General features: G+C 35.1%; 10 protein-coding genes across 21 annotated transcripts; 5 read left to right on the top strand and 5 right to left on the bottom strand.

The window, feature by feature from the left end:
- Positions 1-11,084: 11,084 nt before the first annotated feature.
- On the bottom strand, positions 11,085-14,265 carry LOC122293749 (protein FAR1-RELATED SEQUENCE 5-like). Its single transcript, XM_043102235.1, has 4 exons — positions 14,254-14,265; positions 12,391-13,503; positions 11,418-12,032; positions 11,085-11,105 (listed from the first exon to the last, which is right to left on the bottom strand). Exons 1-4 carry the CDS (start codon positions 14,263-14,265, stop codon positions 11,085-11,087), a joined length of 1,761 nt encoding a protein of 586 aa, XP_042958169.1.
- A 1,861-nt stretch (positions 14,266-16,126) lies between these two features.
- Positions 16,127-32,577, top strand: LOC122294761 (vacuolar protein sorting-associated protein 41 homolog). Of its 6 annotated transcripts, XM_043103694.1 has the most exons (20): positions 16,127-16,495; positions 17,110-17,379; positions 17,471-17,650; positions 17,854-18,114; positions 19,409-19,541; positions 19,632-19,722; positions 26,730-26,832; positions 27,783-27,886; positions 27,960-28,053; positions 28,147-28,302; positions 28,409-28,471; positions 28,662-28,727; positions 28,898-29,098; positions 30,600-30,677; positions 30,743-30,862; positions 30,955-31,035; positions 31,147-31,232; positions 31,613-31,694; positions 31,780-31,914; positions 32,070-32,208. In XM_043103694.1, exons 1-20 carry the CDS (start codon positions 16,217-16,219, stop codon positions 32,073-32,075), a joined length of 2,589 nt encoding a protein of 862 aa, XP_042959628.1. In that variant the 5' UTR covers positions 16,127-16,216; the 3' UTR covers positions 32,076-32,208. The 6 variants fall into 6 exon arrangements, with proteins under 6 accessions (XP_042959628.1, XP_042959626.1, XP_042959627.1 ...); XM_043103692.1 differs by having other exon boundaries at positions 31,780-32,577; XM_043103693.1 differs by having other exon boundaries at positions 17,974-18,114; positions 31,780-32,577.
- An 18,199-nt stretch (positions 32,578-50,776) lies between these two features.
- LOC122293976 (serine carboxypeptidase-like 51) lies at positions 50,777-54,476 on the bottom strand. 2 transcript variants are annotated; one of them, XM_043102445.1, is made up of 13 exons: positions 54,303-54,476; positions 54,099-54,199; positions 53,871-53,978; positions 53,552-53,792; positions 53,333-53,376; positions 53,170-53,237; positions 52,982-53,087; positions 52,693-52,886; positions 52,516-52,585; positions 52,261-52,311; positions 52,021-52,073; positions 51,708-51,840; positions 50,777-51,080 (listed from the first exon to the last, which is right to left on the bottom strand). In XM_043102445.1, exons 1-13 carry the CDS (start codon positions 54,427-54,429, stop codon positions 51,006-51,008), a joined length of 1,371 nt encoding a protein of 456 aa, XP_042958379.1. In that variant the 5' UTR covers positions 54,430-54,476; the 3' UTR covers positions 50,777-51,005. The 2 variants fall into 2 exon arrangements, with proteins under 2 accessions (XP_042958379.1, XP_042958380.1); XM_043102446.1 differs by having other exon boundaries at positions 54,293-54,434.
- An 8,781-nt stretch (positions 54,477-63,257) lies between these two features.
- On the top strand, positions 63,258-65,215 carry LOC122294990 (protein RGF1 INDUCIBLE TRANSCRIPTION FACTOR 1-like). 2 transcript variants are annotated; one of them, XM_043103991.1, is made up of 4 exons: positions 63,258-63,398; positions 63,486-63,696; positions 63,793-64,029; positions 64,682-65,215. In XM_043103991.1, the coding sequence occupies exons 2-4, from the start codon at positions 63,511-63,513 to the stop codon at positions 64,940-64,942; spliced, it is 684 nt and encodes a 227-aa protein (XP_042959925.1). In that variant the 5' UTR covers positions 63,258-63,398; positions 63,486-63,510; the 3' UTR covers positions 64,943-65,215. The 2 variants fall into 2 exon arrangements, with proteins under 2 accessions (XP_042959925.1, XP_042959926.1); XM_043103992.1 differs by having other exon boundaries at positions 63,557-63,696.
- A 19,214-nt stretch (positions 65,216-84,429) lies between these two features.
- LOC122293991 lies at positions 84,430-85,839 on the top strand. 2 transcript variants are annotated; one of them, XR_006237430.1, is made up of 2 exons: positions 84,430-85,032; positions 85,614-85,839. XR_006237430.1 is itself a non-coding variant. In XM_043102461.1 (2 exons), exons 1-2 carry the CDS (start codon positions 84,694-84,696, stop codon positions 85,799-85,801), a joined length of 543 nt encoding a protein of 180 aa, XP_042958395.1. In that variant the 5' UTR covers positions 84,445-84,693; the 3' UTR covers positions 85,802-85,839. The 2 variants fall into 2 exon arrangements, 1 of the variants encoding a protein (XP_042958395.1); XM_043102461.1 differs by having other exon boundaries at positions 84,445-85,032; positions 85,598-85,839.
- A 20,084-nt stretch (positions 85,840-105,923) lies between these two features.
- Positions 105,924-106,796, top strand: LOC122293750. The gene is made up of 3 exons (XM_043102236.1): positions 105,924-106,094; positions 106,201-106,407; positions 106,737-106,796. Exons 1-3 carry the CDS (start codon positions 105,924-105,926, stop codon positions 106,794-106,796), a joined length of 438 nt encoding a protein of 145 aa, XP_042958170.1.
- Positions 106,797-107,389: 593 nt separating this feature from the next.
- LOC122294159 lies at positions 107,390-109,838 on the bottom strand. The gene is made up of 5 exons (XM_043102658.1): positions 108,566-109,838; positions 108,350-108,439; positions 108,157-108,234; positions 107,975-108,050; positions 107,390-107,836 (listed from the first exon to the last, which is right to left on the bottom strand). Exons 1-4 carry the CDS (start codon positions 109,031-109,033, stop codon positions 107,988-107,990), a joined length of 699 nt encoding a protein of 232 aa, XP_042958592.1. The 5' UTR covers positions 109,034-109,838; the 3' UTR covers positions 107,390-107,836; positions 107,975-107,987.
- LOC122293751 (protein FAR1-RELATED SEQUENCE 5-like) lies at positions 109,836-112,785 on the bottom strand. Its single transcript, XM_043102237.1, has 5 exons — positions 112,675-112,785; positions 112,419-112,542; positions 111,180-111,254; positions 110,933-111,061; positions 109,836-110,855 (listed from the first exon to the last, which is right to left on the bottom strand). The coding sequence occupies exons 3-5, from the start codon at positions 111,252-111,254 to the stop codon at positions 109,836-109,838; spliced, it is 1,224 nt and encodes a 407-aa protein (XP_042958171.1). The 5' UTR covers positions 112,419-112,542; positions 112,675-112,785.
- Positions 112,786-125,914: 13,129 nt separating this feature from the next.
- LOC122294160 (RING-H2 finger protein ATL57-like) lies at positions 125,915-127,028 on the top strand. Its single transcript, XM_043102659.1, has one exon. It carries the CDS (start codon positions 126,239-126,241, stop codon positions 126,977-126,979), a length of 741 nt encoding a protein of 246 aa, XP_042958593.1. The 5' UTR covers positions 125,915-126,238; the 3' UTR covers positions 126,980-127,028.
- A 3,208-nt stretch (positions 127,029-130,236) lies between these two features.
- On the bottom strand, positions 130,237-139,642 carry LOC122294162. Of its 4 annotated transcripts, none has more exons than XM_043102662.1 (9): positions 139,494-139,642; positions 138,822-138,940; positions 137,756-138,714; positions 136,536-136,654; positions 132,726-133,580; positions 132,334-132,640; positions 131,831-131,996; positions 130,838-130,943; positions 130,237-130,709 (listed from the first exon to the last, which is right to left on the bottom strand). In XM_043102662.1, the coding sequence occupies exons 3-9, from the start codon at positions 138,575-138,577 to the stop codon at positions 130,592-130,594; spliced, it is 2,493 nt and encodes an 830-aa protein (XP_042958596.1). In that variant the 5' UTR covers positions 138,578-138,714; positions 138,822-138,940; positions 139,494-139,642; the 3' UTR covers positions 130,237-130,591. The 4 variants fall into 4 exon arrangements, with proteins under 4 accessions (XP_042958596.1, XP_042958594.1, XP_042958597.1 ...); XM_043102660.1 differs by having other exon boundaries at positions 138,822-139,343; XM_043102663.1 differs by lacking the exon at positions 138,822-138,940 and having other exon boundaries at positions 137,756-138,592.
- Positions 139,643-144,179: the final 4,537 nt, after the last annotated feature.

Raw genomic sequence — 144,179 nt, forward strand, 5'->3', positions numbered from 1 at the left:
AAGATCGGGCGTTCTGATTGTTAAGTGAGTAAGCTTGTGAACTTTCTCTAACTAGGAGCTAGTTTACACTTTTCTGCACTTATTGTTGCTATTTTCTACACTAAGACACGAAGCGAGAACCCAGAACACAAACACAAATCAATCCTTGAGCTTCCACCATCATTGCTACAATAGGAGACCCGATGAATTTGGATTCCCTCATTTCCCAAACTGCTGCTCTGTCATGGCACGAGCTCAACCCGCATCCAATACCAGAATCAGCTCAAAGCATTTCAATTAAAATTATGATTGACAGGTTAGTAGCAGATAAGCCTCTAAACAAGTTTGCAATACAGTCATGCATCAAAAGCATTAAGGAACTTCATTCAAAACTTCCTTATTAAATACATGGAAACAAATAATTTCATTTTCACTTTTAGAACTACCCAAGACAAATTTAGAGTCCTCAATCAGTCCCCATGGAATTTCAAAGGGCAACTTCTAGTCCTAAAACCGTGGCTGACTGGGCCACCCTTCAAGAAATCAACTTAAATCATGCTTCATTCCATGTGCAAATCCATGGCTTGCCTTTAGACTATGTTACTCTAGAAAATGCCATTGAAATAGGGAGTGCACTTGGAAATTTGATCAAGGTGGAAGAAGACCCTCTCTATGGGTTAGCCTTTAGAAAATTTATCAGAATTAAAGTTGAAATAGATGTCATTAAGCCACTACAGCAAGGTTTTCTGATGCCAAGGTTAGATAACCCCGAAATCTGGATAGCCCTCAAATATGAAAAATTATCAAACCTCTGTTATGCCTGTGGAAGACTCGGCCACTTTCAAGTGTTACGTGGTTTTCTAAGCTCATCAACGACAAGACTAATTTATGGCCCCTGGATCAAAGCCGAGTATAATAGCAACTAAAGCACATCTCAAGCATTTCAGCAAACAGGTCAAGGGCAACAAGCAGAAACCGAAAGAATGGAAAAAAACATCAGAAAAACAAATCTCTATGGCAATCCAAACAAAGAGAAACAAACAAATTTTGCAAACTGACAACAGGATTTGAAGTTGTTTTACATGAGAGGCCAACAAGATCTTACCGGAGGACCACCCGAGATGGCGAAGAATAATAAACCGGATTTGATACACCTTACCCCTTCATCATCGGGCACCAAAAACTCATCCGGAAATTTATGTGCATGTCCCCAGCAAGCTCTCAAACACTGTTATGCTACAGTGAACAAAGCTCATTACTTCCCCACCAAGAAGAATAAATATCTCCACTGTAGAACTACCAACCAAATCCCAAAACCTCACCTCACTCTGCAGCAAAATATCTCTTTTGACTTCAAATCCGGTTTTAGACCAGCAGGTAACGGAAGGAACATCATCAATTATATAGACAAACGCCATGGAACACTCAATGGCATCAAATATATTCGACTTTCAAAGGATATAAGACACAATAGACTAGTCACAAGCTTGGACCTCCAGAAGCCCATCAAACTGAGCCCAACTTTAATCATTCTAAACCCATTGAGACAAGGCCCCTCTTCATGAGTCCACAAGACCTATATGCAAATCGGCACAACCCATCTCAATACAAGAAGGAAATTGACCCAGAAGTCATAAAAAATACACATCAATTCAACGTGGGCCAAGCCATCTTATTTTCTACAACTGAGTCCAGCCCCACAAATGTTCAAATAGCTCCTCCAGAGCCGCGCAGTTCCAGGGTAATACTTGCTCCAACTCCACAAAAAATTGCAGCGCAACATCAATCCCAGCTTACAATTCAATTGATTGAAGATTCAAACCCCATGCATGTTAATCAATCGGCTGCACCACTGGAAATACCAAGAGAAACATAATGCAAAAATGGAAAAACAGAAGCTACTAAAGCACATCATTTTCTTGAGAAATATCCTAACCGAATGCACTATCAGATCCATGCTCTTCTCCCATCCAAAAGGCAATAGGATATAGAGCTTCTTGAAGAACTACAAAGAAAATCTCAATGTCTTTTCAAAATAGAGAAAACAGAGCCAGTAGATGAAACAGTCAATATGCTCCACTCAGAGGAATCTACAACAACTCTCACCCTTTTGGAAATGGAATCAGCCATAAAGGGCAAGGAAAAAAAGGCAAAAGAAAAGGCAAGATTGAACCCATATAGTAAGCCAATTCCACACTTTCAAATCCAAATCAGCTAGCGAGGCAAGCTTCAAAATGCCTCCACAAGCCAAATGAGAACACTGGCCTGGAATTGCAGGGGACTAACCTGACCCAATGCAATCAGAAACTTAAGGGCTAATATTAGGAAATGTAGTTTTTTTGTCGGAAACCTTGGTGATGGATAATCTCATCATATCTATTATAAATAGTATAGGTTTCCATTATTTTGTAAGCTTCCAGCAGTATGTAAAAAAGTTGGCCTACTACTTATGTGGAGATTGGGAATGAAGATTGAACCGGTCAATATGAATATGAATGCTATTTCTGTTTTGATGTATTCAGATCCATCTCATCATCCCTGGTTAATTACTTATGTATATGCCCTTGCACAACAGAATCAAAAAGCAAACTTTTGGAGTCACCTGGACTCAATACACCAAGCTTTTCAAGGCCCTTAGTTATGTATAGGAGATTTCAAGGATGTGATCAATCAAAAAGAAAAGCATTGGGTACGACCATTTCTAAATAACAATAACGACTCAAAGCTATAATGGATAGACACGACCTTATAGACATTGGCTATTTGGGCCTTCAATACACTTGGTCAAATAACATAAACAGAATGACACTCATCAGAGAAAGATTAGATAGAGCAATAGCAAATCAAGAATGAAGATTACTTTTTCCTGATGCATCACTACAACACTCTGCGTCATCAGCTTCAGATCATTATCCGTTATTGCTACACACAACCAACAACCAGAAACTTGCCTCTTCTTTCAAATTTGGAGAATTCTGGATTCATGAACCGCTCAGTCAGAATATTATCAAAGAAGCATGGAACAAATCTTTTAAGGGCAATATGGCTTATATACTTTGTCAGAAAATCAAATCTACAAAAGAAACCCTCAAACTTTGGAACAGGAATCATTTTGGGCGCATCCAATATAAAATTCAAAATTTGGAATAGAGCTAATTGACATACAAAGCAAACCGATTGGCGAATATAACCAGAAAAAAGATAAAGACCTCCAATACAACCTTCAAAAACAAAGAGAACATGAGGAAATTTGTGACGTCAAAAGTCAAGGATATCATGGCTCACTTCAACTGATCTCAATATCAAATTCTACCATTTATCAACAATGATCAGAAGAAGGAGAAATTCAATCAACACTATCAAACTGGGCCCATGTAATTGGTCTATGGATCATACTCTTATTGAAAATACATTCATTAGTCATTTTCGATCCATTTATACCTCTTCAAACCCAACCTTCCCGGAAAGTTTAGAAAATCTATTTGAGAAGCAAATTACAGACCAAGACAATGTGAATCTTCTAGTAGTACCAAACGAAGCAAAAATATTTGGGGCCTAAAACAAATCCCGAACCATAATACACCAGGTCCAGACGGTATGACAACATTGTTTTACAAGCATTATTGGAGTATCATTAAAAAGGAGGTGATGGAAGCAGTGCATAATTTCTTTAGAAATAAACTGCCGAAACAAATCAATCGTACCAACATAGCTCTCATTTCCAAAATTCCAAACCCAAACAACCCGAGCCATTATCGCCAATCAGTCTCACAAATGTCATATATAAAATCATAACCAAAATAATGACCAATCACTTCAAAGTAGCATTAGATGCCATTATATCCCTTCTGCAAATAGCTTTTGTCTCAGGTTGCAATATAAAGGAAAATATTATTATTGCACATGAACTGTTTCACCTTCTCAAAAGGAAAAAGGGAAACAAAGGATTGATGGCCCTAAAACTAGATATGGAAAAAGCTTTCGACCTGGTAGAATGGGATTTCTTATTTCAAGTTATGACATTAGTAGGCTATAGCCCAAGCTAGATCAACCTGATTAAAGAATGCATAACCATAGCTACATTTTCTATTCTTATAAATGGCTCGCCTCGGGGTTTTTTCAATTCTCATATGGGATTAAGACAAGGAGATCCAATCTCTAATTTTCTCTTTATTCTAGTGACAGGAGTGCTATCAAGGATTTTATTAAAGGAAGAAGCAGGACGAAAGTTGGAAGGAATAAAATTAAGCAGACAAAACCCACCAGTCTCACATCTATTGTTTGCAGATGACACAATCATTTTTGCAAAGGCAACCACAGACAATGCCAAAGTTACCTCTGTAAACTTATCAAAATTTCAACAATGGTCAGGGCAAAAGATTAACGTGCAAAAATCCACCATCTTTATTACAAGAAATGTCAACTTTGTAGTAAAGTCAGCAATTCAAAATTGGCTTCCATACAAAGTCTCATTAGAAAAAATGAAGTATTTGGGTCTCACAACTACTTTTGGCAGAAACAATAAAGAAAACTCCAAAGAACTTCTAAGTGGAGTGGAGAAAAAATTAGAAGGATGAAAAATGAAATTATTATCTCAGGCAGGCCGAACAATGCTAATCATATTTGTAGCCAGTTCTATTCCAATATACATGATACAGCATGTCAACCTTTCAGCTTCCCAAAACAGTGTGTAAGATCTTAGATATGAGTTTCAAAAACTTTTGGTGGGGATTCCCAAAAGATAAGACCCACAATCTAACCCTTAAATCGTGGAAATCCATTTGTCAACCAAAAATCTTAGGTGGTCTTGGATTAAGACAAATGACAAACATGAATCAAGTACTTCTAGCAAAAACATGAATCAAGCACTTCTAGCAAAAAGGGGATGGGAAAGGTGCGAAAGTCAGAATGGACTATGGCATGAAATTTTAAGAGCAAAATACCTTAGAATCTCGGATTTTTGGCAAGTACAACAATGATAATCGGACTCTTACTTTTGGAAAGGAATTCTACAAACAACAGATATAATTAGAAAATGAATATGTGTTCAGATAAATAATGGTTTCATAACCAACACATAGGAAGCACCATGGATACCCACTATGGAGAACTTCAAACCGAGTCCACTGTAGGAAATGGATCAAGCCCACCCAGAACTAAAGGTCTTAGATCTCATCATAGGCAATCCAAGATATTAGGATACAAGGAAAATGCAAGACTTATTTGAATAGGAGAGCACCAACGAAAATTTGAAAATCTCTCTACCGATCTTCTCACACAACCAAGACAGAACAGTTTGGGTCTCATCTCAGAATGGAAAATTGTCAGTAAAATCATCATACCAAGTGATAATCAATAGGTAAGAAACTTCTCACCAAAATGCATCCCAAAATTTATTCAAGTCAATATAGAAGCTGAAAATTCATGAAAGGCACAAACTGTTGTTATGGAATATTCTTCCAACCAAAGCAAGAGTGAATGAAGTCATCTCAAACTCAGTTTTAGAAGAATGTCCGATGTGTAATCAAGCTGAAGAAACTACGTTCCATCTTTTTATCAAATGCCCAATAGTGAGAATACTCTAGAGTCAAAGCTCTTGGCCTTTAAATCTAGAAAATCTCTCAATCTACTCAATTTCAGACTGGATCAAAATGATTATTTCCCCAAAGGAAGAATTAGGCCTTCATGAAGCAGAAATTCACTCTTTTCAACTCTTTGTAGTTATAACTTTAAACTTCATCTAGAAACAAAGAAATGACATAGTGCACAATCAATTCCATTTCACCTTTGAAGAAGCAATAGTCCAACTGAATCGCATCTATCTCAACTACCAAGAAGCTTGGAAAACAAAGCAAAAGGACAAGATAGAAATATGCCAACCTCCACCACCATCTTTCCTGAGCTACTCATTTGATGCTGCAGTCAGGGATAATTTCTCTACTATTTCAGTCATCTGCAGAGACCACACAAGTAATATTCAGAAAATTCAAACTAAAAAAATCTAATCCTAGAATCCTCTAATGGCAGAAGCAATGACAACTCTCCTAGTCACTAAAATGGCGGCATCTTCACAGCACACTCGAGTTTAGTTTGAAGGAGACTCTCAAATGGTTCTCTCAATAACATCAAAACAATCCTCAGCACCAGACTGGATTATTTTCCCTATCATCAATGATATTCAACATCTGTATGCAAGTCATAGGCTTTGGAAATTTGTCAAAATTTATTGATCTGCAAATCGATGCGCGCACTCTATAGTATAATAGGCGGCTACCAATCTAGTTTTTGGAAGCATACCCCTTGATAGTTCTTTCAATTTCTTTCTTTTTAATCCACCTTGAACTAGTTCTGAGTGTATTTGTACTTTGTAGTTTCATTTTATATATATATATATATATAACATGCTTGATTAGAAAAAAAAAAGAGTAAGCTTGTGAAATAAGCCCCAAGACCAATGAGTAAGACCAAACCTAGTTATAAACACCCCTCAAACCTTGTATAAAAGAGTAATTCTACAGATCAACCATAAACAGCCCACACCCCACACTTCGTATAAAATAAGAATAATGCTACATATAGTCGTGAAGTGTGCAAACGCCGCGCAATCTCTTTGAAAAAGAGTGGGGTCCATGATTAAAAAGTTAGTTTTTTTTTTTTTCATGTAGGTTCCGTATTAATTCACTTTTTTCAAAGAGACTGTGCGGCGTTTGCATAACCACAACTGCAAATATCATTTCTTATAAAACAATCCATCATTTCACTTTTTCTCCTTAACTCTCTTCAATCTCATTAGACCCACTCTCTTATTAAACTCTCTTTCCTCACCTCAAACCGTCCTCTCTCATCAAGCCCTCTCTCCTCAAACTCTCTTTCAACTCATCAGACCCTCTCTCTCTTCAAATTCTTTTTAATTTCTTCTTTTTCTTATCCGATCCCCTCTCTCTCATCATTTCACTCTCTCTCCTCAACTCTCTTCAATCTCATCAAGCGCTCTCTATCTCTGTCTCCTCACTTCAATCTCATTGGACCATCCTCTCTCTCTCTCTCTCTCTCTCTCTCTCTCTCTCTCTCTCTCTCTCTCTTTCCCCTCAAACTCTTTCTCATCTCATTGGACCCCATTTTTCTCTCTTCAAATTCTTTCTAATTTTTTATTTTCTCCTTGTACAACCCCTCCCCCCCCCCCCCTCTCTCTCTCTCTCTCTCTCTCTCTCTCTCTCTCTCTCTCTCTCTCTCTCTCTCTCTCAATCTTCGGTCTCTGATATGGCCACTGTATACGGCTTCGATGGATTGTGGGGCTTGAGTTTCAGGGGGAAGGGGGGATAGAACTTAACTGAGAGAGGGAGGGAGGGGGGTTGTAAGGCAGGAACTGGTTCAAAACTTAAAAAAAAAAAAAAAAGAGAAAAGAAAAAGAAAAAAGAAAAATTACTTTTCACATAAGGTGTGCAATAGATGATGCAAAACAGTGGCTGATGAGAAAGTTTTTTTTTTTTTTTTTTGTATAAAATTCATACATGTATACCCTTTATCACCCTCACTCTCTCTATAAAAAATCTAGGGTTCATGCAGCAAGCCTAAGGCCCCCCCATGCCCTTCAAGTCCGTAACAAACCTCTCTCCTCCTCTGGTGTTCTCAGACTCATGGCCCTCTCTCTCTTCTATTGGATTTGTTGTTGCCAATGAAGATCAAGGACAACCCCATTCATGCACAAGCATTCGTGGGTGGGCAATCACCCCAAACAGCCTAATGGACGAGCCACTGCAACGAGTTGTTGCACCACTATGGGCTATCCCCATTGCGACGCTCATTGGAGGTTTGATTTCATCCCCTTCCCAAACTGAAGGCCAACCACCATCGGCCACAAATGCACCATGCCCCCCATGAAAGAATCTCTCACAATTAAACTATCATGACATCAAATACCAAGAAACCACCCCTTAAAGCAACACTCACAACCCCTGTTTCTCCACCTAAAAATAGAGCAAACAACTTATCATCCTTAATCGTGAACCGTCCTGAACCACCTAGATCCGTTGCTGCTCCCCTCTCAGTTGTTTCTGTTTCTATCCCAACATTATCACGAGTGTAAAACTGTGGCTTCTGTTATTATGTTGGTATTAACATATTTGTTTCTAATTCACCCACTTTGGAGACAAATTAATTTTTTGCATGATTTTTCTTGTATACCGACTTGGCATGCCAAGTTTAAAAGGTGAGATTTCATATTTTATTTTTGTTTGGTTGTCTGTCGGGGTTTGCACAACCTTATCATAAGGGTTAAATATGATATTTATTTTGTTATGATGATGTTCAGTGATGTTTATGCCAAAAGACTTTTGTATATTGTATTATGAGAAATCCTTAGGACCGGTCGGGCTGTTTATACTCAAATAACAGCCCGCCAATTAGTTGATGCCACGTAGGACTTCCACCGAGTAACTCGTGGACCAGCATCTGATGGAAGCCCCCTGCCCTCATTTGTAACTGAGGCCTAACTCCTCGTTCAGCCTGAAGCCCTTCTCCCGAACGTGGAAGTCCCCTCCCCTCGTTCACGTTGAAGCCCTCTGCCCTTCCTCAGCCCTCCCTCACGTTGAAGCCCTAAGCTTCTCCTGAATGTGGTTGAGTCCCCTGCCCTCCCTCACGTTGAAGCCCTAACCTAACGCGATTCCCGAACGTGGTTGAGTCCCCTGCCCTCACTGCCCTAACGCTATCTCAGCCTGTGATTTCTCCAATATTCATCTCCGATCTCAGCCTGTGAAACCACGAAGCGATCCCTCACGTTGGCACGACCGGACCGATTAACAGCCTGCTGTCGCTTGCCATTTCAGATCGATTTCTCAGCCCTCGCGATTCGGAAGATTTTCGGTGATGTTATTTACTTAAATGATTTTAACTTCATATTCATAGCAATGATTTTCTATTCTTTTGGTTTCAAACAAAATACATACTGAAAATATTGGATTTGTTTGATGGTATTCATGGCAATGAAATATATCTCGCCCAAGTTTGAGTGGATTTGTTTGATGGTATTGGTAGGAAATCTACATTCTACATTCTACATTCTGAATAACTGGATTTGTTTGTTGTAATTAAGGGTAAAAGTAACTAGTAAATTAAATCGGTTTTGTTTGATGTCCACTTACTTGCCAATTGTTTGTGTATATGACTAAAAGAGGTTGGATTTGTCCACGTTCAGTTACAAATAAAAATGCTAGCAGATACATAATCTGTGACCCTAAAAATGCAATCCTTTAGTTGAGCAGATTCTGTTTGAGGACTTGATGTGCATGTTTTTCCAGATAGGATTGTTCACTGGAGTTTTCTTGTCTGCAATTCTTGGTGTATCTTTTGGTTCTTTGGCCACCTTGTTCACCAAGGATCCTGAAGTCTTAGGAATTGTTAAAACTGGGATATTGGTACGTAACCACACTTATGTTTTAAAATTTGTTCAAAATACTTTTTTAGCTTTGAAAGTTGATGTAACTACCAGTGCCCTTTTGATATTTCTAATGATTTTATCTAAAACTTGTCACAGTTTGTCAGTGCTAGTCAACCTTTGAGAAATCACTTGCTTGCCCGACAACTTAGAAGGCCTCCCTAAACCCCATAAACCCCTAAACCCCATAAACCCCATTCTAGTTCTAAACCCCATAAACCCCATAAAACCCTAAACCCCATAAACCCCATTCTAGTTCTAAACCCCATAAACCCCTAAACCCCATAAACCCTAAAACCCTAAACCCTAAACCCTAAACCCTAAACCCATAAACCCCTAAACCCTAAACCCTAAACCCTAAACCCATAAACCCTAAACCCTTAAACCCTAAACCCTAAACCCTAAACCCAAACCCCTAAACCCTAAACCCTAAACCCTAAACCCTAAAACCCTAAAACCCTAAACCCTAAACCCATAAACCCCTAAACCCTAAACCCTAAACCCTAAACCCATGTGATTCTTTTAGTTCTTTTATTTCTTTTAGTTCTTTTGACTAAATTTAGTTCATGTAGTTCTTTTAGTTCTTTTTACTAACTTAGAATTCCTCTTAATTGTTGTCTAATATATGCTGATCTGATTATGTCCTTTTTAGCAAATGAGTTCTGCTTCTCATTCTTGCATAAGTTTGGAGAGACCACTTTGCTATTGTGGCTGCCAAGCGAAGCTACGGATTTCTGGAAAAGCAAATACTTTTGGTAGAAGATTTTTCAATTGTCCAAACTATAAGATGAATAAGCAATGTGGTTTTTTTGAGTGGATTGATCTTCAAAGTCAGCAAAACAATTGCTGTAAGATGACATTGGAGTTAGCTGAACGGAGGCACGAGAGGGTACTTCATGAGCGTCTACGCATCGAAGAATCCAAATTTAAAGCATTGGAGAAGAAATACATGAGAGTGTTACGACTATTAATCTTGACATGGTTTTTTTTAATAATAGCTTGTAGTGTACTTTTTATGAATCCAATAAATTATAGTGTATCTCGGCCACTGCTACGACTCATGTAAGCCGTTGTAGTAAATGTACTAAATGTCTCTTATGTAACGAGAACATCCTATGAATTGAATGCTTTTGAAATTTCCGGACCTTATTCTGAGATCAATTGTAGAATGAATTGATAATGTATTTCGACTTTGGTATAGTTTTTTTGCTTTTTTCGTTGTCCAAAACATGCTATAAAGGGCTATCATTTGGAAGGCATAATTGAATAAATTATGAAAAAAGGTAAAATCCACTTTTCACCATTAAAGTATACAAAGTAGGGCAAAATTATAATTTGACTAGATAAAGTGCCACATTGGTACAAAAACCTTCTATCAAAATCCCATTACAATAATTTCAAACAAAAATCCGAAAACCAATAAAGTGCCACAAAAGTTAAACACCATTACAAAAGTGTCATGTATCTACATTCTATTACAAAAAATGCCACTTCTGAAGAAAGGACCATGTAAATCAAGCAAATCGGCTACATTCCCTGTCACACGCAAAATAATGATGGATTATTTTAACCGATAAAATAAGTAAGACATTTATTCACTTACAAGTGAGTTCTAAATCACTTACCAAGTCACATGGGAAGCCATCATTATTGTAAATGTATCGATGTGTTGTCAGTTGCTTGCCCCAAATCCCTACATAAACAACAACAAAACATAAACAAAACTAATTTCATATCATGATAATAAATTGATAAAATACAACTAAACAGGAATATACCTCACTGAAGGACAATTGTTTTTAACATGTCCCTCATTCTTGCAAATGCTACAACGTCTTTTCTTTGTTGTCTGTGTTTCTTTTGGATTTTTCGATCTTAACGATTTTGGCCGTCCTTTTGTTGGCACCCGTGGAGGATCCTGGACCGTTTGTGAAAAATTCGATACAACTTGACTTCTTTCGTTTTGGATAATATTGGTTGACTCCCCTCTTTGTGAACATGCTACATGATCTTCCATTGCAAGTAACTCTTTATGAACCTTCTCCAATGCAAGACATAGATGATTGTGTTTTTTAGCTGACTGTGAGCCAAGTTCAACAATGTCATAAAGTTGAATCATCAACTTGCTTTTTCTCATCATAGGATCATCTTGTCCTACCTGAACTTGCCCTTCCATTAATGGTATGTCAGGAATGGGTCGAGCCTTAGCATTAATAGTCCATCTTTCTTTTACCCAATGCTGTGGCAATTTATCTAACATCGATTTCTTGCCAAAAACACACAAGATATGCCGACAAAGAAGCCCCATAAACTCCCACATATGGCATGTACATGTTGTCTGTTCTTCACCATTCTCCAATGTCACATGATAAAGTGGTTTCTCTTTACCACTTATTACCACTCCATATGTCTTTCTTTCACCCTCTTTAGATAATTTTGTAGCTTTGTACCGTAAACTATTGAACAGTTCATCTTGGAAGATCATGAAAGACTTTCTTGTATAAACCATTGCCGCCTCCTCTTCAATTTTAAGAGGTGTCTTCAATATAGCCCGCGTAGATCTTGTCCGCACATCCTTCTCTTTTTCTTTAAAGTAACGTGCATCTATTGCCTTTTCATACTGATACACAAAGTCACTTACCATAGTGCTTGAACGAACGTAATCTTTGAAAAATTTGTTCATGCTTTCGCTCATTTGAGTTGTTGACATGCCAGCACAAAATGTCGAACGCAAGTAAGCGAACCCATTTATCCCGTCGGCTATAAAGATTCTGCAACCAATTATTTTCTTCTAGTTCATACTTCTCTAATATACAGCCCCATTCTTGCTCGAACTCATCAGTTGTAATTGTCTCATGGATGCAATGACGGAAATCTTTGCCAAAGTCCGGGAATTTGTTATAAACATGGGCCAAGTGTTCAGGAAACTTTTGTAAAATATGTTATAAACATAACCTATGAGTTGTATTCGGGAGTACCTCTGCAATTGCCTTTGCCATTGCCTTGTCATCATCGGTAATAATAGTTGCAGGAGCTTTACCAAGCATTGCCTCTTGCCATGTCCTCAATAACCATGTATATGATTCAGCTGTTTCATTAACCAATAACGCACAACCAAACATTATGGTCTGATGATGATGGTTAACTCCAGAAAATGGCACAAATGGCATCTTATACACATTGGTCAGGTATGTGGCATCAAAGGTAACAACATCTCCAAAATACTGATATGCAGCTCTTGATCGCGCATCAGCCCAAAAACAACTTCCCATACACCCATCCTTATCAACTTGCATGGAGTACACAAACCCAGGTTCTGTGAGTTGTCGCTCAAGAAAGTAAGAATATAACCTTTGTGCATCCCCCTCTTCAAATACTTTTCTCCTCTTGTTTCCCAAGTAGTTTTCAACATCCTTACCAATACAGCCAACATTGAAGTCACCACCTGATTCTTTACTCAACACTGACATAATCTTTCTTGTCGGTACACCGGACTCATTCAAAGTTATGATAAGTTTTTTTTGGACTTTAGTAACCTTTCTATTTCCTCGGAGCAAACTAGCACTCCTTGGTGTAAGTAGAATGTGGTTATGTCCAACCACAAACTTGTTCACCATCCACTTTTCACCATCTTTTTTTACTCTCATAATTGCTTTACATCCAATCTTGGTATCAGCAATCTCAGGAACTGTTCTTTCTTTTTCTTTTCGACTTACCCGCCGAAATCCTTCCCTTGTGCAAACATAGTCTATTGCACAAAGTTTTTTCTCATCTTTCGACAATCGAGTATGATTTGTCCGAATTGCAAAACCTTTCCGTCTTGCATAAGCTTTGTAAAATGATTGGGCGTCTTCGACATCGTCAAATATCATACCAATAAATGGCTCCAAAGCCCCACTACTCGAATCTTCCACATTCACTTGTTCTTGAAGATTGACTCCTTCTTCAACATTCAACCCATCTTCGACATTCACACAATCTTCAAGAGTCACATTACGCTCATCATCCACCCCATCTTCAGCATTGACATCAAATTGTGCATCTACACTATCATCATCGACTTCATCACTATCAACCCAATAACTTTGTTCCTTTCATAAAAAAAAAAAACCACATCATAAATTCAATAGTTATTAAAAAACAACCAAATTATAAATCTATCTAACATGGTTTAACACCACCATGTTTGAGAAAAAAATTAAAATCCTCAAAAAGAGTGGAATGTAATATATGATCTAATAACTAACAAAAAGTTGAATAAATTTTTCTGATAAATAATTATGAAGATATATGCAAATGATTGTTGCTTATATAGCATGTGGCTTTAGAATTGATATTCCCTAGTGGTTTTCCAGCTACTTATCACAACGTCCTTAATTTGTTGGTATTATAAATAGGAACCCGCAATAGATATATGGGCAAAATATATGGGATAAGATTAATCAGACTCCACCAATCAAAGTCGAAGCTATCACTGCATGGCTAACATTAGTATGCTTTAGTTTTTTTTTTTTATCTAACATTACAGACAGGATGCCTGTTTTTTTGGGTGATAAGGGATCAATCAATACATGGCTAAATTGTTCTTCATCTTCCAAGTTTGATGATGTGCTTAAGCCATGCGAAGATCCAGATTTAGTTCATAGCTTTATACCCCTAAGAAATAACAAGATTTCTTATATTAATATTCGTCACTTTTTACGTATCTATGAAAATTCATATTTCAAATGTTTATTCTTTTCTGCCTATCTCAAATATTTCAAATGTTTAGCCAAAAATCCAACTGGAATATGTGAATATAACATAACAGAGCCCTTTGTGACATTTAATCAAACACATACCGTGTCAGCCATGATAACTCCTTCTGGGCAACCGGTTGTGTCGGCCAATAATATCCTAAGCTGCGTCGGCGTTGGATTGATATACAGGCGGTGCGAACAACGGTAGCTGAGCTGGTTTCGGACTGAGAAGGGCAGTATGATTCGGAAGGGTGAATGGTTTCAGACTCAAATGGTCTCGTCCCCGATTTACTTCGGCGTCAGTTTCGGACTGCGATGATTGAGTCGGCGTCGGGCTGAGATAATTTCGTCGACGACGGGCTGCGATTTTGGCTGTCCGTCGGCGTCGGGCTGAGGCAAATGGCAGAAGGGAGAAAACCCGTGGCTCGCGATCGTGGGAAGGGCAGACGAAAAACTCAAGCTGAAGCCTTCTGATTCCCTGCTTCACGGTCTACGGGCTGTTTACAGCTTTCTCCTACGTGGCATCAGCTGATTGGCGGGCTGTTATTTGAGTATAAACAGCCCGACCGGTCTGAAGCGTTTCTGTTGTATTATTATAAATAATTGTTTCTAAAATATCACTTTGTTATTTTTTAGATTTAGTTTTGTTCTGCATTCTATAACTAGCTAATATTTAAATGCCAGTATAAGTTCACTGCATCTTGCTAATTAGCAAACTTGTCTATTATCTCTACCTATTATTTTACAGACGACTTGAGAATTGTTGATGATACGTGATGGGAACATAAGATAAATGCTAGGTGGCATGAATGGATTTATGAGATTTTGAAAAATATGTAGTAGTGTTGAGTTTACTTCCTTTAAATATATTTTTGAGGTATTTAATTTTGGAAGATTATTATATCTAAATTTTATATTTTGTGGACTTGAAGTTAGAAAAATTCATCCTTGAATGGGGTGTGACATTCATGGTGGTGGTGTGATTGGAATGCACATTCATGATTTTCTTAATGATAAATGACTAGAAATAAATAAGACAATGATTTACGTAGTCTGGTAGTAAATATTTTAAATTCAAATGCAATATTGTTTTTTCAAATAATATATTGTCTATATTATTTCAATAATATATTGTCTATATTTTTTTACATACTTGCATGACTTATTGAACTTTTACAAGTCCATATTTTAACTCGCAAATTTAAAACATTGCATTTACATTTTTTGTAGTAATATTTTATACAGTCATTTTTATATATTTTTAATACATTTCACTGATATGATTGGCTGTATTAATTTTTTTAATACACATTCAATTACATAAAAAAATATATAAAAGTAATTGCACATAAAATTTTTACATTTTTTATTAAGACCAAAACGTCCATATTATGCCATGTCATTTATTTCCATACATCTTAGCTATTAGAGTTGGAAAAAAAAAATACATATTATAAGTTTTTCTATAATAAGTCCCACAACGTGTTAAATCCAAATAAAAAATTTCTAAAACATTTTCTCAATTTAAGCACATTTTTAATATATTTAACATTTTTTAATACATTTAGAGAGGAGGTTTCGAATCCAAAACTTTTATTTTTGATCTCTATTTTTAAAAGTTTAAGAATTATACCAATCAGACCACGTGTCTTTCAACGATAGATTTAATCATTTTTAGCATATGGATATATGAACCTATTAAATTTATTTTTTGTTAAAATTATTAAAAAACATTTAAGACAAATATTTATCAGATAAGTACACTAATGACAACGGCAATTGCACCGGCCATATTAAACAAAATACAGTGACAAAGATATTAAGGTGCAACGGGGCAAACTATAAGGATGATAACGTAACGACGCGGGTCCCCAACTAAAAGGAAACAGTACAGGTGGCAGCCCACGATGGCGTCGTTTAGTCGGCACTCTCTCCCCCTTTGTCGTCTTGTAAATAAATAAACTGGAGACTTACCAACTTTAAGAGGAAGGAAGCCACCCCAACTGATTTTAATGAGAAAAACCAATCCCAACCCCATCTGTGTCTCTCCGTTATTCTCTCGAAGATGAGGCCGCTAAGCGCAGCTTTGCAAATGGCTCCGATACCCTCGGAGAATGGCGTCATCGGAGACGATGAGAGAGAAGAAGAAGACGAAGAAGAAGGAGGCGACGACGTCGAAGAAGAAGTAGAAGAAGAGCCGAGGCTCAAGTACCAGAGAATGGGGGGCAGCATACCGGTCCTGCTGATGAACGATGCGGCGTCGTGTATCGCAGTCGCGGAGCGCATGATCGCACTCGGGACCCATGGTGGCACCGTTCACATCCTTGATTTTCTTGGGAACCAGGTCAGTCATGAGATTTTACATCGTGTTTGCTTTTCGCTGAGTTTGTAGTTTCTTTTCGTCGTTAAAAACTGATATTAGCTCAAGTTTTTGAATTTTGGGAAGTTTCGAATCTTTCGTGGATTAAATTTGGAGCTCGTTAGATCTCGAGTTCTGTTCTCCTCCTGGATAACTGGTCATTGAGTCATTCCTCACCGTGTAGACCTAGTTAAATGCTAATGGCTTTTTATGAGAACTACGGTACTTATTCTGCGGGAGTTTCTTATTACCGTCTAACGAGACTTCCACATGGCCTTCGCTAGAAAGTTTCTTAAAGCGGAAATGGAACTGCCATTTCTTTTAGGCATATACTGAGGAGAGGTGGAATATTTTATAATGGAATATTTTCCCGTAAACTCCAAAGAATATGACATTTTCCTTAGTATTATCATCTCAGATATTTTCTACCAGCTAATCATATGGAGGGTCTCCAAGACTATCATCATAGATTTGAGGCCAGTGGGTTGGATGAACCACACTTGTTATTCTGGCTGCAGCTGATAGATGATTGCAATAGGTTACTTCAATTCAAAATCACATGCTTTAGGTTTGAAATATGCAGCTGTTCTTCTTTTCAGATTAAGGAATTCCATGTTCATACTGCTGCTGTCAATGACCTTAGCTTTGACATAGAAGGTGAATATGTAGGAAGCTGTTCTGATGATGGGTCTGTCGTAATAAACAGCCTTTTCACCGATGAGAAAATGAAGTTTGAGTATCATCGCCCAATGAAGGCTATTGCTCTGGACCCAGATTATGTGAGAAAAACGTCAAGAAGATTTGTGGCTGGTGGGTTAGCAGGTCATTTATATTATAATACCAAGAAATGGTTTGGCTATCGTGACCAGGTTTGTACTAGTCTATTGGCTAATGGAAAGTGCAAAATGAATTTTACATTTTGGTTTCTTGAAATTAAAAAAAAAAAAAATTGTTTTCCAGGTCTTGCATTCTGGTGAAGGTCCAATTCATGCTGTGAAGTGGAGAACAAGTCTCATTGCTTGGGCTAATGATGCGGGAGTGAAAGTTTATGACACTGCAGATGATCAGCGTATAACATTTATTGAAAGACCAAGAGGAAGCCCACATCCTGAGCTTTTGGTTCCTCACTTGGTTTGGCAGGTTAGTCAAAGATTAGGTGGCCTCTGTACTGGGATATGCTTAATGCAAGTCAGTGCAGTTGTTACTGGCTTGCAGTAATTGTCTAAGCAGCTACAACAATACATACTTACACGAATAAGTGGGAATTTATATGTCTGCAAAATACACACACGTGTATATTTTTTTCTATCATAAAATTTGTATTTTTTCAATGACAAGTTCAGGACGACACTCTCTTGGTCATTGGCTGGGGATCATCTGTTAAAATTGCATCAATAAGAACAAATCAGCATAGAGCAACGGATGGGGCGTATAAACATGTTCCGATGTCATACTTGAACCAGGTGGATATTGTGGCATCTTTCCAAACCAGCCATTTCATCTCAGGAGTAGCTCCTTTTGGTGACTCTTTGGTTGTTCTAGCATATATTCCTGGGGAAGAAAAGGGGGAGAAGGAATTTACTAGCACCATTCCATCACGGCAGGTACATTTTCCCTTGCCTTCTTTTGAAAAACATCAATGTCCCCTATTTGACATTTCAGCTCGAGACTTGAAATTCACGCCCAAATCTTTTATTTATATGGCATCAAGTTAACAGAAGAAAGCTTATGCTGAATCTAGGCCACTGTGATGTTGTTTTTTTTATAACTTCTGCTGTTTTCTTTACTAATTTAGTAATCTTAAATTCTCATTTTTACAGTAACAGTATATGATGTATTTTCTTTACTGGAATTGTTTAAATTACCTGTTCTTTGTTTGACATTTTGAGTTGTAATCTTTAGGCACATGTTTGTACCGCTTTTGTCATATTGTCTCCATGGGATAGAAGCTTTACTTTCTCATCTATTTGTTTGCTCTTCCTAATATAATGGTAATAAGAGCATAGTTTTGAATTCCGTTTCGTTCAAGCCATTCTAGCCGGAGTTTTCCATTCCGGTGTAGTACTTGGTACCCTATACCACCCCATTCCATTTCACTCCAAATTTCGGTTTGTTCTGGCCTATTCTAGTCATTTTGGTCAATTTCGGCTAATTTTGGTCAGAATTTGCATTCTGGACTACATTCCGTTTTGGACTGTTTTAATGAAAATTTTGTAATTTTCTTGAGTTTGGATGACATTTTTGTAAAATTTAAATACAGGTGACATTTATGTGATTTTAAAATCTAAGAGGCTTTTATATAAATTAAATTTTTTGGAACTTTATGTATGAACCCTCCTCATTCTTTCTTTTTCTAAATCTCATTTTTTTATAATAATTTCTTGGCTCTTTTATTTTGTTTCTTTGTTTATTTTGTGCGTCTCAACTCAAATTTGTGATTTTTTAATGTTATTTTTAACACCAATAGTCCTACCCTTTTTTTTTAAAAATTTTTCCAATGTATATTCATTTTATAAATCATTAATTCTTCCACACACACACACCCGATACACACTTACATATACATGTATTTATTCTATTAATTATCAGTTTATACATATACATATATAGCTAATCCCAAAATTGTAAACTGGAACATACCAATACCGAAATATTTTGTTCCAATGCTTAAATTAGAATGTTCACCAGAACAGAATTTAAAACAACGAGTAAGAGTAGATCCAATTTTATGTTATAAGTTGCCTTCGCTCAAAGATATGCATATTTTAAATACTATTTTTGCTATTATCTGAACTTTCTTCTTTATTTACCCTGATTTTGTGCTATCTATCCTGATTGTTTCCACCATGGAAAACTTACAAAAAAGTTTCTGACCCGGGGAACTATAATTACAAGCAGGGAAATGCACAAAGACCTGAAGTGCGTATAGTAACATGGAGTAATGATGAGATTTCTACAGATGCCCTACCTATACATGGCTTTGAGCATTACAAGGCAAAGGATTATTTGCTAGCCCATGCACCTTTCTCAGGTTAATGTCTTTGTTAGTGAAGTTCTTGTTTATTCAGATCAGGTCATGAATATTTAAGCTGGAGTTAATACTTTTTTTCTGTCGATGTAGGTAGCAGCTATGCTGGTGGTCACTGGACTGCAGGTGATGAACCACTGTACTATGTTGTATCCCCAAAGGATGTAGTTATTGCAAAACCGAGGTTAGTATGGTTGTTTCTTATTTCGTAATTTATTGCAACAGTATGAATTAGGCGTGATGTTAGTATTGATTTGGCGATCATTATAAAGTCATGAAAAAAGTTAATTGATAATTAGATTGATTATTATGTAATTTTTTTACACTTCTACATGCATTATCTTTGTTCATACTGGTATACAACACAATCTTGAATCACAACAAAAGCACATTGAAATTATTTATAAAGTTAATTGCAGTGTTTTAAATACCGTACAGTACCTGCTGATATATTCCATACCGGCCACGGGTCTGCTACAGGTATTACATATGTTTCGTACCGTCCCAAATACTGGCTGTACCGGCTGATATTTCGGCCTGTGCCGGCCGGTATTTTGGCCTATTTTTTTTTAAAAAAAATTGCAAGCTCATTTTTTGACCCCTAATTTATACCAGGCTATTTATAATTTATATATATGTATTTATATATAATTTATTCATATATCGACTATTCCGAAACGTTAAATGAAATGGTACCGGTACTGAAATATTTCGTTATTGTGCCTTGACCAGTACGGCCTTTGGTACGGTATTTAAAACTTTGGTTAATTGTCCAATCAATGTCATAGAATTCACAATTTAGGGGTATGATATTAATTAGTGAAAAATAATTATTTTGGTAAACTTTTTATGGGATTTGACGGGTTTTGCTAAATTTTAATGAAGCCAAAGTTATTGTTTAGACTTAGTTATCTAAGGATTTTTGGTCATGTTGATTAAAAAGTTTTTTTCCTTGGTGTATTTTATGTTTTGTATGTTAATTTTTTGGACTAAGCCCCTAGGGGTTGGCTCGATAAGTAATAAGCGCCTTAGGCCTTGTTTTGTTACACAAGTGAGATGAGATAAAAGTTGAAAGTTAAATAAAATATGGTTAGAATATAATTTTTATTGTAAGATTTGAAAAAATTGAATTGTTTATTATATCTTGTGTGAGAATTTGGGAAATGTGTAATGATTATATGAGATTATTAATAATCTCATCTCATCTACCAAACCAAACCAGGCCTTAGTCTTGGGGTATGCTCTAGGCCTGTTCATCCGGGTTCCGATCCGGAAATCCGGGTAGACCCAAACTGGAACCCGGACCGGATTAGCCCGGGTCATAAACGGGCCGAAACCCGGATGAATCCGGGTTTTTCAAAACCCGGATGAATCCGGGTTTTTCAAAACCCGGATTCTGGGTTCCGGATTGAACCCGGTTTTTTTTTTTTAAACCCATATAAAAGCCTAAATGTATATACAATATTTTCACATGTAGCTCTGATTTTTTTATAAAAATAAAAAAAATAAATTTGATTGTGCACTTTAGAGGTTGAAAAACAAAAGAATAAACATGTAGCTATGCATGTTTCATTTGTTTGATGCAAAACATAGTCGAAGATGACCAAATACACACAGAAAAAAACATACTCATAAAAACATAGTCAAAGCATAATATTTGTGTTCTAAAAATACTAGATGCATCTGAAAAAAAATAAAAAAATCCAACATTCATCTATGCATGCATCATAATGCAATCCACTACATATTCCATTATTTGCTATATATACATTACAAAATACAAAATTACAATATATAAATTACAAAATTACAATATATAAATTACAAAATTACAATATATAAATTACAAAATCAGATGCATTTCCATCAATTATTTAATCTCCACACCAAATAGCAACTTCAAGTGATTGGACCGAAAGAGATCATGCAAAAAACAAAAACTTGAGTAAATCCATGGGTAGACTAAGATTAGGGCTGAGCACCGACACAACCGGAGTCGGTATCTGGGTCGTCCGACTCCGGCTCCGAAGGGTATATGCTCCGCTCCGGCTCCGGCTCCGGCTCCGACTTGTCGGAGCGGAGTCGGGACGGAGTCGGTGAGAAATCCTCAAAAAACAAACCCAAACGACGGATTCGGCGCAGGGGGAGGGGAGGGAATCAAAACCAAAAAACGAAAAAACAAATCAAAACCAAAACCAAATCCATAACAGAAAAGAGAAATCAAAGAGTGAGAGAGAGTGATTCGGCCGGGGGGGGGGGGAAGGGGGGGCGCCGGGAAACCTAATAATAAGGTTTTGAGATGAGAGGTGAGAGAGATCGGGATGAGAGGTGAGAGGTGAGAGAGGCAGAGAATCGGGGAGGGGAGGGAATCGGGGGGGAGAGAGAATCTGAGATGAGAGGTGAGAGAGGCAGAGAGGGATTCGCATTCGGCGCAGGGGGACTTGAAGCCTTCGGGAGGGAATCGGGGGGGAAGAAGAGAAAAGGGGTGGGGGGGAAGACCTAATAGCAAACACTGAAACGGCGCCGTTTCAGTGACAGAAATTTGAAAAAGATAAAGGGTTGCGTGAAATGGCGCCGTTTCACGCAACCCAGTTTCCAATAACGGCGCCGTTTAAGACTTTCTACTTCTAAACAATAAAAATAAATTAATAAATAATAAGTGAGTAAAAATATATTTTAAGTTAGTAAAAATAAAATTAACAATTTAATGTGTATTATTTAATTAACTCACTAAAAAAATCACTAGTTAATTATTACTTTATTAATTATTACTAACTTAGAGAGTTATATATTAGAAATTTGATAAATTTTTTTTATTGTTGTTATATCCAAGGGAATATATTTAATAATTATGTAATTATATTGTGATATTAATTTAATATATATTAACTAATAGTATACTATTATATATTATATAAGTATAGTTAATTAGTAAGTTAATATATAACTATATATATTATAGTATATAAGTATAACTATATATATTATATAAGTATAGTTAATTAGTAAGTTAATATATAACTATATATATTATAGTATATAAGTATAACTATATATATTATATAAATATAGTTAATTAGTAAGTTAATATATAACTATATATATTATCTTATATAAGTACTCCTCCAATATATTATATAAGTATAGTTAATTAGTAAGTTAATATATAACTATATATATTATAGTATATAAGTATAACTATATATATTATATAAATATAGTTAATTAGTAAGTTAATATATAACTATATATATTATATTATATAAGTACTCCTCCAATATATTATATAAATATAGTTAATTAGTAAGTTAACTATATTTAACTATATATTATATAAGTATAGTTAAGGTATAGTAACTTATATAGTAACTTATAGTAAATTAGTAATGTAAATTAACTATATAAGGTATGGTAACTTATATAATAACTATATTAATTTATAGTAACTTATAGTAAATTAGATATAGTTAGTAACTTATAGTGTAACTAATAACTATATTAACTTATAGTAAATTAGTAATGTAAATTAACTTATAGTAACTATATTAACTTATATTATTCATTATAATGTTTATAGATTATTATTTATTAGATGTTAATATATTGATAACAAATATTTTTATAAAATATGCACAATATCGGAGTCGGAGTCGGAGTCGGATTGGAAGTCGGAGTCGGAGTCGGATTGTAAGTCGGAGTCGGAGTCGGTGTGTCGGAGTCGGGACACCTCTACCTCCGACTCCGACTTCCAGGGGGAAAAAAACTCCGACTCCGACTTGTCGGAGTCGGAGCGGAGTCGGAGAGGAGCCGGAGCGGAGTCGGAGTCGGATTTTCGGATTTCTGCTCAGCCCTAACTAAGATATAGTTGGCTGAATATGGTCCAAAGAATTATATTTAACATAACATTTGAATCAAGTTTCATAATTGCTGAAGAATTATCAAGCCAGTCATAGCCGAAAAAATATATATCCACACTTTTCAAGCCAAGAAAAACAACCTATTTTTTATGCTGTTTATTGATCCATTATGCTTTCTATCTTATAATATTCATCCATTGTATTTTCTCATTATAAAAACACCTGTTGTATTTTTCATTTGGCCATATAAATTCTGTGCAGATTACATCAAAGCATATCTATTATTCTCCTCATTACATCCTAGGGTATAAGCACATGAACATGTATAAAAGATCCAATCTCCTAATAGAGAAAATTTAAATGGATTTAAATTCATCACTGTAATCAACATCAAGGACTCTGGATTTTTCTTCACGTTTCCTAAGATCTATCAAACTCATGACAGCATATACTTTATACCACCAAACATATAACAGCATCACGTTGCCTCACTTCAACAATCAAGCTTGGTGATCACATTACCAAGATTATATTCTTAATTTCTCCTCCACTTGTTTAAACAGTAACAAACGTCCCAAAAAAGCTTGTTCGAGAAACACATCAGCTTATGATTAAAAAAATGCATGATCATGGGGTTTGCTAAAGCAAGTTAATATACAATCAGAATCACTACCTTTTTCCTTTGCTTGACATTATTAGAATAATCAATGTAAATATTTAAAGGATAGGAATGGTTTGACAATATATTTTAACAACCAATTACTCTTTTTGGGTGGGTAAAGAGTCACTAATCCTACCTCCTCGATCTCTATGCATATGGCCTCTAGCTCTTGATCACCTCTATGTTAGATTAGGTTTGGTAACCCTACCAAGTTTTAGGTATTTATTTCTCCTTTAAATCCCAGCTGTGACAAAGACAAGTACCCTATGCCATGGTCTGTGGCCATGAACCTGCATGAAGTAGCTTGCTGCTGATCATAAATCACCCTAAAATACTTCTAAAAGTTTTCCTCCTCTCTTAATAAGGATGTTAACTACAAGGTTTAAAGAGTGGGGGAATTAAGTTTAAGAAAAGCAGCTTAATTTTTGAGATTTGAAGTTCTGGACCATCTCTGCAATATGTACTTCAAAGTTATTAACTACTACTACTCAATTGCTTAATTCAATTGATTGGGGGATGAAGTATTGGGATGGGAAAGACATGCAGTCAAGTTTGGATCTATTCCCTTGAAAAAGTCAGTTTTAGATTTTTTTTTATTTTTTATATATATATTAAAAAAACAATATAATGACTGTTGATCAGTTGTTGAACACAACCTCCTAGATGGACAAAAATGGGTATGAGCAGAAAGGATAAGTCACTCGAGAGGAGAGAATCTTTATGGATGAAATAATTGGTCCCCATGTATAATAATGTGCGTGATGATAATGTGACAAATAAACAAAGATGACCATAAAAAACCCATAAAAAAAAGGGATACATTCAGATCTGAATTTGAACAGATAAACAAAAACAGATCTAAACTTGAACAGAAACAAAAAAGTATTTCTTTCCCCTGTTTTCCTAGCAACCAAACAGATAAATAAACACAGATCTGAACTTGAACAGAGATGCTAGCACATACTTGACCATAAAAAACCCATTAAAAAAAAAAAGATACATTCAGATCTAACGTAAATTGCAGATCTAAAAAACTTGAAAAAAAAGATACATTCAGATCTAACAAAAAATAGTAGATGTACATTCTTTGTCAGAGAGAGAGAGAGAGAGATGATAATCACAATTTTTTTTTTTTTTTATATATATAAACCGGGTACCGGGTGTAATACCCATAATCAGCCCGGATTGGGCCGGTTTTAATAATGCGGGTTTCGGCCCAGTTCAAATCCGGGCCGAAACCCATAACCGGACACCAGGTTATCCGGGTTCCGGGTTGGGCTGGATTTTATCCGGCCCGTATGAACAGTCCTAGGATGCTCCACATAGGTCTAATGTTTGAAACTTGGGTTCAATCAATCAATTTAGGGTCCATCAGTGAAGCTGCCTACGCCCCGCGGGGGGGCCGGGGGGGGGGTGCTCCAACGAAGTGGGGGGTATGGTGTGGGTTTATGGAAGTTTATAAGGAGGGGGTGGTCATGCTTTAAAAAACGGATTCACTTTGTAGCTGGAGAGGGCAATTGAATCAGTTTTTGGCGGGACGTGTGGTGTGGAGATCACGCATTGGAAAGGGCTTTTCGTAGTATAGCTAATAGGGAGGCTTTAGTGGCGGATATGCGGCTATTTTCACATGGTTCTTATTAGTCGAATATTCTCTTTAATAGGGATTTTCACGATTGAGAATTATCTATTGTATCAGATTTTCTTAGCCTAAATACTCCCTGGGGACTCCTATGGCACAGCGTGAGAGATTGAAGTGGAGGTCTAATAATCACAAGAAATGTACAGTTAAGGTGTACTATAGATTTTGTCAACAAGATCATACTCCGTTCCCTTGGAAGAATATTTGAAGGCCTCGTGTGCCTTCTAAAGTGGCTTTCTTTTGAATGGAATGCCGCTCTTGGGAAGATCTTGACCATGGACAATCTGAGGAAGAAGGGATGTGTAGTGATGGATTGGTGTTATATGTGTAAAAAGAATGGAGAATCTGTGGATTACCTCTTACTGCATTGTGAGGTAACAAGGGTGTTGTGGGATGAGATCTTGCAAAGGGTTGATGTTGCTTGGGTTATGCCTTTGAGGGTGGTGGGTTTGTTGGGTTGTTGGAGGAAGATGCAAGGCTGCCATCAAGTGGCAGCGGTGTGGAAGATGATCCCGTTGTGTATCATGTGGTGTATTTGGTCGAAAAGGAATGTGCGTTGCTTTGAAGATAAGGAACGCACAATGGCGGAGCTGAAGAATTTTTCTCTTCACACTTTACTGCTTTGGTTTTCCGCTATTGTACTAAATGGGGATAATGTTCATAATTTCTTGTCTTTAATTTATCGCTCTTAGAATGTATTTAGGTGTTCTTCTATATACTTCATGTGTACACGGGCTATGTCTATTTCATTCATATCAATAATATTTATCTCTTACTTATAAAAAAAAAAAAAAAGGGACCATCGGTGAAGAGTTGATGATTTACCTGATTCTTGTGATGTAGAGTTTTAACATGGGTGGACATCTTGCGTTTGCGTTGTTGCCAGATTTCCTTGTCATAATCCCCTTAGGTCCCATCATCCGATACAACAATGTATTTCCTTGTCATAAAATAAATTTTTTTTGGGACTAGCAGTCTGTATTAAGTGTTCCAATTATATATATTGAAAACTTTAATGCATTTATTATGGTTAGGGATGCCGAAGATCATATTGCATGGCTTCTTCAACATGGGTGGCATGAAAAAGCTTTGGCAGCTGTTGAAGCTGGTCAGGGACGGAGTGAACTTCTTGATGAAGTATTTTCAATTTGTTCTGGTTCTAATTTTATTCAGTTTCATATCATTTACATGAAACATGCATGACTTTGCGGATGTAGTATTTGTTTTTGTTGTACTTGTTCAATACTGGGGATGATAGTGAAGATTGTATTTTTTATTTTTTTATTTGTCTTTTAATCTGGGGTGTGTGTAGACAGCACCTACAAGTTTTTACTTTGTAAATACATAGCATGATACACCACATTCGATACTATTTTCCTTACTTTTCCTCACTGAATTAAGATTGTTGGATTACACCCATATTGAATCATAGGGTACTATCTTTTTTTTTTTTTGTAAGTAATCATAGGATGCTACTTTTGGTTAAAACGTATATGTCACAAATTACATTCATTCTAGTTTATCAATGCTGCAATTTACGATCCATTTGGATTCTTAAAATATTTGTGAATAGTAGTAAAATGATTTGAGTTAAAGATGTTTTATTGGATTTTGCAAAATGAGAGAGAAAAAGTTGAGTAAAAATATTATAAAGTTAAAAAATTGTTTGAATATAATTTTTTGATATTATTTTTGTTTTAAAATTTGAAAGACTTGTATTGTTGTTTGTGTTTTGTTTGGGAATTTGGAAAAGTTGTAATGAGTTGTAATGATTAGGTAAGATTAAATTAAAAAGTTGAATATTTGAAATTGAAAATGTTTTGTGTTTGAGTGATATTTGGAAAGTAAATATATGAGAATACTTGTGTATCCAAACGGGGCCTTAATTATCAGAGATAAATTTACATTAGGAAAGCACCTTGGAAAATGGAAATACAGTGATATGCTATGCTCACATGTGACTGGTTTACTTATTTTTTTTAGCATAATGATATAGTAGCAATTTTTTAGTTGATTACCTTACTGCGTTTTGCTTTTCATATATCCTCCATGGCATAGTTTGATCACTGTTGGCACTATATGTGCAGGTCGGATCAAGATACCTTGATCATTTGATTGTGGAAAGGAAGTATGCTGAAGCTGCATCTTTGTGTCCCAAATTGTTGCAAGGATCTGCTTCAGCATGGGAAAGGTACTGTCTGCCTTATAATTATTGCTCCTTGTCCTAATTCTTCTAAATAACTGGCAGTGGCTGCTTTCCACAGATGGGTTTTCCACTTTGCTCATCTCCGTCAGCTTCCTGTGTTGGTTCCATATATACCAACAGAAAACCCAAAACTGCGTGATACTGCTTATGAGGTTTGTTAGGAAAAAATATTGTGCCTAAATATCTTAAAATATCTTTTGTTCCAACTTGGGATTCAAGGCCTCTTGTTGCTTTTCGTGCTACAGGTTGCTCTTGTGGCTTTGGCTACAAATTCTTCTTTCCATGAGGGTCTTTTGTCAACTGTCAAATCTTGGCCACATGTGATTTATTCAGCATTGCCTGTTATTGCTGCCATAGAAACTCAGCTTACTACTTCATCCATGACTGATGCACTCAAAGAGGTATGTCAGCACATACATACATTCTCGCTTGTTAAAATTTAGTGGTGCCGTATGCATATTTTTTTTTATCTCACCATATTATTTATGCTTTCCTTTTCTCTGGCAGGCACTAGCACAATTGTATGTAATAGATGGGCAATACGAGAAAGCTCTTTTAATCTATGCTGATGTAAGTGTTACTGCTGCACACGGAAGATTAATGCAAATACACAGAACACCAAAGTTTAGCATTAAGATGGAAGTTTTATGTTAAATGCTTTGGAAAATCATGGTGTCCCATCTCTGTTTGCGTTTTAACAAATTTGTCCACGTTGTTCTATTTATTGATTTATTCTTTCTATTTTGGGTGTAATTTTCAGCGTATGAAGCCAGAAGTGTTTGACTACATCGAAAAATACAACTTGCATCACTCAATTCGTGAAAAGGTATGCCACTGTTGAACTCAACCAAGCCTTGTACATGATTTCTGGTGTTGGCAAAATATATTCTGCAAAATCTTCCCTTTTTCCTATTTGTCACACTTGTTTCTGTTCCATTCTCATACTCGCATCATTGTAAGATTTCTGACTACCTTTATTTACATATGCCAATGTAGGTCTTGCAACTTATGATGATAGATTGCAAGCATGGAGTTCTGTTATTGATCCAAAATAAGGACTTGATTACTCCATCTGATGTTGTTTCTCAACTTCTGAATGCCAGCAATAAGTGTGATCCCAGATATTTCCTGCACCTGTATCTCCATTCTTTATTTGAAGTAAATCCAAATGCTGGAAAGGATTTTCATGATATGCAGGTATTGAGAAATGCCGAAACATCTTTCGCATTGATCTGTGTTTCCCACTGAAGATACTAATATTTTAAATTAGTAATAGATAATGCTTTCATGTTTATATACAAGTGCATTCTTACTGATAAAAAAAAAAATATGTGACTGCATTCTTATCAAGTAGGTTAATAGCTTTAATTTAGTTACAGATACGATGTGTTCATGTTTGAATGTAACTTTTTTTTTTTTTTTAAGTAAAATAAACATTTATCAAATCAAGTAAGCATAGTCCAAGTGCATAAGAAGTATACAACTGAGAACACCTAGTCAGTAGTTAGGAGCAGAGATGGATACAAGAAAATCATGAAAATGAGCCCTTTAAAAACAATAGCAGAGGCTCAAAGGAAAAGTGTGGAAAAGAAACATTGAAGTTTTTCCAAAGAGCGTTCCCAGTAACTCTAGCCATTCCTTTCAAGCCAAATGTACCACACGGGACATAGAGGAATCATTTTCTAGACGGCAGCGATTGGGGGCTGCCCTGCAGACCACTTCAACAAGTAAGAAGACACACCACCCTCCTAGGCATCATCCATGCAATTCCAATCTTGTTAAAAATCTCACCCCATAAAGCCCATGCCACCCCAATGAAATAATAAATGACCCATAGATTCACCACATTTTTTTTTTATACATTAGCATCCCATAATAATGAGCCTGTGTGTAACATCCCCTTCCCATAGGTTAGGAGTGTTACGTACTTTCATAACTGTGCTCGGTAAAGAGACCGAACATAATAAAAATACTTTATTGAAAATAAATTCCCAGAAAAATACAAAAATGTAGTCTCATTGCAAGAAAATTTAAAACTGATATTTGGTCTCAGCTTCGATGATTTCCTTGTAACAGTTTCTAGTTCTTAAATTGGTGTATTCACATGTATACTTCCGATGTACCTGGGTTATGGCTATCTTTATATCAATAAAATTTCTTCTTATAAAAAAATAAATAAATTAAAACTGATATTTTAATGAAAAAAGACACTCATTAACTGTCTTAAAATCCCTTGACACGTGATCAATGCCTGGCTGTCAGCTCGTCAGCATCTTCTTTGCCTGGACATTTGAAAAACATAGAAACAAACAAACAAAATGAGTGAAATACTCAATACTTATACTAACATAAACATGTAACATGATCTATGCATAACTCATTAAACTTCTCTTTCCTTTTCTTTAATGGCCAGCACACTTTAACCCATGTGTGCAGGGTTGTGCACTGGTTCCATTGCTTGTGGCCATAAGGGGAACCACTTATCATAACATTCCATGGTGGACCATGTTTAGGTCTGTGGCTTGCACATCCACCCATAATTGCATTAGTACCATGCATCTCTTATGGCCATTCTTAAAGCTTCTTTCATAACTTAACTTTTATCTTTCTTACCATGTTGCATGGTTGTTGCACCATTTTATGCCATTAAACACTTGGGTTGTCTGAAGATTTCGTCCTATATATTTTACTGTGATAGGTGGAGCTCTATGCAGACTTTGATCCAAAGATGCTACTTCCTTTTCTTCGTAGTAGTCAACATTATACACTTGAAAAGGTATGAAGATGGTCAGTTTGAAATCTTATGTATATAGTTAATAAACTCTTAAATTCAAATTTCAGGCATATGAAATTTGCATCGGAAGAGATCTTCTAAGGGAGCAGGTCTTCATCCTTGGAAGAATGGGAAATTCTAAACAAGCCCTTGCTGTCATTATAAATAACTTAGGGGATATAGAGGAGGTACTTTTCATATTGTATGGCATTGTTATTTGCATTTTGGTTGATTCTGAATTTTGGTGGTGTGAGGAGACAAGCATTATCATTGTGCACAGGCTGTAGAGTTTGTGACTATGCAGAATGATGATGACCTTTGGGAAGAATTAATAAAGCAATGTCTTCACAAACCTGAAATGGTATGTATCGAACATATTCATGTGGCTTAAAAGTAGTTACGGACATTTACTTGAATATTTCTTTGTTTGTGTCTTGGAAGTTCTTCTAAAATTGCTCTTGCTTATCACCAGGTGGGTATGTTGTTGGAGCATACAGTTGGAAGTCTTGATCCTCTCTATATTGTAAATATGGTTCCCAATGGCTTGGAGATACCTCGGTTAGTGTGATTAGAATGATGCTGAATTTCTTCCTGTAGTTCTTCCTATCTCAAAAGAAATCTTGCTCTTGCATAATAATTATTGGAACTTTAGTTTTTCTTGGCAAACTGAATGATAAGTATATATCTTGGTGGTAGTAGAAGCTCAATATTTTGAAGATGCCATCAGTGATGTTAGTATAACCTTTCTTCACTTGTTCTTCTTGATGGTGAAGAAGGTTAAGTAAGGTGTACCCTTTATATAGACCCAAATAGACTGGAATTTGATGTTTTGCATCCTGTAACTTTTGGTGAACATTAGTGAGACAGATGTTCTGCAGCATTAAGTCCTTAATCAAGGGATCTGTATGTGATTTCTCTCATTTTCTTGCTTCATTCAGGCTTAGGGATCGGCTGGTCAAGATCATTACTGATTATAGGACTGAAACATCTCTTAGACATGGTTGCAATGATATCCTCAAGGTACTCCTGTGCTTCACATACCACTATTGCATTTTATTTTAGAAGGACAACATAAGCCCGGCATTTTACTGTGGTTGTGAAACAGGCTGATAGTGTCAACCTTTTGGTTAAGTATTACAAAGAGGCAATACATGGGATTTACTTGAGCAGTGAAGAAGATGAAGCACGGGCAAAGAGGAACGACAGTATGGCTTCTCAGGCATATGTGAGATCATCAAATGTGAGAACCTTGGAGGTTAAGTCTAAGACTAAGGGTGGTGCAAGGTGTTGCATGTGTTTTGATCCCTTCTCTATACAAAATGTGTCAGTCATCGTTTTCTTTTGCTGTCATGCTTATCACATGACTTGTCTTATGGATTCTTCCTACAATGTTAGTGGTAGGAAAGGGTCCGGAGCCACCTACCCAGAGCCTGTTGTAGAATATGAATATGAAACTGGTGATGTGGATGATGGTGACGATGATGATGGTTCCCAGTCAGATGCACATCGTATGCGTTGTATCTTATGTACTACAGCTGCTGGTTGAGTTTATTGGGGCATTTATGAGCTTGCTTATGTAGGTCGTCTGGATGTCTGTAATATTTCAAGTAATTTTGTGTGCATATATGTGTTCTGTCGGTTTATCCTCACGTTAATCATTTGTTGATTCTTGTATCATAGTCATATATTCATAAGGGAAAGGGTACATTTTTTACAGAGTTGTCTTAATATATGCAATGGCTTGCATTAGTAGAACTACAGAAGGCGTTGGTTGCTGAGAGATTTGGAACTACTGGGTTGTTTGGTGAGTTTGAGAATTTTTAGAATTATGGAACAAAAAACTTGATGTATTTTTTTGTTGTGTTTTGTGAAACTTAGTAGGAAAAATGAGCTAGTTTTGAAACTTGATGTATTTTTTCTACTTGATCATCTGAAAATATCTACGCTCTGAGCACAAGTTGTATGAAGCTGAATAGTTTATAGTACTTAAAGATGGGTGATTTGTTGCACAATGAGATTGGGCAAAGATTTTGGATGGCAAGGTGTCTGAAGACACAATTACAAACGTGTGTGTGCATTCCATCTTTTTTGAAATGCTTGAGGCTTTAGCTTTCAGCCATACTGCAAGAGAGTTTTTGGTGTTTTGTCTGTACAAATCAATGCTCTATTTTTTAGTGTATTAGGGAACTTAAGGTTGTCCAATCTTTAGCATGCTGTCATTGGAATAGACAAGTATATCGAGAGGACAATTGTGCATGAAGTGACAGAATGCAAGACATAGGGTACATTTGGTAATATAAATATTTTCATATATTTTTCTCTAAAAAATAACTTAAAACAGAAAATATTTTTCAATTTCAAATCTTAATTTTTTTATCTAATCATTATTTAATCATTATAACTTTTTTAAATTTTCAAACAAAACATAAAAAATATTACAATTTTCTTAAGTTTTAAAATAAAAATAATATTAATTTTTTTTTAATTTTATAGTATTTATATTTAATTTTTTCATTCTCATTTTTTAAAATTCAATAAAATATCTTAATTTAAAGTATTTCACTATTATTTACAAATATATTAAAATATTCTAAGTATTCAAACGGTGGTTACTCTTCCTCACTACAATAGATAAGGTTATTGCAGCGGAATTAGTCATTGGAGAAGGCTACTTTCCCATTGATAAACAAGATTTGCAACGGCTTTCCTTCTTGATTTTTTGTGAAAAAAGTCACGTGGCCAAAATTTTCTACTAAAAACATTTGTTGTTACGAGCCCAATTGATTAGAGCTTAGAATGTAATAGTTGACGAACGATTTGTAAATTGATAAAGGAACAATCTGATTTTTTGAAGAAACCAGCACCTCCAATTCGGCAAAACGCCTTAATTCATTTCCGATGCCTGCTTCCCACGCAGCACTCACATTATAACAGAAAGCAAAACAAGAAACTAAAGAAATTGACTATTCTGCCCTAGACCTCTGATTACATGGGCTTAATGGAAGACAATAAAAGAACTACATATTACTAATTCAAGACCCAACCAATATTATTAACCTGAGGCCCATGACCTAGCCCATTAAATCAACATCTTCATTCCAGCTCATCCTCTTCTCTTCTCTTCAATCTGACGCCACAACTGCATCTTCAAACCGAGCCTCAACAACTACTCCCCTCCTCAAAAGACCTTGTCCACAAGGTCAGGGAGCTGGCGGCGCAACTCTTCAACGGGAACCCAAGAGGAGTCTTCTTAGGGGGCGTTGCTCCATTTGACCAGAAGCTCAATGAAGGGGCGGTTCTGCCGTTTGGTCATGTGTCGATCCAGCACCTTCTCGGGTTCTATGCGCAAAGCCCCATGCGGATCTAGAGGTGGCAGCTCCAATGTGGGGTGTGTATCAGCTCCGATGTGCTTCTTGAGGAGGGAGACATGAAAAACCGGATGAACCAACGAGCCCATGGGTAAATCGAGCTTATAGGCGACTTCTCCGATTCGCTGCAGAACTCGAAAGGGACCGAAATATCTAGTACAAAGTTTCAAACTTTGCCTTCTAGCAACGTTGTGCTGGCGGTGCTTTTGGAGTTTGAGGTATACGAGATCGCCGATTTGAAACTCTCTCTTAATATGGTGCTTGTTGTACTGTTTTTTCATGCTTTCTTGGGCTGCTTGTAAATTTTTCTTCAATACCTCTAGTATTTGCTCCCTGGTTTTGAGTTGAGAGTCAACTTCCCAATTCTTTGTGGTGCCTGAGACATACTGTAAAAGAGGAGGAGGTGGCACCCCGTATAAAACCTCAAAGGGGGTGACTTTGGTGGAGGAATGGAGGTTAGTGTTGTACCACCATTCTCCCTAAGGTAGCTAGGTAGACCATTCCTTCGGCCTATGATGCACAAAGCATCTGAGGTACTGCTGGATGCAACGGTTTACCACCTATGTCTGGCCATCTGATTGGAGGTGGTAAGCCGAGCTGTAGGCTAGTTTAGTTCCCTGCAACTTAAAACATTTCCTTCCAGAAAGCACTAGTAAAAATGACATCACGATCAGAAACAATGGTAGAGGGCATACCATGTAATTTAAAAATCTGAGAGAAGAACTGTGATGCCCCCAAATTCCGTTTGGGATCGGACAGACATTTGAAGCGTCGAGACATGCAACACAAGGTTACCTGCCCCCGTTCATGACATATAAGATGCAATGTTCCTAACATGCATATAACATTATGTAATATTTACAGCGGATAATTTTTTTCTTTAGCAATACTATGCACTAAATTGAAAATATCTCAAATGCTTAAAACATACTTCATACATAAAGACCCATTGAATAACTAAGATTACAACACTAGTCCAAAATGGTTATGATCCAAAAAGTACTAGAGCTGCAACTTCATCGTACAAATAGTAATTTACGTTAACTACTATATTAACATTGATGTCGCACCGTCGCTTAGTCAACTGTGTCTAGTTGATCAGCTCCTGATTCTCCTTCAGGTCCTGTAACAAGATCTACCATTCGGGGAAAATGGTAGTTGGGACTACCAAAATGAGATTTGATTACAAATCTCAATAAGTTAACAAAAAACTTCCACACAAGCTAATGATGCATGGATGACAGTAAAAGTATAAATGCATAATCAAATTCATAAGTAATTAAAGTATAACTTGGCGTACAACATAGCATAATTGACATAACTTAAATTGAAACATGAACTGAACTTGACTTGATATGAATTTGATCTGAAACTTGACTTAGCATGAACTTGCTCTGAAACTTGAATTAACATGAACATGATATGAAACATAACTTATCAGATCTTGTTCTGAAACTTGACTTAACATGAACGTGATATGAAACTTGACTTATCATGAACTTGTTCTGAAACTTGATTTAACATGAAAAATACATATTCCATAGTTGTTGTGGCCCCATGTATTCTACGTGTAAATACATACTCTACAGTTGTTGTGGCCCCATGTATTCTACACAAACTTGACTTAACATGAAAAATACATACTCCACAGTTGTTGTGGTCTCATGTATTCTACGTGTAAATACATACTCCATAGTTGTTGTAGCCCCATGTATTCTACACGTCATAATGCAGTTAAATACATACTCCATAGTTGTTGTGGCCCCATGTATTCTACGTGTCACAATACAATTAAATATATACTGCACAGTTGTTGTGGCCCCATGTATTCTACGTGTCACAATTGCTGTGACCCCATACTTCGTGTGCCACAGTTGTTGTGGATCCCATGAGACTGAATGTAACTCAAGATGAAACATGACTGGAATACGAAAGGACTGAAGTCCTGACGTAACATAACGTGACTTGAACATAACTTGAAAGACATGACCAACTTGAAATAGAAATATTTCGTAACATGACATATAATAGACAACATATTTAATATGACATACTTGCAACAGTGAATATTACATGACTTGACATGCATTTAATAGATGGCATACTTAACATGGCGTACTTGTAATGTATAGCAATACATGACAGAATATATTATGTAACAGTTTTCATATATATGACAAAATATATTATGTAACAGATAAAAATTGATGACAAAATAAATTCTATCTAACAGAAAATTATGTGATAACTTGGCATGGCATGACATATATGATAACACACATATATATACACTATAGTTCTTTTACTTAGCACACATACATAGTAGACTGTTAGTAAGTTAAAAACTAACTTACATCGATTTCCGCGTTTCTTATAAAACCTTAAGCGCGATCACGAGGAACTGTAATTAGTGATTCTAAAAGTTAGCACTAAATCACTAATAAATTGAAATATGGAAAATACTAACTTAAAGAGTAAAATTTTCATTTTACTCTCTGCATGTAGGAAAATGACCGTTTTACCCATAACTTAAGGATTTTATATACTAACTCCAAAAGTCACCAAAAATTACATGCCTCATGTAAATTTTATCCTCAATTCAAATATAAATTTATAAAAATTTAAAACTAATCACAACTATTAAAACTCCATAGGGTCAAAATTCTCATATGCTATTTCTATTGATTTTTGTTTCTAACTTGTTTTGATCAACCTTTTGATCTATGACTTATAAATATGTGATCTTCAAACCAAACCATCACATGGTTTAAAAAGATATCCTAAAACATATATAAGCTTCTAATTCAAGATCACATGGTTAAAAATTAACCAAAACATAAATTTAGCCCAAAACATCCACACTTTGGCTTATCTGAATATCTCTTTGCATAAAATTTCATATCTTTGAAACTAACATCAAATATCTTCAAAATAATAATATAACATGTATATAAGATGCTTAGGATCCTCCAATAAAATTATCAAAGTCATTGGAATAGGTTTAGACCACCAAAGAGTTAAACTTTCTCAAAATAGAAACTGTTTTTCCTCTTACAGTTTCTAGGTTTCTAAATCTAAGAAAATCTTTCATCAAAACCTTTAATCATGCAAAAATCCTCAACCAATAGTCATATATACATGTTAACAATACTCCATAAAAATTTCGGACCCATATATATCCATTAGCTTGGTCAAAAACTCCAAACTATAACATATTCTCCAGTTTATCTCCCAGAATGACCTTTTAATAGTTTACATAATATTTGACTGACTAAATGATCTTCATATGGGATAAATAAGATATTCACGTAAACTAGACTAAAAAAAGGAACAACTTATATGAAGGAGAGTTTATGATAAAACACTTACAAAAGTTTCAAAATGGGCGTGCAAAAGAATTCCTAAAAGCTGTCCGAGAGAAAGTGTTTGATATTCTTTTAATGGAAAGTGTAAATGAAGATAATTTCGTAGGGAGGGGTGGCTGGAGATACTTATGGATAAGATATGGAAGAGATGAGGCTGGAGTGAGAGTTAAGTGTAGGACTCTCTTACCCGAAGTGAGAGTTAAATGTGGGACTCTCTTACCAGAAGTGAGAGTTAAGTGTATGACTCCCTTACCTAATAATATCTACAAAAATTAACTCAAGATATTTTTACCTAATAATGTCCACGAAATTAGTTTAAAATATTTTTATCCAATAATATCCACAAAATTAGCTTAAGATATTTTTATCCAAAATTTCCACAAAATTTAGTTCAAGATATTTTTATCTAATAATATCTACAGTTTTGAACAGACGTTTTGTCCAAAAATATAAAAAAATATTATTGCGCCATAAGACCTTAAATAACCCTTCGAGTTTAATGGCACAAACCATAATACATTTTGACACTTCTAATTATCTCTAATAATTAAAAACACACTTCTGATACCATAGTAAATAATAACACTAACTATGTAGTTAGACAAAAACCTATATGATTAATGGATTCGTGAAAACTTATGAGGTCTTCACGAGATTCCTAAAGTTAATAGAAATTTCACAATTAAATTTCTAGTGAGCTGTTACAAGAACAACCTAACCACTGAGGAGGTAGTGTAGGGATGGGAGAGAGGTAGGAAATGGCCTTACTTAGTAAATCGATCCACCACTACTAGGATCACAGAGAATCCCTTGGACATAGGTAGGGCCTCAATAAAGTTCATTGAGATATCAGTCCAGCTTCCAGTGGGAATGGCCAGGGATTGGAGTAAGCCTGCTGGTTGCAAATTTTTAGATTTGCATTTCTGGCAAATAGCACACTCTCGGATGTAGTTCTTGATGTCCTTCTTCATACCTGGCCAGATGAAGTCAGCCTTAGCCTTGTGTAATGACTTGTGGTATCCTGCGTGGCCTCCATAAGGACTGTCATGAATATAGTGTAACACCTGAGCCTTAAAGGGGGAATTTTTTGTTAAGTAAATTCTCCATTTTTTCAACAACAGCCCATTCACCAGTGTGAACCCCTTGTCTGATAATAGACCCTTTTGCAGCCTTTGGCACAGCTCTGCAAGCTATAAATCTGACTTGTAGGAGACTCTTAAGTCTTGTAACCACATAGGATCTAAGACTGTCAAACCAGCTAGAGACCCTTCAGCCTTAGACTCAGGCTGCCGACAAGGCATCAGCCGCTTTGTTTTCCCTTCCCTTTTTGTACTTAATGATGAAATCATACCCCAGTAGCTTGCTTATCCATTTCTGTTGGGAATGAGTCCCAATTTTCTGCTCTAGTAGGAACTTCAAGCTTTGTTGGTCAGTCTTAATAATAAAGGATCTCCCTACCAAATAAGGTCTCCACCTTTTCACAGCATATACCAAAGCTAGGAGCTCCTTCTCATAGGTTGATAAGTCCAAAGCCTTTCCCTTAAGAGCTTGACGAAGGTAGGCTAAGGGTCGACCCTCTTGCATTAAGACAGCACCTATGCCCACTCTAGAAGCATCACATTCTATCAAAAAGGGTTTGGAAAAATTTGGCAAGGCCAACACTGGTGGGTTGGTCATTGCTATTTTCAGCCTCTCAAAGGCTTCAGAAGCTGCTTCACTCCAATGAAAGGAGTTCTTTTTAAGGAGAGCTGTGAGGGGGGCAGCCAATACACCATAGTATTGAATGAATTTTTTGTAATATCCCGTGAGGTCTAAAAATCCTCTCAATGCCTTCAATGTCTTGGGCTGTGGCCATTCCACCATAGACTTTATTTTAGCCAATGTTTTTAGGACCAAAGCCAAGTGTGACACATGTTCCTCACTGGTTTTTTTGTAAACCAGAATGTCATCAAAGAATACAATCACAAACTTCCTCAAATAGGGTTGGAAAACTGCATTCATTAAGCCCTGAAATGTAGCGGGTGCATTGGTTAGCCCAAATGGCATCACTAAAAATTCATAATGGCCTTGGTGGGTTCTAAATGTTGTTTTTGGTACATCCCCCTCTCTTACCCTTATCTGGTGATATTCGGACCTTAGATCCAGCTTAGAAAATATAGTAGCCTCTTGTAATTCATCTAGTAGCTCATCTATCACTGGAATGGGAAACTTATCTTTGATGGTTTCCTTGTTCAACGCACGGTAGTCTACACACATACGCCAACTCCCATCTACCTTCCTAACCAGCCGTACAGGAGAAGAAAAAGGTGATTGACTGTGTCTAATGGCTCCAGCCGATAGCAATTCCTGCACTATTTTTTCAATTTCCTCTTTTTGGTAGAAGGGATATCTGTAGGGCCTAACAGGTATTGGAGCAGTTCCCTCCTTGAGATTAATAGGATGATCATGGCTTCTTTTAGGGGGTAGCCCATTAGGCTCCTCAAAAACTGAGCTAAATTGGTCCAACACCCCTTTTAGATACGAAGGCGCTACTGTTTCCTTGGTTTCAGAACCAACCTCCACGATTTGTAAAAATACCCCCCTTCTTTCTACTTTAGTGAGCTGTGATAGCTCTACCACTTCAATCCACTCCGATGGACTAGGATCCAAGCCCTTGAGAGTTACTGAATTTTTCCCTACTGAAAAAGTCATGGTTAAGGAGGAAAAATCCCGAAGTATTGGCCCCAATGTCCTCAACCAGTGCATGCCTAGCACTATGTCACAACCCCCTAGAGGTAGCAGAAAAAAAATTAGTAGTGAAGCTTTGTTTTTGTACCATAAATTCTGCTCCTACTAGTTTTCCCTCACTTCTAACCATCTCCCCATTGGCCACCCTTACTTCAATTTGTTCTCTAGGATTCACATTCAACTGAGTCTTAGTAACAATGGTAGGATCAAGGAAGTTGTGAGTACTCCCTGTGTCCACCAAAATTACCACAGATTGCCCTTTCATTTTCCCCAGCACACGCATGGTTCTAGGATTCATGGATCCGGCTATGGCATGGATAGAGATTTCAGGTGTTTCCCCTCCCACATTCAACACGGTGGCTTCTTTTTGTTCTTGTACAATCTCTACCTCCTCATTTTCCATCACTTCCTCCTCTAATGAAAAATCCACTCCCTCCATTACATACAATCTAACCTTCTTACATTTGTGAGTGGGGTTCCATTTTTCATTGCAAAAATAGCATAACCCCTTCTCTCTTCTCTCCTTCATCTCAATAGAACTCACCCTTTGGATAGGGAGTGTACCTTGGGAGAAAACCCCCTTGAAATGCCACTCTCCCCCTTAGGTGTAAACTGTTGATACCCTTGATAGTTTTGGTTCACACTACCATTATAAGAGCCCTGTGAGGGGCTGCTGAAAAATTTTTCAGGTTTATTACTTCTCCCTGTACAATTCATAAATTCCTCCTGAATTTTAGCTAATCCGAAAGCTGAGTTCAAGCTCTTAGGTTCCAACATTTTAATAGGGAGTCTAATCTCATCCTTAAGCCCACTAAGGAAACAACTGAGTTTATAACTCTCAGACAACCCTCTAAGTCGATTAGAAAGTACCTCAAACTGAGTCATGTAAGCTGAAACAGTGGAAGTTTGCCTCAACTTGGTGATGGCCTCCATAGGGTCATCATAAGAAGTGCTTCCAAAACGAGTTTGCAAAGCTTAGGTGAAAGCTGCCCAGGTGGTAAAACACCCCATCTCTTCTGCTCTTTGAAACCAGACCAGAGCTTCCCCTTCCATGCGGAATGAGGTTGTCCTAATCTTTTGAAAATCTGTCATAGGGTGAAGAGAAAAATAGTGGTTCACTTTATAAATCCAACCAGTTGGGTTTCCCCCTTCAAATATGGGAAAATCCAACTTAATGGATCAGAATTGCATTCCCCTTTCTACTTCAGACCCTCTGTATGTGCTTCTTCTTCATGATGGTTATTGTGTTCAGATTTGGAGTGCGTGTGTCCCCTGTTAAATGTTTCCAGCAATAAATCCATTTTCTTAGATAAATCATCCAACGACTTCTGATGAAGCTCCACCTTCTGATCTTGCAGGTCCTGGTGCTGTTTCAACCCCAACACAAACTTCTCCAATTCCTTGAACCTGGTTCCTTCCGCCATTGCAGAATATTTTTGCTCCCAGAAAACCTGGCTCTTATGCCAATAATTTGTTATGGGCCCAATTGATTAGAGCTTAGAATGTAATAGTTGACGAACGATTTGTAAATTGATAAAGGAACAATTTGATTTTTCGAGGAAACCAGCACCTCCAATTCGGCAAAACGCCTTAATTCATTTTCGATGCCTGCTTCCCACGAAGCACTCACATTATAACAGAAAGCAAAACAAGAAACTAAAGAAATTGACTATTCTGCCCTAGACCTCTGGTTACATGGGCTTAATGGAAGACAATAAAAGAACTACATATTACTAACTCAAGACCCAACCAATATTATTAACCTAAGGCCCACGACCCAGCCCATTAAATCAGCCTCTTCATTCCAACTCATCCTCTTCTCTTCTCTTCAATCTGACGCCACAACTGCATCTTCAAACCGAGCCTCAACATTTGTTAACATTGCTAATTCTACTCATTGGCAACAATTCCCCATCATGGGCATTCCAATATATCGTCGTTGCTATTCAGACCTCTAATAACTTGTATGCTTGTTGGTAAGGATAGTAACGTTCGCATTCACATGGATGTCGTTGGTAATACCCTCTTTTCCCAACATTGCTTATGTTGCTATTCTCAACGACTCCCAAGTCATTGCTAATGTTCTCAACGGCTTGGTCGTTGGTAATGTTCTCAACCACTTTCAACTCATTGCTAATGCTAAATTATTTCGCCAAAATCTGTTCGCAATCATCTGTGATTACAGTTGCTTATACTCATTGTGATTGTGCAAACCTGCATTCAAAACAGGGACATAGTTCCTTCGAGATGGTTTTGAGATTGCCCAGGAAGAATGTTTTTCCAGTTAATTATCAATGCATATTCATATATATATATATATATATATATATGCTGGTCCCTGATTTCTATCCTACATATGATCCAACATTTATATATATATATATATATATATATACATTTGCTCTGTGGTTTCATATATCTGACCTACATTTTAGTGTAGTGTTATGTTTTAATTAAAACAGAAAACTTATAATGCTAGTTTTGAGTGGCTAACTAAAACCAATTATTGCAACATGTTCATCTGTTATCACAAATCCAATCTTCTCTGCTTCTCTAATTATATACACTCTAAATAATAAGTTTTATACTTTGGGAAGAATATATATTATTTTATATTCTACAAATTGATCAATTTTGATAGAGTATAAGTACATGACATGCCACAATATTCTATTTCCCCAACATCTTTATACCATACACACACACATCCCATTGACATTACCAACATTCACCAATATATATATATATATATTCATTCAATACACACGAATAGGTACATTAAAGGTACTAGGATAGATTAGTGCAGCAGCAACTTTGATCACAACACAAAATTTCACGTCTTCCCATGGATGTCTATCATACAAAAACATTATCTAGCATATGCCCTATTCACATAATGGCAATTGCTTGATAATGTACATGCCTTACACATCCAGTTTTTATTTTTATTTTTCTTTTACCCTTACACCTTACAATATATGATCTTCAGTACCATATCCCTATCTAGTTAGCATGTAACGCAACATACATAAAAGATACTGTTCCACCTAATCATGTCCATCTCAAACCAACCAGCGTATATACACATATGCCTCCTATACAAATGCATGTAATTCCTATAACACACAGTGTTCCCCAGAACATTGAAATATGCATAACACCCTCCAAAATGTGGTTCACCCACCTCAAAAGCATTTGAACCTATATATAAATGCACTTGAACATTCCCAGCCATGCTAGGCATCATATTCCGCCCCTCTTTTAGACTCCATAGAGCTAAACTGGATGTTCATCCATTTCTCATACTCCATTTGGGCCGCCATCGTCATACCTTTCCTCCAACAATTTTGGCTAGAACATAACCCATGTTCTTCCCAAGTTCTATTAGATTTGATCTTCTTGTCAGCTCGAAGATGATATGCTCCCAAGTTCTATTAGATTTAATCCAAGTCTTGACATGTCAACAATTAAAAAAAAAACATTACAAACTAAAAGAAGAAAACTTTAAGTGTTGACATGTCAACAATTAGAAAAAAAGACATTACAAACTAAAAGAAGAAAACTGTAAGAATTTAAGTTTAACAATTTTTGAAGAAATATAATGTATTTATCAAATACATTAAAAAGGAAATCAAAGTTGCATTCAACCTCTTAGTACATTGTTACTCTATAAAAAATTTTCAGTTATTGTAATAGAAACTATCAGATATAGATGAATTCTCATAGATTGCTACACTTAAATTTGCAGTCAAGCTCTTTGTACATTTGCATTCAAACTAGTAAAAAGGGGCATTCAAGCTCTTAGTACATTGCTGCACCTAAACATTTTTATTTTGGTCACAACTTTTCCTCATACCACAAATTGTCTAGGAAAAGAAAATCACCCATAGTCACCGTTTTCTCAATCACTTCAAATACAATTGCAGACAGATGCAAATCACATTCACATTCTTAAAGTACATATGGAAAGCAATCAAAACTGTGAGAAAATATTTCTTTAAAGAGAGCAAAATATATAATTACAACTTGCCCAATATGAAAGTAATCTTTATAGCTCATTTTGGGGGCTTCCTCTCAATCACCTTGAAAGTAGAGTGCATGGGTAAATCAATCCCAACAAAGTTTTGTTATATACAAGCAAAGTCGCATACTAATTTGCGTATCAATACTGATTTTTTTAAACTTAAAATTTAAATTAGCACTGTTTTCAATAAAATTTATTTTTTGACTAATCACAATAGATTAATGCACATATTAATACACAATTGTACTTATAATTAGATTTTTTCTCCCAACAAAGATGGACAATTATAGAGAAGTTTGAATTTGAGAGAAAAACAGTAGATTGAGAGAGAGTCTTACTGACACACTGAGGAGTTGACAGGGTTGCAAACAATATGGCTGTACTAACCTTGGTTTGCATCAGTATTGTCCAGTTACCATCTTGTATTCTAGAGGTCAGAGTGCACCGAAAAGATTCCCGTACGATGTTTCATTTTGGACTGTGATACCACAGACTCGTGGTACTGTAAACCACATTAGATGAGAAGGTATAGAGTTGACTGGTAGACCCTGGTATAATTCTTATTTCTGTGGCACATCTGTCCTTTGCACCTTTATATATGCATGCGCTTTAGCCTTGATTACGTAAGTGAGTATTAAATAGACTTGTTTGTTTTGACGAGATGAGATGAGTACTTGAGATTTGAAAGTTGAATAAAATATTATTAAAATATATTATTTTAATATTATTTTTATATTAGAATTTGAATAAATTGAATTGTTTATTTTATTTTTATATTGAAATTTGAAAAAGTTGAATTGTTTATTTTATTTTATATGAGAATTTGAAAAAATTGTAATAATTATTTTGAGATGAGATGTGAGTCACTAAAGCAAATATTGGTTTTTCTCATAAGGGAATTTGGTCAAAATAGGTGGGGATTATGTGAGAAAAAATATTTTTCCACCAATTTTGTTCGTGAGATGTTGGTGGCATATAATTCATGAGCAGTAAACTTTTCCCATGAAAAAGTTTATTTGTGGGAAAAGACTACCTTTTGTCACGACTATAAGTTATAGCAAAACCTGTTTTCATCCGTGGCAAATGGAGATAGAAACCTAGCCCTTTGTGGTGAGATTAACATCAATTGTCACCAGAGCCACAGTCTGAAAAAGTGTGTTAGCCACGTATGATTTTATCACACATTTACTGGTATAAAATTTTTGGCCACTCCCTAAATCATGACTATTATTAGTATTGGGGCCGAAATGTTTGGTGATAATTATGTTTTAGTCACCTCTATATTTGTCGAAAGAACTTATTATTTACTACTTGTACTATTGGAAATAAGTATTTCCCATGACAAAAGTAATGGCGGATGATTTAGTGTGGTGGCTTACTGTGTCATTTCCGTGAGAATAATTAGTCGAAAAAAGTGGGGAGGTCGTGAGAACAAACCTTTTTTCACCAAATTTTCTGGTGAGAGGCTCGTGGCATATAATTCATAAGCAATAATAATTTACCCATCATTTTTACACTCATTGGACAAATACTAGTGTAATTAAGGAGTAAATATTAAATCTGTTCACTACAATCTGAAATTACTCTCGAAACCCATGAAAATACAATTACTAAATCCGTAGTCCACTTAAACTCAAGCCAAAACATAAGGCTGCATGCAATCATAACAGAACATATGTTTTCAATCATTGCATATATCCCATAGCAAGGGATGTGAACCAGAGCCAAGGAAAAATACCTGTAAATCAAACATATTTGTAGAGTTCATCAAGTGTGCAATGAGAGGTGAAACAATAGGCATGAAAACGGTGTAACATATATAATAAAGTACCATAAAGGAGCCCATGGTGTACGGAGCTCAAGAAAAGGATATGCCACCTGAGCAAGATTCAAAATGTGTTACTAGAGAGAATGTTAGAGAGAATGTCATGGTTCCACACAGCCACGGAAGAGAGCCGATAAGACAATTATGCATACCATGTAAAACCACAAGCATGAAGGATCCACTGGAAAGCAACATAGAGGCAGCTCTAGATCACAAAATATGCAAACCCAAACCAAGAAAATGGCTGAAAAAACAAACATTGTTGAAATGGCATTATGGATCCCGTAAACTCAGATTAGAGTGGAGGTATGATAAACATGTTCTATTCTACCAAAAGGATTGGGCCATGCAACATCCAATCTAACACCTTTAACTAAGATGTAAGCTACTTTTATACTATAATCCTAATTGTCAAGCTCTGAGGTTCCAGAGAACAAAATATGGAAACCCAAACAAAGTTGTTTGCACAATTCAAAAGACTGTGATAGCTATAGGGGTAATTTAATGACATTGTTACAAGGCATAAGAGCTTCCATAGTTCACTCCTATGAATGGGCTTTGCGAGCATAAATGGTTAACACTTACAAGGTTATTGAGAGCTGTATCCAAAAGAAGAAAAATGGCATTCAAACTATGCAAGCAACCTATCAACTGCCAAGAATGAAAAAAACACATAAACAGTGAGGAGAATATTAGGAATTAAATCATGTTATGATTCCTGAGAGAATTAAAACAAGATGGCGGTAACATAATTCCCAACATTTTTTTGATAGTATACATAATTCCCAACATTAGTAAATGCAAATGATGGTAAGAAGAAATCAAGCAACTTGTATCGAGGTTCTTAGAAGCAACATAACTAGAGACAATAACACAGGTTCCGAGCAACAATAAAAGAGTGATTTTTTAACAAACAAAGATATGTGTCATAACCAACATGTACGTAAACAACCAGTTCCCACCATGTAGGCACCAGCATGTACACCCCTGCGTGCAAACACACTAAGCATATAAATTGCCGGATGGAACTCAATTTACAAAACCAAGTACAATTAATGCTACAAAAGGCTAAAGGGGAAAGAAAACATCCAGAGTATGTGCAAGCACTGCATCTGCATCATCAGGCAAGCAAAGATAATCGAGGAGAACATCATTAAGAAGCAATATCAGAGCACTCCAAAAATTGCATAGACAAGCGACAAAAAGCTATGGTAGATTTTTGGCTCTAACATCAAAATGGCCAAGAAAAGATCATCACCCATAAGAATATGGAGAAGATATTCCAGTAATTTAGGGAGCACCTGCAGATTGATGAACTCAATACAGCACAATTATCAATTTATTAGAAGAATTAAAAAACCAGATGCCATAATGAAATCCATTTCAAGTCAAACCTTAACTCCTTTCAATGACTTCTAACCTTGTAGTATCGGAAATTATATAAGTTATGAACTTGAGTAATTTCTTGTAAAAGTGAGGTAAATTATTTGGTAAAACTGTTGCTTTTTATATCTTTCACGTCACACTACCAACCTAAAAGTACCATTGGGACCAAAGTAAACCCAACATCCAATATTCCCATGACAATACTGCTCCAATTGTATTATTCCAAGATGGTGTATTTGCACTTTTAGTTGAGCACCACGACAAAAATAACATACAGTTCTTAAATTTTCTCACCTTTAGATATCAGTTGGCATGAATGAGGAAACATAAAGAGAAGGGAAAAGAAGTTTGTGACGGTATTAAAACTTCAGTGATGGAAAGAAAAATATAAGGTTGACAAAATATTAAAACACTAAGTTTCCCTTCCACTGATGCTAGACATATATACTCTCTGATTTTGGCTTTTGAATTTAACAAATATCATGGCGCCCAAATTCTGTAAACCAACCATGTTTTGTTAAACACTATGCATGCAGCAATCACTTCCTTTGTTGTGTGTCTTAGCACAAGAGAATAAGTGTAGTCAAAGAAACAAGTTACAACTACAAGTATTGTATTAAAAATGTACAAAAAGCAACAGAATGTCCACACAAACCAAGTTCTTGCCATTATTTGATTCCTAAGACAACAATCACTCAATAAGAAACTGATTTCAAAAGCACAAAGGAGCAACTTAAAGTAACCATAGTTAAGGAACAAGCCTCTAGCTGCATCCTTCCACCACCACCAATTCCTTCCAACTCCACTACCATTTCATGTCAATAAAATAGTAAAAGACATATTCAAACAAAACTTGTAGCCTTGCATTGAACTAACTTGTTGAACATTAGTACCATTGTTATTAAAGAAGTTGGATATATCTTTACCATTATAGACAGTACAAAGATTATCAGTCATAAAACCTTCACAAATTGATTATGCCAAAGATGCCTCATACTTCGCCACAGTATCAAAATTCCAAAACAGACTGTTTGGCACAGACAAATCAAACTGAAAACTACAAGTTGTTGGCCTCCACATATACAGAATCAATTCAATTTACACTAAGTGAATCATTCTCATTTCAAATACAAAACGAATGAAATAATCACCCACTTCAAGTTCTACAAAAAAAAAAAAAATTAAGTAATAAATATAAGGATTAAGTATCACCAACCCACTTCAAGTTCTACCTACTTGAGCAAAACCAAGCACTTAGAACCAACAATTATATTACAAAGAAAACGAAAATAAACTAGAGGAGGACTTACAGGAGGTGAAGGGTGGGGCTTCAAAGGTGGTGGATTGGGAGTGGGAAAGGGTGGTTTGGGTTGCTATAGGACCGGTAATGAAATGGTGAGAAGATGGTGGCCAATGGTGGTGCAACGGTGGCGCGGGGAGGATTTTGGGCCGCGACTTGCAGCCGTACGTGGTGGAGTTTGGCGGCGCGAGAGGGGCTAAAAATAGAGGGGTGAGGTCGCCAACTGATGGGGAAGAGAATGGGAGCAACGGCGATAGAAATGGACGGTGCACGGTGGCGTAACAACCCACAACCCGAATGGGTTTTGCACGGCCAACGGGGAGGAGAGAGGGAGCGTGGGGAAGGGAGGTTGGGGTGAGGGAGGTCGCCGGAGTGTGGGGGAGCTGGTGGGCTGGGCGGTGTCACCGAACGGCGGGGCACGACGTGGCTGGGTCGCGCATGGGCAATCGGGAGGCTGGATCGGGAGGCTGGGTCACGCACGGGCTGGGGGAGAAATAAGGAGGAGAAAAAGAAAAAGAAAGAAGAAAAAAGAAAGAAGAAAGAAAAAAAGGAAAAAGGAAAAAGAAAAGGAAGGAAAAGAAAAAAAATGAAGGGAAAGAAATAAGGTGTAGTCTTTTTAATCTGAGTTTCAAAATAGACCTAACGAAAAAGATTAATTCACAATGGTAAATTTAAATAATATAATTTAAATGTAGTGATTTAGTAAAATAAAATAATAAAATTTATTAACTACAAAATAATAATTAATAACAAGAAAGTACATCAAAATCATTTTCACAACTAAAAAAATCATAAAATAAATCTAGTGAGAAATCTGATAAATTTAAAACAAAATAATTAATCTTTTAAATCTCTAAAATAATCTCTAAAATAAATCTCTAAAAAAAATAAAAGAAAGATAATCGACGTTAGGTGTGGGTGTGAGGTATAAAGTAGGCTGATATATAGTATTCTTCTATTTAAAAATATATAGAGATTTTTATGGCGAGTAATATTTGTGAGAATTACTTATTTAGTAGCAGGCAAAAACAATAAGCCACGATAATGAGGGTACAAGTTAAATAGTAATTTTGCGATGACTTCAATCCGTGGTAAAAAGTCAATTTAACTCGTTACAATAACTATTTTTCTACTAAAGATGTATATTTTGTCTATATTTATTATCCAAGAAACAAGTTAGTGACAAAAAGTACAGAAGTGGTAGAGAAAAGTTTTTTGCCATCAAACACTATCGACCAAGACAATTTCATGGAAAAATGTCTATATTTATTCTCTCCAAACGTTTTGGTGACAAAAAGCCATTTTTTTCCACGACAGCTAGCTGAAGAAAAAGAATTCGTGGCAAAAGCCACAAAATGTTGTAGTGAGTTTTCTGAAAGTGAATAAAGGGTTCCTCCTAATAATTTACAAAAATTCTAAGTGCAGTCATTTTTGTGCACTCTTTTGTGCACTCCAGTGATATGATTGGTTGGATATTAAAAAAAAATTAATCCAGCCAATCATATCAGTGGAGTGCGCAGGGAGTACGCAAAAGTGACTGTATGTAGCATTACTTAATAATTTATACTAGTATTTGATATCAGTTAATTATAACACATACAATAATACTCATTATAAGTTAATGAATCATAAGATATATACACATATATGTTCATCATAATTACTATATATTATATATACTATATATAATGAACTTTATACATATATAATATGATTTATATTTATATATTAATATATCTGTGTTAATATATGAGCGAGCTGACAGAGTTGAGCTTAACTTTATACGTACGAGCATGCATGCTCATAAACTTTAATTGAGTCGGGTGAATTTTATACAAGCACTTAATTTGTGTAATTCAAATAATTGAATCTTACTTTTTGTTCACGAACAACCTATTTAATTAATAATCGAATAGAATGAAATGAGTTTAATTGATAGCATTAATTATTTATTTACAGCGCTAATAATTATTACTACATGACAATCACACTTCATCCCGTCATTTGAAATAAATATGTTGGACTTATACGCGCGAGAGGAAGAAGTGTTAAATTACAAATTAAATTATGAAACTCCCTTCTTAAATATTTATACTAGTTTAAGCTTTTGAAATAAACGTACACAGATTTTATAAGCCAAGATAGTAAATTACTTAATTTATAAAACTAAATACATGAACTTGATAAAATAATATATAGTATTGCACCTCTCTCTCTCTCTCTCTCTCTCTCTCTGTGGTTTGCTTGTTGTCTCTGCGTCTGAACCCTGATCTAAGGCAACCCTCTTCCTGGTTGGCTAAACGTACTGTTGGAATGGCGTCATTTTTCCTTAATTTCTACGAAGAAGCCGCTGGGGACTGCGTGATGGCACCGACCATGTTTAATGCAACACACGGCTGATCACTAGGTACCTGCATTCATGCAAATATATATATATCAGAATAAGCATTTCCTTAATTACCCATGCAAGCAAATTAAACAACAATCTCACATTCTTAATTACTGATCAGGCTATTTGCATCTCTCTCTCTCTCTCTCTCTCTCTGAGGTCATGATTATTACTCATTATGTCAGCACTCATGCATGCAGATTTAGGGTTAGCTTAGCTCAAAAAGCATGCAGCTCAAGAAAGGTGTTTTTCCTTTTCTTGTTTTTCTTGACCAAAAGAGGGATCAGTTCCTGATCTGATCAGATTTCTTCAAAATAAAGCATGTGAAATAGACGAGTGCTACAACTAACCATGGCAAAATTTTAAAGCGGTATTGGCCGCAAGCTAGCAGTACGCACGTACATTTACTTTCATCATGAGGAAAACTTGAAGTACATGTCACGTGTACAGTACTACTAGTGCTCGTCGATCGATAAAATTATACCGATCTAAAGATCCTTATTTCTGTGAAGTACTGGAACTCAAAATAACTGAAAATGGTAATTATTATATATGAGCTATTCCATGGTATATTAATGACCATGGCCTCATGGGGTATGACGTTATTGCCGACATGCAGATCAAAAAGTAGATATTGCTTTTGACTTACAAAGTGGCCTGCTCCAAGAACCCAATAGAAATGTAGGTTTTTGTATGACTTGAAGAAACCCTCTGTTCTTGTATTATTTCCACAGTAGAGAGGGGTTCTGACCGTGCTCGAGAAATTACGTAGCCCTTCCCACCTGATCATACACGTATATATATATATATATATATAGAGAGAGAGAGAGAGAGAGAGAGAGAGAGAGAGAGAGAGAGAGAGAGAGAGAGAGAGAGAGAGAGAGAGAGAGAGAGAACACAACACCATTTCAAGATGGCAGGAAAAAGAAAGAAAGAAAGAATATTAAAGATTAGAGAGTTACTTGAGTTTTTCAATCCAGGCTTCTGTCCCCATGGTTGCACATATAAGATCAAGCTGCAATTAACGAGCAGCCAAACTATATATGTCAAGGTTACAATATGAGTACTACTAGGTAATATATATGAATATTCCCACCAATATTGATGAAAATATTAAAAATTACAACAACTAATGGTATTTCGCCTCAAGTACTCAACAGTACCATCGTTGAAAAAATAGAAGTATTGATTATTGATCTTACTTGCCCATTGTAAACAGTCACATTCACTCCTTTAGCAAGGAGCTCATCGACCTGTAAAATAACAAGGAATTGGTCACTTAAAAGATCTTTTTAAGTAAATAAATGTGATCAAAGAAATTAAATTTTAATTAATTTTCTAAGTGAATCTATGAAGGAAAAAAAAAAAAAAAATGGAATTTTCCTGCCCTAAATTATTGGTTGCAATCTGCATCAAGAAATCAGACTTTACAAACTTTACTCATTAATTCTCCTTACCTCACCGATCCTTGGTTTCATAAATTCGCCCACAAGCTTTGTGAAAACAGTTTCTGACTGCCCTTCCCACCTGTAAAGGAAACCCTCATACTTCTTTCATGGATCACATATATATACAGTTTCAGCATGGTACATCATTTTTTTTTTCCTGCAATAACAAAGGATCAGAAAACTCACTCCACATTTTCCGGAATGATCTTTAGTTTCTTTTTAATGACACCATTCATCAAACGCCCCAAATCACCTACACCACCAGGAGAAGACCTTAAGGAACTCAAATATGATGAATATCTTTTTACTGAGATCCCTTTTGCGAAATCTACTTCTGTCATCGAGTCTGATCCAAAATCCAACAGAAAATTGTAGAAGTCCTGAAAATCCACGCATCATATTAATTTTGTGCTATAACTGAGTTTTAGATACGAGAATTCAGTCAATATATATGACTAATTAATGCATTCTATACCACATTATTGTTGTTGGAGCTAACGACTGACTCAAGTTGCATCCATGAATTGGTTGCATCAACATATAGACCTTGCTCAATATGCTGCTTAATCTTCAGAGCCAGACTGTTTTTTCAAATGAGTTTGTCAGCAAACTGAAATCTTCAAATCCTCTAAGATGTTTTAATTAATGTAGTTAAAGGTGGACCTATTTGATTTCTGCAGCCCGTTGTCATCAAACCGCGAGATATCTTTGAGAAGAGGACCCCATGAAAACTGCATTACCAAAGACTTAAATCTTAGCAGATGAAAGACATATAAACATTCCTAATTATTGCATACTTTAATTGGACAAATCAACAAGTTTCTACCACAAAATCTTCTGGGGAGATCCAACTATCTCCTAGTGCCACTCCTGCATATGGAAGAGAAAAAGAATAGGAAAACGAAATCGCTTTAGTTACTGCAAAAATATATCTACAATGAGCACAATGACTCTCTCTCTCTCTCTCTCTGTCTGTGTGTGTGTGGCAATGTCCAGATAATTCTTGACATAGCTCGTTGGGGAAAGATTGTTTGAAAAGTGTTACCTCCCAATTTAAGCTTCAACTTCCCAGCTTCTATGGCCTTAAGTGCTGAGAGTGCAAGAGTGACTGCATATTTCCCACCATAAGATTCTGCCACAATGTGTAGAGGACTCTTTTGGAGGCTCTCATTTCTATTGAATATCTCCTCCAACAATGTTGTTAAATCAACTGCTGCCTCCTCATCGGTTTTGACTAACAGTTCTTCATCCTCCACAAAACTATATCCCGTTCCAACCGGATTATCCTACGTGAAATCCAATAGGTTTGTTAAAAGCAATGATCCTTTTACTTCATTGTAGATTTCCATTCACGACTAACTTACCACGAATAAAAGATCAGCTTTTCGCAACCATGTTGAATTCCTTGGCTTCAAATCACTGTCTAATGGCCCAATCTCTTCAAAATTTCCAATCCCAACTCCTGAAGCACCCTATGAAGCTTGAAGAAATTAATACAAATATCGACAGTGAATCACAAAACTAGTGAAAGTGACAAATGAATTAGCTTGAAGAAACAAGTATATCATGTTCAAGAGTTTTTCAATACTCACAGGTCCACCCTGCAACCAAAGAATGATAGGCCATGGCTTGGAGCTGGGATCATCTTCAACCCTATAGGGACTTCTGTAAAGCCACCAGAACATGTGGGCTTCTGCATATATAACACAATCCAGATGCAAAGAATAACGTACACTTCCTTTGAGAAGAAAACTGAGAATACAAATGAATAAATTTTTTCACTAACATCAACTTACTGGGTCTGACTTCAACATATCCCCATTCCTCTAATCCTTCCTGTGCTTTCGCTGCTGCTACTATTCCTCCGTGAAACAGAGGAAAAAAGAACAGTAGAGAGAAAACAAGAGAACACCATTTTCCCATTTAGAATGCAACAAATTATACGCTGACCACTACTCCAATTGATCAAAAAAATATGCTGTAAAGGAGATGATATAAGCACGGACGGAGTGAAGCTTATTTTGTCCGACTCCTTAAAACAAATTAAAAAGCAGGCCAAAATAATTAATGCGTCTCATTTTTTGGGTCGAACAAACAATTTAAATGCTAGAAAAGAGATAGAAATAGTTGAATACAGCTCACCAATTGAGAGCTACGACAGCACACTAATGACAAAATATGGAATTGAGAGTTGGAAGTTTTCGATATTCTCCTTGTTGGCCCATGATGGTTCGCAATCTCTTCTTATTTTTTCTATTATTAGCATGAGATATCTACAATGGCAAGGCAACACAAAAGAAACAAACAAACAATACATGATCATGATCAAATTATGGTTCGGAACTTCAACTCTAAGTTCCACACAGGACTGTTTTGCAGATCATGTAGACTATTGTTTGAAGAGTACGTTGCTTTCTCTTGTAAAAATAAGTAAAATAAGGTGGGAAAATTTTATAAAATAAGGGATGGCCGAGCTTTGGATGGTGCCGATCATATGAGGTTAATTTGTGAGATTGCATGCGTACTGCATGCCGGAACAATATTATATATAGTTTTTGCAATATTGCAGTGAAGGAGGCTGGAAGGCCGGCGTTAGAACTATTTCTGAGATGGCCTTTTGATGAACCAATCATATTCTTGAGTCTTTATTACCTCTTAAAAACGGTAGAAAAGCGAAAATGGCATGGGAAAGGTGATTCAAATTGTACCACTTCATTTAAAAATAATTCATGAAACCAATTACCATTTTATAATTTATTTTAAAATCAACCAATGGGAATACATTTCTGGTGGTAGTGACGTTCGCAAAATCATAATATCATGGTACATATATAATTCTTTCATATACATGTCATTTTCGTAATAACCTAATTTAAGGATGACATTAATCCTTATAAAGTTATGTATTTAACAGTATATATATATTGCACACTTTGAATTAAGTTGTAGTACTACACGCCTCACACCACGCCATATATATATATGCATCTATTTTAATTCCAATCAGATTGCATGCAAGATATTGATCCCTATCCTGAATATATATATATGAGTAATGCTATATACAGTTGTAAAGTATGCAAACGTCACGCAATCACTTCGAAAATGAGTAGGATTCATTATTAAAAAGTTAGTTTTTTTTTCATGTGGGTTCCGTATTAATTCACTTTTTTTAAAGAGACTGCGTGGAGCTTGCACAACCACGATTGTAAATATCATTTCTCATATATATATTAGTTAATGAAAAAAAAAAATCTAAAATCCAGATTTGGTATAAAAGGGAATTTTACACCCTTTTATACCACTTTTTTCATCAATAACTACTTAATATATTACATTAATCACCTTGCATATACAATCACAAATTATAAAACTATTTTTAAAAAATAAATGATATTTACAATTATGGAATGCGCAAACGTCACCTAATCTCTTTTAAAAAAATGAGTAAATATGAGACCTACATAAAAAGAAACTAATTTTTTAGTAGTGGACCCCACTTTTTTTTTTAAATAATTGTGTAACGCTTGTGCATTTCATGATTATATGTAGCGAGACTCTTTTCTAAAAAAAGTAACGGTAGGTGTTGACCGCACCAACAAATTTCTGATGGCAATCGGACTCCAATGAGTAGTCGTCAGATTTCAGCAAACTCTCAACATGTTGGTTGAAATACTAGTGATTAAAAGGATTTTTAAAAAATAATTAGTATTAAGATTTTTAAGAATTTATCGTTCAGGTTCTAAGATTTTGGAATATTCATTTTAAGGAAATTTAATTGGATATGATTTAGTTTATCATATAATTGATAGAATTATGAAGTAATGCATGTGTGAAAATTGGATGAGAAAATCTTCTCATCAGCTGTCTGCCAAACCACACCCCCACCCCTACATAGCTCACTGTTTGCTCGTTTGCTCCCTGTGCTCCTCTTTTGCATTGTGCCCCTCCATGTTTGCTCCTCGTGCTTCCTTCTTCCTCTTCTTTGTGATTTCTCCCTCCCTTCTCTCCTCAAAGTGATTTCTCTCTGTTCTTGAAAATTATTTTGAAAATCCAGGCCTATTTTCTCTACCTTTAGATCTTCCTCTTCGTCGTTTGTTTTGTTTGTCCATCAACATGCTGTCAGATTTTGAGCTCAACGAGATGAAGCAAATGACTAATGCTGGTCAGTTAAGGAAGCAAAGGGTGGGTGGGTCGATTTGAAAGTTTATGGGGGCTTCAATGGAGGTCCTACCTACTGGTTTTTTTTCTTCTTTTCTTTTCCTTGTTGCCTTCAAGCTTGTGTTATGAATCTTGGGGTTTATGTTCAGGTGGGTTGGGTCTTTTCTATTGGAAAAGTTTATGGGGGCTTCAATGGGGTTCTGTTGAAAGAAAACAAAAACTTATGAAAATTTCTCTGATTTTCATTCTGTATTGAGGTTACATTTATACACAAATATAAGAAATAAAAGAACATTAGTTAGTTAAAATAACTTGAGGAAAAATCCTAACAACTTTCTCTACTGTGCTCTTCTAGAAGATAATCTGTTGTTGTTTGTAATAGGCGTGTATCATGACTCTGCTGCTCTATTTTGGCTGTGAAGCACAACCTGCTTACCAACTGTTTGCCTGAAGGTGTCATTGGGTCACTCATGCTGATGCGCTCCCTCGAGTCCAATGGGGTATCAACCACATTGAGACTTGATCGAAAAAGATGAAATTGATCTGAAACAAGGGGTTTGGTAAGAACATTACCTATTTGATCATGGGACCTGCAAAAGGAAACTTGCGATGACCTTGCTGCAACTCTTTCCCCAAGAAAATGGAAGTGTATGTCCATGCGCTTAGTCTTGGAATGGTAAATTGGGTTCACCGAAAGATAGGTAGCCCTATGTTGTCGCACCATAGAGTTCGGGTTTTAGGAAGTGAAATACCCAGTTCACGAGGATGGTTTGAAGCCATATAGTTTTAGCTACCGAGGAAGCAATAGACTTATACTCTGCTTCAGTGGAAGAACGTGCAACCATGCTTTGCTTTTTGGAGCTCCACGAGATCATATGAGAACCCAAGTAGATACAGAACCCTCTAGTTGATTGTCTATCATCTAGACAACCCCTCTAATCGGCATCATAGTAAGTTTGAAGGTGAAGATTGGTTTGAGGTTTAAACAACAAGCCAAAATTAATGGTTCCTTTGAGGTACCAAAGCACTCATTTTACTGCACCACAGTGAGAATTTTTTGGTGAGTGCATGACTTGAAAAATATTGTTCACTACAAAAGAGATATTAGGTCTTGTTAGAGATAAGTACTGAAGACCACAACTATACTTTGATAGAGAGTGACATCTTCAAAATTTGGAGAATCGAATTTTGACAACTTGAAGGAGGTAGCCATAGGAGATGAAATGGGCTTAGCAAGGAGCATGTTGCTTTGAGTGGGCAAGGTTTTGATATATTTCCTTTGAGACAACATTAGCCCAGTAGATGTATGATCAACCTCAACTCCAAGGAAATAGAAGAGGCTCCCTAAATCCTTAACTGGAAATGCACAATCCAAGTTTTGGATAAGACTATCAATAATAGATGAATGTGAGGCAGTGATGACTATGTCATCTACATACACTAAAAAATAAATGTGCACATTAGACTGATTGAGAATAAAAAGAGAAGGGTCTGCTCGTGAGGAATTAAACACATAGTCCAGTAGCCAAGATGAGAGTTGACCAAACCATGCTCTTGAGACTTGCTTGAGCCCATAAATAGCTTGGTCCAGTTTACAAATGTATGTTGGATGAGCAGGATCAACGAAACCTTGACGTTGCTGCATATAGACACCATCAATTAAACATCCATGTAAAAAGGCATTTTGAATGTCAAGTTGCCACAATGGCCATGCATAGGTCACATCAATGGAAAGAATTAATTGAATGGTGGATGGCTTTACTATGGGATTGAAAGTCTCAGTATAATCTAACCCATGCTATTGATGGTAACCTTTTCCTACCAATCTTGCTTTTCTTCTTTCAAACGACCCATCCGCTTTAGTTTGAGTCCTAAAAACCCATATACAACCATGTATATTAACCATAGGTGTAAAAGGAACTAAACTTCAAGTATTATTTTATTGTAGAGCTTGAAATTCTTGATGCATGGCATCCCACCATTCAGGAAACTTGGCAGCTGCAGAAAACCTAGAAGGCTCATCAAGAACTATAAGAAAAGTAGTGATACAATACCGAGTGGAGTACAACATGGTTCCATCCATAAATATTCGGGGTTAAGAAGAGGTGGTTTGGGCACATGTTATAATGGGAGATCGGGGTGGGATAAGTGTTTATGGAGAAGTGGTTTGAGAAGAATAGGGAATAGCAAGAATGTTATTTGCAAAGGAGGATGAGGATGGACTTGAGGTAGACGAAGGGGAATGATTGGAAGTGGGAATAGCAGGAGTTGGGCTTGGCCCAGGCCCGAGAATAGAAGGCAATAAAATGGGCATAGGAACTGTTTTAGAAATGAGGGAGATTGATGAAGAACAGGGCCATGTTTTGGAAAGGGGAAAAGAGGCCTCGTTGAAGACCACGTCCCGAGAGATGTAGACATGATTTTTTGTTAAGTCTAGGCATTTATATCCTTTGTGGGATGGGCTGTAGCCCAAAAACAGACATGACACTGATTTAAAATTGAGTTCATTGGAAAGATATGGTCGAATATTTAGCTTGCATTCACATCCAAAAACCTTTAGGAATGTATAATCAATTTCAGAATTATAAACAAGAAAATGGGGGGTTTAATTTTTAATGATAGGAGAAGGTAGGATATTAATTAAGTAGACTACGGTTTCAAATGCATCAACCCAATAAGTGAATGGTAAGGAAGAGTGGGCTAACAAGGCAAGCCTGATTTCGACAATATGTTGATGTTTTCTTTCAATAAGCCCGTTTTGCTAATGAGTATAACTGTATAAGGGCACAAGAACCAATGTGTTATCCCAAACTTTTAACATATTTGAGTGAGAGGTTTAAATTTAGCTCCAACATCGGTTTGAAGTGTTGTGAGTTTAGAATTGAATAGACGTTCAACATATGGTAAAAAGGTGCTAAAAATAGTAACAACATTAGATTTGAGTTTGAGCATAAACAACTAGGTATAACGTGTAAATTGATCAACAAATGATAGCTGATATTTGAAACCTAGTTGAGAAACATAAGATGCTGGACCCTAAACATTAGCACAAAGTAATTGAAGAGGCCTAGTATAAGTGGCCTGACTAGTACAAAAGGGTAGTTGATGGGCCTTAGCAAGTGGACATTCAGGAAAAGAAAAGGATGACTTAGATGAAGAAACATGTAGACATTTATCATGCAGAACTCATGACACAAGAGCTAAGGAAGGATGGCCTAGCCTTTGGTGCCATTGGGCTAGGGTTGTTCATTCACCAAGATGAGTAGTAGGACTTGAAGGTTGAATGAGCTTGGAAGGAAAAACATATAGCCCATTACATGTTGGCCCAGTTAGGAGCACCTTCTTTGTCTTGTTGTCCTTCATAGTAAAATGAGATGAGTGAAACTCAAAATAGTAGGAATTTTCAATGCAAAATTGCAGAACAAACACTAGATTCTTGGTAATATTTGGAACATGCAACAAATTTCGAAGAAAGAAGGAAGAGGAGGTAGAGGAGAAGCAAGAGTCATCGAAATTGTGGATGGGGATGACAAAACCATCTCCAACGTGGATTGAATCACTACCCTATATTATTCAGATGAAACATTCAAATTGTTAAAATCATTAGTAATATGATGTGTAGCAGCAGAATCAGGATACCAAGAAGAATCAGATAATGAATTTGGAGTCGTGTAGTTTGCTGAGAAAGATTGTGAACATCGAATTGATAGGCATGATCAAATCGATATCAGCATTGCAGAGCCACATACCCTGACTTATTGCAAACCTAGCAATGGGTTAATGAGAGGTATACTATTGCTGCTGCTGTGAATAAGAGTTTGGTGAAGAAGAGCAGCCCCCACGATTGTTGTAGAAGTGAAGACCCCTACCACAACTTTGTCTTCCATTGTGGAAGGATCCACGCATACAATTATCACGATTTCCAACAACACTAAGATTAACAGAAGGCTCAAGAGAGGAGTGTTTTGGTGAGATGTGTGACTTTCAAGAATTAACAGCAATTGATATAAATCATGAGGAGATGGGCTCTAATTTGAAATTCCTTGGCCTGGGAATGAGATGCGAACATGAAGGCCAAAGAGACCTAGAGGTCATGATCAGTCTTAGTAGAAAGAACATGACCAAGCAAGGACTCTGAGAGAGAGGAGAAAAGAATAATCAGGACAAGTTGATCAGTGTGCTGCTATGAGGAAAAGGCTAGGTTAGCTTTTGGAGCTAAGTCTGAAGATTCTAGTAATAATTCGGAGGAAGGAGGAGTAGAGCCATCTACATAGGGATGGTCTTGCCCTCTCATATAGGCTGATTTTTGCACTTTCCACAAGAGATAATTTTTGTTGGTTAATTTTGTGGTGATGATATGAGAGAAGGAAGAAAGAGTGGAGGAAGAAGATGGGGGCAGCCATGGTTGAAGATGGTTAGTCGAAGGCTATGGATACCATGTTGAAAGAGATAAAAACTTATGAAAACTTCTCTGATTTTCATTCCATATTGAGGTTACATTTATACACAAATATAAGGAATAAAAGAATATTAGTTAGTTACAATAACTTGAGGAAAAGTCCTAACAACTTTCTCTACTGTGCTCTTCTAGAAGATAGTTTGTTTTTGTTTGTAATGAGAGTATATCGTGACTCTGTTGCTTTGTTTTGGTTGTGGAGCACAACCTGCCTGCCAACTGTTTGTCTGAAGGTGTCATTGGGTCACTTATGCTGATAGGTTCTACTTGCTATTTTTTTGTGCTTTTTTTTTTTTCTTTTCTTTTTTGGCCACTACTGCCTTCAAGCTTGTGTTATTGATTCTTGGGGTTTATGTTCAAGTGGGATAAGTCTTTTCTATTAGAAAAACGTAATCTAGGTTTACCCTAACAACAAATCAACAAAATAAGAGCAACTCCATCTTGGGGTTGTTGCTTGATAATATGTGATTCAAAGTGATTTTGCTTGAAGCAACTGGAATTGAAGGATAAGAGCAACTCCACGAGACGGTCTGATGAACTCTTCTCCAAAACAATGGCCTCTTCTCCAAAAGTGGGGGTGGGGGCCGGGGGGGGGGGGGTGGCGGCGCAGAGAAGCAATGAACACGAACTTAAGGGCTCTTCTCCAAAACAAATGTTTCATTAAGGAAAAATAAAAAGAAAAAAAAAAAACAAAATCGACATCAGGTGTGGTGTGTGGGGTGGTGAACAGTACTGATCTATAACAAAACTCATATTGGATGGTATATAAAACTGATCATGAATTTTACACATGCAACATCTGATCAAAGATGCACCCATAATTAATTGTTATTCTGAATTGTACAAAAGGCAACGTACATGGAAGCTGGCGGGTCCAATCATCTTGTGCCATGTGGATTAGTTAATGTTTAATTACACTTCTCAACCATGGCACACTCATGGATATATGGTTAATGTTTACACTTTTCGTAGAATGCTAATTCTCTGCCCGAATGCAAGCTTATATCTTTCTATTATATAAGTGTCTATCTAGTTTGCTACAGTAATGAATAATATTTTTATTATCCTTCCATGTATTGTGTGTTTACTTTTTACCCTTCTATTTTATTTTGTGTACAACCCATACAAAAGTTAGTAGGTTGTGTCATGTCAGTGGTTTATATCTGTTTATTTATGTACTGTGTGTGTTTATTTGTGTCAATTGGTTGTGCAAAAGTCGGCTTCTTGACGCAAGGGAGAGTTGTTTTTTTCCTTTTTGAAAGAGATGCAAGTGGCTGTTTTGGACAATGGTAATATATTACAATAAAACTCAGAATATTATAAGATGAATGCTAGTTATGAATTTGTAATAATTTACAATATCCATATATTTTTTATATTTACAAATTGTTTTTATATACAATGTAAAATAATTCAGTCTTATATACAAAACAAAAACATATAAGCCAAATCAAAATTAAAAATAAAATCAAAATATGAAAAAATTGGTTAAAAAACTTTTTCAAGATATTTTTTAGAAGAAAATGAAATATATGTGTTTTAAATGATGAACAATAAAAAGAATTTGCTTACAAAGGTAAAAATCAAAGTAAAAGAAATTAATAAAGAAGTAAATGAAATATAGATAATAAAAAAAATATTTAGAAGATAAACAGTATGCCCGCTACATTTAGCGGGTTACTCTGTCTGGATGTATTTTACATTTCATTTCACATAATCAAATGTAACTCGTTTTTAGAGCAATTCTTTAAATAGTTTAAATTTTTTGTATAATATAAAATTAGCCATTGAGAGTGCTTTTAGTAAAGCTCATTAATCCGCTTTCCATCCTATGTTTTATTCATTTAATTTTTTTATTTTATTAAAATGGCTCAGCATTCTACAACACTGCAAGTGAACATTCTGGTGTTTCAAGCCACACATTAATAAAACATGGTGCATTAGAAATGATGCTCAATTTGTTCCTTTCCATTTTGTCATGAATTCTTTTTGTTTTTGGTTTTCTAATTTTTAAATTTGTAAATAAATGTACTTTTTTTCTAATTACCGGATATATTAATATTTATATTCCATCTATATATAATTCATATATATATATATAAATATTTGCCGACCTCTCTTGCCTTTCGAAGATCAGATGCAAGCAAGCGAGGAGAGCTAGAAGAATCAAAACGTGAAGCGTAACCCAAACAGACAGTACTCCTCTTCCAAGCCGACATCCAACCTATCATTTTCTGATCATCTGAACCTTGTATCTATCTGAACCTCAACAAAGGTAATGACCATGATGAATATGATCTCAAATATCAATCTTTAGTTTATGCATAACATATGTGCCGTCTCATTTTTGTTTTTGGTTCAGTACTGTATTTCTTTTTGGGATCACGATGTCGATGTTGGTACCTCCCTGGCTTGAATCATTATTGTCAACAGAGTTCTTCTCCTTTTGCGCCACTCACAAGGATGCATATCCCTCGCGTAGCGAATGCAACATGTTCTGCCTTGATTGTCACGATGATTCCTTCTGCTTCTATTGCCGATCAACCCAACACAAAGATCACCGAGTTATTCAAGTGGGTATACCCTTCTTTTTTATTCTCAAATTTTTAACCTTTTTTATGGTAATATTATTTTATCGTACTGAGGCTCTATATCTATGTATAATGCAGATTAGACGATCATCGTATCATGATGTTGTTCGGTTAGCCGAGATTGAGAAGGTTTTGGATATAAGGGGAGTTCAGACTTATGTGATAAACAGTGCCAAAGTTCTCTTCCTCAATGAGAGACCTCAGCCTAAGATTATTAATAATATTACCGGTAAAGGAAGTACTCCTTCTCTGTGTGAAGTCTGTAGCAGAAGTCTGTTGGACCAGGCCTGCTGCTTTTGTTCTTTGGGATGCAAGGTTAGCAATTTCCATATATATATATATTTATAAGAACTCCAATTCACAATATTAATCCATATATAATATAGTCTATGAATTGAACTGTAATGCATATTAATCCATATATAATATAGTCTAAAATTTAACTGTAATGCATGCATGTCTCAGAATATATATATATATATATATATATATATATATATATATATATATATATATATATATATATATATATATAACTATACTATTTTCTTATGAGAAATGCTTTAGCTAGCCACAAATTATAAATTTCATAAAAGTAAACTCGTAAACAAATATATAGTTTTATATATGTAAGATGTCAAATTGTAAAGTTAGTTTTCTTGTAAAGTACATCTAATTGATCATATAAAACTATATTAATTTGTGAATTTATTTTTGTGAAATATCTTTGTAAATGTAGCACTTATCTTTTCTTGTTCTTGATACCATGCATTAATTTCATTAAAAGCATGCATATATATAAGTAGGACATTTTCTTCCTGTTTTCTTTTCTTTTTTCCTATGGTTTTTTTCTTGTTTCAAATTATGAATTCATGATTGTCAAACTTTTCTTTTTTTCTTTAGTGTTGGTCCGGGAATTAAGGGGGGTTTCGTCTGGTTTTAAGCATGATCTCTTTTTAAATCTTAGCTTGCAGGAATGAAAAAGAATGGAGATTTGAGGTTTGTGATCTTAAGCAAGAAACCTGATCATGAAATCACGGGAAGAAGGGAAAGAATGTCAATTAATAGAAGATTGCCAGTAAAGGAAGATGATCAAGATCAACAATTGCGTGAAAGCAATATCCAACAAAACAAAGTAAAGTACCAGAGCGAGCCTTCACAACCTCATAATAATTCCAATTCAAGAAGAAGAAAGGGCATTCCTCGAAGGGCACCTTTAGGGCCCTAATCTACCCCACAAAACTTGCATGCAAATGATCACGATCCAGCTCATGATTATTCTGATCACAAGTCCGACCACGTGGGTTTATTTTCCTAAAGGGTAAGCTGTCCAAACGACGGTGGGTTTGAAAACAAAGGTTAGGTTTAGGTACCGTTACTTTCGGGGATGGGCTAACTAGCTGGCTTTGCAAATTAACAGTATTTGCAGTACAATTATTAATGCTTGAAACATGCAAAGTTAATGTAAATATTGTTATCTACAAACTTAGGATTCTCGTAATTTTTTTTATTTTTATTTTTTTAAGTTGAGTTTCATTTTTTTTTAAATGAGTGTTTGAAGCTTTCACATTTTAAAATTATATCTAATATTATTCAGTCATGTTATATATATATATATATATATATAAAACTGATGTACGATATAGTAGTTAGCTTAATTGGATGCTTCTGATTGGCTGTTTTATGAATATGTGTAACCCCTAGGTGTTAAAATGTGATCACTGTATCCACTATAAGTAAGAGTTATCAATAAAATTAAAATACTGTTATCTTCTTAAAATAAAGTTATATATATATATATATATATATATATAATATGTTGCTTTAATATATATATATATATATATATATATATAAAATATATAATATATATTGCCAAGAACTTAATAGCCGGATGACATATATATGACCTGATTTTCCAAGTGAAAAATATGGATTTGAAAACCCCTACCACTGTATCAAAATTTTTTTATAAAAAAAAGACATTATTTTCTTTATATCTGGCGGTGGCCTAGCATTGCTCCAGCTGGGAGAATATAATTAATTATTGATGCATCCATTGATCATATGTTGGAAAACAATATTTATATTTATACTAGCAATATTTTACGTACGCATCAAAGGCATGCAAACTTTACTTAAAATAAAAGGTATTCTGTTGTTTTTATTTTACAAGCAATATTATCAAGTAAAATTCTACATATCAATATCCCAGCCTACACTGTATGTGTGTGTATATATATATATATATTAATGTGTAAATATGTGTACTTAAATAAAATGATAAAAATAACAAATAACATATTGGTGTGTGCTGCGGGAATTATGACCTGTAACATTTCTCTATTATCAAAGCATTAATCATTATGTTTTTTTCCTTTTATGGTAATATTAGAGTACTGTTATGAATATTATATAAAAGTTTTAATTAATTAATTACATCCTCTCGTGCTAGCTAGTCATCGATCTCACCTTGCTTCTTTTTATTTTTTTTTTCTTTTTTCTTTTCCATTAACTGTTGATCAAAATGTAATTTTCACGAAATATCTTTGGAAAAATGAAAAGAAAAAAAAAAATCATGAATACTAGCTATAGACTTTCTTCTAATTGTTACCATATTATACATATTGTATACACAACCCACACAAATGGAAAATGCATCGATCGAAAAGGTATCTATATTAATCTTTTCACCACATATAATTATTTAAAGTATAATTAACTTGGTTCCACCAACTCAAAATTCCTTTAAAGTCATGTATGCTTTCCTTAGTTTTTTTTATTTCTTTCTCGATTTATTTGTTTTTTGTTTTTGGGTACTTTTATTGAAACACAAGCACACTACAACAAAAATTATTTTTTGGGACGAAATTGCTTTGGGACGAATTAAAAATCGTCTCAAAAAGTGAGATTTTAGAACGAAATTCAAATAACGACGGAATGCCAGACCGTTCGAATGCATTCGAACGCTATTCTTAGGGACGAATTTTTTTGTCCCAAATAAGTTAACCGTTTGAACGTAATATTGGCACGATAAGCAAAATTATTTTGGAGGGAAATTGACAAACCGATTGAACGGTAAATTATAAACGTTCGAATGATGCATATTCACCGTTCAAACGTTATTTGAAGAGTACGAACGTAGTACCATTCGAACGGTAAGTTAATACCGTTCAAACGTATTAATTGAAAATTAATACCCTTCCTTAATTAATCCAAATTTCATGATAATAAATGTTATTTAAATGCAATATTCAGTATTAATTATATTAAATATAATAATTAATTCAATTATAATATATTTTAACTGTTAAATATATTAAATGCAATATATTTAATGCACTTATATATTATTAAACACTATATATTATATTTATAATTTTTTATATATATAGTATATATTATATTATATTTAATTAAAATATATTATACTATTGAATATTATATAGTATATAGTATAAGTTATATTATATAGTATAATTAATATAATATAGACTACTATATACATGAAACTATGTTCATGTATTTATATAACATATATATTATATGTGATATTAACTAATATACATATATATATATATATATGTATATGTATATGTATATAGTATATGTATTACATGACTTGTTTAGTATATTTTTCATATTATATTGCAGTTATAGGCTAATTAGATGACACTCTCTATTCTAGCACTATAAATGATACTATATATACTCAATTTTAGCTTTTGTATCATTATAATACACTCTAATTGCTAGTAGTATAGATGACATTATATATAATAGTAGATATCTTATTATTAAATAATATTATAATAATAATATAATATAATAAACACTATATATATATGCATGTGATACATATAACCCTATGCTATGATACCATATATATGTTATATATAATAGGTTAATATATATACTTGACTATAATACTAGATGTAATATGATATTTTATACTATATATGTTACTAAACTATATAATATATGTTTGATTATATATTATATAGTTATATTATTATGTCTCTAAACTATAGTATATTTACAAGTTATTATATTTAAAGGTATAGTGCAAAAAAAATACAATAAGCAACATTTTAATTAGAGGGGGAAAATTTTCCCGCTAATCTATTTGACGTTCGAACGTTCATTAAATAACCGTTCGAACGTCAATGTTCTACATTTACACGACAGAACCTCACAATCTCGCACTCGTTCCAGTCGACTTCCAGTCGCTCCCACGCTCATTTTCTTCCAACCAATGCCATTATTCTTCAATCCAGCCCTCAAATATTACTAATTTCTATCAATCTCTTATATTTTCGGATTAAGAGGTTGTTTTTATTGTTTAGTGAAGAGTATTTAAGTTTTGGGCATTGGGTACGGGTGGATTTTCCGGTTTATCTCTCCAAATTAGGTATTCTCCTTAAATGTATTCTCATTTTAGATTTTATATAAGTGTTTTCGTTTGCTATAATGAGTTCGTCATATAGTTTGTTGTCTTTTGATGTAATTTGGACTGTAAATATTGAGGTTTTCAAAGGTTGAAGACGACCGTAATTTGGAATTAATCCGTTCGAATGGTATTCATGTGCCGTTCGAACGTATGCCCTTAAATCGAACAATGACTAGCACCGTTTGAACGTTATGTTGGTCAGTGTTAAAATAATTAATACTTTAAATGTAGGAATTGAATTAAAAATTAATTATTTATAATCTATATTTAATAATACTTAAATACTTAAAATATTAAAGTAATCAAATGAGAATGAATTAAATTACAAATCATCTAAGATTTAATAATACTTAAATATTAATAGTTGAATTATTCAACTATAGGTTAATACACAAAAATACTTAATCTTTGAATTAATAAAATGAATTTTAAATAAAATACAAATAATCTAGATTTAATAATACTTAAATACTTAAAAGTTAAAAGTAATCAAATAAATTTGAATTAAAATATAAATTCAGAATTATAATTAATAAAATGGAATGTTAATTACAATACAAATAGTTATAATTATTAACTAGAATGTTAATTACAATACAAATAGTTATAATTATTAACTAAAATGTTAATTAAAATACAAATAGTTATAATTAATAAAATATTTTGAAAGATATAAAACAACTATCTAATTATTTAATAATATAAATATTTAATTAACATATCTTGCATTGTTTGTTTGATACATGTTAAATATTGGCATATCTTATATTGCTTGTTCATCAAAATTAGCCTTAGACCTGTTCGAGAGTTATCAATCCGCCTTAATTGAAACATTGATAACTCTTGAATTGTTCAAAGTGGACAGTTTTGAATTGTAAGATCATTCTCGCAAACTATCGATCTATATCTGTTATACGTCCAGCATTAAGATTTTGGCAGATTTATCCTTGTTCTCCAGATATGCAGTTTCGGTGATGTTGTTTGGTAATGTTTAATAAACGAAATTTAATTGGTAAATGATTTTATTTTACTTTAAAGTTAGAATATTATAAATGATAATATATTTGTCTAAATTTTTTTCTGTAAGGATGATTTCAAATTAAATTTTGGTCGGAAAGAGGAGCGTAAAACTGTGGAAGAGCTTATGAGTAATGCATTCCGCAAGTATAAGGCGAGGTGTTTGAGCATTATAATAAGTTTGAGAATAGTGAAGAAGCACGCCAACATGAAGGAGAACAAGCAGAGTTCAGGAGAGATATGCAACTCCAAATGCAACAGCTTATGCAACAATACAGGCCTCCAACCAATTGATGGTTTTTTACGTCTAGCTTATGACATTATCTAATTATGTATGAACAATGCTAGTATCATGGTTATTTATTTCTTCGCACTTATTATAAAACTTTTGTGAGTAATTAAACAGTTCCTAATTTATGTTTTTCAAATATTATGGATGTTTATTTAGTTTTTTTTATATAATTATTGGTTTTAATAAAAATAATATCCGTTCGAACGACCGTGTCACGTTCGAACATTAATGGGTAGGCCATTCAAACGATAATGTACCGTTCAAACATTAATGACCAAACCGTTCGAACGATACCAAATGCTCAAAAAAACGTTCAAATGCAGGTCATTACCATAGCGTTCGAACATTCTTCAGCACCGTTCGATCTCTTCTACCGTTTGATCTGTTCCTTTAACGTTTGAACGTAATTCTATTGATCGTTTGAACGTATCTTGATAACCGTTCAAAAGATACATTAACGTTCGAACAGTAACTGTGCTTCTCAGTTACTGTTCGAACGTATCTTGAGACACCAGAAGCCAACAAATTCTATTTTATTTGCTATATTCCGATTAGGTCCTATGTCAATTCGGTATCAAGAGCTGAAGTTCCTACCGTTCACCACCATGCATGAACGAAGCAACAAACATCCTGCTACCAACCAACACCACAACAACACGATGATATCCTGTTGGAAGTGATTAACCAACTTGGCTCCCTCAACAAGAAGGTCGAAGTAGTCTAGAACCATGTGTTTGATAAACTAGAAGGTTCGAGCGTTAACAAGCAAGAAGATATGTCGAAAAGTGGGGAATCCAAACTACATCTGGAAGGAGGAAGCAATGTAGAAGACCACTCACACCTACCACCTTTCACCCCATTCCAATGGTCTTGATGGATGCCAAGAAACCTTAGGGACGGAAACAATTTCATGCACCGTATGGACTCGTTCATGCACCGAGTAGAGTCTTCCAAGAATCATCTTGATGAGGCCACACGGCAAATCCGACTGGAAGTACCCTATTTCTGTGGCAAGCTAGATCCCTATGCTTTCCAAGACTGGGTTACAGCCCTTGAAGATTACTTCGATTGGTTAGGGATGATAGATCATAAGGTCCATTTTGTGAGGATGAAGTTGAAGGCCGAGGCAAGTAAGGGTCTGGTGGCAAAGAGTCAAAGAACAGTTACATTGGCTCCATATATCAATCACCTATTAGTGACTGGGAAGAGATGAAAATAAGGCTGCAAGAATAGTATTTTCCTATCAACTACGAAGAGATGTTATTTGAGGAACTGCTATTACTAAGGCAAGGCGCAAAATCCATAGATGACTACACCAACAAATTTCATGAACTTAGCATCCAAAGCCGCGTGTCCAAAACAGAATGCTAGTCCATTGCTCGCTACAAAGCGCCTACACGAAGACATCCTTAAAGAGTTGATCACCGTCCGTTTGACAAGCATCGAAGAGGCATATCAACTAGCACTTCGTCTGGTGCAGCAACACGGGGTTCTTACCATGCGAAAGGTTAGCAATAACTGGACCAACCCCACTCCAAACTACAACCTTAACTAAAGAATCCAAGCCTCTCCATCGGAATGCACTTGGCAAAAAACACCGATGGCTCCAAAAAAGAGAAACCTAGAACGTGATTTCAGCAAAAGCAAACCTAAAGAATATTATAAATGTGGTCGGGGTGGCGACTTTTCCGTAGTATGCCTCACTAAGGAATAGAGGCTAGCTTTAGCATGAGACAACACATCTAAAACCACGAAAGAGGAAATAACGTCGGGCACCGACGATGAAGGCGAAACCACAATTCTTGAGAAAGTATTGGAAGGATCCCAGTTGCCTCTTTGCGTAATCCATCGTGTATTAATTGGTCAAAAGAAAGAAAGACCCAGTTGGGGATGACTAGCTGCATACCAATATCTTCCATATTGGAGTGGAACACCAACGGAAGTCCCTGAACTTGATCATTGATAATGAGAGTGGCACAAATGTGATATCCCAAGAGGTGGTGCAGAAACTTAAACTCCCAGTGGAGAAACACCCTCTACTGTACAAGCTGAGTAGGATAGATGATACCTCCATTCTTGTGAAACATCAATGCCTAATCACGTTCTCCCTTGGGAAAAACTATATTGACACCATACGTTGTGACATGATCACCATGAAGGCTTGCCATCTATTACTGGGCCGCCCTTGGCTATATGGCAAGCGAGTTAGGTATGATGGCTAAAAGAACATGTACTCCTTTTTGTTTGGAAATAGAAAAGAGGTTCTACAACCCATGAAGGTCCATGATTTCGACCACCCAGCTGGTGAGGACTGAATATTAACATTAAGAGGGTTCTCTCAGGCTAGTCATGACCGTGGGATTATTTTTGCACTAATTGCCAAAAGCCTCATTTCACCTTCCACAACGAATGAGCCGCTGCCGAAAATACAAGAACTCTTGGAGGAATTTGCTGATATCACCCCAGAAGAGTTGCCTCAAACCCTTCCTCCCATGAGGACATTCAACACACTGTAGACTTAATACTCAGCATAACATTGTCCAACTTACCTGTGTATTGTTTGAGCTCCGCTGAGCACAAGGAGCTCCAGCGACAAGTACAAAACCTGCTTGACATGGGATTTATTCAAGAGAGCCTCAGTCCCGGCTCTCCTCATGCCCAAGAAGAACGACAACTGGCAAATGTGCATTGACAACTGTGCCATTAATAAATCACAGTAAAATATCAATTTCTCATTCCTTGATTAGATGACATGCTGGACGTGTTACATGGCATGCAAATATTTTCAAAAATAGATCTTCGGAACCGCTACCATCAAATACAACTACGTCCTGGAGACGAGTGGAAAACCGCCTTTAAGACGAATGAGGGCCTTTTCGAATGGCTTGTGATGTCGTTCAAGCTTACGAATGCCCCCAATACGTTTATGCAGGTCATGAACCAGGTTCTACGGCCTTTCATTAATAAGTTTGTTGTTGTATATTTTGACGACATTCTAGTGTTCAGCCGGGACTACCCTTCCCACCTATACCATTTACATCAAGTGTTACAAGTCCTTCATTTTGAGAGTTTTGCCATACACTTGAAGAAGTGCATTTTTGGGAAAAACTCAGTAATCTTTCTCGGATTCATGATTTCTAATCAGGGTGTGTCTATCGACCCTGATAAAGTGCAAGCCGTTTGAGACTGGCCCACCCCAAATAATGTGCATGCACGTAGCTTCCACGGCCTAGCATCATTCTATTGGTGTTTCATCAGGGGTTTAGTAGCATCATGACCCCGATTAAAGAATGCACCAAGGTTAGGTCCTTTGTGTGGACTCCAGCAGTCGAACGGGCATTTCAGGAAATCAAACAACTCTTTACAGAAGCTCTAGTTCTTAGACTTCCCAACTTTGAACAGTCATTTGAGGTAGCTTGCGATGCGTCTCACACAAGAATAGGAGGAGTGCTTAGCCAACAAGGCTACCCCAATGCGTACTTCAGTAAGAAGATAAACGAAACTCGGCGCAGTTACTCTACGTACGACCTCAAATTTTATACCCTTGTTCAGTCTCTACGACACTGGTGGCACTATCTCATCCATCAAGAGTTTATCCTCTACATAAAACACAATGCCCTTTGCCACCTACAATCGCAGAAACACTTGAACGCTAAGCATGCGCACTAGGTAGACTTTCTCCATCAGTTCTCCTTTGTGCTCAAACATAAAGCAGATTCTGAAAACCAATTGGCTAATGCTCTCAGCCTCGAAGCTGTACTACTTATCACTCTGGCAATGTCAACAATTGGGTTTGAATCCATTAAAGCAGAATACACTGCCGACACCAAGCTTAGCCCCGTGTACACGACATTGCAATTATAATCTTCCCCATAGTATGCTGACTTTACCCTCATGTATAGATTTCTCTTCTTCTGTAATAGACTTTGTTTGCCTGACACAAGCATGCGAGCATTCGTCACTGGGGAACTACACTCGAGCGGTATTGCTGGTCACTTTGGATGTGATAAAACTATTCAACTGGTAGAAGATAAATTTAGGTGGCCAAGCCTTAAACAAGACGTCCAATGGATAGTCCAGCGATGTTGACTGTGCTAGCTCTCTAAAGGACAAAAGCAAAATACAGGGTTGTACACCCCTTTACCCATACCAATTCAGCCATGGGAAGATGTTAGCATAGATTTTGTGCTTGGAGCTATCTAATGTGCTAGCTCTCCAAAGGACAAAAGCATAATACGGGGTTGTACACCCTTTTACCAATACCAATTCAGCCATGTGAAGATGCTATCATGGATTTTGTGCTTGGCCTGCCTTGGACTATATGGGAATACAATTCTATTTTTGTGGTAGTAGACTGATTCTCCAAAATGGCTCGCTTCCTTCCATGCAACCAAACTTATGATGCGTCCAGAATCGCTACAATATTTTTTACTGAAGTAGTATGTTTGCATGGCATTCCTAAAAAAATCATGTTCGACCACAATGTCATATTTGTTAGCTATTTTTGGAAGACCCTATGGGCGAAGACGGGCACAAAGCTCCAATATTCAAGCGCATTCCATTCTCAAATAGATAGGCAAACAGAATTGGTCAATAGGAGTTTGGGCAATTTAATGCACTGCCTTGTTGCCGAGCATGGTATCAACTAGGATCTCCTCCTCGCTCATGCTAAATTTGCCTACAACAACTCAGTTAATTGTAGCACAAGGTGCTCCCCATTCGAAGTAGTCATAGGGATTAAACCACGAGCACCAATCAACCTTACTCCATTGCCCTTACCACCTTGAGTTAGCGAAGGAGCTGATTGTTTTTGTAAGCATTTACAAGAAGTCCACAAAGAGGTATGAAACCGCATAACTTGTAGCAATGCAACCTACAAGCACTATGCAGATGCACACCGTCAGCATGTAGAGTTCCAACCGGAGACTTGTGCTCACACATATCAAACTCGAAAGGTTTCCCTGAGGTGTATTGACCAAACTCTACTCGCGAAAAGCTGGGCCTTTCAAAGTGCTACGCAGATTGGGTCCAAATGCCTATCTCCTAGAATTGCCTCCTGATGTGCAGTTTAGCCCAATTTTCTACGTAGAAGACTTGACCGCTTATCAAGGAGATAATGTTTCCCCAACTGAAGAAAACCAAACTACCACACTGCCTAGTAGTCGCCAACCTCGAGACACAATCGAAGCTATCCTTGATGACTAGATAGTGTCTACCTGACGAGGAGGATACCGAAAGTTTCTTGTTTAGTGGAAAGGTAGGCCAATGTCAAACTGTTGTTGGTTAAAGATAGAAGAAGTCCAACTTTTGGATCTGGACTTATACAAGTTTTACTAGACCTAACATCTATTAATGTAGTCAAATTCTTTTGGAGAAGGGGAGAATTGATGGAGTTCCAATAAAAGGAGGAGTTCATAGCACACGAAGGAGTCGTAGTTGTCAATAAGGGAGTAAATTCCCACGTTAGTAGGTATCAAGAAAGGTGTTGTTTTTCTTTAGGAGTCTAGCAGTAGTTATCTTTTGGAGTCCTAATATATTTACAGTTGTTATTTGAGTCTCGTTGGAAATCCTAGTATATTTTTATTATTTTCAGTTGGTGTTGAGCCAATTATTTGATCTATTTAAGGATCTAAAATGTATGGAAAGATACAGTACTTTGATCATTAATGAAATTTGCATGTTAGATCCAGATACGAGAGAAATCTGGTAAGATGCCAGAAGCCTACAAATTTTATTTTATTTGCTATATTGCGAGGTCCTACGTCAACGTCTTATCGAAAAAACAAAAAACTTTAAATTGGGAATGTCCTATTTACGTACCATATAAATGCCATTAATTGGCAAGAGCATCTTCTTGTCAGCTCTCCTAGCTAGCAAGCATGCATGGGGTGCACGACAGAAGTCATATATATATATATATATCAATGTCTTCAAATTAATATTTAAAGGTGCATGGGCATTAATTAGATGCATGCATGCTACATATATATATATACGGCGATCAGTTTGTAATTTCAAAAGTGGGCAAGATGGATCTTCTTTGATTATGAGCATTAAATATTACGATGCATTTTTGTCTTCATTGTTATATATGCATGCATGGGAGCGAAAACAGAGCTCGTGGTGAGGATGGTGGTTATGGTGACAGTTTCCGAAGATGGCGGTAACCTTGTTGTGATGTTGTATCCAGGTTTGCATGTTGCGACAACCCGAATTCCTATTAATTAAGATAACATACCTACTCAGTACTCGTAGTATTGTGTTGTTGCCCGCCCGCCCGCCCCCCCCTTCCCTTCCCCTCTCTCTCTCTAGTTTTGTTTAAGGCGCTTTTTTAAATAAATTTATTTTAATTTTTACATTCCATTTTTATTTAAAAACAATTTCAATCATTTTGCAAAATAAAATTACTGACTAATATTTTATATTACTTTTTTCACTAATAACCGACTTAATCTTTATTAAAAAATTTTCGATTTAAAGAAGACTTTATCAAATCTAATTTTATAATATGTGTTTTAGACTCTTAATTAGGACCCGTTTAGAAAAATAATTGTTCTCAGGTATTCTCAAATATTTGAATTAATTCAACTTTTTCTATCAGCCTATTTCTTAAAACCCAATAAAATATCTTAATTTAAATTATTTTACTATTATTCATAGATATTATGAGATATTAATTCTAGTATCTAAATGAGCCGGCCTAGAAGTAATTCTAATCATTATTGTTTATAAAGCCCTATAAATAACCTACACATTTAGAAAAAAGTGAATCATTGCCTCTTCAAAGGATCATACAAAAAAATTTAATGAACATTTGAAAACTAGATTTTACTATTTATAATTTTCACACTATGTATTAAACTAAATGATAAAAGGGAAGTGTATTCTTAGAATGATTACTTGAAATAATTATTATGTGGGATGATTTTAAAACTAATAATAACATAATATCTATTTGATGTTTTTTATCATGTTCTTTATTAAGTTAATTAATTCTTTTAACTGGGTATTTTTTTTTTTAAAAAAATTCTACTTGGGTCTTTTTTTCTTTGGGGCCTTCTTCCACTCAGTTTTTTAGGCAATTGCCTAAGTGGCCTAATGGAAGAGTCGGCCTTGACTCTTGTGTGTGTGTATGTATATGCCATTTTAAATTATCATCTATCCCAAAATCATTTAAAGTATTAATTAGAATAATATTGAAATATTTGCCCTTTAGGTTAATTCCAAAGATAAATATTAGTTGGACCACTAATTTATATAAGCATCTAGAAACTTCAATGAGAGAGTCAGTGATAGGGTGTAATGGATGCGCTTTGGTCTAATCTTGTATAAATTTTAGAACTAGATTAGTATATACCAGTTTTACATTTTCAAAAATTGATTTCGGACTAATAACCCTCCTAAATCGATTCTTTAGGTTTTAGTGGTTCCGATCTAGTTTTAATCAAGTGTCAATTTCATAAAAAATTCTATTGTAAAAAATTGCTATAAAAAATCTGCTGTATAAATAAAATATGTTATATAAAAAACCTGTTGTAATAAAAATCTGCTATTAGAAGAAAAAATCTGCTATAAAATCCATTGAAGGTTGAACATCGCTGGGTGTTTCTATTTTATTTAAAAAATCCATATGTAACAACAAAACAATTAAACAATATTAGCATGAGTTTACCACTATTTTCAAAAGGTGTAAGCCCCAGAATGTTGCTAATAGTGAATACAAATGATGGTATGATTGTGCTAGTCAAGGAGCAGAATTATCTAACGAGAAAAAGAATTGAGACTTGGCTTAACTGTTTTCCAAACATTTTTTGCCCTTCTACAGTACCTGGGTGTATAAATGTCACCCTAAGAGACGAACTGAATATTTCCCTTAGCAGCTAATTCGCTAAAACGCATTGGGAACTTCTGCTGGTTTTTTGGTTTTTCTTGCTAGTTTTTGTTTGAAATCTTCCTCTAAATTAAGATTAAAATTTTATGTTGTAAATTATAATATAAAATTATTTTTTATATGATATATAATTATATATTATATATAAAAATTATATATATAATTTTTATATAATATTAAAAATTAATTTTTATATAATTTTCACAACCGGTCTAGTTCCAAAAAGTACAAAACTAAAACCAGATTGGCTCCAACCAGTTTGCACACTACAAGAACTGGTCTCGGACCGGACCGATTAGGAACCAGCCGGCCAACCGGTCCTATCTAGTTCGGTGCACCAATTTTTCAATCTAAACTTTTGTCCCTAGTCAGAGAGCATAAACAGAGAATATATATATATATATATATATATATATATATATATATTAGAATATTAGTTAAATTAATTCATAGGAAAAATAATCAATTTAAATTAATTAATTTCCTCGACCCTCCAAAGAAATTATCACTAGCTCCCTGGCCTCCCTCGAACCTTCAAGCAATCGTGTTAGCTAGCACATGAAATTTATAGAAAGGCCTTAAATAAATTTGTATGAATTTTTTTACGGTTGATCAAGAATTTCTCAATTCGTATAGGTCACATAATTGATATATTTTCCTTCACGGAATGTGTTTATACGAATGTGTTTAGTTTGAAGCTGAAAGCCCATATATATATATATATATATATATATATATATATATATATATATATATATATATTGTAGCGGTAAAGCCATTTTTATGGACTTTTATGGGTAAAAAATGGTCGCTAGTTGACAACCTACATCAAGCTTGCGTTCACATTTGCTTCCGCCATCTTCCACTTGCTTCCGCCATCTTCCACCTCCTTTAACTCCTATAAATACATATTTTTGTTTTTAGAAACCTATCCCATTTTGAAAGAAAAATTTAGAGAAAGAGAGAGAATTTTAGAGAGAAAAATAGTAAAGTTTCTCCTATATATTATCTCTCCTTTTATAAGAAAGAGTGAGTTTTCTCCTTTTATAAGAGAGGGTATTGTCAATTGTGCTCTCCTTATTCAAGAGAGAAATTCTTGTAATCCTTTTGTTATAAGTAAAATTCTTCTACAATTGGAGTTCCTTATTATTTCTTTTATTCTTTCTCATTTCTACTTTAGTTGTAATTGTATGCCCCGTACCACAACCTCCTAACAGTGGTATCAGAGCATCAGGTTTATAGCCGGTTTTCGTGCTACAGTTAGATCCAGTTAGTGAAAAGGAGGCACCTTCAATAATGGCGACGAAGTACGAAATAGAGAAGTTCAATGGAAGTAATTTCTCATTATGGAAAATAAGAATAAAAGTAATTTTAAGGAAAGATAATTGCTTGACGGCAATTGGAGATAGGCCCAATGAGATCACTGACAACGGCAAGTGGAACGAGATGGATGGCAATGCTATTGCTAATCTGCACCTAGCACTAGCTGATAGAGTATTGTCAAGTGTGGCGAAGAAAAAGACAGCAAAAGAGATATGGGATACTCTGACAAAATTGTACGAGGCCAAATCACTACACAACAAAATTTTCTTGAGAAGAAAACTCTACACTCTTCGGATGATGGAGTCAACTATGGTGACAGATCACATCAACACCCTTAACACTTTATTTTCACAGCTCACAGCAATGGGGCATAACATAGAGATGGGTGAACGTGCTGAAATTCTACTTCAAAGTCTACCTGATTCGTATGATCAACTCATCATCAACTTAACCAACAACATTGAAGTTCTAGTCTTTGATGATATTGCAGCTGCGGTTCTTGAAGAAGAAAGTCGGCGCAAAAGTAAAGAAGATAGACCAGGAGGCTCACAGCAAGCCAAAGGTTTGGTAATGACGAGAGGGAGATCAACGGAACGTAGCCCCAGTGGGAATCAAAATCAGAGTAGATCAAAATCCAGAAGTAAGAAAAATGTCAAGTGTCATCACTATGGCAAGAAAGGGCACTATAAAAGGGAGTGTTGGCATCTCAAGAAGAACGAAGAAGCCAAAGGAAAAGGCCCTGAGTTGTCAAAAGCTCAGGGTTGTGTAGCAAGCACCTCAGATGATGGTGAAATTTTATACAGTGAGGCAACAATAGTTACTGAAGGAAGAAGAAGATTTGCTGATGTCTGGCTTATTGACTCAGGAGCAACATGGCATATGACTCCCCGGAGAGAATGGTTCCATCAATATGAACCTATCTCAGGAGGATCTGTGTTCATGGGAGACGATCATGCCTTGGAGATTGCTGGTATTGGTACCATCAAATTGAAGATGTGTGACAGTACAGTTCGCACCATTCAGAAGGTACGACATGTGAAAGGTCTGAAGAAAAATCTATTGTCTTTAGGACAATTAGATAATAGTGGGTGTAAAACCCATATTCAAGATGGGATCATGAAAATAGTTAAAGGTGCGCTTGTAATGATGAAAGCGGAAAAGATAGCTGCAAATTTGTACATGCTTAAAGGAGAAACACAACAAGAAGGAGAAGCATTCACTGCGTTGGCAAGTTCGGTAGAAGAATTAACAATGATGTGGCACCGTAAGTTTGACCACATGTCGGAACGAGATTTGAAGATTCTTGCTGAACAAAAGCTTCTTTCAGGGCTCAAAAAGGTTTCATTACAATTTTGTGAGCATTGTGTTACTAATAAGCAGCACAGATTGAAATTCAGTAGTTCCTCTGCTAGAAGTAAAGCTATCTTAGAAATAATCCATTCTGATGTTTGGCAAGCACCAGTTTGTCCCTAGGAGGAGCAAAATACTTTGTGTCATTTATTGACGATTACTCCAGGAGATGTTGGGTGTATCCAATAAAAAATAAAGCAAATGTATTTCCAGTTTTCAAAATATTCAAAGCGCGGGTTGACCTTGAATCTGAAAAGAAGATCAAGTGTTTAAGGACAGACAATGGAGGAGAATATACTGGTATTGAATTTGATAGTTTTTGTCAACAAGAAGGTATCAAAAGGCAGCTCACGGTGGCATACACTCCACAACAAAATGGAGTAGCAGAGCGGATGAACAAAACCTTGTTAGAACGAACAAGAGCGATGTTGAGAACTGCAGGAATGGCCAAGTCATTTTGGGTAGAAGCAGTCAAGACTGCCTGTTATGTGATCAATCGGTCACCATCAACCGCAATTGATCTGAAAACGCCGATGGAGATGTGGACTGATAAGCCAGCTGATTATTCTTACTTACATACATTTGGAAGTCCAGTTTATGTTATGTACAATGCCCAAGAAACATCAAAGCTAGATCCAAAATCTAGAAAATGTATTTTCTTAGGGTATGCTGATGGAGTCAAGGGGTATCGCCTGTGGGATCCCACTGCCCGCAAGGTGCTAATCAGCAGGGATGTTGTATTTGTAGAAGATAAGGTACAAGAAAAAGAAAATGATAGCGCTTCAAAAGAGAAACCAGAGACTACTACAGTTCAAGTTGAAGAAAGACAAGAATTAGAAGTTCCAGATTCTTCTGAAGCAATATCAGAGCACGAAGTACAAGAACAAGCTGAGTGTGCAATTCCACAAGTTCGACGGTCAACTCGGGAGAGAAGAAAACCAACTTGGCACTCAGAGTACATCATGGAGGGAAATGTCGCATACTGTCTACTAACAGAAGATGGAGAACCGTCAAATTTTCATGAGGCTACAAATATCCAAGAAGCTTCTCTGTGGATGGTTGCAATGCAAGAAGAAATTGAAGCTCTCCATAAAAACAAAACATGGGATCTTGTACCACTACCACAAGGAAGAAAGGCCATCGGAAACAAATGGGTTTACAAGATCAAACGAAATGGCAATGATCAAGTGGAGCGGTATCGTGCTAGATTGGTGGTGAAATGATTCGCTCAGAAAGAAGGCATAGACTTCAACGAAATATTCTCTCCTGTTGTTCGACTCTCAACGGTTCGAGCAGTCCTTGCGATGTGTGCTACATTTGACTTGTACTTAGAACAACTGGACGTGAAAACTGCATTTCTTCATGGAGAAATTGAAGAAGAAATTTACATGCTCCAACCAGAAGGTTTTGAAGAAAAAGAAAAAGAGAACTTGGTTTGCAGGTTGAACAAATCTCTATACGGTCTCAAACAGGCGCCGAGATGTTGGTATAAGAGATTTGATTCCTTTATCATGAGCCTTGGATACAACAGACACAGTTCAGATCCTTGTATTTACTACAAGAGATTTGGTGATGGTAATTTCATTATTCTGTTGTTGTATGTTGACGACATATTGGTAGCAGGCCCCAACAAAGATCTTATTACAGACTTAAAGGCACAGTTGGTTAGGGAGTTTGAAATGAAGGACTTGGGACCAGCAAACAAGATTCTAGGGATGCAAATTTACCGAGACAGAAATAATAGGAAGATATGGCTTTCTCAGAAAAATTATTTGAAGAAAATCTTGAGACGCTTCAACATGCAAGATTGTAAGCCAATTTCTACCCCTCTTCCTATTAATTTCAAGTTATCCTCAAGTATGAGTCCTAGCAATGAAGCAGAGAGAATGGAAATGTCTCGAGTACCGTATGCATCAGCAGTGGGTAGCTTAATGTTCGCTATGGTTTGTACAAGACCAGACATTGTACAATCAGTAGGAGTGGTTAGTCGATACATGACGAATCCTGGTAAAGAGCATTGGAGTGCTGTAAAGAGGATCCTAAGATATGTCAAGGGTACCTCAAATGTCGCATTATGTTATGAAGGATCAGACTTTACTGTCAGAGGCTATGTTGATTCAGATTATGCAGATGATCTTGACAAGCGCAAGTCCACCTCAGGTTATGTGTTTACTCTTGTTGGAGGAGCTGTAAGCTAGGTTTCAAAATTGCAGTCTATCGTGGCTACTTCTACAACAGAGGCAGAATATGTCGCAGCTACACAAGCTAGCAAAGAGGCAATATGGTTGCAAATGCTACTGGAAGAGCTCGGACACGTACAAGAGAAGGTTAATTTATTTTGTGATAGTCAGAGCGCTTTGCATTTGGCAAAGAATCCAGCATTTCATTCAAGGACAAAGCACATACGAGTTCAGTATCACTTCGTTCGTGAGAAGGTGGAAGAAGGAAGTGTGGATATACAAAAAATCCATACAAAAGATAACCTAGCAGATATATTAACAAAGCCAATTAATAATGACAAGTTTATCTGGTGTCGATCCTCCTTAGGCCTAGCAGATATGTAAGCGGCATGGAGATGGAAAGTGTAGAAAAGATAGAAGGATTACAAAAGTGACTTTAAGTGAGAGATATGTAGCGGTAAAGCCACTTTTATGGGTAAAAAATGGTGGCTAGTTGAGCTTGCATTCACATTTGCTTCCGCCATCTTCCACTTGCTTCCGCTATCTTCCACCGCCAAAGCCACCTTTATGGGTAAAAAATGGTGGCTAGTTGACAACCTACATCAAGCTTGCGTTCACATTTACTTTTGCCATCTTCCACTTACTTCTGCCATCTTCCACCTCCTATAAATACATGTTTTTGCTTTTAGAAACCTATCCCATTTTGAAAGAAAAATTTAGAGAAAAAGAGAGAATTTTAGAGAGAAAAATAGTGAGGTTTCTCCTATATATTGTCTCTCCTTTTATAAGAAAGAGTGAGTTTTCTCCTTTTATAAGAGAGGATATTGTCAATTGTGCTCTCCTTATTCAAGAGAGAAATTCTTGTAATCCTTTTGCTATAAGTGAAATTCTTCTACAATTGAAGTTCCTTATTATTTCTTTTATTCTTTCTCATTTCTACTTCAGTTGTAATTGTATACCCCGTACCACAACCTCCTAACATATATATATATATATATATATATATATATATATATATATTGCGTATAATCCCTCCTGGTAAAATGTGTTTAGTTTCTTAATTAGGAGGCAAGAAAATTAGAAGACATCATGAGTATTTTATATAGGACACGAAGTAAGAAACATGGGTTTAGCAAGAGAATGGCTACCGACAAGATCATTTAATCTATTTCATTCTTTTCATATTTATTAAAAAATAATTTATAATATTATTAAAAAATAATTTTTTAATTATTAAATAAATAAATAAATTATGGAGAACCATCCTCGGATCCATCCTATGATCCTCGGGAAGGATCTTAGCTTTTTCTCCACGAAGTAAAGACTACTGTTGCAAATTGCAATATGCCAATATGGGATATGGACTTTCTAGGCTGGATTCAGGGAATCCTGACTTCGTACGACGTCGGCCAGTTTGCTATCATTTTTGTTTTATTTTTGCAATACTGTTCAAAACGGTATCCAATGCGCGGCGGCCAAGTCCGTTTCAATTCACACAGACAAGTAAGAAACAGAGACTACCGCTCCGATGGGTCATGACTCCTGAACAGGGATTAAGGGGACCATTGCATGTAAATATATCCCTGGAATCATCTGTAGATACATATCACATATATCGCCTAATTTAAAAGAACCTGTCGCCAGCTACTGTTTTTTCTGTTTTTTTTTTTTTTTTTTGTGCATTCATCCACTTCGATTATATATATATATATATAAGTAAAAATTAATGATCTGTATAATTCTAAATATATAAAGATCACAAAATATTTTATAAAGATTAGATACCGTCATAATAAGAAAGGTATAAATGAATGTACAAGCGTTCATAATTATTTTAAAAAAATAAATAAATAGAATATTTATATAAAAAATTAAATTTTTAATAATAAATATTATTATTTTTAAAATAATTACATAATATTTAAGTACTTCATATAATATTATTAATAAAAAAAGTTACTTTTTTCAATGAAATTAAAAAAAAAAAAAAAACATGCATAGACCTACCCATTTAAAACTTTGCATTTGATATTACTCTTTTAATATGAAAAATATACTGTGCACGTCATCATGTTAGGATGGCTTTTACCCAAAGCTTGTAACAAGTGGCAACCTGTTAGGATGTGTACTATGCGTAATTTGTCGTGGTTGTATCTTCCAAATGCAGGAAATTAAGATAGAAACTGAAGTAGGAGCCAGTCTTGGAAAAGAATATTGGATAAGAAAGATAAATACAAGCCAGAGATCAAGAAGGTGCCGACGACAGTATATTTTAAGAAATCTTAAAAGATCAGCATATATGCAAATTGTCATCCCTCTCTCTCCCTCTCTCTCTCTCTTCATGATCTGTTTCTTAAAGCTTGTTTCTTTAAACCATCATGAGTGCCTTTGATGATCTCTAACTTCGACCTTCTTCAACCTCCTTTAACTTGCTCATACGATCTGACTTAGCTTCCATCTTCATCATCATCTCATCATGTCCAAGATTAACCAAATCTCCGAGCAAAGCATTCCAAAAGTATTAGAGCTTAAACAACTTGAAGCTTCGCAACAGGAAGATCGTGATGAATTAGATGATCAAGAAAGCTGTCGAACACCAAATTCTCAAGATCATCAAATTCCGACCATACAGAGCTGCCCACCAACACCAAGAAAACAGCCACGAGCTTTTGTGCAAAAGAGGAAATGGAATGAATTTCACTTCTTTGAAACCACAAGTCGTGACGAGTTGGAATCCTTCTTCCGAACAAGCAGCTTCCAATTTCCTAGGGTTGCGTCCCAGCGGCCTGCTGCTCCTAAAAGGAGATGTACCAGTGTATGAAATCATTCTAGCTCTATATATCTAGGCTTCTTTCGCTGATATTTATTTATTTGTATGGCATGCATGCTGTATTTTCTATTATTATGTTAATTTTTATCGTTTGTCATATATATATATATATATATATATATATATATATATATATATAATATTTTATATGTATAGATGAAAATGTGAAATCAAACAGAAATAAGTAATCATACTCATTATTTTAATTCTTATTATTTTTTTATTATTTTATAATAAAAAGGATAATAAATAATTTTTTTTTCCATTTTCATAAGGTAGGGTTTTCTCTTTTTAAAAAAAAAGAAAAGAGAAATCTGACCATATAAATTAAATCATAACATCACTAAAATTTTTTTTACTTAATCACTAAAAAAAAAAATCAATTCCAGACACTTTTGGAACCCAAATCATTTTCTTAGATATTAATATCTTGAGCTATTAATATTTATTTTTAATAAATTACATCACATGATATTTTTTTTTAATAAACGTGTCAAGAGAATGACCTGAAACTTCAAATACATTAATTCTATATATAATTATTTATCAGCCAGTACCTGCACCAGGAACAACAGTCGTGATGACACGTGCGCATGTTGATGCACATTTTGGTTTATTGGACATGAGTGACCGTCAGAGAAAGAAGAGGGTGTACTGTACGTGGGATATTGGAGCTAGCTATACGTACGTACATAGTTGGGCGGATGGAAACCAGCGAGAGTTTCTTAAAAATTTTATTTTCTTTTCCGTGTAATTAAATAAATGCTAATTAATTCCGAACACTTTTACAAATTAGTTACTATTCACATCAGATATCCTATACTTATAACTATTCATAAGATGTAAAAGTATTTTACATAAGATATATAGATCTTTTTCATACAGTAAAAGGTGTGAATGATGAATAGTAACTTATGAAAAGAATTATTCTTAATTCTTTTTCCATGCATGCGCATCAATGGTTTCGTGAGTGGTTGTTTTGATCGCTATCTTAACTTGGAGTACATGTTCTATATTCGGAGGAATTCGGTCCAGGTGTTGTCAAGCTGCTGGCCTTGTGGTACTTGCTGGTAGGGCTGTAAATATACATTATGTCCTACAACCGTTTGGTCGGTTAAATTTAATCGAATATAGGACTCATGAAAAAAAATTAAAAAAGCTTGACCCTAAAAACAAATGTAAAGGCGTGTCTCACCATTAAACATAATTATTAACCTGCAAGTTGCTACGTGGGTGACACTATATACCTATGACAATCCGACATTTAAGTCAATAACAAGTGATGAATAATAATTTAAGAATATATAATCAAATAATTAGAGAGTTACCTATTATCCTTATATATAGGCATAGCGATCTACTGGATAAATGCCAAACAGATTAAGTTCGCGTAATGTTTAGTCATGAGGAGGCTTATCTTTAAGGTATCAGAGTTATCTGATTGTCACGTTGTGAATATTCATAGGTTGCAGATTTATCCCACTTAATAAGCAAGACAACTAGGCCTATCTTAAATCAACCGACTTCCTTGGATAATTATCTTTTAGTGTTAGTGGGACTTGGGCTCTGGTTTGGGCTAGACCAATATTGACCCTTCAGCAGATACTAGCTTGATTAGTAAATGACACATCAGACTAAACTCGACTTGATTCAACTAAGGTTTAAAGTCGCTCGTTTATACCGGAGTTGACTCGTTAGCTCGATTAGATTAAAACTCATTAATATATTGGTAAATATATATATACTATATATATAATATATTGTTATTATGGATAAATATCAACTAGCTACATATTAATTATTTATAAATTTTTAAAATTTTATAATAATTTAATAGAGGTTCTATTTGTTAGTTGTACAAATTCAATATTAAATTTTTTATTTATCTACTTTATTAATTATTAAATATTATTAAAAAAACTCCAGCCGAGTTTGAGTTAAGAGTTTAGTTTATCGAGTCGAGCTTGAACAAAAATTAAATTGAAATCTTGAACTCGAACTCGAGTTTTTTAAGTCGAGTCAAGCTCGGCAAGCTAAAAACCAATTTGATTATAGCCCTACTTGTGGGGGTATTAGGTTTTTTTTTTTATTATTTAAAAAAAAAAAACAAAAAACAAAACAGAAAGTAGGAATGCTTGGTAGAAAACAATCACCTCTAATTTTAAGGCATTTTAATCTATGTTTAGATTGTTTTGCCTCAAGTTTTGTAAATGAATAGGTAGATCAATGAAAATTTGTATGGGTGAAAATGTTTTGAGATGTTATTAATTATATACCTTGGGAGTTGAATTTTAGAGATATTTGTGTGTGTGGGTGTGTGCGTGCGTTCATGTGACTATCATGTAGAATTGAACGGTGTTGAGACGGAAAAAAATCAAAATTTTTTGTTAAATAAGTAATTTTTTGAGTTTTTTAACATAAATAATATCGGGAAGTGATTATCTTAAAAAAAATTAGAGAATATGAAAAATGTCTTTGAGGAATAAAAGATGTTGGGATTGGATGTGAAATAATTTTCTAAAACCCAAAATACATTTTCCTTTGGTCTCTAATTTTCAGAACTTATAAAATCATATTCTTGTCCCCCGAAAAAATGTGAGTCCTTTAATAATGCCAAAAAGTATAATAATCATATTTTTAGAAGATTTATAAAATGAGCATTGCTAACATAAGCTTACATATCACACACCACATATTTTTTTATTTTTTTTATTTTTTTCAAAAATTTTTTGAGTTTATTCTTCTTAAACTAATTAAATTTTTTACTCATTATTTATATATCAAACATTTAATAAAACAAAAAATTTAAAAAAAGTATAGTACGTGATATGTAGACTTATGTTTAGAATTTTTCTATAAGAATGCATATGTTTAGGTTTCTACTACAATTATATATATGACCCCCCACATGTCATAAAAGTTGACATTTTTTTTTTTTTCTTAAGTCTGAGTTAATTAAAAAGCTATATGCACACATATATGCTAAAAGAAATTCCATCATTCTCTTTTTTTACTTTGAGGTCCCTTCATGTTTTTTCTTGCTCTCTTTTAGTTTTTTCTTTACCACGCATATTTCTCTTTATCTTCTCTGATCATTTTTCCTTTTCAACACGTTAAGTATTAAGTATACTGTTAAAAAAGGAAGATATTTATTTTTAATATATGATCTTTAATTACTATAAAGTGATATATATATATATATATATATATATATATATATATATATATATATATATATATATATATATTTATATATTTATAGCCCTCTATCGATAATAATTTTTATAAATAATGTTAGGGACAAAATCCAAATGCATAAATCTCGTGTAAGTCTTTTATTAAAAAGTAGATCCTACTATATAAGAAAATTTAATTTTTCACATTTTTTCTTAATGAAATTTACTTTTTTTATATTACTATTCATTTTTATGTCGTAAATTATGTTTAAGTTGTGATCATTTTATGCGACATTTATCTTCTATAAAATTGATTGTAGTGGTTTCTTAATTTCATTGAGCTAATTAATTATTTCTTACCCAAAAAATAATAACAATAACCATATAATTAATATATATATATAGTGATAATTTTTCATACGTCGTTTATACATTATATGACGTTAGAGATTAATAATGCAACGGAACATGATACCGAAAGTACTACTAATATTAGGAAAATCATATGTAAGAATAACAATGGAAGCAAAAGGGAACGAGTGAAAACTAGAAGAAAATGTTCACTGCTCTGATTTCATAAAAGTTCATTATTTTTGTTTACACTGTCCTGCTGCTTCTTTATACTAAAATGGACAGATAGGATGCTAACCAACTAGAGAATATTCGTACTAGCTACAGACTGTACACCTGCAGACTAACTAATTCTAAAATTACATAAATGTACATTACAACTCATCTAGAAAAAGGACAACTTAGTAAATTATGTACAGACTTATTACAAGAGACAAGTTTATTTGATAGAGGGTGTGATTGCATATCAGGATCACTGATCTTGTCATGATCAGCTGCATCCATGTGATCTGATTTCTTGGGAGAGCTGATGCCATGTTGCTCTAATACGCCCCCACAAGATGGAGAATATAGATTGACTATTCCCATCTTAGAGAGATGTGAGAAAAGAATACAAGAAGGTAAAGACTTAGTAAAAATGTCAGCAAGCTGTGAGTTGGTATGAACATGAGCAGTCTTGATGCTACCTTCTTGTATTTTATCTCGGATAAGATGACAATCCACTTCAATGTGTTTTGTCCTCTCATGAAAAACTGGATTGACTGCTATGTGTAGAGCAGCTTGGTTGTCACAAAAAAGTTCAGCTGCATGTGGGTGAGGAATGGAAAGATCAGTGAATAACTGCTGCAACCAAGTGAGTTCAGTAGAAATAGATGCCATTGCACGATATTCTGCCTCAGCTGAAGACCTTGAGACAATTGTTTGTTTCTTGGATCTCCATGAAATGAGAGAATGACCCAAGAAGATACAAAAACCAGTGACTGATTTGCGTGTGTCTGGGCAAGAAGCCCAATTTGAATCACAGTAGCCTCTAAGCTACAGTGGGGAACTTGAAGAAAGAAGAATGCCTTGACTAGGTGCATTTTTGAGGTATCTCAGTACCTTATGGGCTGCAGCAAGATGGGAGGTGGAAGGATGATCCATAAATTGACTTAGGACTTGGATGGGATAACTAATATCAGGTCTGGTTAATGTGAGGTAAAGCAATCTACCAATGAGTTGTCTATAGGAGGTAGGATCAGCTAGAGGTGTCCCTGATGACTTGCTCAATTTGTGGTTTTGGTCCATTGGGATCTTTAAAGGTTTACAAGCTAGATTGCCTGAGTCAACAAGAATATCTAGAGTGTATTTCCTTTGACAAAGGTGAATGCCATTGGGTGATTGAGCAACCTCAATGCCAAGGAAGTATCTCAAGGTTCCAAGGTCTTTTATTCTGAAATGTGTGTTCAAGAAGGTTTTGAGAACTGAAATGGATTCAAGAAGGTTTTGCTACTACAATGTCATCAACATAGACAAGTAGTGCAGAAAAAGTAGTAGGGGTTATGCAAGTAAATAGGCTGTAATCAGCCTTGGATTGAGTGAAACCAAAAGCAATCAAGGAAGTGGAAAATTTATCATACCACTGATGTGAGGCCTGTTTGAGGCCATAGAGACTTTTGTTGAGCTTGCAGACCTGGTCAGGTTGTCCTTTGGTGTAGCCAGGTGGCTTCTTCATGTAGATTTCTTCAATGAGTTCTCCATTGAGAAAGGCATTGTTAACATCAAATTGGTGGAGATGCCATCCTTTAATTGCAGCTAAGGCAATAATGGTTCTGACAGTGACAATCTTTACTACAGGTGAAAAAGTTTCATGATAATCCACCCCTTCTTGTTGGGTGAAACCCTTAGCTACTAGTCTTGCTTTCTTCCTCTCAATAGTACCATTGGAGTGGTACTTGGTTTTATAGACAAATTTGCATGCAATGGGGGTTTTGTCAGGGGGTAAATCTGTGAGGGTTCATGTATTATTGATCTCTAAAGCTTCAATTTCAGTATCCATTGTCTTACACCAATCGGGGTCTTTGGCAGCTTGTGTGTGGATCATTAGTGGAAGAGATGGTAGCAGAAAATAAAGAAAATTCAGGAAACAAGTTATGATAAGAAATGGACGAAGCTAAAGGAAAAGAAATACCTGATGGAGCTGATGCCATGTTCACTGATTGAAGGGATGAGATTAAAGTTGCTTGCTGGCAATGGAAGTCCTGTAGGTATTGAGGAGCTTTTCTGGTTCGAGTGGATCTTCTAAGAGGAAGAGGAGAGGAAGGTTTTGTTATTGATGGAGTTGAAGGATTGGAGGAAGATGGTATGGAAAAGTCTGTGGGTGTGGATGATGAGGAATCTGTTTCTGATGTAAGTGGCAAAGAGGTGCTGTATGGTGGGGGAGAATGTGAAATAGAAGGAAAAGGAGTTTGAGGAAGGGTGGGAGAAGATGGTATTTGAGAAGATGGAGTAGAGTGATGTTGATGGAAGGGAAAAACATGCTCATGAAAAGTAACATCTCGAGAGATGAAAACTGAGTTTGTGTTTAAATCAAGCAGCTTATACCCTTTTACCCCAAAGGGGTAACCAAGAAAGACACAATGCCTACCTCTAGGATCAAATTTTTGTCTATTTTGAGAAATGGAAGAGGCAAAACAGAGGCAGCCTAAGATTCTCATGTGAGAATATGTAGGAGGTTTGTTGAAAAGGATCTCAAAGGGGGTTTTATTAGAGAGTAAAGGAGTGGAAACTCGATTAATTATGTAAGCTGCTGTGAGAATACAATCATTCCAGTACAAGTGAGGAAGATTAGATTGAATTTTAAGGGCTCGAGCTATGTTCAAAAGGTGTTGGTGCTTCCTTTCTGCAATCCCATTTTGTTGAGGGGTTTCCACACAGGTTCTTTGGTGAATTATTCCTTTCTTGTTGAAAAAATCTGTCATGTGAAACTCAAGGCCATTGTCACTTCGAAGTGTTTGAACTTTAGTATGGAATTGAGTTTCAACAAGATTACAAAAGGCTTCAATGCATGGCCTGGTATTTGATTTAGCCTTGAGTAAATATATCCAAGTACTCCTAGAGTAATCATCTACAATGGTAAAAAAATATCTTGTTCCATCATAAGCTGTGACTGAGTTAGGTCCCCATATATCACAATGGATTAGTTCAAATATGGCTTTGCTTTTATGGGAACTAATAGAAAATGGAAGTTTATGATGCTTGGCAAGTGGACACACAAAACAAGGATTGGTATTGGAAATGTCAGAAACATGATTTTTAATAAGAGAGTCTGAAATTACATGTAATCTGGAAAGTGGGGTATGACCCAATCAACAATGCCAAAGATCTGAAACAAGATCAACATTTTTCCAAGTAGCTGAAACAGAGATATCTTTATGTAAACAAGTGGAAAAATGATCTAGGAGAGCTGTTGGTGACACTGGTTTTGCAAACAAGTGGTAGAGACCATGCTTTATCTCACCCATACCAATCGTGGTCCATGACAAAAGGTCCTGGATAAAACAAAATGGTGAAAGAAAAATAAAACAGCAAGATAGTGAATTGGTTAGCTGTTTTACAGAAATCAAATTGAAATGAAATGAAGGAACACATAACACATTATTTAGTGTTAATGTGTTGTGAACGTGGACAGTACCAATGTAAGTGACAGGTGCAGTGTGACCATTGAGAAGTTTAACTATAAAAGATACTGGAGAGGTAATGGATGAGAATGAAGTGGTACTGCAGATCATGTGATCTGTAGCACCAGTGTCAATGATCCAAGGTGTGTGTGTGGGGGTGAAAGACGTGAAACAAGAAATAATACCATTCATGGTAAAAGGATGTGTGCAATCTGCCTTGACAGTGTTGACTGAATGATTGGCAATGGACACTTCTTTTGGCTGTAGTAGAGACAACAGTTGGTGATATTGCTCTTTGGTGAAGGTCAACTTGTCATCTGAGGAATCTTCTAGCTCGACTGATGCCATGTTGGCAAAGGGAAAACGATGTTGCTTGGTCTTATCATGAAGTTTGTACCCAGGTGGATAGCCATGTAATTTGTAGCACTTTTCTGCTATATGGCTTGTCATATGGCAGTGAGTACAGGTAGGGGCTAAGGCATTACCTGCCTTAAAACAAGTATCAAGAACATGGCCCTGGATTTTGCAGTGAGTGCATAAAAGTCTCTCACGTTTTGGTTGCTGAGGTGTTTTAGAAAAGAATTTAGAGGAAGGGTATGGTTGTTTGACAGCAAGGGCCATTGTGTCGGCTGAAGGAACAGCAGACAGCATGCCATGTTGCATCTCTTGCTGCTGGATCATAGAAAAGATTTTGTTTAAAGGAGGCAAAGGATCCAGGAGCATAATTTGGTCACGGGTTGCTTGGAATGAGTCATTTAACCCCATAAGAAATTGTATCACACAATCCCTTTGGTATCTGTCAAGCAAGATAGTCAACTTGCCACAAATACATCCAGGCATAGGGTCATATATACTAAGTTCATCCCACAGAGTTTTAAGCTTGCCAAAATACACACTAACTGAGTCAGTATCTTGTTGCAAACCTGTTAATGCCTTTTTGAGCTGAAAAAATCTATGACCATTCTGTTGAGTAAATCTATCTTTGAGTTCACTCCATATTTGTGTAGCATCATCTACTAAAGCAATGCTGGATTTGAGGGATGGATGGATAGAGTTGTGAAGCCAAGACACAACCAGATCATTGCATCTTTCCCATGCATCATATAGAGGGTCAGTGACAGTTTTTGGTTTTGTCAAAGTTCCATTGATGAATCCCAACTTATTTTTGGCACGAAGAGCTCTACACATAGCTCTTGACCAAGTTGTGTAGTTTTCAATGGTAAGAAGGTCAGGGACCAAGGGAAGGGAGGGGTTATCACCATGATCAAGTCTATATGGGTTGGTGAGGTTATTGAAATCAAGAAAAGGAGAAGGAGTTGATTCAGTAGTCATTTGAAAAAAAAAAAATTCTCACTCTGAGGCTCTTGATACCATGTAAGAATAACAATGGAAGCAAAAGGGAACGAGTGAAAACCAGAAGAAAATGCCCACTGCTCTGATTTCATAAAAGTTCATTATTTTTGTTTACACTGTCCTGCTGCTGCTTTATACTAAAATGGACAGATAGGATGCTAACCAACTAGAGAATATTCGTACTAGCTACAGACTGTACACCTGCAGACTAACTAATTCTAAAATTACATAAATGTACATTACAACTCATCTAGAAGAAGGACAACTTAGTAAATTATGTACAGACTTATTACAAGAGACAAGTTTATTTGATAGAGGGTGTGATTGCATATCAGGATCACTGATCTTGTCATGATCAGCTGCATCCATGTGATCTGATTTCTTGGGAGAGCTGATGCCATGTTGCTCTAATATATACTAACGTAAGAAACAATTCTTTTATCACTATTTTATAAATGAGAAATAATAGTTCCAGTCATTTTTTTTTAATTTTCAAATCGACGGCACGACACTTGTGCACCTCACAACTGTATGTAGTATTACTTTATAAAATAATTATAAAAATAAAATTGTTACCCAGATGACTAATATAAGAGGGGGGTGAATTGAGTTATATTTAAAATAACAATTATAAATCAAATATATAATATAAAATATAAACAAAATACGAAACAGTAATAAATATAAAGAGTAAGGGTAAGAGAGAAGCAAACTCAGTATATTAACGAGGTTCGGCCTCATTGCCTACATCCTCGCCTCAAGCTACCCCTTGAGGATCTCCAAATTCACTATTCAATCTCCTTCAGGTGGAGATAGAAACCTATTATACCTTTAAACAACACCGCTACAAAAGATCCGTGTAGAACACCCTCTACACTTGCAATCACCTTACACGTAGTGATTCAACTATTTTCCATGTAGAATACTTTCTACACGGACAAGGGTTATACACACCCTTTTTCTAATACAAGAACTGATAGTGGGTAGGTTATCAGAAAACACTCCTCAATGAGTGAAATAAGAACAACACAACGCAAACTATATCTCTCAAAATGAAAAAGGATTAAGGCTCAATGCTTAGAGAAGAGAGAATAAAAGTTTTGAATGAATGTTGTATGCTCTGGATGTTGTAAATGTGAAACTCTCAAATGATCTATTTATAGGCATATGAGACTTCATATTCAAATTCAAAAAGATTCACATGTCAAAGACAACATCATTCACTTTTTGAAAAAAATCAAATCTAATTTTTTACTTTTGATATATGACAAAAGGAGCACACTTTCCTTTTCAAAAAAATTCAAACATAATCTTTTACTTTTTGTATATGACAAAAGGAGCACACTTTTTTTTAAAAAAATTCAAACCTAATCTTTTACTTTTTGCATATGATAAAAGGAGCACACTTTCATTTTTAAAAAATTCAAACCTAATCTTTTACTTTTTGTATATAACAAAAGGAGTACACTTTACTTTTCAAATTTTTCAAACAAAATCATCTACCTTTTGCATAAGTCAAAAAAAGCATCAATCACTTTTGAAAATATTCAAATAAAACATGCACATGTGGAAGATGACAATCAATCATATTTAATATTTTCAAAATTCAACCCTTTAATCAAGGCATGCACATGTAAAAGATGACAATCAATTATCTTTCAAAATTTTCAAATTTAATTTTCAAAAAAATTCATGCACATGTGGAAAATGTATTTTAATGCTTTATGATAAAATATTAATTTTGAGCATTAATCATAATTTCAAATTTTAAGAGATTTAAAACATTACTCTATGACTTTAATGTGAACTTATTTCCTTCTTGCTCATGCTTGGTTCTTTGATGTGTTTGACTCCATTGTATGGACAACTTGAACTTGAAACTCCTTTATTCTTTGAATTCATTTGTTATCAACAAAATCCATGTGTAGATTTATAATCACATGAAACTTGAACCTCCCCCTTTTTAATGATGACAAATACTTGATAGAACTTAAAACCTGTATTAATACTTAAGCTCCCCCTGAAAATATGCGTTAGTTTTTCAAGCAAAAGTATAAATATAATTCCAAGTATATATAACAAGTTTAGCAATTTAAACAATGTTAATGTTCTAGTATAAAACTTCTCTCCCTTTTGACATCATTAAAACGGATCGGCAGTAAGTAAATGGACTGAAGAAAACGATGCGTTTAATAGTCACTGTAGATAGTTGAAAAATGAGCCGTCTGTGACACGACAAATGCTGCAAAGTCTCGAGGTCTAACTCTATGAATTCAGTGCGGCTGAAGATTTAAACAATCGCCTGATGTTGTTGACAAATGTGATTGAAGGCTCTGAGTTTCTATAAAAAAAAATAATCATTTTCATCTATCGGATGATAAAAAAATACATCGCTTCTTGACCTGAGTTCTGTTTTTCCACAACGATAGAATGGCTGAGCAATTCTCTTCCACTAATGTTCCAAACTTGAATCAGGAACCCTTGACGCATCAATTATCAATCTTCTCTCCTGAGGCCGTCAATACCATGATAGGAGCAGAGAACCGCTTTTCTAGTAAGTCTGATTTTGAGATTATTGCAGAATCAAGAATGCTCAGTAGTCAATATGCTGCCTCTGTTACGATCATGTTTTGGAGGTTAATGGCGAGGGTGAGTGAGATTGATCATCTTAACATGCAAATATATGAGTTACGACAGAAGCTTGCTAATAAGGATAGTGAGAATAAAAGGTTAAAGCAAGAAAACCAAGAATTGAAAAAATTTGCAGATTGGTATGCTCATGATCTGCAACCACGAATAGAGGAGCTGGAACGAGAAATGGTTCAGATACAAGGTCAACATAGGCAGATAACAGCAGAGGTTCATCGTTTACTAAAAAAATAGGACAATCTACTGTTAATCTTGCTGGCTTAGTAAGAAAAATTTTGACAATGTGGGTCCAGCATATCTTGTATTTCTTTTGACTAAATAAGATTTGAAGAGACAATAGTTTGTCTTATTCTATATGCTATCTCTATAAAATCAATCTTGAAGTTCATCCAATCCGCATCAAGTTTTCTTCTCATCTCTATAACTCATCTGCATTCCTTCAACATTCTCGTTTTAAGCCTTCTATTCTTTTCTCAATAGCTCATTCTTCTAACATTTCTCTAGATCCATCCATGAGGCATTCTGCATCTCAACCTCCTGTCCTTTTTGTAGCTGCCATTGGTGCCATGTTGCAGCAAAAAAATAATAATCTGACTAATAAGTCAGATTCTGATGCTATTTATGACTTGGTGAGTCTTGGGACTCGCTACTCTTCCTCTATTGTTGCTTTTTCTTAGCGGCTACAAGCCAAAAATCATGAAGTTGAAAAGCTCAAAGAACAAATTGTTGTACTTCAATGAATTTTTCAAAAGTCTCACACAAGGGAAGGAATCATTCGGCAGAAGAATAAACAGTTGAAATCTTAATTAAATTCTTCATTCTGCTTGCCGGTTCCCATGGATAAGAACGATATGATATTGTATGAAGAGAATGAGCGTCTCGAATATGAGGTTAAGAATCTCAAGTTTATGTAAAAGAATTTAAAAAATCTATTTCTATTTTTTTTTATTCTGGTCTATCTTTTAAGAGATATTTATAGCATGCATCATACCTATTTCTCTTCTGATCATACATAATCTATTTTTTGATAAAGGTTTTGTGAAAATATCTGCTAACCGATCGTGTATTTGTGAACTCTAGTACTATATCGCCTTTCTGCACATGATCTCGAAGAAAATGATATCTTATTTCAATATGCTTAGTTCTTGAATGTTGTATTGGGTTCTTTGAAAGATTTATAGAACTTGTATTATCACATTTGATTGGAATGTAATTATACATGAGTTTAAAATCTTCAAGTTGTTACTTCATGTAGAAAACTTGAGCACAACAACTACCCGCAGCAACATATTCTACCTTAGCAGTAGATAGTGCAACAGAATTTTATTTTTTACTAAACCAGGAAACTAGTGCATGACCTAAAAAATGGCATGCTCCACTAGTGCTTTTTCGATCTATTTTACAGCCAGCATAATCTGCATCTGTGTAGCTGATTAAATCGAAAGATGTGTGCTTAGGGTATCATAACCCTAAGTTAATTGTACCACTAAGATATCTAAGAATACGCTTAACTGTAATTAAATGTGATTTTTTTGCAGATGATTGAAAGCGTGCACATAAGCACACACTAAACATAATATCTGGTCTACTGGCTGTTAAATATAATAAACTATCAATCATACCTCGATATATCTTCGAGTCAACTGGCTTACCGGATTCATTTTTATCAAGTTTAGTTGATGGGCTCATTGGTGTTCCAATTTTCTTAGCATTTTTCATCCCAAACTTCTTTAGTAATTCTTTAATATATTTTGATTGATTGATGAATGTCCCACTTTTTACTTGCTTAATTTGCAATCCGAGAAAGAATGTAAGTTCTCCCATCATGCTCATCTCAAATTCTTCCTGCATAGTCTTAGCAAAAACTTGACACATATTTTTATTAGTAGCACCGAATATTATATCATCAACATAAATCTGAATCAAAAGAATATCATCATTTTTATATTTAATGAAAAGAGTTGTGTCGATTTTTCCTCTTGAAAAACCTTTTTCAATCAAGAAACCACTGAGTCTCTCGTACCAAGCTTTAGGAGCTTGTTTAAGTCCATATAGCACTTTTGTGAGTTTTAAAACATCATTTGGAGAAATATGATTTTCAAAACTTGGAGGTTGCTCAACATATAACTCTTCATTTATAAAACCATTTAAGAAAGCACTTTTAACATCCATTTGAAAAAGTTTGAAATTTTTATAACAAGCATATGCAAGTAGAATTCGAATAGCTTCTAATCTTGCGACTAGTGCATATGTCTCATCATAATCGATTCCTTCTTCTTGATTAAAACCTTGGGCTACAAGTCGAGCATTATTTCTATTAATGACTCCGGACTCATCTTTTTTGTTTCTAAAAACCCATTTTGTTCCAATAATAGTATGATTTTTGGGTCTAGAAACAAGTGTCCAAACATCATTTCTTTCAAATTGATTCAACTCTTCTTGCATAGCTAGAATCCAAGATTCATCAAGAAGTGCATCGTCAATATTTTTGGGTTCAATTTGAGATAGAAAAGCAGTATGATTGCAAATATTTCTAAGAGATGATCGAGTACTTACACCTCGTGAAGGTTCTCCCAAAATTTGTTCCACTGGATGATCTTTCACGAATTTTCACTTTTTGTTTGCATCTTATATTAAATTTTGATGATCTTTCCTGATGGCTCCATGTTGAACTTCCTCTATTGTTTTCTCTTTGTTGATATTGAAACTTTCCGTATTATTTATACCTCCTGTTTCTTCATCAATAGATTTCTTGGAGAGTGGAGAATTGGATTCATCAAATACTACATGCATATATTCTTGTACAGTTAAAGTCTTTTTATTAAATACTCTATAGGCTTTACTATTAATAGAATAAACGAGAAATATACCTTCATCAGATTTTGCATCAAACTTACCCAAATTATCTCTGTCATTCAAAATAAAACATTTGAATTCAAATACATGAAAGTAATCAATATTGGGCTTTTTCTCATTCCAAAACTCATAGGGGATTTTATCTAATTTAGATCTTAACATAACTCTATTTATAACATAACATACAGTACTTACCGCTTCGACCCAAAAATAACTAGGCAAGTTATTCTCATTGAGCATTGTTCTTGCCATCTCTTGAAGAGATCTATTTTTCCTCTCTACTACCCAATTTTGTTGAGGAGTTCGAGGAGCAGAAAAATTATGCACAAAACCATTTTCATCACAAAATATTTTAATATTTTTATTAACAAACTCTTTTCCCCTATCACTTTGGATACTTGAAATAGTATAATCATTTTCATTTTGAATTCTTTTGCATAACTTGGTAAAGACATTATGTGCCTCATCTTTATGAGTAAGAAAGATGACCCAAGTATATCCAGAGAAATTATCAACAATAACAAATGTAAAATATTTTCTTCCTAGACTTGCAACTCTATTTGGTCTAAAAAGATCCATGTATATCAGTTGCAATGGTCTAGTAGTAGAAATATGTTTCTTGATTTTAAAAAAAGTTTTTGTTTGTTTACCAAATTGGCATGCATCACAAATTTTATCTTTAAGAAAATTTGTTTTTGGTAAACTTCTCACAAGATCATTTTTTGAAAGTTTGGAAATAAGTTCGATATTGGCATGACCTAATCTTCTATGCCATAGCCAACTGGTTTCATTTTGAGCTGAAAAGCAAATAGCATCTTGTGAGGTAATTTCTTCAAAATCGATTGTATAAACATTATTGCTTCTAAAAGCAATAAAACAAATATTATAATCATGATCATTCAAAATAATGCACTTATCCATTTTAAAAATAACTGTAAATTCTTTATCACATAATTGACTTATACACAAAAGATTATGTTTTAGACCTTCAACAAGTAAAACATCTTCAATTATGAGAGAAGATTCATTACCAATTTTACCTATTCCCACGATCTTCCCTTTCGAGTTATCTCCAAATGTCACGTATCCTTCTTCTTTAGATCTAAGATTAAAGAACTTAGTCTTGTCTCCCGTCATGTGTCTTGAACATCCACTATCTAAAAATCACTTGTTTTTACTTGTAGATGACTTCATGCATATCTATAAAAATAATTAAAATAATTTTTTTTGGTACTCAAGTTCTTTGGGTCCTTTATTTATTAGTATTAGAAGAAATAAGATTTTTAGGTACCCATATGGCCCTAATAGTTATTGTATGATTTCTTCTAATAGGACAAGTATGATAATTATGACCATTTCTATTACAAAAATTGCAAATAGCATGTGACATATATGAAAAACTTGAATGATTATAATAATATCTTTTTTTGACAAAATTATTTTTATGAAAAAAATTTTGAATATTAGTCTTTGATGTAGAAAGATTATCAAAGAAATTTTTATAAGGTTTGTATTTTTGTTTTGGCATATATCCCAAACCTGCCTTGTCAAAAACACATCTTTGACTACAAAGAAGTTTTTCAAAATTTCTTTTTCCATTCGTAAAGTTTTCAACAATATTTTCTAAATCGGTTTTCTTCTTATTCAATTCGAGATTTTCATCTTTCAAAATGATACTTTCTTTTTTTAAAATATCAATTTCGTTTGTTAAAAAAGAAGTTTTCTTTTTCAAAGTAATATACTTGATACCCAAATTTTCAAATTCCTCATATACCTCTTCTAAAACATTTTGCAATTTTTCATATGAAGGAGTTTTAATATTATTAAGATTTGTTACCTTAATGTCGTTTTTAGCCATAAGACAAAGATTTGTTGATTCTCCATTGCTTGCTTCACTATCTGAACTACTTGAATCATTATCCCATGTAACTTTCATTACTTTCTTACCCTTGTTTCGATCTTTCTTTAGCAGAGGACAGTCTGGTTTGATATGACCAGACTTATTGCATTTATAACAAATTAAAGTGTCATTTTTACCTGAATCTTTCTTGGAAAACTTTTTGAAGGATTTCCCCGGAGGAGTTTTATTTTTCTTTAGGAACCTCTGAATTCTTCTTGTTATCATCGCAACTTTTTCATCTCTGTTTTCATTTTCCTCATTTTCATCACTTTCACTTTCATGAAGAACAGTTTTAAGTGTCAAGTTCTTCTTTGGCTTTCCTTCTTCTTCTCCTCTTTTCAATGTGTACTCATGGGTGATAAGTGACCCGATGAGTTCATTCACTTCGAGCTTCTTGAGGTCTCTAGCTTCAAGAATCACTGTCACTTTTAATTCTCAGCGTTTTAGTAAAGAGTTGAGAATTTTTCTTACTATCTCCACTTTGGAATAAACTTTGCCAAGAGCTGTCAAGCTGTTTATGATGTTAGTAAAACGAGTGTACATACTAGAAATAAATTCATCATCATTCATCTTAAACATTTCATATTCATGAGTAAGAATATAAATTTTTGATTCCTTGGCTTGCGAAGTTCCTTCATAAGTAACTTCCAAATTATCCCAAATTTCTTTTACCGTAGCACAAGTCATTATTCTATTAAACCCATTTCCATTGAGAGCATTAAATAATAAATTCATAGCAGTTAAATTCAAAATATAAAATCCATCGTCTTCACGATCAGACTCTTCTTCTTCCTTTTTGACCTTTACTCCATCAACCACTTTTGTTAGAATATAAGGTCCATTTACAATACATTTCCAGATTTCTCGACCTTGAGCCTGAAGAAATATTCTCATTCTAAGTTTTCAGAATGAGTAATTATCTCCACAAAAGAGTGGAGGCTGACTGCTAGATTGACTTTCACCAAATGAAACTGCAATGTTAGCCATAAAATCTTAACTCAAAAGATAGTTAATCTTATAATAGAGCTTTTAACTCTAATACCAATTGTTGCCCAGATGACTAACACAAGAGAGGGGGTAAATTGAGTTATATTTAAAATAACAATTATAAATCAAATATACAATATAAAATATAAACAAAATACGAAACAGTAATAAATATAAAGAGTAAGGGTAAGAGAGAAACAAACTCAGTATGTTAACGAGGTTCGGCCCCACTACTTACGTCCTCGCCTCAAGCTACTCCTTGAGGATCTCTAAATTCACTATTCAACCTCCTTCAGGTGAAGATAGAAACCTATTACACCTTTAAACAATACCGCTACAAAGGATCTGTGTAGAACACCCTGTATACTTGCAATCACCTTACACGTGGTGATTCAACTATTCCCCGTGTAGAATACTTTCTACACGCACAAGGGTTATACACATCATTTTTCTGATACAAGAACTGATAGTGGGTAGGTTATCAGAAAACACTCCTCAATGAGTGAAATAAGAACAATACAGCGCAAACTATATCTCTCAAAATGAACAAGGATTAAGACTCAATGCTTAGAGAACAGAGAATGAAAGCTTTGAATGAATGTTGTATATTCTGGATATTGTAAATGTGAAACTCTCAAATGATCTATTTATAGGCATATGAGATTTCATATTCAAATTTAAAAAGATTCACATGTCAAAAACAACATCATTCACTTTTTCAAAAAAATCAAATCAAATCTTTTACTTTTGGCATATGATAAAAGGAGCACACTTTCATTTTCAAAAAATTCAAACATAATCTTTTACTTTTTGCATATGACAAAATGAGCATACTTTTCTTTTCAAAAAATTCAAACCTAATCTTTTACTCTTTGCATATGACAAAAGGAGCACACTTTCATTTTCAAAAAATTCAAACCTAATCTTTTACTTTTTGTATATGACAAAAGGAGCACACTTTACTTTTCAAATTTTTCAAATAAAATCATCTACATTTTGCATAAGTGAAAAAAAGCATCAATCACTTTTGAAAATATTCAAATAAAACATGCACATGTGAAAGATGACAATTAATCATTTTTAATATTTTCAAAATTCAACCCTTTAATCAAGGCATGCACATGTAAAAGATGACAATCAATTATCTTTCAAAATTTTCAAATTTAATTTTCAAAAAAATTCATGCACATGTGGAAAATGTATTTTAATGCTTTATGATAAAATATTAATTTTGAGCATTAATCCTAATTCGAATTTTAAAAGATTTACAACATTACTCTATGACTTTAATGTGAACTTATTTCCTTCTTACTCATGCTTGGTTTTTTGATGTGCTTGACTCCATTGTGTGGACAATTTGAGCTTAAAACTCCTTTATTTTTTGAATTCATTTGCTATCATCAAAATTTATGTGTAGATTTATAATCACATAAAACTTGAAACCTTGGGTTCAACAAAAATTTTCAAACCTATCTATTTAGGTCCATATGAAACTTGTCTATTTGAAATTTGTATTTATCATTACTCTTAGCCTGTTTGGAAACATAACTGTTTTTAGGTATTCGATATTCTCGAGTATTTTATTTCTAAACATAAGCATTCAAACAAAAAATATTTGTTAACTTCAAATCTTTAAACTTTTTATCTAAGTATTAAAACTTTCCCAAACTTTCAAAATTAAATACAAAAAATAATATAAATTTTTCAAAATTTTTTTTCTTTATAGGAAAAATTTTTCAAATTTTAAAATAAAAATAATATTTAAAAACTATATTAAAAAAACTTTATATTTTTTTTAATATTTTCTCTATCATTTTTTAAAATTTTTATTAATATATATAAAAATTATTTTATTATTATTTAAAAATATTGTTAATGTCGAAATGGGCTCTTAATAAGGAAAGAAGCGTTATTAATATTATTACTCCAGCTAGCCCGGCCCAAAAGCTACATTTGAATTTTGAGAACCATTAAATGCAGTACGCACCGCGTCGAAGACAAATTAATCAGAACAAATATGTATATAAAGCAGGGGAAAGTCTTGTTGCAGGCATGATGCGGAGGCAGTTGCGCAGCAGCTGACGTGGATTAATGAAACGAACCGTTTTAGTTGAAGCTCGCCCATCTGCTTTCCTCTTTGAGTTAATGAAACGAAGCGTTTCATCGAGCGGGAATTCTAAAGGAATTCTCTTCGTTTTCCCCTTATTCTTTCCCCCTCATTCATTTCAGAGCACCAGCACCAAACTCCTTCGTCCCCATGACTCTTTCAGACTACCATGTAAGCCACCCTCCTTTTGATTTCAGACCACAGACTATCGAAGAGCAACGAGCACCAGTCAGGTAGTATTTTCTTCATTTCTTCCGCATTTTTGTTCTGGGTTTTTTAGGCGTATAACAAATATGAATACCCCCAAAATTTCGGAGGTTCTTCATTTTGATATCTGTTTGGGGTTCCTGAAATTTTGATTTCGGAGGTTCTTCATTCTGATTTCTATTGCAGGCGTAGAGATTGAATGTTGGGAAAACCCTAAATCGGACTTTTCACAGATTAACAGGTCTCTCTCTCTCTCTCTCTCTCTCTCTCTCTCTCTCTCTCTCTCTCTCTCTCTCTCTCTCTCTCTCTCTCTCTCTCTCGCTTTATGTTATGTTATTCGATCTATTTCCAAATCCAGCTAGCTTTATTTGTGATTCGGATTTATGGGTAAGTCTTGGGTTAGGTTGGGTTGGTGTATTTGTAATTACAGATTAATGGGTTTTGCTACAATGAACCTAATTGGGAATGGGTTGGTTTGTGGATAAAGGATGCAGGAATGTAAATAGGAACTCAATGAAATGTAAGAAAATGATTCAGATATGAAGAAGAACAATGTAGCGGAAGTGTTTGATAGAATGATTCATAAACTCATATTCATACGTAATTGATAAGGGAAAACTTTGAGGGTTTTCCAACCTACAAACTACCACCTCCTGTCTATATACTGGGAGACACCCCCTCCCATAGTCATCAATCAACAAAATAAGGCCATGGGCCAATTTTCTACAAACAATACTAACTAAGGCCATGGACCAACAATTTAGCAATTCAAATAAAACAAGAGGGAACACCACCCAACTAGGGGCCCATCAAACCCAACCCAACTTATATTATATAATGTTAAAAGAATGGAGGGAGGATTTAAATGATGAATATTTTACACTGCGTGGTGCCTCCTAGTCCTTTGAGAAGCTGAATAAAATGGGAGGTTCTGCTTATGGTTGAGGCAATTTAAGAAATGGGTCAACCCATGCAACAATGCCCATATCTGCTATTAGTTCACTTCGTAGAGAGTGAGGCCTAATTAACTTCTTCAATTCCACCAATATTTTTCACATTTATCTACCAATATCTGATGAAAAGCATGCAGATTCCTTTCCCTCTCATCTCCAGTTTTGATCATTTTTGCATAATGACTTTAATCTTAATTTGTTCATATGATTGATTGTATTCCACTTGAGGATGAATTTAGAGGAAGAGGAGGAAAGGTCCACTTGTTAAGAGTTGGTGGTAATATTGTACTTGAAAGGGACCTATCAGTAGTTTTTGTTGGATATTTTTTTTTTGATTAGTTTTCATTATCAATCATGAAAGTATAACTCTGGTTTTCGTGGGTGGTTTGCGTGCATGGAAAATGAAAAGTGCCATTATAGGCCTCATCCATCATCCCCTATTTTCATACTGTTATGTCCAAATCACAAATAAAGTACAGTATATATCCCATTTGGTCTAAGATAATCTGCTAGCTAGAATTGCAACTGTTTTTGATTAATGCTAAGTAAAATTATTGCGCTTTTTACCCATTTGCTCAAGACAATGATTTCTTATGTTCACTCATAAAAAGCAACAAAAGCCCCCAAGTGTCCAACATTTTTTTGCTGGATCTGTATACTCCATAGTTACTTGGGAAGATGATGAGTAAAGAAAAGGTATCATCGTCGATTTCGTCATCCTCTATTGTTAAGCATACATTGGAAAACACCCCTGTGTGCACTTGTGGATCACCCGCTTCACTTAGAACATCTAATACGCGGCGAAATCCGGGCCGAGCATTCTTTGGGTGTTCAAACTACAATATGAAGGTACAAAAGCAGAGTTCCTTCACTTTAACTTTTGGCGGGTTTGACACAACAAAATACATTAATTTTATACTCACAAAATTAGCTTCTCGTTTGTTTGTTTATACAGGGGTTACCACATTGCAACTTTTTTAAATGGGCAGATCGCGGTCAGGAAAGAGAACAAGAACTTCACAAAATTGAAACTGATCTGTTAAGGAAGAAGGATGAGCTTCAGAAAACACAGGAGGAGTTTCAGAAAACACGGGAAGAGCTTCGAAAATTAGAGGAAGAGGTTCGTAAAACTATGGAAGAAGTTCGACATTGGATGGAAGAGGTTCGTAAAAGAGAGGGCAAAATTGTGAAAATGGAGTTGGAAGTTCGGCGTCAACGCACACATCTGCGTATATGTTGGGCAATTTTAATATTACTTTATTTGTTGTATGTACGATCATAGTGAACACCCGTAAAGCTGGAATATTTTGTACTTTTCTGAACACTTGCGAATCACACTTGTGTAGTAGTTATGGAAATGCCTACAACTTTGTATTTAATTACTTGGGAATATTATGGAACTTGTGGGACAACACTTGAAAAAGTGGGCAATGCTTGTATATCTGATCTTTTGCTATGGAAAGTGGATGTAATCTTTTGCAAATTGTCCAGGGATTGGCCTTGCCAATGCATATAGTTCATATAATCGGACCTATCATGTCTGGTTGTTAATCAAAAAAACCAATTTATGAATTGGCATTGTACGATACAAATCTCAGTGTAAAACCTGAACTGCATATACAGACTATGTACAATATTTTGCTATCACGCGTTTTATGAATTTTGAGATACCTCATTTTTGCCCCTTGTTAATCCTCACTTGCACTCAATTGCATGGGGCAGTAATGGCCAACGTCATTACTGCCCCAACCTAAAAACGGTGCAAATTTTGGCAGGTTCCATTTATAACTGGAGTTTTCATGCCTCTGATCAATAAAAAATTATATCCTGTAAATTGACAATATCAAAGAATCATGTAAAATATGCTTAACCGCCCAATCATGTTAGTTTTATGTATCAAACCTGTGGTAATATGCGAACATACAACAGCTTATGCTCTCGTAAATGCACAACTAAAAACAACTTGGTATTTCTACCCATCAAGTTGGCTGCAATAAAGCGAACTTCCACCCATCTAAAAATTATTACAGCAGCGAAATCAGTAATGTTGTACCCAACGAGAATGAAAAATAATGTTACACCACCCTTCCAACATCAAGTAATAATTACATCAACATGCTTTAATTTTTTTTTTACACAACCCATCAAAAAATCATTACATGCCTACTTCCAACATCAAGTAGTAATTACAACAACGTCACTAATGTTGCTATACACAACCCATCAAAAAATCATTACATGCCTACTTCCAACATCAAGAGAGGCTTACAACAACTTCACTAATGTTGCTATACACTACCCAAATGAAAAATCATAACATGCCTACTTCCAACATCAAGTAATAATTACAACAACTTCACTAATGTTGCTATACACTACCCATCAAAAAATCATTACATGCGTACTTCCAACCAGCAAAAAATAATTACAACACCTCCACTAATGTAATTATACACAACCCATAAAAAAAAATACACCATCACCATCTGCGTAGCTTAGCCCTTATCCTTCAAAACTAATGTTGCAATACATCATTATATGGTGGTCAGATTTGGGTTGACTCCCCTTCGTTCTGCTGTACAGTACTCTTCCTAAATCAAGTACACCAGCGAAATCAATAGCATAAATGAAAATACAGCTGGTTTAATTTAAGTAAAACCACCAAAATTAAAGCATCATGGCTTAGTGCCTAATCTCATAAAGTAATAAGCATCACCAAAGTTACAAACCCCATAAAGTGGCTCATTGTGACGGTTGTGTCTCACGCAAGCTACCCGGTTGGGTTCCATCCATCCCAAGCAAGATCTGTGAACAAATCAATATCAGTTATATCATTAAAAATACAACCCATCATAACACTCATTTGGAAAAAAATACACAATATCACCAAGTTTAAGAATGAGAAATTTACACTTTCTTGAGTCTCATTCACTGCAAAGCCAAACTCGGTGGCACTAACATTTAACACTTCGGTAGTGTTTTGTATTGGCTAACAATACATAAGCGGAGTATTAGATCAATACGTAAAGCTATAGACCCAAATTTTCCAATTAGTTTTAAAAGCTATAAAAATTACTCATATCAAACAAAACCCGCAAATGTACCTCAACTGGGACAGTTTGTTGTGTTCCAACAACTGTTTGGCCAAATAAATTCCTGCACGTTCCAACAACTTCGCCTTCTATTCCATGTGGCTACAAAGCCAACAAAACCAGGTATAAGCGTGGGAATAAATTGCAATTTATATATGTCAGTTATATCACCACGTAAAAATATGACTTAAAAGCTAAAAAATTCAGAACAGTGCACTCAGTGGTAACCTGTTTACGCTTTCCTCCACGACTAGCCTTCTTCGTCGTGGGTTTCACTTTCTCAATCATTGATTTCTTTCTAAGAGATGGAGGTCTACCTTTTCCTCTGACTACATGAGGACTCAGCACTTTCTTAGAACTCGCTTCTGTGGTTAAGTCGGCATGAATCACTACAACCTTCGAGGGCGGCAAGTTGGTGCGGTAGCCTAAGTTCATTGCATCTAGTTTAGCTAGCATATCCTCAGTGTGCTCATCACATGACGATGCATTTGTGGCTACTTCGTAACATTTCCTGATGATACGTGAATATCTGCTAACTTCAGGCCTCTGATCAACTAAGTCATAAGAAGAAGGTATAAGAGTGTATGTCCTTTTTATGTCTTTCCTCCATCGATCTAGTATGTACTTTTCAGGAACCGAACGGACTTTGTTAACTCTCATAATGCCTAATACATGTCTACACAATATCCCTCTCATCTCAAACAAGGCACATTAACACTTCACTTCACATTCGGCCTCATTAAAGTACACTGTGTGAGTCACCTCCTTCATGAATTCATCGGCATTCACTTCACATTCTACATGGTACGTTGCAATTACACCATCCTTCTGGTGTAGAGCTGGAAGAGTTGCAAGCATTCCTATAACTTCTTTCTGAACTTCTCTAAATTTATTGCAAGTGTATATCTCTTGAAAAATCTTCTCAAGTGGAGAGGGAGAGACAACGGGAATTGTGACGTTGAATGACTGGAAGTCTGCCTCACTTTCAGTCTCAATCTTCTTCCTCAATGCATTATCAAACTGATCGACAAACTCTTTTAAGTTTGTCTTAGCATGAACATACCCGTCAAAAAATGCATTCATGCTTTCGCTTCGTTGGGTTGTACTCATTCCAGCCCAAAAAACTTCTTTCATGAACACTGGTGCCCAATACGTACGCTCAGCGTATAAACTCTTCAACCACGCATTCTCCTGCAAGTTATACTTCGTAATCAACACTTGCCAAGAGCCCTCAAACTCCTCTATCGTGTGAGAGTCATACACACAGTTTTGCAACTGGCTTTTCAAACCAGTTTTGTATGCACCATGTGAACCTAGCTTCTCTGGCAATTTCTTCAATATGTGCCATAAGCAAAATCTGTGTCGGGCGTTTGGAAAGACGAGACTAATAGCATTTTTCATGGCTCGATCTTGATCTGTGATAATAGCCTTGGGAGCTTTACCATCCATACAAGTCAACCAAGTCTGAAATAACCATGTGAACGTTTCTGTATCCTCACTAGAAATTTCCTGCCCCCAAAAGAATTGACTGACCATGGTGGTTTACACCAACAAACGGTGCAAACGGCATCCCATATCTATTTGTCAAATACGTCGTGTCGAATGTGACGACATCTCCAAAATATTTGTAAGCTGCCCTACTTCGTGCATCCGCCCAAAATACATTTCTCAACCGTCCGTCATCATCCATATCCATTATTGAAAAGAACCCGTCATTCTTATATTGCATCCTAGTAAAGTACTCACGGAGGGCTCCAGCGCCACCTTTTCCCAGTCGAAGGTGGCGTGCCTTGTCAATGTAATTACGACAGTCTTTTTCAGTGAATGGCAAGTTCTCAAACCCACCTGCTTCTTGAACAAGAGAGGCAAAACTCTTGTTCATTCTGATCCCAGCCTGATCATTTATATCTAGCACTCTTTTAACAGACTCGCTCACTTCTCTATTACAGCGAAAGAACCTTGACTTTTGTGGACTTAGGCCGTGATTATGGGAATTGTTAACACTCGACACCTTCAACACCCCTTTTTTAAACATCACATTTATCCGTGCCTTACATTCTGTCTTTGATGTCGGACGCGGCCTCGCAACATTTGTCGTACGGTTTCGTGCCTTCCCACCACGAGCACAACCCAATGTGACATATTTAATGCTCCCATCCTCAAACCTATGACTCCTTTGTGTCATAATCCCAAAACCGGATTGTTGCCCATATCGTTTATAGTAAGAAAGTAACTCCTCTTCAGATTTAAACACCATTCCCAATTTTGGCTCCTCAACGATATCGGCCCCTTCAATATTTGTACTCCCGGATTGATCGGCATCTTTGAGTTCAACATTATCCCCGGACTGATCGGCATCATTGGGTTCAACAGTATCATGAATGGAAGGCTCAGTTGACAAACTTTTTCCAGTAGACTCGGGTGACATATGTTGGATTTCATCGACATGGCTTGAAGTTGTCGACTGAGCACCAATCGGAGAGAAAGCTGATGAGTGAAATGGGGGCAGTGGATTTCCCTGCAATTACACCCACGAAATTGATTACAAACATTGATAAAAATAACCACTGTACTTAAGAAATGAAGTATCCTCACCTGACTAGTCCATGTAGATGGGTTTGCATCGGGATGCTCCACAAATGGTGGTAACCACGCATGATGCATTGGTGGATGGAAACCATGCATATAGTTTGACAAACCCGGATAAAATGGTATTGGTATCGCCTAACATATAAAATAAAAATGATTATGAAACAAAGATGTACTCGTGCCAACTACGGAACAAAACCAGTATTGATAATGCTATAAAAGCTGAATATGCCGAAAAGCGATAAATTCCTACCTGGGACAGAGGATTTATTTCTGGATGTGCGGTAGGAGGTGTAGAGGAAGATGCATGCTCCTTCCCTTTCTCCATCTAGAGAATAGATTTATACATTAAAAATCAGCTTATATAAATTATATAAAATGCAATAAATAATTTGGAGATAAGCTTTATATTACCTAAAACCCATTGGTAGCAGTATACAGTAATAGATATTATATATGCTCAGAATAATGTATCATTTAGAAACTAAATTGATATGGCCGCAACTTTTTATCAAGAGGACTTAATACATACAACCATGCATGATTGCATATGTATTAAGATAGATAGTAGCTAGTTCTAGTTAAAATAGTTTATGTGCATGCTAGTTCTAGCTAAAATAGTTTATGTGCATGCTAGTTTATGTGCATGCAACTTTGTATCAAGAGGACTTAATAGTTTATGTGCATGCTAGTTCTAGCTAAAATAGATAGTAGTACAAGACTAAATATGAAAATTATGTCTTCTACGTTAATGTTGACCACGTTCAGTTTTTCATAGTTTGATTAATGTGCAAACTCTATTAATAGAGCTTGTATGTATGAATAGATGCACACTATATTTTTTTTTCCTAAGCAAAATAAAAAAAAAAAATTATTAAATAAAAACAAAAAGGGCAAAGAAGAAGAAGAAGAGCAAGCACGTACATCTCATTTATGAAATTGTAACCTATTTTTTTCCTCCTTTCGGCTATGTATCAAATTGGAGTTCAACTCTAGCTTTATTTTGGAATGAGAACTTTCCATGAATTACCATGGTTTCACAAATTCTTGTGTATTAAGCAATTGTCTTCACCAGTCCCACGTTAGTATAGGATTGATGGTCCTGTGATATCCAGCTGGTTGTATAAGCATGAGATGGGATGGGTGCCTTAATGCAGTCACCAGTCTATGTTAGTATAACAACCAACTAGCTAATCTGGTCGTCTTTCCTCATTAACACAGAGCTTAACATAGGTGCTAAGCTAGCCAGTGTTATATTGGTTACTTCACAAATATTGGTTCTAACAATACATTCACTTTTATTTTGCCAAACTAAGACGAAGAACCGAGATGGATAAAACAGGAGAAATATTTCGAAAAAAAAAAAAGAGAGATGTTGGTTGCTAATAATGCCCTATATAACACTTCTGTAATGTTTTTGAGATATGAGGGCCGATTATTTCACTACTTTCTACTTGACTAATCAACTCAATCCCAAGTCAGGAAAAATTACCTTCTATTCCAACAAGCTTCCGACCCTCACTCTAGCCTCAATCTCTCCTGTTTTCAGGAAACCAACCAACGCAGCCTCAACCCCCCCTTCTTCTACTGGTTTCCTCGATCAGCAGCTATGTACACTATGTTTGGTTGTAAACCAAAATAAATAACACTTTGTAAGGTAAAGGAAAACACCACCTCGTTATATAATTTTCCAAAAATGGTAAAAAGTTACATGCTTATTTTCAAATCAACAAGAAAACTAAAAATACCTTTTTGGGAAGCACATTTTTACATCTGAAACTCGAATGCTACGTGAGATTTTCCTTCTGAGATTACCATGTACTCTAATGGTATAAAATAGACTGGAACAGAGATCACTTAAGAAACCTCAAACCTGTCAAAAAAATGGAGACCACTTGAGGATTAAAATAGAGAAAATGACAGATAGATGAAAATAAAATTAACTGATGAGAGAGTTGGTCGTCACACTGAAAATGGTGGAGAAGATTCATCAGAAATTGTAAGTGATTGGTCGGAGAAGCTCTCGCCGAAGAACTACGTACGGGACTTTCTGAAATGGTGAAAAGCTTCTGAAGGAAGCTACTTTTCCATTTCCCACTTTTTCATGTTTTCCGCTTTTTTTTTTTTTTTTTTTAATTTTAAGTTGCTACGTCAGATTTCGTCCGCAAGTGATGCGCCATGTGCTTGCATATAGAAGTACTCAGGAACAAGAATTATGTACGTAGGCGCGATGATCAACAAAGATCACACGAAGACAAATCACCAGATCATCACGATCGATAACCAAATAATTAAGCAGCTAGCTAGCTAGCATTAATTCATCTAGTACTTCTACTTGCAAGTGGAGATGTAGAAATTATAGAAATTCACGGCAAGTACGTACGTACCACTTCCCGACAATTAAAAAAAAGAAGAATGCTACACATCATTTCATATCACACATTTTATATATTAAAATATTATTTTTTATTATTTATTATTTTATTTTATTCTTATTAAATTAATTGAATTATTCTATTTGTCATCCACATACCACATATTTATTATAAAAAAATAAAAAAAAATTAAAATAAATATGATATGTGAAGTGTAAAGATGATAAGAAGGATTTTCCTAAAAAAAAAAAAGACAAATGGAGGGGAAGGTGAAGGAATCGAAGAGCTCATCAGGAGAAAGAAGCAAAGGGCTGGCATACACTGCATTAACGTACCGTCATAATAATTAATAGAAAATAAATATAAAGAATAAAAATGGAGATGGAGATATATAAATTCAAGTGATTTGGTACAAAGTCAACAGCTATGAATCTTTTGTAGGACAAATTTACTATAGTAATAATTATTTTAAGAATCTCATGATCTCTTATTTTTCTCTAAACAATAATGGTTAGAGACCTAGTTTTTAGAGAAAATAATATTTGGGAGCTCTCTTACGAGGTTCAAGATAACCTCTGTGTTCTCTTCTCCCTTAATCGTATGGAAGAAGTCATTTTTATTCTGATCCAATCACTAGTAGGTGAGGAAGTAAGCTTTATCCCACTGTTTCTCCTCTCTCTCTCTCTCTCTTTCGCGTCATGTCTTTCTTCTCCCTTGACACTTGTATTTTTTTTATCTTCTTGTCTTATTGATCTTACTTTTTGATGGTGGCCCTTTGAGTTGGGCCTGTGTTGCATTTTGGTCCAAGGGATTTCACTCCCTAACAAATACCCTCATTTTTAAGGTTGGCATTTTAAATAAGAAGGCCTTAAGAATCTTCAAGTTAAATTGCGACAAAAATAGTTTGCATAAATCTGTAGAAAAATAAATCACAGGAGTAGATACCCGATTTTTTGTTCTGTTTGAGTTAAGTGATGAAGATTTTCGAGCGCAAAACTAGGTAGGAGATGTACTCTACCATACTAAGTGTGAACATGAAGCACAGTTTGGGTGGGAGATGTACTCGATTGCACTAGGTGTGAGTGCGAAGTTCAGCTTGGTGAGGTAGACAAGAGATGTGCTCGATTGCGTTAGGTGCGAGCATGGAGCTCTACTTGGGCGGGAGATGTACTCAACCAAACCAAGTGCGAGTGTGGAGCTTGGCTAGGTGAGGTAGGCGAGAGATGTGTTCAACTGTGTTAGGTGCAAGCGCAGAGCTTGACTTGGTGAGGTAGGAGGGAGAATTGCGTGACCGCCTTAGTTGTTAGAACTGAGCTCGGCTTGGAGGTGAGGGTCAGGAGGTCAAGGGACTGTTACCTCCTGTAGTTCGTGGCAAGTCTAGGGATTCGGCTTTGTACGCTAGGGTCGAGCAGTCAACGGATTGTCACCGTCTATAATTTGCATTAAGTTTAGGGACTCGCCTTTGTTGAACTCTTGGGTAGGGTTGAAGCAGTCAAGGGACTCGCCTCTACTGAACTTGTACACTAGGGTCAAAGCAGTTAAGAGACTGTTATCGCTTCTATTCACTACGAGTCAAGAGACTCAACTTTGCTGAACCTATGAGTGAGGTCGAAGCAATCAAGGGACTATCATCGCTACTGTTCACATTGAGTCAAGAGATTAAGCTTTTCTTAACCTATGGGTGAGGGTCAAAGCAGTCAAGAAACTATCATCATTGTTGTTTGTCGGGAGTCAAAAGGCTCAACTTTATTAAACCTGTGGGCAAGGGTTGAGGCAATTAAGGGACTGTCATCACCGTTGTTCATCGAGAGTCAAGAGATTCGACTTTGAGTTTGCTTGTATGAACATTAGCCTGATAGGTTGCATGAGATTGTTTATCGTTAGCAAAGAGTGTATATTCTTTCGATCGTTTTTGTTTTCGATGGCATTAGTGGATTTTCGCCCCTTGATGTGAATTGTTGTTGGTATTTCTATTTTGGTATTAATGCTAGAGTTTGTTGTAGTAACCCACACTAAGTGTTCAAGAATCCCGTCAACCCATTGGGTCCATCTCAGGCAATTGTTGAGTTTATTGACTCATTCCCAAAGGTAACCCGTGTCAGGCGATTTGTGGAGCTCGGAGGCTCATTCCTAGAAGTAACTAGCTAGCGGCAATTGTGGCGCAAGTGCATATACTCGGCCGTTGCTGGAAAAGATGTTGTGCTGATGTTGCCATCCAAATGCGAGTCTAGTGACTTAGCTTTTATGTGTGCGAGAGAGGTCAGGTAGCCAAATAACTTGTCTTGCCTATTGAGTGAGGTTGGGCAGCCACTTGTCACCATTTGTTGAGAGAGGTTTGGTAGCCCTATGACTTGTCACTGCCTTTTAAGAGAGGTTGAGCAGCCAAGTGACTTATCCCATCTGTTGAGAGAGGTCGAGTAGACATGTGACTTTTCCTTACCTGTTGAAAGGGGTCGGGCAGCCACATGACTTGTCACTGCTTGTTGAGAGAGGTCGGGCAACCAAGTGACTTGTACCACTTGTCGAGATGGTCGAGTAGCCACATGACTTCTCATTGCCTGGCCATGTGACTTCTCACCACTTGTTGTAGTGGCAGAACCAACAATTGTGTCAAGCAAGGGCCAACTTCTTTATTGTCTGACATGTTTATGTAAAGAATAATCCTAAATACAGCATTAGGGTGTGCAAGCTTTATGCACTCTCTTTGAGAAAAAAAAAGTAGGGTCCACCAATTATTTATTTATTTATTTATTTTTCATGTGGGTTCTAGATTTACCTTCTTTTTTCAAAGGATGTGGGCGGAGTTTGTACATGATCCTAGGATTGTAAACATAATTTCTCTAATGTAAATTAAAAAGAAATTGAAAAATCATAAAAACTTAACTACAAACTATTTTTCATATAGATCATCAACCTTAAATAATTTTTCTTCTATTTTCACTTTGGATTCCATATTAAAAAACCTAATATTATATAACAAAAAATTTTGGGATCCACATTAATAAATTTATTTTTTCTCTTAAATTTAGTTTTAATTTTAATTTTGAAGAAGTCACATCCTTAAAAATAGATCATACATAAAAATTAAACAAAATTTTGAGACTATAAAAAAAATTGGAAAGACATTTCTAGATATATTGAAATTTAAAAAAAATTTAAAGAGCATATGGAGATTATAAATTTTTTTGGGCAGGAGGTATTTTCTATATAATTTGTAGAATTATGTATAAAGTCTAGGGTTATTTTACGATTTCAAAAAGTTTTTTTTTGGGGGGGGGGGGGGGGGGGGGGGAGGGGGGGTGAAAGGGGGGATAGGCCCCCACATAGTACAACATGGGTCTATCGTTGGCTTATTGAAAGAGGTCGGGTAGCCAAGTGACTTTTTCTACCTGTTGATTCATGGCGAGTTCAGTGACTTGGCTTTTGTTGAAGGAGATGCTTAACCATGCTAAAAGGCCAAACTAATTAGCATAGATAATCCAAATCACAAATGTGAGTATAAGAGTTGTAAGTTGAGAACACTTAACTAAGAAGAACTTCATTTGCTCGTTCGGGATGATTTCGTGTGCCAGAAAATTCCTCTTCTCCCACTTTCGTTACAGAGAATAATCAAAATCTCACAAACGACACCAAATGTGAATGTCAAAAATTGCACAAGTGGTTAGAATGAAAGAAATGGTCATTCCCCGCCTACTAATTTAGTCAAAGACTAGATGGGACAATTTGCAGCCCACAATGGCGGTCCGGAGTGATGGTATTGTACTTGTACGTACATCCATAATAGTGAATAGAAAATAAACACAAGGAATATAAATGGAGATGGAGACACACAGATTTATGTGATTCAGAACAAGGCCTACATCTACAGGTTATTTGGAGGGCAAATCTACTATAATATGATTATTTTATAGTCTCTTATTTCTCTCTATACAATGGAGGTTAGAGACTTATTTTCTGAAGAAGATAATATTCTAGAGCTCTCTTTCTGAGGTTTAAGATGACTTCTGTGTTCTCGAGCCCCCTTAGCTATTTGGAAGAAGTCATTTTTATTCCTTCCCGTGTTAGTAGTAGTTGAGGAAGTCAGATTTGTCCCACTCATTTCTCAATTTTCTCTCTTTCCCATCACCTCATTCTTCTTCCTTGACACTTGTTTTTCCTTGTCTATTTCCTCTTGCTTTTTTATGGTGGCCCTTTGGGCTGGGCCTAGTTTCCCTTTTGGGATAGGGAAATTTTACTCTTAACATTTACAATATGACAAACAATATCAAACTACATCAGTTTGTGAAATTAATTTTGTAGTTAGAGTATTTATCCCAAGGTGATGATCAAGTAGGTGCATCAAGGGACATATACAAGTGTAGTAAAATTATTCCCGCCAGCGCCTAATCTCATGCATGCGTGCATGCATTGCAAAAAATTTGGATATATATATATATATATAATGATAATGATACATTTACATCTCATTTTCTATTGCTTTATTATCTAGTTATCTTTTTTTTTTTTTCTCCTTTTGGCTATTTGAATCTGGATTAAAAATTTCAGAACATGACTTTCTTGCATAATCTAAAAGAAAATAAATTTATTCAACCGACGTAATCATGTAATTTAATTAAAAATAAATTTAATTTTATAAAAATTGACTTAAAGAGCAAAAGAATGTCACTTTTTATAAAATTGAATTTATTTTTAATTAAATTATATGATTACGTTGGTTGATTGAATTTATTTTCTTCTAGATTATACAAGAGGATCATATTTGAAATTTTTAATTCTAATTCAAAGAAAAAATAGAAAAAAATCTCGTCAAGTTGGGTCACTTTTCACTAGACACCCGAAATGATGTGCTAAGTGACAAAACTTATTGCGACGGACTTGTTTTGTGTCTTCTAATCACTATTTCCTACTAGTTGTAGTCATGGAGGAAAAATTCGTTGTAAAAACCCATATTTCTTGTAGCGAAAATAGTTGAGTAGTAAAACTATAGTTAGGGGTGTAATCGGTCTAGTTCGGTTTTATTTTGAATAAAATTTAGGACCGAATCGGTATGTACCAATTTTATAGTTTTCAAAACTGGTTACGTACCGACTACCTTCCTAAACCGATACCTCCAGTTTTATAGGTTTCCAATCCAGTTTTTCGGTTTTAATAAAATGTAAATTTTTCATAAAAAATATGCTTATAAAAGAAAAAAGAATTGCTTTAAAAACAATCTATTTTATTAAAAATCCGCTTTATAAAAAAATTATGCTATATAAAAAAAAATTATGTCATAACAAAACTGCATACGATTAAATAAATTTTCATGTTTAAGATTAAAGTTTTATGTTATAAATTATAATAACAATAACATTATCTTATATATAATTATAATTTATATAATATAAAAATATTATATATAATATTGAAAAATAATTTACATATATATATTATAGTAAACTAGTTCGGTCCTAAAAATCATGAAACCGGAACTGGACCGATTCCAACCAGTTTTGGCATTCGGTCTCATTTTGGATTGATTTTTCGGTTTACTAATTAAAATTTACACTCCTAACTATAGTAAAGGAAGGGTAAGGAAATTATTACCTATATATAATATTTTTGGCAACCGATCGAGATCATGTTGTTCAATGTGATGCGTTAATCCAATGAATGAATGAAGCATATAATTATAAGGCTTCTTAATTTATTAATTATCCTCAAGCTAATATATAATTGGACTACTGAAAGTGACATAAATAATTGAAAGCGTAATTGATATTATATAGTCATTAATCTAACCTAGCTAGCTAGGAATATATATGGCATATAATATATAAATATAAAAGATAAAACTTTTTCATTGATTTTGCAAGAGAAAAGGCAAAGGCAACCAAGAAACACAACCTTGCCTACCTCAGAACCCTCTGCCCTACTTATCTACTAGAATTTTCCAAAGAAAAAGGATAAGTCAGAACTAGTTTGTCACCACTGTGGCAAGGTTGGGTGCACAAAAGATAAATGCTATAGATTGGTGGGATTCCCACCAAAATTCAAGTTTACCAAAACTAAAGGAACCTCTGCTGTGCCTTATTTTGCAAATCAAGTCGCTACTCAGATTACTAGTTCTCCTCAAGAAGCATCCACTCCAAGTATTTCTCAGTTGAACCTCTCTCAGGCTCAAGCATAGCATCTTATGAACCTTGTCAATGCTCAATAATCTCAACTAAACTTGGCAAAAACAAGCCTACATTGCCTACTCTAGCTTCTATCAAGCCATCAACTTCAGAAATAAATTTCTCGATTACTCCTTACTCAAATCTAGTAGGTAATCATCACTGCCTCTCCACTCTCACTAATCCTTCTCAATTTAACTTTTTGCACCCTCACTCTGATGTTCACAGCACACCATGAATCATGGACACCGAAGTCATTGATCACATGGTGTGCTCCACCTCTTTCCTTGACAAGTCATCTTCTTGCATACAAACCTTTGTGCAACTTCCAAATGGTACAAAAGTTCAAGTCACATACAAAGGCACTGTCAAATTATCAAACTCCTTACTGCTCACTGATGTCCTATGTGTGCCCTCATTCATCTTCAATCTCATCTTTATTAGTAAGCTCACTCAAAGACCAGATTTGTGTCTATTGTTCTCAAAACATTTGTGCTTCATTCAGGTCCTATCTTCATGGATGACAATTGGACTTGCTAAGGTTCATACAGGCCTCTACTACCTTCTACCTTCCTCTCATGATAGCAACACCACCACCTCCTCAACTCTCTCCAATAAAAATCGAGCCAACCAAGCAGTTGTGCAGCAAGACTTTGATCTCTGGAACTTTAGATTAGGACACTTGTCTTCACAAAGATTGAATTTAATTCATTCTTCTGATGTAAAGTTCAAAGATCAATCTCATTGTAAAGTCTGTCATTTGGCCAAGCAAAAACATCTTTCCTTTCCTTCAAGTGTAACCACCAGTTTACTTCCTTTTGATTTAATATATTGTGATAAATGGGGCCCATATTCTCAAGCATCAATTTAAGGCTTTCATTACTTCCTGACTATTGTGGATGATTGTTCAAGAGCCACTTGGGTTTTTTTAATGAAACTAAAATCAGATACAAGACCTATCTTGCAGTCTTTTTTTCAACTCATATACACTCAATTCAATAACAAAGTCAAGAAGATTAGAACTGACAATGGCCTTGAATTCGACATGATTTATTTTTATAAAAACCATGGCATTATTTGGCAAAAATTCTATGTGTATACCCCTTAACAAAATGGTGTTGTTGAAAGGAAACACCAACACCTTTTGAACATTGCCTGAGCCCTTCTTTTTCAAGCTGCATTGCCTACCTCTTTTTGGGGGGATGCCATTCTAACTGCAGCCTACCTCATCAACAGAATGACCACACCCCTTATTTCCAATAAAACTCCCTATGAAATACTCTTTTCCTCACCACCTTCCTACTCCACATTCGCGTCTTTGGCTGCCTAGCTTATGCTAGCACTACAAAGCATCAAAGAACCAAATTTGAACCTCAGGCCTGATTTTGTGTTTTCATAGGATATTCTGCAAATATCAAAGGATACAAACTCTATGATATAGAGACTCATTCTATCTTCATTTCTAGAAATGTCATCTTCCATGAATCTATCTTCCCATTCAACTCTCATCCTTCCCTTGACATTCACTCCTCTTTGTCCCATGATTTAGTTCTACCTCCTGCACTGCCAGATGACTCCTTCACATCCTTTCCCATTTCACCACCTGACACATCCAATATTCTGCAATCTTAATCACCTGCTCCTGAGTCAACTCTGCCTATCAATCCTTCTGATTCACTCCCTCTCTCAAACCACCCTGACTCCTTCACACATTCTCCTGTTGAACTGCCTGATATCCTCCCTCTTTGAAGGTCTACCAGAGATAGACATCAACCTACTGGTTCTCCAATTTATTACCTCCCAAGTGCAAGAGGTGTTATGTTGATGTGCAGTGGATTTCCCGAGGTCGATTTCATAAGGATTAAGGCAACTTAAGTTCAGAATTTTGCCAATAGATGGGAGGTGATGTTTCTCTTTTAAGGACACCTCTTTAGCCACTGAGTTGACTAAGGGGTAGTTCCTTGATTGAGATTCTATCTCCCCATTTTGTTTTGTGTTTTTTAACAACAATGGTTCAGTCACTAGATATTTCGATTGAACCTTTCTTTCTTCCTTTGATTCTAATATTTAATTAGAGTTTGACAAATCAACACAAATTGCTAAGAGAGAAAAAAACTAATACAAAAAAGGACCAACACAGATTCAATGTTGTTTAACAGAGTGAATAGTTGAATTAAATGTAAAGAAACCTAAGTCTTGAGCAACCTTCTTGCAGTGAGTAGTCCATGAATTCCCCTATCTCAGAATTTACTTCAAATGTCATACTAGTCTAGGTTAAAACATTTGGATGATAATATCATATACGTACCCCCAACCAAGGAATTGAAAAGAAATAATTTCATTAAGTTTTCTATCAACCTAGCTTTAACTAATAAATTCAGAGTAATGAAATTTTCCACACTTCAAGTATCTAATGTGCTGTTAATCTACAATAGATCAAAAAGAGTGAAAAAAATCCAATACTTCATTGAATACGAGGGTGAAGAAACTCAAAGAACAATGTAATTAAACATAGTCTGAAAGTCGAAACCCTTGAAGAATAAATATTGGTCAATGGTTTCCTTTGACTTAGGGTTCAGAAAACTACTCCCCCTTCATCTCAAGATTCATCCATAAAAAAAAAAAAAAAAAAAAAAAAAAAAAAAAAAAAAAAGCTTCTTGACTGTAAAATGAAAGGAATAACCAGAAATAGCAAAAACTTCAAAATTTCCTTTTGCATTCCTTCCAGACCACCTCTTCTCGTCCTTTCTCCTCCTTTTATCCTTCCATTTTTCATCATTTGTTCTACATCTAACCAACTCCTCTCCAATTCCATCCGATTCCTTCTAGAGGGTAGAATCTATAAAACAAAAATTGAGGGGTCAGATTTCGAGTGTTAGAGAAAGCCAAAATGCCCTAAGTGTTGGTGTGGAGGTGTACTGGGTGCATTAAGAGTGAAAAAGTCTGATTTGCCCCTTATTTCTTTTCCTTGACCATGAAGTGTCCCTTGTACAAAAAATAATGATTAAATGAGTATTTGTAGAGAAACTTAGATAAAAAAAAAAAATCTTTAATTTAAATACTCACTATCCACATTATTTTCACTTAATCACCTGCCTACCTCCATCAATATCACTGCCAACTAGTAGAATCCTTGCCTCTCAATGCCTCCTCCTCAACCTCAACACTGCATCCACTCAACCATCATCTCAGCTACAAAAACCTCTCCCCTTCTTACCAATCATTTTCTGTTTACCTCTCCTTACTCTCTGAACCTGTCTCTTATAGTGAAGCTGTGAATTTTAAGCATTGGCAAAATGCTATGAAGGTTGAAATTGATGCCTTAGAGGACAATCACACTTGGACTATTACTTCTCTACCTCCCAATAAAACTGCTATTGGATGTAAATATGTCTATAAGGTGAAACTCAATTCTGATGGTTCTCTTGAAAGACACAAAACTTACCTTGTGGCCAAGGGATATACCCAAAGAGAAGGTTTTGACCAAAGTTTTGAAATCCATTCCGGAGACCATTCCGGTTGAGGCACTAGAACGGAATATTTCGGTACTGGTACGTTTCGGTGTACCATTTCGGGATTAATTATATATTATATATAAATATTTATATGTATATATAAACTAACAATTAATAAAATAAATACATCTATATGTAAGTGTGTGATATGTATATGTGTATATATATAGAAGAATTAAAGATTTATAAAATGAATATATATTGAAAAAAATCACAAACTTGAGTTAAGACACAAAAATAAAGGAAAAAATTAAAGAATAGATAGATTATTAAAAGTAACAATACTTCTAGTGCACGGAAATGAGTATTTGAATTCTAAAAGTACAATTTTATCTATTATTTTTCAACTTATTTACAAAAGAGCTATTTTTTATTTTTTTTAATTTAAATTTTAATTTCGGACCGGAATTCCAGAATTTGACTGGAACGGCCGGAATTTGACCCGAAACAGCATAGATATCTATCCCATTCCGGTCACTGTTCTGGCACGAAAAATGGTCGGAACGGAACGATTTTTAAAACATTGGTTTTGACTTCCAAGAAACACTCAGCCTAGTTGCCAAACTCACCACAGTTCGTGTCTTTCTTGCCTTAGCTTCTATTCACAATTGGTTTTTATTCCAAATGGATGTTCATAAAGCATTCTTACATGGGGACCTTGATGAAGAAATCTATATGGAACTACCACTAGGCTACCAACTCCACAAAGAGCAGATTGAGGGGGAGAAATTAGTATGCAAACTGAACAAGTCTCTCTATAGACTTAAATAAGCATCAAGGAAGTGGTTCTCAAAGTTCTCTAATTCACTCACTTCCATTGGTTTTCATCAATCAAAATCTGATTATTCTCTATTCACTAAAGTCAGTCAAAAAGGATTTATAGCTCTCTTAGTGTATGTGGATGACATCATAGTGGGAAGTGATTCTCAAGAAGAAGTCGATTCACTCAAGGCTCATCTTCATAGAAAATTCAAAATCAAAGATCTAGGATCACTCAAATATTTCCTAAGATTAGAGGTTGCAAGATCATCCTTTGGAATCAACATTTGCCAAAGGAAATATACTCTCGAGATCTTGGAAGATGTAGGCTTGCTTGGTACCAAAATAGTCTCTACACCCATTGAATTGAATCACAAGTTGAGCCACACCACACATAAAATTCTACAAGATCCTACGTACATCCTATAGAAGACTTGTTGGCAGGCTCATCTACTTAACAATCACTAGGCCGGATATCACTTATATTGTTAATATCCTAAGTCAATTCATGGAAAAATCTTCACAAACTCACCTGCATTTAGCTTATAGAGTTCTCAGATATCTCAAGGGTTCCATAGGCCAAGGAATTTCTATCATCAAGATCATATCTACACTTAAAGGCATATAGTGATTCTGATTGGGCTGCTTGCCCAGAGACTAGGAGGTCTGTTATAGGTTTTTGCATATTCATTGGGGATTCATTGGTAAACTGGAAATCAAAGAAACAAGTGACTATTTCTAGGTCCTCAATTGAGGCAGAGTATAGAGCATTGGCTTCAACAAGTTGTGAAATCATGTGGCTTCTTGGTTTGCTAAAAGAATTCAACATCAACCATACACAATTTGCTCTCTTGTTCTGTGACAACTAGGCAGCCATCCACATCACAAATAATCCCATTTTCCATGAAAGAATCAAGCACATAGAATTGGACTTCCATTTTGTTCGAGAAAAGGTCTTAGCTGGAGTCATTAGCCCTGTCCATATAGCCTCAAAATTCCAGTTGGCAGATATCTTCACTAAGGCTCTATCATCCTCTCCTTTTCAGTTTCTATTGTCCAAGATGGGAATCCAAAATATCTATGCTCATCTTGAGGGGGAGTCTCACGAAATGAGATGTGATGGGAAGGATCACAAACAAAAGGAGAACAAAGTAACTGAGCAACCATACTGCGGCACACAAGAAATACATGCAGCAGAAAAGGTGGATGAAAAACATGGTGCAGCACACATGAACTGAAAATGTATTAAGAAAGTAAAAAGGCATTAGCACAGAAAAGTAAATCCGAATTATGAATTACATGGCTATAACAGAATGCAAATACCAGGAGGCTCGATATAAAAAGCATTACCTATGCTACTGTCCATGCTGTTGTAGTTGATTACTTGTAAACAGACATAAGATCAAAAGTTGATTTTATGACTCTTTCTCTAATTTTTTGTAATGTATATATATCTACTGTCTTTGTATTATTAATATTATCAATGAGAAAATAACTTCAGTGTTTACCATCTCTTTATTTTGAATTTCCCTTCTGTTTTTAACATGAACCACCATTAATTTATGTCTTAATTAATCAACTAGATTTTTTACGAAATTAAGTTGATTAATTAATTGGTACTATTCCATTTTAAATTAATTCCTGTATTAGTTTATATAGTAATACTACATGATACATTAATCGTAGAGTATGTAAGAGTTATGCAATCATTTTGAAAAAAAAAAAGATAATTCACTATTATATAAAAAGTGTTGGAATAAAAGAAAATAGTTATAGAAAGTAAAGAAAGTAGTTTTGGTTATTGTTGTTGTTGGCCTTTGATTTCCCCAGATGGAGCTCTGCATGCTTTCCCGACTTTGCAAGCTTCGTTATCAGAAATCTATACATGTCGGTGGTGTAAATGCTTGGTAGAGTGGATAATAGCCTGCCCATTAATTAACTAAAAGTAAAACATTTGCAAATTCAGAAAAGCACAAAAATTTGGGTGCATATGTCAAAGATAAGCTTGGCACAAGAAGAGAGAGAGAGAGAGAGCGAGCGACGGGAGAAGAAGAGAGGAGAGAGAGAGTGGGAATTGCTGTGTGTGATTCTATTATTTTTTTCATAAATTGCTTACATGTTAGAATTCTATTTAACCTTGAACTTGATCTCTAATCAATAATTATTAAAAGTTGGTCAGGCCAGGAAGATAATGTACATGATAGGAATTAGAAACCTGGATCGGTTGACACACCTGAGACCTTTTCCAAATAGGAAAAGGACACCATCTCTATCTTCCGTCTATTTAAGTAAAATCCAGAAATTATTCTTTCCGTATCGTCTCTCCCGAATCTTCTTCCTCCTCCTCACTTTCACCTAATTCTCTGAAAACCCTATATTGGTCATCACTGCACCCCCAAACCAAAACCCCATCTCCAACCTCTCCATGATCTGCAGCACTCTGCAAACTAAGCTAGCTCTTTAGACACACAACTTTCCCGGTAAGTATATGTTTTATATACGTGAAGAATGGAATTCCGCTGCCGCAAACTTCTCGTCCTTTTAGTCCCTCCTCTCCAACCCTCTACAAAAACTGATCCATTATCACCGCCACCAGTACCAGTGAAACACTCGTTTTCGTCGGAGGCTCCGTTACCGGAGCAGTACCAGTCGTCCCAGGTTCTCGTAGCACTCGCCGTTCTTGCCTTTGCATTCTTCCTCATGGTCTTCTTTTCAATCATTGTGAACCGCATCTCCGACGAATTTTCTCGTCGCTGGCAGCGCCGACGTCGCCCGGAAAGAACTTGGACCTTTTCTCCCCGCTCGGATCTTCCATCTTTGTCGAACCGGCCACCAGGAGTGGAGCCGGGGACGATACAGGCTCTGCCGGTGTACTCTTACAGCAGCGCGACGGAGAAGTACGAGATAAAGTATTGCGCCATCTGCCTGGGAGAGTTCGAGGAGAACGAGGTGGTGAAGGAGATACCGTTTTGTAAGCACGTGTTTCATCCCCACTGCATCGACAGATGGCTATGTTCTCACGAGACTTGCCCGGTCTGCCGGTCCATTCGGTTATTCGATGAAGAGGGTGTGAGCCAGAGCCACTCGGCGATTACAAGATCGACGGCCGGAAACGAAGACACGTGTGTAGAGGTGATCAGAGTGGCGGCGGACATGGAATCACATGGTTTTGGTTTGAGGAATAGTAGCAGCTGTTCGAGTTTTGGGTCAGAACCAATCAGCATGTTGCCAAGAGCATACAGTTTTTAAATTTAGTTTTTTAGGGACAGTGTTTAAGAGGATGGAAAAATCTACCATAATTATGTATTAATATATGTATTAATTTAATGTGATTGATTAAAAAGTAAATTTTATTAAAAATAATATTAATTTAAATTTTGAATATGAATGAATTAGTATTAATATGTAAATCAGTACGTGACTTTACTTACTCTTTAATGATCGAATAACTGCTGCTAACATGATAAATTAGCTTTTGTACCGTCTATAACACTAGCTATTTTTTGAAAATTCATATAATTTTATTTTGATACAGGAGGGTACGTACGTAGATGATTTTTAATCTAAATTTTTTATTTGAAAAATCAGATTATATATCATCAGGCTATTAATTTTTTGCTCATTATTTATAAATTCGGTCATAAAAATGATAAAGAGAATATTAAATGAGTTGATTTTTTTGGTTAATATACAATTACAGCCAGCAATTAAGAATTACGTACGTATAATACACACATATATAGAAAGAAATTACGTACGTAGGTACATGCATGTATCCGCTGAATGGATGCATGGGTCATATATGCAGTTGAATGCATGGCTGGGCTGCGCTTTGTAGTAGGATTAAATTAAAAACACATGCATGCATATATGTGGCTGCATAGCTACATGAATGGAAATAAGTCATGGTTCGGATGTGCGTATAGCGCTGCATGCATGGCAAGTTTCATCATAGGCAGTGCTATATACAGACGTACATGCTTAACACATTATATACCCAACGACGTCCTAAGTAACTTAACAAGGAATAAGCTGCTTCTAGTATCAAAACCAAGGAAATTAGCTGAGCATAAATTATTGAGCTATTTGTACGCATTTATATTTCATGCATACACTTAAATTAAACATATCCACATATATATATATATATATATTTGAAAAAATTCATAAAAATTATCATCATCATCCAAACACCAAGCAACTAGCTAAAAGCTATTGTTTTAGATTATGAGTAATGCTATACAATATACTACCATTTAATTTTCATCCCACTTATAAATAAGATGTGTCACATTTATTATCATTAGATGATAAAGAATCATTTAATAAATGATCATTCAATAATGATAATAAATATACCACACTTTACTTAATTAGTAAAATAAAAATATTATGATAACTTAGTATATAGAATTTTCTTCCATATATTTACATAGTGTACGTCTCCCTGTATACTACTCTGGCCGCCAAAGCCTGGTCCGAGTAGTAGTACTACTCAGTCGATCCATACAGTAAGTACTCCATCCCACTACCTTTCAAGCTGCCCGCTACTTGCATTAATATCGAGTCTGTTCTTGGGGGTTTTTCGCACTACTCGTCATCATGGACTAGGTTCGAGTTAATTGTTTCAACGATCGACTTCCAACTTATATACACACTAGATAATGAATATTAAATGTTTCTTTCAGACCATTTTTAAATAAGAAAAGAAAAAAAAGCATTTCTGTTGTACATAGACGAGAATTAAAGAGGCAGTAGTTAGTGATCGAGAAGCTTGTCGTTTCGTAAGCACGTGCATGGGGACTCTCTTCTTAAAGACATGATTGCTAGCCTGGTGATCTACTCAATTAAAGTTTTGCTACATGTAAACATAATTGTACATTAATCTGTGTATTAATACTGACTTATTCATATTTAAAATTTAAATCAATACTGTTTTTAATAAAATTTACTTTTTAACCAATCACATCATATTAATATACAAATTAATACATAATTATGCTTGCAACTATATTTCATTTTTTTACTCAATTATTTGCAGGGCGAAGAAGTTCCGGATCCCGATTCGGGTTTAAAAAATGGGATAGTTATTCATCCGGATAAGTTTGAAAAAAATTTAAACAATAATCGGATATAAATTCAAATATCTGGTTGGATAGATATCCGGTTGTGATATCCAGTCGGATAATAGGATTTATTACTTTAAAAAAAAAAACCTTTTAAAACTTTTACAAATATTTTATAGTAATTTAAAAAAAAAATTCGGATACCATGTTTAATACTCAGATTTAAAAAAAAAAAATTTAAATACTTTTTTTTACCAATTATTATTATTATTTTTTTTTTTTTGCTTTTCTAAAATTTTTTCCTAATTTTTAAAGAAGTGAATATTATTGAATTTCTATATTTTAAAATAAATATAAATAAAAATTTTAAAAATAAAAGAAAAAAACTAAAATTGCAGCTTGTCGATTGTACAATCCGTTGGTAGATTGGCCTATTAGCATCATCCAAAATTAAATGCGTAGTACTCATGTTTATCTTCTAAAAAATTATGAGTTAAGAACGAAATACAAAATGCTTGGAAAAGAGCGGAGACTAATTTGGAAATTTAAAAACTGGAAAAGATGCGGTAGTCAACAGTACCTACCGAATGTCATTCCAAGGTGGTGGCTATCAAGACACCTTTAATTTTAGGGTGGAAGCCTTTAATTTTGTGCATTTTTTTTTTTTTTTTTAAAATCCGGTTATGGATAACCGATAAGATAATTGGATCCGGTTTATCTTATTCGACTGGATTCAATCCGAGCGGATAACTATATAGATTCTCGGGTTCCGGACCAAATTAGAAAAGAAAAAAAATCTGATCCTACTACACACCTCTAATTATTTGATGGAGTTGAAGGATTAGGCCGTAACGATGAAGAATATTGAGGTGTCAACAAATTAACACTACTGAAAACCACAAAATGTGTATTTTTAAAATTTTTATCTTGTGCGTAAAGGAATTTGGCACTCAATTATCCAATGAAAGAGGCTATTATTAATGCCATCAAGAATACGTCGTCATTGGCCACAAATATGTAAAATAGAGAGGGTACTTGGGTGATTATTCAATTTCAGTCCTCCTGGTCACAACATCTTTTAAGCTAGATAGATGGACGCCTTTTTTTTTTACATTTACTTTTAACACCACCAAAAGATTTTGGGATATGATAGTTTTACCTTTCAAATATCACTACTTTTTGCCTTTTGAAACTATATATTTTAGAGTCCGAGTCTATGAAACTCGGCAGCAAGTTTTATTATTTTAAATGATAATTATAATGAGAAATGTAGTCCGAAGTGGGTCCCCCATTAGTCCTACATAATTCAATGGGGACAGGGTCCTACAGATCCGGTCTACCCAACATAGACAGTCCTATATGATATAACAACCATGAGGATTCCTACACAAACGAATCCAAAATACCAAACTCTATATATGGCTCATTCCAAGACCTTCCTTTGAACACAACAAATCAAATGGTATTGTCTAGAAAAATGATAAAAGTAATTTGTTGTACCAATCAACGACAAATATCACACCTTCCACGAAGGTTCCTCGGTAGAATTGTAATTTCCACTCCAATTACTTTATCACGGTCAACATACGGTACTGCGTACTTATATGGCAATAACCCAGCCAAAAAATAAAAAAAAAAAAAAAAAAAGGAGAAATAATTTACACAAAAAAAAAAAAAAAGGTTTTGGTTTTTTTGGTGTTTGGGGTTGAGAGAGAGAGAGAGAGGGTACAGGATCAACTGAAAAGAGAAATTATACTTGTGTAATCCAAATTTTCTTTCTTAATGACCCTTCCGATCATAATATAGAGTAAGCACGGATCACCTCAACTACCGGTGCCCGACACATTGGACATTTTCCACTGCTTTGAACCATCTGATGTGCACATTTTGAACAAGTGCACATGTGTCCACATCTGTAACAGAGAAATTAAAGGAAAACAGCGTAAGCTTATTTATATATGAAGAGCAGCAATACCAATTATTATCCTGCCATTCTATGTAAATCCACCTCAGCTTTGTATACAGATCTACTAAAATTTACCTGTACAGTAAAGAATCAATGTTGCTATCACAACATATACAGCAGATTCCTTTCCTCACACAATCCCATTGAGGTTCATGTTTTTGAAGACCATCCCCTGACCCTCCTGCAACAACCCCATGGCAATTAATATGGTCAAGTGGTAGACGATCAAGATAGACATTGCAACCAGCTGCTAGCGCTAGATAAACTCCAGCAACATAGCCAAAGACTTGTATAAAAAGGAGAATAAATGAAAGGAAAAAAAATCTGAAGAGAAATTATTGCAATTCCTAAAGCTCATCAAGAGACATCGTCAATCCAATATCTAAGGTAAAACGTCTACGGTGATAATTACACCAGAAGAAATCACAAATCAATGAAATCTCAATCTAGAGCACTACAGGAACTACTGCTCCATGAGAAAGTGAAGAATATTTTATTTTATTTTATTCGCCGGGGGGGAGGGGGGGTTATGTGTAATGACTCAAAGAAGGCCAAAGCTGCAGTTGAGACCATAATACAAAAGAACCAGTCAAGGTTACAATTGAAATTCCTTGAAATTCATTACAAAGGGCAAAAACTTCTTCTCAAGCAATGTAGGATCTCATTCACTACCTTCGTGATCACACACAATCTGGGGTATTACAATCTCTCCCCTTAACTTCTCATCGTTCGGGCCAAGTCTATCATAGGGACACAACTGAAGTCTTATACTTCTGGTTGGAATCAACTTTGATACCATTTAGAACGAAGCCCAAGCCACATCTCGGTCCATACTCCAAAATAATTAATTAAGGTTATAATTGGAGTTTCTTAAAATTACATAAGAACGTCTTCTTCCCAAGCAAATATGGGATTCTCATTCAGCATCGTCTTATTCAAAATCACAAACAATCTGGGGTATTACAGGGAGTAGGGAACAGGAGAGAATGAATTGGGAGAAGGAAAAAAGAACAGAAAAGGAGCAAAACAAAGAAAATAAAAACAAATAGATTAATATTCCATACAGACCTTCTATAGGAGACGAGCGATTCAGGGCAGCAGAAACTTCTTGTCGTATTGAGCGTTGCAACTCAAGTTGCATATCCATACAGGATTCCATCATCCTCTGCATGTTATTCATCCTCTGCTGTAGCCTAGCCATGTCAATCCGTAAATCATTAACAATCTCCCACTCCTGCACCAAATGGATGAGGTGAACTACAAATTAAATTAAGTTGACAGTTATGAAACCATAGTGAATAACTTGTGGTATTAATTAGTCAAACACCACAAATCCATCTACTTTTTTCACTTTAGATATCAACTCAGGTGACCAACAGGAAAAAAGGACAATATGATGGTACTTTCACGCTTCGTAACAATTGAAAAGTTCAAAAAAATGAGGTTCATGCAATGATCTATTTTTCCAGGTTGGACATATTTTTTTAGAAAGGATTCAATTTCAGAAAATTATTATGGAACAATGAACACACAATTTCTTCATCCAAAAAAAAAAAAAAAAATGTACGTACAATTCCTGAACGCTGGTGCATGTCATGCTGTGGCCAGTTGTCATGGTACGACTCCAGATAGTAGAGTGGACGAGAAGGTACTACTCGTGAAGGTAATGGAAGTGGGCTCTCAACAGTATCCCTCTGACCTTCATTCTGATCCTGACTCTGATGCTCCAGATCTGGTTCTTCTGATTCATGAGAAGATGATGTTCCAGGCACTTCCCAGTCAATAGGAGCGTTACTTTCCCGTCTTTCCACGTATGATTGTAACACTTGGTCAAGACTCTCACGGAACCCGCTGTGAAGAAGATTGGAAACTCTTCTCCTGAAAAATTAGCCACAACTCTATGAATAACAAGCTTATCTAAAAGCGCTTCGGTGCACAAGCCCTTCTGTGGCAAATATCATACCTGTTAAGCAGTTCTCTCAGTTCCACATTGTAAACATTTTCATCATCAGGAAAATAAAATGTACCAAGCCCTCGAACTGGAACAGCTTCCCGATCAGAAGTCCCTTCTAACCAATGTTGCACAGCCCCTTGAACACCATTATCCTCGTTCCACACTTCTGGGGCTTCTTGCAGTTGAACCTGTTCTATATCTTCATTCTCAAACCCTTGGAAGTTGAAAGTAATTCCCAAAAGGTTTTCATCCATGTCTTCTCTAATTCCTTCCCTCCATTCATGATATTCAGCATTTGAATGTTGTGTCTCTCTTTCCTCAGTTTCCATATTTTGTTCGGGCCACAGCTCCGCCTGTGCGGCAGATTCTTGCCAATTAATATCCAAATTAGAATCATGATCAGACAACCCATGAGTCAAACTTTCCACAATAACTGGATCAGATTGTCTGTTAATTCCTGCATCAGATTCTTGCATATGACTATGTTCTCCCAACTCAATGGACTCACTAGCAGTGTTTTCTTGTGAGTTTCCATTCAAACTTTCATCAGTCCCATCTGTCCTATAAAAAAATTCTTCATTCTCTGAAATCTGTTCTTCAGAAGCACTAGATCCTTGCCATCCAATACCTTCAACAGCACCATCTTCTAAATCATTCTGAATATCTGGCAACCTGTGGTTAATAATACTCTCCTCATAATTACTTTCAGATTGTTCACTAGGTTTATCTAGAACGTCCTGTGCATTGTTTGCTTGAGATTGATTGTTTCTGTTGCCATTAATTTCATTGTCATATAAGGTATCAGATTGGCTGCAGCTTACTTGACCACATACAGAAGTGTCCAATCTGGAGCAAATTTCTTCCCTGATTCCAAGAAACGGCTTCTATAGTGTTATTGAAAAGAAGTAAAACAACCATCCCTACTAAATAATTGGGAAAAAAATACATTTAACAAGCTAAAACTTTCCAGCACAATTCGACATAAAGTCACATAGTAACAATAGGATTCAGAAAAGACAACAGTCATAAGATATAAAGATGCAATGACTCTGTATAAGATCATTGTTGACTTAACATCAAAATCAAAATGGACTGGAAGGTAAACCAAGACACATATAGTATGAGAACAATCACTACAATAGTACTTGGCAAATGATAACATAAAACTAAATGATATCTGAAAATATGTAAACAGTTACTCATTACACGTATACTTTTGCCTTAAAAGTAAATTCTACACTTACGATAAATCCAAGAAAAGTAGTTAAATATGTGACTTGCAGTCTAGTCCAGCTGAGAAAATCTTACTACCACCATGAGACCATGAGAGAAAGAAGTCCAGTGCAGAGATAGAAATTAAATCTATATCTAAATATAAACTTTATCACACACGTACGGTTCACCATCTAGAAGGATGAAAGCCCTAAAGGAAATTATCAGTTCACATAGGCATGACAGCGCTAGCCATATTCTGAGCACCATAAATTTCATACATTACACTAGCATACATATAGAAAATTGGCAGACACTGAGAACATGAATATCCCATTCAATCACATCTGCATTATCCCTCTATACTTTGTGTTTAAAAATCCTTTCAACAAGGTACGCAATTGTTTCAGGAAAGAACAGAGAGGATTAGCTGTTCTTCAAACATGTATCAAACATGCAGCCTTAAACTAAAATTAATCAATTACTTGAACCCAGGTTCTTGAATATTTAAAAAGAAAACGCTGGCTTCCCTTTGTTAAATTTTGAGCCCATTTGATCAGATCCAAACAAGATATTACTTGAAGAATCAACATCTAGCTACTTAGCTCAGATCAACACCCTGATGCCCTTGTATATGCCTAGGCTAGAAATAGGGTCCATGGAGTATGTTATGCCTAAAAGTTCGCAAGGAGGTTGCCAATACATTACGAAAGGACAAAATCTTTATTACTTATAAAAAAAAGGGACAAAATCTAGTTCAAATCCCCACACAAACTCTAATATGGTGACCATCAGCTAAATGATCCACAGAATTGAACTAAAAATATATGGCAGTAATTCAAAGATAATAGCATGTAAAAGAATTGATGAGCCTTTTTATTCTTGGATAAGATTAGGTGAAAGCCCCCAAATTACAAACGGTCCCTATTTGCCTTACTTGGTGTATTTGGAATGAAATAAAATTATAGGCACTTCAAGGACCGCTAGCGGGCGATGGAAGAGCTCAAGAACTTCTTTATCAACACTCTCTTCCTTTGAACTGTATCTATTGATTTTAAGGGTCTCAACTTGCCTGTATTTTTAACACCCTTTTTCACCTTCTAAAAAGGTGTTTCTCTTGTAAGTTGTTAGTTCCATGTATACTTGAATTGCACCTTTTGCGCTTATCAATAAAGATTTATTACTCATAAAAAATTTTCCCGCAAAAAACCCAAATATACACTCATGCTGATGGGCTGAATAATATAATATTACTGCCATACTTGTTTTCCTAAAGAAAATGAAGCAAACAACACAAATAAAACCACTAAAATTACAGCTTCAAAGAAAAATCAAACTCCGTAGAGAGTACTTATTTGTAATGAACAACAAGTTGCAGTATATTTGAAGAAAGAGGCTTCAGAAATTTTTTTCTATCACGAGCCTAGTCAATATTATCCATAGTATGAGTCATATATTTCAGAAATTAAAAGCTGTTATAAAGTCCGACTGCAGTTTTTTAGACGCCCAAAGTTCTACATAAAACTGATAATTGCTACCACTTAGTAACTTGTCTCAATTTTAAAGCTCAAGGCAACTGCCAGAACATAAAGAGTTAGGGCTAGTTTGGGAACACAAGTGTTCTCTGGTATTTTCAGATATTTTTTTCCCAAACATCACTCAAATACAAAACACATTATAATTTCAAATCTTCCAACTTTTTTATCTAATCATTACAACTTTCCCAAACAAAACACAGAAAACAATACAACTTTTTCAACTTTCAAAACAAAAATAATATTAAAATTATACTCAAAACAATTTTTTAACTTTATAATATTTTTATTCAACTTTTTCTCTCATTTCACAAAACCCAATAAAACATCTTAACTCAAACCATTTTACTATTATTCACAAATAATCTGAGATATTCTAAGCATCCAAAAGAGCCCTTAACGTAGAATTCTAATATGAGAAATAATATTTGCAGTTAAAGAGTGTAAAGAATTCGGTCCGGACCGGTTGGTCTTGGTCCCAAAATATGTGGACCGAATACATTCGGTCCAGTCTTGGGGTCTACAAATTTTGAACCGTATCGAACCGAACCCCTATATATATATTTTTAAATATTTTAACACAGGGAGAAACTCATGTTTGATTTTAAGAGAGTTTGTATAGAACCTAGCATAATTATCTTCCAAAGGTCATCAAAAAAAGAGTGATAGTGATTTACGCTCTTAAGGGAAGGATTAAAGGGCAGTGCTGCTAAGCTGGAAGCGAATGTGAACATCTGATCAACAACTAAAGTATAAACAAATTTCCAGCGCTAGTACCTGCATGGAATTTGCATCCTGGCATGTAAATGAGAATATTATCAATATAAACCTCTTGCAGTCTGCAGCCATTTTTTTAATGTTTCCACAGAAGTTAACATTTAAGTGGCAATATAACAGTATCGCATAGTTTTATCAAATTGTTGATAGACACTGCATGTAATGCAAAAATTTTTTCTAGAACAACCCTTGATTAAAAAAATAAAAAAAAAGGATAATAGTAGAAAAAACACAATATATAACAAAAACAATTGACCGTGCTCTCTGATATGACCATGGTATAAAGAAGTGGTACCTCAGACCAGATACAGTATGTCTTTGCCTCAACAAACCTAGCTCAGTTTCTGCCAGGGAAGCGGGTCTCTCATTCTCAACCAATTGATCATTTCGCAAAAACCTACCTCTAAGTAACGACTGCAAAAAATGAATCAAATGGTTGTTACATTTTGAATGCAAATTTTCCAATGCTGCATATTCCAGCATCACAAAAGCAATATAACAGAATTGCACCATAAACAAGCAAAGGAACAGAAAAGTTAAATGCAACTCTATAACAATGAACAAACCTCAATCAAAACTAGCCTTTTGCAAGCATCAACAAATCAAGTTGGCCAACTAATATGACAAAAGAAAAACTAAAAAATCGAAATTATACATGATCTTCTAATCATTAAGATATTGGTAAATATAGCTGAGCTTTTGTTTTATGAATACATGAAATTACACATCAATATCCATCAAAGAAACATAGATTAGTATGTCCTTCAGCAATATCACATTAAACAGATTTTTTCTATAGGTAATATCATATTAAACAGAAATGATTCAAAGGCAACTCATTTGACAAGAACAGTACACATTTAATTGCATTTTCCTTGTGAATATTACAAACTAGACAGAAAATTTTCTCAGTTTTCAATAATGGCAAACCTACAATTTTGAAAAGGCAATAGCTTTTGGGGTTTAATAGTAAAAAACAGAGCCTTTCTCTTATGCAAAGAAAAATACATAATTTAAGGAAGTCGTTTTTTTAGTCACCAAAGTTAAAAGAAAAAAAATTGAAGTTTAGTTATTACAAAGGAAACAAAGCAAAAGTTTATTTTTACTTATAAGAAAACCTATAAAATCAACAGCTTTCATATCTCTCGTTGTCATTCATTTTATGAGGACCCGCAGACCCAATTTTCTGTATCCAAGGTGGGAACTCTTAACTGGAACATGTTAAAAGTTTGTCAAGTCCATATCTGAATATCTTTATATTAAAGGGTGGATATCCTCCCTCCACTCTAGAACTTTTCAATACAATAAATGAATAATAAAAAAAAAACACTGCTACGATCAAAATCTAGTCTTCACTTATATTTTCAAAGTCCCCATATCTTACATATTTTATACCAATTTTACGGGAAAACAGTTGACAAAGTTTATGCACAAAAGTAGAAAGAGCAGAAAAGTGAAAAACCAAGGAAAAGACAAAGAAATTGCAAAATTTATAGAAACTTTTCAGCCATTAACCTGAATACGGTTTCTGTGAGCAAACTGTGATACAGCGCGACAATGCAACAAGCCTTGAAGCTCAGTTTGCCTTTCCCTCTCAGCCTTCTTTATCATATCAAGCAAAGCTTGTCTGCCACATAATCTCCGAATGCCCCTCCTGCTATGCTCATTCCGGCCTTCAATCTGATTAACAACCAATCCATCACGAATTTGCTCAATCTGAGTACTGATATCAGCAGCTTGCTCTTCTCTACTGTCACTAAAAGCACCTCTCTGCCGGCTATTCATTTGTACCCACTCCCTTATGATTCTCACTCTCTCCTGCTCCGTTTCACCTAGCCACTCTGCCCTTGGGCTGTTGTTAATATGAGAAACATTTGACGGATGTTCCCTCACACCACTGTTCATCCATTCCCGAAAAATCTGTCTCACCCTCTCCCTTTCAACTTCCCCAAAATCTGAAGAATGTTCACAGTTAAAATTGCTTGAATCAATATTTTCATTTGGTGAGCCAATTTGAATTTGAGACCATGCTCCATACTCACTCTCAGTCAGACTTGTGACCTCCCAACCACCCCCATGTTCATTACTATCAGTATCCGAACCTTGACCCTTTGGGTGGTCAGCATTCAACCTATCACTCCTTCGTGAGACAACTCTTTCTTGCGGGAAGCGACTTGCCACATGCTCATCCTCAAGCTCCCGCCACATCTGCAATAACGAGGATGCCTGGGTACTGACTCTTCCTTCATCAACTTGCTGCCCTGATGCTTGAGAATGAGATACCCTAAGGAAAGAAGAGTCGAGCACAGTAACGTTGTGCAGGCCAGCAATAGCCATTCTTCTAATCTGACACTACAATCAGTCAACCTGTTAGCTTGAAATGCATAAAAAACGCATTTATTCCAAGTAAAATTGGATCGTTTGCATTAAAACCCAGCATGAATCCCAGGGGCAACTGAGTCCTATGCTTTTCTCTGCATCAATTAAAAACTAATCAGCTCCACTATATTCAATCCTAATCTAGCCTTGAATTCAAAATCATCAAAGAAACTTATAACGTATTTTTTTCCAATTTCAATACCTTAAAAACAAAGATTTAGCAGGCAGTTAGCTGAATTCCAATAGTCAAAAACCACTGCAACTAAGCATTCAATTTCTCAACACTGTTTGGTTTCCAAGAAAATCAAAGATAATAAATTCCTGCATATCAGATTTCCAGAATTTAGAATCCCTGATAGACCAACCACCGCCGAATTGAGCCTGAAAAAACTATTTTTCCCACTCCAATGACTCCACGGGTAAATAAATCTCTCTTTTTAAGAATCCCAAAATGTTCATTTACTTTCTCATACTCTATTTGTTCGCCGAGAAAATCAAACCAAATCAAATCAAATCCTGCATATACAATTTGGAATTCCAGATAGACCAAACTCCACGAAATTGGGACCCAAAAAACTATTTGGCCCACTCAAATGACTCCACCGGGACATTGCTACTTCCAGAATCCCAAAAGAGAGATTCAAACTCATATTTTCCATTGCTCTCTCCACCTTTCCCGGAAACCAAGCAGAGGGGGGACGAAAACCGACTAACATAATAAATTCTGCAGAATAAATCATTCGAATGACTCAAAAAAAACCCGAGACATATCGCATTGAGAGAGAGAGACCAAAACACGGCATTTGAAGTACACAAGACTCATTTCTGAAAAATTAAAGCGCAAGATAGAGTATGAAAGATAAAAGAGACGTACCAGAGAAGTTCTATGCAGATATGATTTTGAAGTAAAGCAAAAGGAACCCAGCTGTGAAGATAGTTACGGAGAGAGAATAAGGAAAAGTTACAGAGAGAGAGAGAGAGAGAGAGGAGAAGAGGAAGAGGAAGGAGGGAAGAGGAAGAGCTAGCTGCGACTTATTTATAAATATAAATATAATATATATAGATTGCCGTAACGCCAACGTCTACAAACTTTGGGACCGACGAGGTACCGACACGTGGCGGATTTCACTTTCCCGGAAATTTCTTCTCCAATTGAGATAGCTTTATAAACAGTAACATTTAAATGGTGGAAAATGATATAATCACAGCTATATTACACTTTGTTTATGACTGAATATAAAAAATATATATATATTATTTTATTTATTTTTTAACTGTTGTAAGTTCAGAAATTTTGTATTAAAATAGAAAATGTTAATATTTTAATATGCAATAATAATTAAGTTGTAATATAGTTAACGTTGCATTATTTTCTATAAATTTTTTTGAGAAATGATATTTACAGTCGTGATTGTACAAGCGGCGTGCAGTCGTTTTAAAAAAAATAAATTAATATGAGACCTACATGAAAAAAAAACTAACTTTTTAATCGTGGACCTAATTCTTTTTCAAAACGATTATACTGCGTTTGCAATTTCACGACTGTATGTAGCATTGCTCATTTTTTTTTAATCATATGAAAACTTTTAAACAAAAAGAATTAAAAATTGAAGTTATATAATTTATATATATAAATTATCTTATTCAATATAAAATGAGAAATAATTTGTATAGTTGTTACACATATAAGCCTGCATAGACTCTTTAAAAAAAATATTTTAGTAAAAAATAACAGTCTACAAAAATAAATTTACAAACTAACGTAGATTGACATCATATATTAGATTGTAAAATTATTTTTATTATAAAAAAAATCTAATATATTATATTAAATTATGTTAATTTATAGATTTATTTTTATGAAATTATTTTGTGATTATAACACTGCTCTTAAAAAAATTAAAAAATAAATAGATCTAGAATCTATTTATTATTATTTTTTTAAACGTAGTACGTATGAGTAGCTTGCATACGCTAAAATTATGTCTAGCATTAATCATATATATCACTTGTTTTTATTTTTCTTGATTTGTTTTAACTTTAGTTATATTTTTTATTTGTTTATGGCAGGAAAAAAAAAAAAAAAAACTAATGAGGGTGTAACCTGAGAGAAGTCATCGAGAAGGCCGGCCATTTGGATTTTTTTTTTTCTTTTTCTATTTTTCATATTTTTTTTAGTCCTCTTAAACATTTTTAAAATAAAAAAAATAATTCACAACATCATTAAAAAATACTTTAGCATTAAGTTAAAAAAAAAAAAAATCAAGGCCCATTATAACGTGTCATGATCAATTATTTTTCCTGTATTTTTCAATGAAGCCCATTATTTATATTTTTACCTATACGTACAATATTGTAGTGTAAATTTTAAAATATCTAAAGCTCTCTGAAAAATGGTTTTTAAAAAACCTATAAATTGAGATGGGTAATGGAATATACACATTAAAACATAATTTCATAATTGGACCCCATGGAACATATATGAAATAAAATTACTCACATTTATTTATATCTTCTAAAAACAATGCTCCTTTGAGCTGCAAAAAAAGAAAATATAAATTGTTAGTGTAAAAATAATATTTTGGCACGTTCTTATGACAAAAACTTAATCAATTGAGTTGTAAATAGATGAGTAGAGTTTAGGTTGCAATTGGAACAACAAGTGCAGGCAAACTCGCAAGATCCGATCAAATCGACCTAGTCGGAATAAATTGGTCATCACTTTGATTTCCATATAGGAATGACTTGATAGTATCATTGGAAACATAAATACAGTTATCTACAAACTCGTGTTCACAAGGATGATCTTCAAATTCTAATGTTTGTAGGATCAAAAGAGCTCGAAAATATGACAACCGAAAAATTGTACAAATATTTTGCTCAACATTTCACTTGAACAAAAATTCTGAGATTCACTTTTTCATTAGGGTTTGGACTAAGTAATATACTCAAGCCGTAAGTATATATAAAATAATATGCAGAATTGTGGAGAGAGGCTAGAACTGTAATATTCATTGTATTCTTGAAAAAAATCCCTAAGATGATTCATTGTGTATTAAAGTTCGTTTCTCTTTTGATAATTAATAGACCTTCATTATATTGTGATTGTGTTAGAATATTAACAAGTCCATTAGTGTGGACGTGTTTGTTGACCAGAAGGATTCTCGAAGCTGCCGTTGATGTAGAAATTGACTTGGTGCTCGTGGTAAAACTATATACAAGTCAATAGTCTGGAATTACCAAAGTAAAGAGATCGAGTGAGATACTCATGGTGTTATAAGTCAGATTTAATTATTTTAAGAGTCTTGTTAGCTAGTGTTTCTAAATTGTTTGTCATGAACTTATTTTATATAGTGAATTTTAGATGGTAACTTATACTCAGAGTGGTTTTAAATTTGAAAATATGAACTTTGCTATTCATAAGCCACATACACCACACATTACATATTTATTTATTTATTTTTAATTTTTTTTAGTTTTATTCTTCTTAAAATAATTAAGTTTTCTACTCATCATTCATATACCACATATTTTTTAAGAGAAAAAAAATTAAAAAAATAACAAAAAGAGTAGTGTGTGGTGAATAAGACTTATGTATATAATTTTTCTAAATTTAAATATTAGTCTAACAAATTTAACACACATTCACCCCAAGTGTATTTAGGATATCAACCATTGATTTTTCAGAAAATCAAGGTCTGGATATATAGTGGTAATTGGTGAATTAGGTTGGGGATTCAATTTCAGATGTGAAAAGGTCGCTGGAAAGAGTAGATCAAAGAATTACACCAAATTAAAGTGGGTTTTGGGATCATGTGGGAAGAGGAAGGTAGGTGAAAAGGTTGCTTTAGGCGCAGGTAACTCCATCATTCATTATTATATGGTATTTCTATGCACACAGCATGTAAACAGTGATAATTAGGTTGTAGGTGACTTTTGACGCTTTATTTGCTGGTGTAAAAAAAGTTACTATGGACACATCCATTAATTTTCGAAGTAACTTTTACGATACAGGACATATTTAGATAATGAGGTAAGATAAAATTTTTTATAAATAATAATAAAATAATTTAAATTAAAATTATATTTTATTAAATTTTAGAAAAATAGAATAAAAAGGTTGAATAAAAAATATTATAAAGTTAAAAAATTATTTGAATATATAAATTTTTTAATTTTTTTTTAAAATTTGAAAAAGTTGTATTTTTTTTTATGTTTTGTTTAGAAATTTGAGAAAGTTGTAAGAATTAGATAAAAAAAAGTTAAAGATATCAAATTGAAAAATATTTTGTGTTTGACTAATATTATTGTTTGGGAAGAAAATTATGGAAAATTTTGAGATGAGATGAGAAATTTTCATCTAATCTAACTTCTCAAGAAACCCATAAGTAATTAAGAAATCCATTCATTCCTTTTCCTTTAAGTATACTAAGAGTTGCTAATTTTTTTTTAATCTTTATTTATATAAAATATGTTATGATTCAAAAGAACTCTTAAATAGACTGATGAGCATGATTAATGGGAGTAGGTTAAGAACACAACCTTACTATTAAAGATCATAAAATTAAAACAGCAATGATTTCTAGCCTTAATTACTACTAAAATAATGATAACTATGAATATAGAAATCCAATTAAGATCTTCTTATCATGTTTCAATCATCATGGGTGCAAAGATTCAACCTTATTTGATATAATGATCATAATCTTGATTAATGTGAAAAAAGCTTTATTCTGTACTTTTAATTCAAAAATTAAAAGGAACCAAAAGGAACCCAATTAACTAATGAAATTCATGTACTTTTAATTGTCCATGAAGTTGGTAATTATTAAAATATATAAAAGTTTTGGGACTTTTAGCTATCTAGCTAGGAATTAGAGATGATCATGGTTGTAACTACTAAGCAACTCATCATCTTTTTACTGGTGCAATTAGATCTAAGCCGCTCATGATGTATTGGAGACGAATGGATTATCATTTAAATAACTAGTTATTTCAAATAGATGGATTTGTCCATAATTAATCAGTGATTGGAGTTACCAACTTTACTCTCTCTCTCTCTATATATATCCATTCTTCCATTGTAATGCTACTTATAAATCTTCTTCTTCTTCTTCTTCTTCTTCCTCTTGTCTTTTTAACTTCAATGCCTTTTTAATTTCCTGCTGTTATTCTTCCATGTGCAGACGTTGAAGATCAAACAGTTTTTTTGGCAAGATGTTATATGTTGATCTCAACCACATTATAATTAATGTAGCTACTTCAATATATATCATGTTCTATGTATATTATGCAGAAACCGGCAATTAATGCAGAACATCCTCAGCTACCTGGTGAAAGACAAGAAATGCATGCGTTGACTCCATCGATCTTCTCCTGCATGTTTGCCACCAATATTAATGTCGGCACCGGGTACTGAGACGTCTCGTGCATCTTCATGACTCATGACTTCATGCATGTGGTATTTCTTAGTATTATTATTATTATTATAAGTTAAAATGTCACTTACAACTCCGACCAAAGTGCTATGGATCGATCTAATCGACTAAAAAGGTATAGA

Source organism: Carya illinoinensis, chromosome 14 (assembly GCF_018687715.1).
Source record: "Carya illinoinensis cultivar Pawnee chromosome 14, C.illinoinensisPawnee_v1, whole genome shotgun sequence".
Classification (NCBI taxonomy): domain Eukaryota; kingdom Viridiplantae; phylum Streptophyta; class Magnoliopsida; order Fagales; family Juglandaceae; genus Carya; species Carya illinoinensis.

Excerpts from the sequence above, each read along its gene's own strand:
- LOC122294162 (XM_043102663.1), bottom strand. The coding sequence starts at position 138,577 with ATGGCTATTGCTGGCCTGCACAACGTTACTGTGCTCGACTCTTCTTTC. Across the intron at positions 133,581-136,535 it reads CATACTGTATCTGGTCTGAG|GGAAGAAATTTGCTCCAGAT; the intron begins GTACCACTTCTT and ends TCTTGGAATCAG. Across the intron at positions 130,710-130,837 it reads ATTGATTCTTTACTGTACAG|ATGTGGACACATGTGCACTT; the intron begins GTAAATTTTAGT and ends TCTCTGTTACAG.
- LOC122294160 (XM_043102659.1), top strand. The coding sequence starts at position 126,239 with ATGGAATTCCGCTGCCGCAAACTTCTCGTCCTTTTAGTCCCTCCTCTC.
- LOC122293991 (XM_043102461.1), top strand. The coding sequence starts at position 84,694 with ATGTCCAAGATTAACCAAATCTCCGAGCAAAGCATTCCAAAAGTATTA. Across the intron at positions 85,033-85,597 it reads CTAAAAGGAGATGTACCAGT|CCAGTACCTGCACCAGGAAC; the intron begins GTATGAAATCAT and ends ATTATTTATCAG.
- LOC122293749 (XM_043102235.1), bottom strand. Across the intron at positions 12,033-12,390 it reads TGGCAAAGGCAATTGCAGAG|TATGAAAAGGCAATAGATGC; the intron begins GTACTCCCGAAT and ends TTTGTGTATCAG. Across the intron at positions 11,106-11,417 it reads TACTTGCAATGGAAGATCAT|GGATTTGGGGCAAGCAACTG; the intron begins GTAGCATGTTCA and ends TTGTTTATGTAG.
- LOC122293751 (XM_043102237.1), bottom strand. The coding sequence starts at position 111,254 with ATGGAGAAAGGGAAGGAGCATGCATCTTCCTCTACACCTCCTACCGCA. Across the intron at positions 111,062-111,179 it reads AAATAAATCCTCTGTCCCAG|GCGATACCAATACCATTTTA; the intron begins GTAGGAATTTAT and ends TTTATATGTTAG. Across the intron at positions 110,856-110,932 it reads CATCTACATGGACTAGTCAG|GGAAATCCACTGCCCCCATT; the intron begins GTGAGGATACTT and ends GTGTAATTGCAG.
- LOC122294159 (XM_043102658.1), bottom strand. The coding sequence starts at position 109,033 with ATGAGAGGGATATTGTGTAGACATGTATTAGGCATTATGAGAGTTAAC. Across the intron at positions 108,440-108,565 it reads GTGGAGGAAAGCGTAAACAG|CCACATGGAATAGAAGGCGA; the intron begins GTTACCACTGAG and ends TTGGCTTTGTAG. Across the intron at positions 108,051-108,156 it reads TGAATGAGACTCAAGAAAGT|ATCTTGCTTGGGATGGATGG; the intron begins GTAAATTTCTCA and ends ATTTGTTCACAG.
- LOC122294990 (XM_043103991.1), top strand. The coding sequence starts at position 63,511 with ATGTCGATGTTGGTACCTCCCTGGCTTGAATCATTATTGTCAACAGAG. Across the intron at positions 63,697-63,792 it reads AAGATCACCGAGTTATTCAA|ATTAGACGATCATCGTATCA; the intron begins GTGGGTATACCC and ends TGTATAATGCAG. Across the intron at positions 64,030-64,681 it reads TTTGTTCTTTGGGATGCAAG|CTTGCAGGAATGAAAAAGAA; the intron begins GTTAGCAATTTC and ends TTTAAATCTTAG.
- LOC122293976 (XM_043102445.1), bottom strand. The coding sequence starts at position 54,429 with ATGGGAAAATGGTGTTCTCTTGTTTTCTCTCTACTGTTCTTTTTTCCT. Across the intron at positions 53,377-53,551 it reads GTTGAAGCTTAAATTGGGAG|GAGTGGCACTAGGAGATAGT; the intron begins GTAACACTTTTC and ends TTCCATATGCAG. Across the intron at positions 53,088-53,169 it reads GGGCTGCAGAAATCAAATAG|TCTGGCTCTGAAGATTAAGC; the intron begins GTCCACCTTTAA and ends TTGAAAAAACAG.
- LOC122294761 (XM_043103692.1), top strand. The coding sequence starts at position 16,217 with ATGAGGCCGCTAAGCGCAGCTTTGCAAATGGCTCCGATACCCTCGGAG. Across the intron at positions 17,651-17,853 it reads TTCCTCACTTGGTTTGGCAG|GACGACACTCTCTTGGTCAT; the intron begins GTTAGTCAAAGA and ends TGACAAGTTCAG. Across the intron at positions 31,695-31,779 it reads GTTGCAATGATATCCTCAAG|GCTGATAGTGTCAACCTTTT; the intron begins GTACTCCTGTGC and ends GTTGTGAAACAG.
- LOC122293750 (XM_043102236.1), top strand. The coding sequence starts at position 105,924 with ATGATGAGTAAAGAAAAGGTATCATCGTCGATTTCGTCATCCTCTATT. Across the intron at positions 106,095-106,200 it reads GTTCAAACTACAATATGAAG|GGGTTACCACATTGCAACTT; the intron begins GTACAAAAGCAG and ends TTGTTTATACAG. Across the intron at positions 106,408-106,736 it reads TTCGACATTGGATGGAAGAG|GGATTGGCCTTGCCAATGCA; the intron begins GTTCGTAAAAGA and ends CAAATTGTCCAG.